The sequence below is a fragment of the Micromys minutus genome, assembly GCF_963924665.1.
Source record: "Micromys minutus genome assembly, chromosome: 16".
Classification (NCBI taxonomy): Eukaryota; Metazoa; Chordata; class Mammalia; order Rodentia; family Muridae; genus Micromys; species Micromys minutus.
In genome coordinates this window covers 32,591,812-32,717,705 of record NC_137985.1, presented here as the reverse complement: position 1 = coordinate 32,717,705, position 125,894 = coordinate 32,591,812, and the positions used below count along the sequence as shown (strand labels likewise).

The 125,894-nt window shown below is 35.2% G+C and overlaps 4 protein-coding genes and 2 pseudogenes across 6 annotated transcripts; all 6 read right to left on the bottom strand.

Annotated features, from left to right (window-relative positions):
- Positions 1-11,768: 11,768 nt before the first annotated feature.
- LOC308431134 (olfactory receptor 8B8-like) lies at positions 11,769-12,698 on the bottom strand (the record flags this gene model as incomplete). The annotated part of the gene is made up of 1 exon (XM_080930495.1): positions 11,769-12,698. The coding sequence occupies one exon, from the start codon at positions 12,696-12,698 to the stop codon at positions 11,769-11,771; it is 930 nt and encodes a 309-aa protein (XP_080786621.1).
- An 8,028-nt stretch (positions 12,699-20,726) lies between these two features.
- LOC308431189 (uncharacterized protein) lies at positions 20,727-61,626 on the bottom strand (the record flags this gene model as incomplete). The annotated part of the gene is given in 7 exon segments (XM_080930555.1): positions 20,727-21,338; positions 35,490-35,826; positions 40,512-40,642; positions 50,259-50,729; positions 50,919-51,061; positions 60,712-61,257; positions 61,260-61,626. Coding segments are annotated over 7 exon segments (2,607 nt in total).
- A 12,244-nt stretch (positions 61,627-73,870) lies between these two features.
- Positions 73,871-74,831, bottom strand: LOC308431088 (olfactory receptor 8B3-like; annotated as a pseudogene). The gene has a single exon. The product of its transcript is annotated as an olfactory receptor 8B3-like (transcript).
- A 9,575-nt stretch (positions 74,832-84,406) lies between these two features.
- Positions 84,407-85,336, bottom strand: LOC308431135 (olfactory receptor 8B8-like; the record flags this gene model as incomplete). Its single annotated transcript, XM_080930496.1, has 1 exon — positions 84,407-85,336. One exon carries the CDS (start codon positions 85,334-85,336, stop codon positions 84,407-84,409), a length of 930 nt encoding a protein of 309 aa, XP_080786622.1.
- A 14,074-nt stretch (positions 85,337-99,410) lies between these two features.
- LOC308431118 (olfactory receptor 8B8-like) lies at positions 99,411-100,343 on the bottom strand (the record flags this gene model as incomplete). The annotated part of the gene is made up of 1 exon (XM_080930482.1): positions 99,411-100,343. One exon carries the CDS (start codon positions 100,341-100,343, stop codon positions 99,411-99,413), a length of 933 nt encoding a protein of 310 aa, XP_080786608.1.
- Positions 100,344-123,219: 22,876 nt separating this feature from the next.
- On the bottom strand, positions 123,220-124,153 carry LOC308431121 (olfactory receptor 8B8-like; annotated as a pseudogene). Its single transcript has one exon. The product of its transcript is annotated as an olfactory receptor 8B8-like (transcript).
- Positions 124,154-125,894: the final 1,741 nt, after the last annotated feature.

Here is a 125,894-nt window from a genome sequence, read left to right as displayed (position 1 = left end):
AATAGGTCCACCATGGATGTAAAGAAGTCCATAGGGCTCAGATCTGGGCACAAGATGCACAGGACTAGAGTTACTGAAGGTTATGAGCTTCATGTGAGTTCAGTACAATGGTATCAGATCTTCTGCAAGAGCAGTAAGTGCTTTCAACAACTGAGCCATACCTCTTGAGCCAATAAAATTATTTTCTTTGTTGAATGAAAGTGTATTCAGTAAGTAATATTTCTGCTATCTTGTAACTCTTAGCATTTTGAAACCCTTGATCCACATATTTCCTTCTTTCTAACTACATTGCATCATCCTTCTCTATTCTTTTACCTATGAGTCATAAGTGGCTGGAAGCTCCTTTGAGTTGCCTAATACTTAGAGAAAATTTTCTCTATGCGTTTTAATTGCATTGATTAATTTTTCCTGCTGTAACATGTGTACAGTTCACAATGAATTGTGTTTATATACATGTGTCAATCTTAATGAAGTGCAACTAAAAGCTAATTCTATTTTTAAGTGAATTTCTTTTGATATTTATAAAGAGAACTCTTGTGAATATGAATTAAAGAAAATTAGTTGGAGAAAAAGAATTGTCCATTACCATTCCCATCCTACCCCCACATATAAGAGAACAGGTTTTTTAAAAATGGAGTAACAAGTTTTAAAATCCAATGAACTGAGGAAAAACAAATACTGATAATAAAAAGTTGTTCTTATTTCTTTTTGCATAATGTAGTTGCAATCCCAAAAGTACCAGGTATGCATATTGAAAAACTTGTCTTGGTATTTGTGAGAAAACAATAGATATTGACTTTGAAAGTGTATTGTTAGAGTTTCCATGTCATTCGATACTGACATGTTTATTTGTAACATTATCTATCATCTTTCCATATGTGCATCATCATCTTCCTTCAAAATCTTTCTTTGATTTTATAAAAACTAGATTTGTGATAAAATATGGAAAAAAAACAAACATAGAGAAAAATCAAATAATACACTGAAATTAACCAGACCCAAACTCTACATATTGCAATGAACTTCCTATAGTTTCAATAGGCAATTTGCAGCTGGGGATCTTCTCATTAAATCCCTTTTACTTTTGAATAAACATATATTTTGATGAATGTATCCACCAACCAAAATTAAATATTTGTAACAGAACTAGTACCACAGAAACAATTGGCTTTATATTTGTCTTCTTTTTTCCTTTTTATTTAATCTTCTTTCATACAATGCATCTCAATAGTACCTTCCTAACCCTCCACTCTTTTCAGACAACACCCTACCTCCCATTACCTAGACCCACAACACCTCTGTTTCGTTACAGAGAAGAGTCAGCAACACAATAGGATGGAAAGGGTTCCATGAGCCAGAAAGAGAACCAGAGATACTCACTCTCCTGTAAGGTATTCCCCAGTTGCTCAAGCTAAGGAACCATAGAATATTTGCAGAGGGCCCATCACAGACCCATGTAGGCTGTACTATTGCTGATTCATCTCTGTGAGCCTCTATGAACCCTGATTGGTTAATTATGTGGATCCTATTCTCGTTGTGTTCTCGGCCCTTCTGGCTTCTACAATCCTTCTCCTTCCTCTTTCCCTCTATGTAATGTTCGGGTGTGGGTCTCTGAATCTGGTCCCAAAAGCTACCTGAGAAACCTTCTCTGATGAGAGTTGGGCTAGGCACCAATCTATTATAATGGTGGAATATCTTTAGGAATTATTTCATTGACTTTTATATTTTTATTTTATTACTTTATTATTTTATTACCTAATAAAATAATAGTGGCTAACTTCCATACTGTTAGAATCCACTTTCTCACCTATAACTCTGAGTTACTACCTACTAATTTCTGTGTTCAATATTGCCTGCTCTTTACCCCATTAAGCAGCCTTCCTGCATAATGTTATTCTCTCCTTTCCTGAACACAGGCCTCAGGCATGGCCACTTCCTTCTCTCCTCTCCTCATGGTCCCAAACCTGGCCAAACTAAATCACACCTCTTTCTCTTCATCCCAGCTGGTGGTTGCTGGCATCTTTATTTCCCAATGAGAATTAATTGCAGGCAGGTTTCCAGAAGCTATCTATTTCAATCCGTTTTCTGAGGGCCCAAATTAGCATTAGAACACAACTAGATAGTATATATTTGTTTGTATGTTTGTTTATTAGCAGTTGTGTTTGGTTCTACTATAGGTCTCTGTGTCCTTCAGCTTCTGATTCTTCCCAGTCTATGCAGTGTGGAGCATGGGATCCCTTTTGTAGCTTTGGCCACATTAGAGCAGTCATTGACGACTCTCATAAGCAGGACAGGTTGTTGATTGAAATGATTGTGATTGGTTTCCTGTCACACTGGAAGACTTGCCTAGTTACAGAATATTTTTTGGTTCAGCCTCCAGATTCTCCAACTCTAGGAGTCCTTGCTAAGCTCACACTCATAAGTTTCAAGAAGTTTCCACTTTACTAAGTTTTCCCTCTACATTCCCCATATTTCAGTAGTCTTTCCCTATACTCTCTCCCCCCTCCATCAATTTCCACCAGTTTTAATGCCCACCCACCCGAGTCTACCCACAAAATCTATTTAATTTCCCTTCCCAGGGAGATCCATGCATCCCTCACCAGAGCCCTACTTGTTGCATGTCTGGGTCTGTGGGTTGTGGCATGATTATCCTTTACTTAAATGCTGATATCAACTTAAAAGTCAGTACATATTATATTTGCCTTTCTTGCTTTCTTGTTGCCTCACTCAGGATGATTTTCTTCTAGTTCCATCCATTTGACTGAAGAATCCATGCCCTTATTTTTATTGTTGTTCTAACACTGAGTAATATTCGCTTGCATAAATGTACCACATTCTCTTTATCCATTCTTTAGTTGATAACATCTAGGTTGTTTTCAGCTTCTGGCTTTTACGAATAAATTACTATGAAAATAACTGAACAAGTGTATTTTGATAAGATGAAGTATATGCCCAAGACTGATATTCCTGGATCTTGAGGTATATCTATTTTCAATTTTCTGAGGAACCACTATATTGATTCTTATAGTGGCTATGGGCATTCCCACTCCCACCGGCAATGGAAGGATATTCTACATTCTTCTGAGCACAAGCTGTCATTTGTGTTATTCATCTTATGAACTCCAACTGTTATAAAACAGAATCTCGAAGTAGTTTATACTTTCATTTCCTTGATCTATTATCTTTTAATCTATTTACATTGAACTAAAAACTTGAGCAACATTTTTTTATTTTTAGAGGGTATTTACTCATGCATACTTTGAAACAAAATGCATTATACTTAAGCACCTGAGGGTCTAAATGACTCCAGGTGACTGGCAGGCAAATTATTAAGGAATCTTGGAGGACTTCATCCCACATTTATAAAATGAAATCAAGATTGGAGGAGACTGTAGAAGTTTGCTTAATCTTGCTTCAGTTTTTTAGACAAACATCTAGATGGCAACTCCTAAATTCTTTGATATTTATAATGGTTATATCTTGATTTGAGCAACTTAAATTTCCTTAACATAAAAATTAACACAGAATACTAAGTACCTTCTAAGAGTCACTAGGGTTTAAAAATGAAGTTCTAAACGGACCCTTCAGTGTTCCCAAGGAGTATATATGGGTGGGTCAAAGGCTTCCAGGACATATGTAGCAGAAGAATCCCTTATCTAACATCACTGGGAGGAGATGCACTTGGTCATGTGGAGGCATGTTGTCCCAGCACAGGGGGATGCCACTTGGGTGAGGCAGGAGTGAATGGGTACCCACTTATAGGCAAAATGGGAGAGGGGGTAGGATGGGGTATTTACAGGGGGGGAGACCAGTAAGGAGACAACATTTGAAATGTAAATCAATAGAATAATCAACTAATAAAAAAACCTGAAGCTCTGATATGAAACTTGGAACAAACTATAAAAAAAATATTTTTTTCAGATTTTCACCAGGTGTAATCATTATATATGAGAATGTGTGGTCTTATAACATTTACAATAAAAGCAAGTTAGTATGTATGCAGTACATTCCTCAATGTTTTTTTTTTTTTATTTTACCTAATCCAACATTTCTTCTCTTGTTAGTGCCTTGCATTTCCTTGAATAGTTTCAGTTCTAGTTTCAAAAAATATGCAGACTTAGTTTGATAAGCCTATATAAAATACAGGACTCATAAATGGGAGAAAACATAATAAATGAACATTTATATAAACATATGTAGTTAATTAATACAGTGGATGTTATTTTCTTTATCCTAGATAATTCTTCAATAATTACACAAAGATATCAATATTTATTTAAGGTTTTACTGCAATATGTGGGTAGGCACTTTGATCTATTTTAATCCCTTTAACTAATTTGGCTACCTTCAGCTCATATCCCCATAATACTTGCAATTGAATTTACTTTGCTTCAACTGAACTCTCATCAACATCACCTTACTTCCTTCTTGTGGCTGATTCTATCTTCTCACCTGGCCTGCAGGTCAGTCAGTAGTAGACCCTTGAGAGGGGGTGACGAGAACAGAACAAAAGACTCAAAGGAATGGGACAAGACAGAATATTATGATCAAGTCCTATTTTTATTGCAAGAGTTACAGGTATATACTGGAGAAAAAAGGGGCAACAGAAAGTCTGACATAGATATTGCCATAGTAACTGGACACAGGTGGAAAGTACCTAACAGAAACAGTTATAGATACAGTAAGTGTAAACATATGCTAAAAGAGAAACTAACACAGGCTTTGTTAGTAGCTTCGGAAATGGCAGATGAAGTTAAAATGGCAATGGTGATGTCAGAGCAATAGTCCAGTGGTAAGAGCTTCCCACAATCTTTCTCTCTCTCTCACCTTGCCTTGTCTGGTGGAAGTCCCACCCTATTATTTTGTCTGCTCATTCACTTGGTAAACAGCTTTTATTGACAAGACAGAGAATAAATAGCATTGTTTACACAAACTTGAGACAGGAGATTCTTAACAAAATCATAACAATGCTATGTCCTTACTGAAACAAGTTATGATGGCAGAGAAATTAACATTTAAATAACACAAAAATAATTATCTACCACTGGATATATTTTCCTGCAAATGACCTTTTTTCTCTTTGGGGGCTGAAAATAATTCTATATATAAATGTACATTCTCTTCAGCTATTTTTCTGTTATTGGGTATGTTAATTGGTCAATACCATATCGATTATGTTATGACTAGCTTTACAATAAACACAGCTATATATATATATATATATATATATATATATATATATATATATAGAGAGAGAGAGAGAGAGAGACTTGGAGTTATTCAGGTAAATGCCAGGACACAGTGGTTCTTATAGAAGATCTAGTTTTAATTTTGGGGGGGAAACTTCAATATTCAATATAAACTGGGATATCTTACATTCACATAAGCAGTATATACAGCCTCCCTTTTGTCCATAAACTTACCAATAATGGAGTCTTAATTCTTCATCTTTGTAAATTAAAAAAATACAGGTTTCACATTAAGTAACACTACCAGAAAATTTACATAAAGTTTCCAAAAAGAAAGGAAACAGTTTTTTTTCAAGTTACCAAACTCCATTCTTCCCCCAATTTTAATTTGTTTTACAATGATTGCCATTCTGAGGTGATACTGGTTTCAGTGTAGATTTCATTTGTATTTTTCTGGTGGTTCATGAAGCTGAATGTTTTTTATGTTTATTGAACACTTGTATTTTTGATAAATACTCATTTTTCTTTGTCATCAACATCATTATCTTATTTTTCTTTCTATCTTTTTTTAATACTCTAGATTTTATTCCCCTCCTGGTTCACCCTCTGACTGTTCCACATTCCACAGCATCTTCCTGCTCTTCCAAGAGGATATCCCCACCATACCACCCAATCAGGCCTCTAAACTCCCTGGAGCCTCAAGTCTCTTGATGGTTAAGTGCATCTTCTCTAATTGAACCCACACCTGGCAGTCACCTGCTGTATATGTGCAGGTTAAGGTCAAGGTGATACATGATTAGACAATGGAAAGTGGTGCAGGGAAAGAGTATAGAGGGGCAGAAGGGGGTTGGGTGGAGTTGAAGGAAGAAGATGGAGACAGATTTCGATGCTGCTTTCAGCAAATCTCTATGTGAATAAAGTTGTTATGAATGTTTTGTAAGGGATAGAATTGTGCAAGATCATTTGACTTATCTAGTTGGGCAACTTATGTTATACCAATTGGATCAGAGTATTTTGGTGTGTTCTTTGACATGATGTACTAATTGAGTTCAAAAGGTGTAATAGACAATCTCACAAAGACCACCATGAATGGGATGTGTGTGTACAAGGCTTGACAAAAACAAGCCAAGAGGAAGTGAGTGAAAACAACAAGCCTGGGCGGTTTTATACACCCAGAACAGAGGCAGCAAGGACGGGTAGAGAGGACTGCATCCTGGTCTAAAGAAGCAAGAGTCTGTGAGTACTTAGGGGCAGCTTGGCGCCCCTAAGTTAGAGATACCATGCAATGACATGTGGCCCCATGGGTAGCCGCCATTGCACAGGATAAAAGTTTTTTACTTTTTAATATTTACCACAACAAGGGCCTCATAAAGCTTGTGTAGGCTGCCTTGATGTCTGAGAAATCTCAGGGGTCCAGCCCTCCTCCTCAGCTTCCTCCAGCTTTTTCCTAATTCAGCCACAGGGGTCAGCAGTCACTGTTCATTGGGTGAATGAAAATATCTGCATGTGACTCTTCCAGTGCTTGTTGCATGTTTCAGAGGCAACCATGATGGGTCTCTTTTTGTGAGTGCTTAGTAACAGTGTAGAGACTTGGGGCCTCCACTTGAGCTGGCTCCCACCTTGAACCTGTCCCTCAGACTTTTCTCCATTTCCATCCCTGCAGTTCTTTCAGACATACACAATTATGGGTCAGAGTTTTGACTGTGGGATAGCAACCCAACCCCTTACTTGATTGGTGACTTTTTGTTGGAGGTGAACTCTGCAAGTTCTCTTTCCCTACTGTAGGGCATTTCATCTAAGGTCCCTCCCTCTGAGTCATGAGACTCTCTCACCTCCTGGGCTATTTTTCTTATCTCATTTATTGATTGGTTGATTGATTTAATGTTTTTAAGCCCTCTTTTTAGATTTTCATATGCTAACATTCCATCCTCTGTAAGATGATTAGTTACTAAAATCTATAAACAATCTTCTTACTTGTTTAATTACATTGCAATGTAAAACTTTTTAATTTTACAAGTTTTTATTTTTAAATTATTGGCATTATTCGAAGTGATCACAGTCCTATTCCAACAATCTCTGAATCTATATCACTACTTTTTTCTAAGGCAGATTTAGGGTTTCAGGCCTTACCATAAGGTCTTTGATCAATTTATAAATAACTTTTGTGATAAATGAGCATCATTTCATTATTATAATAGTGTCTACCTGGATTTAACAGCAGCATTTTTGAACAGGCTACCTTTTCTACAATGTATTTTTGGCATGTTTGCCAAAAATTAGGTATGTATACCTTTATGGGTTTATAGCCATGTCTTATAATTAGTCCCATTGTTTTTGCCCAAGTATTGTACTACATTTTTCTACTGTGGTATTTTCCTGCATGGTAGAACCAGAAATGGTGACATCACTAAAATGATCCTTTGTTGTTGTTGTTTTTAAGGATTATTTTGTGTCTCCAAGACATTCTGTGCTCCCACACGAATTTAAACTGTACCTATATTTCATTGAAAATGGCATTGAAAGATGATGACTACTATATGTAATTTGTAGACAATCTTTTTAGTAAGGTCATTTTTTAACAATTTTAATTTTCCCAAAATGGGTATAGGAAGTCTTTCCATCTTCTGGAGTCATCTTCAATTTTTTGAGTGTTATACAGTTTTGAATAGTAAAGTCTTAACATCCTTTTCACACTTTGTCCAGGATTTTGATTTTCTTTATTATTCATAACTGTCAATGCTTCTTGATTTATGAATAATGTTAGCATTAGGAAACCTACTAAATTGTGATAATTTAGTATACTGTCTACTTATCATACCTAAGCATTTATTTTTTCATTCAAATCAAAGAATTATAGGATGATTTTTCACAATCTATTTTATTTAGTATTATAAAAACTTCAAATAGCAAGGGCACTGAATTTTTCCCAATTTTATCCTATTTATTTATTTATTTATTTATTTATTTATTTATTTATTTATTTATGACCCATCTGAATGCCTTAAATAAGACTTCAAGCACCACATAGATTAAGTATGGGTAAGGTGTTAACTCTATTCACCAACTTACTCTGGCCTAGTTCTGAATTTGCATCCCTCACAGTTCAAAGCCAGCAGCTTATAGTCTCATATATTATACAAGGGACAAAAAGAAGTCACATGCCCAATTCATGATGCAAAACCACAAACGATATGAAAGTCCACAACACTTTTCATCCACAAAACCATTAGAACTACAGAAATTATCTCAACTGAGAATTTCATACAGAAAATCCAGGACAGAGATTTGAAAAAGAACAACCATTTATTTACTTAATCAAATAATTCAAACACATTGAAGATGAACTAAAGAGGATAAGAATAAATAACTGAGTGATGGCCAAGAAAACACATATATATTCCAGACATTTGTAAGAACCGTAGGTGATAAATGACACAACAAAAGCAGTGCCCTCTAAGTCACCATTATAAAAGCTCACATATACTCACAGATTGTCTGAGGACAAGCTCTATGGTTGTCAATTGCTAAACAAAATGAGGTCAAAGTCCTGAGAGCAAGGAAAGAAAGCAAGGTATTCCCAGGAAGGAACACACTGTGAACAAATATCACACATATAAGTAACATTATAGAGAAAGGTCAGGTTGTATTATATATATATTTATATATATATATATATATATATATATATATAATATATATATATAATATATATATATTATATCAAAGATTCCAAAGTAATAAGTTGAAATCAGAAAGAACAAGAGGGAATATATTAGAGGAGTTTGGAAGGAGAAAATGAAGAGGAAAATGATAAAATTAAGCCTTTAAAATGTATTTCAATTCATGTTGCCTGTCTCCTCCAACACCTAATCACCCTTTCTCTTTTTTTTTCTTTCCCTCCCCTCTCCAGAAACCAAACAGAAGTATGTGGCAATGGGGATTGAGAACTGGGGCTCACCACCAGAAACTCCCTGAAAATAAGAAGCTCTTGGGACACAACTTAGATGACATTGGCTGAAATTACCAGCCATGTGTAGAGAGAGCCTGTAGGGACCATACACAGAGGTTAGGCATACCCCCTCATTTATGGATGGGGCTACCCACCCTTCATAAAATTTAATCCAAAATTACTCTTGTCTAAAAGCAATAAAAGGACAAGAAGTGGAGCAGAGACTACTCACAGAGAGACCTTCCAGGGACTGCCCCACCTAGGGGTTCATCCCATGTGCAGCCACCAAACCCAGATATTTGCTGATGCTATGTAGTACTTATTGACAGGAACCTGATGTAGATGTCTCCTGAGAGGCTCTGCCATCGCCTTACCAATGTAGATTTAAATGCTTACAGGCAAACATCGGACTGAGCACAGGAACCACAAGGGAAGAATTGGGTGAATGACCGAAGGGGCAGAAGGGATTTGCAAGTCCATGGGAGAAACAACATCAACTAACCAGAAGCCCCAGAGCTCCCAGGGACTAAACCACAATCCAAAGAATACAAATGGAGGGCCCCATGGCTCCAGCTGTATATGTGGCTAAAGATGAATTTGTGTGACATCAATGGGAAGAGAAGCCCTGGATCCTGTGAAGGCTTGATCCTCCAGCATAAAGGAACCATAGGGAGTTGTGCAGGAGTGAATAGACGGACAGGGAGCACCTTTGTTGAGACAAGAGAGGGTATATAGTGGGGTGTTATCAGAGAAAAACCAGGTAGTGGGATATCATTTGAAATCTAAATAAGCAAAATAACCAAAAATATAAATAAATAATTTAGTCAGGAAAGGTTATTTTTTTTTAATCTTATACTTCCAGATAACAATACATTACTGAAAGGAAGGGAAGAAATCTGGAGGAAGAAGCTGAAGCAGAGATCATAGAATATCACTACTTACTGACTTGCTCCTCATGGCCTAATTTCTTATACCACCAAGAACCACTTTCCAATAGACAAAAGGATGGCACTGCCCATGGTAAACTATACCTTTCCACATTAATCATCAGTCCATAAGAAAATAAGTTTCCAACAGGTTTGTCAACCAGCCAGTCTATTGAAGGCAATTTTTTAGTTGAGGTTTCTTCATTCGAAATGACTCTAGCTTGTTTCAAGTTGACACAAAAATGTACTGACATTACAAATGGAATAAAGACTTTCATTTACTCAAAGACTCCACATTTGGTTTAGAAATTCTTATTTGCTAGCTAAAATATTTCATACCCTGGTCCAACCTAGTAGGCTAGTGTGTTTCATCAGTGCATCATTACCAAGACATTTATACTTGGAAAACAATCCAAAATATTAAAAGAAATAGAAATGAGAAAAGCTGCTACCTGTACCTTAATGGTCTTATCCTATTGCTATATAAAATATCAGTGGTGTGGGATTAAACCAGAAACTGTGCTCAACCAGAGACTGTTTGGGTGTCAAAATTAAGAGGCATGACATAGGTCACTCTAAGCTGTTCCCATTTGTTACTTAGACCAGATGAAGTTATCAGTACATTCAAATTCTTTCAGTTAAATAATGAAGCTGTAAAATATAAAATTTAGAAGATATTTCAACTTTTTATCTTCAAGAATTTGCACTTACAGGTTGCTTTCCATACTTTGGTTCCCACAAACCACTCTTTATCTTGTAATTGTGTTTTCTTTCATAGAAAGTAAATTTTGTGCAATCTACTCTCTATCAAAACCCTGCTGACTAAACCCAAAGTCCCCCAAAGTATTTCAGAACCATTTTGTATGAGACCACAGATTCTTATTTAAGCTAAACACCTACTGCCACACAGATGTCTTCTTTTCCCAAAAAATACATTATTAAATTTTTATAAGAAGGAAATGATGATGGAACAAAAGCCCAATGAATCTAGAGAGCATGCAGCACACAACACATGAATCTCAAGGCTGACATGTTGCCTCATATTCTAATTCAGTAATATCATTAGAAATTTGGGTGTTGAGAAAGAATGGTAGTGATGAAATCAAATGCCTGAGGATTTATCCTCTGATTAGGGTCCTTGCATCATTTTCTAAACTGTTAATAACTTACCTTAGCCTAGTTAAACTATCCATATAATGGAAATATGTAAATATATTGACTTATATTTATAAATATCATACACCTGCCTAATGCATGTTTAATACAGAGTATTTATACATGTGATGTAGGTGTTTTAAAAGTCATTATAGAACAGCATGTGTCTATTCAATATAGATATCTAAAAGAGATATTTTTTCACCCATTGAAGAAAGACTGAAGAACAGAATGAATATGATATTAAGCAACTATTTCAAGTAACAAATAAAATTGGTCTTCTACAAGTTGCAATGAAGTATAAATACCAGAATCATTGTTTGTTGATAATCTGTAAGTATAATTACCAAAAGTAACTACATGTAATTTGGTTTTTAGAGAAAGTAATGATGATAAAATGTAATTATCTTTTAAAGGTAGCCTACTATAAAATTGCAAATAATTCAATATCCAACTTTTATCTTTATATTATGCAATTACAATGAAATAAAGCTAACACTAGAGATGCACAAAATAGACTGTTGTATCTATAATAAAATTAGCTTCTGATTAAAACATTCTTCTCAGCGTTTTCTTCAAACCAACTTTGACATATTTGTTTCTCAAGCTGTATATTAGAGGGTTCAACATAGGACCCACAATGCTGTAAAATATGGAAGAGAACTTTGACTCATTCATAGAATCAGCTGAAGAAGGTTTGAGGTACATAAATGCACTTGCATCAAAGAACATAGAAACAGCAATTATGTGGGAACTGCAAGTGCTAAAGGCTTTAGACCTGCGTGAAGTAGACCTTATTTTGAGGATGTTGGAGACAATAAAGCCATAAGAGGCAAAGATCATCACAGTGGGAATGATGATGTCTTTTCCTGTTACAACAAAAACCACTACCTTATTGACATAGGTGCTGGTGCAGGAGAGCTGGAGCAAAGGGAGGAGGTCACAGAAATAATGATTTATGGTGTTTCCATCACAGAAGGTCAATCTCAGGACACACACTGTGTGGATCATGCCATCAGAAAACCCCATCAAATATGAACCAAGAATAAGATGGAAACATATCTTTGGAGACATGGCAACAGTATACATGAGTGGATTGCAAATGGCCACATATCGATCATAGGCCATTGCTGTCAGCACATAACATTCAGATACTGCAAAAAAGCCAAAGAAGTAGAACTGGGTAATGCACCCCATGTAAGAGATAATGTTCTTCTCTAGTATAAAGTTCAACAGCATTTTGGGTATGATCAAAGAAGAATAGCCAAGGTCTATGATGGACAAGTTAAAGAGGAAAAAGTACATGGGCGTGTGAAGGTAAGTATTCAGCATAATTAAAATTATCAAAGTCAAATTTCCAAATGCAGTTATCAAACACATTACCAGAAAAATTATAAACAGTGGTATTTGGAGGTCAGGCTCGTCTGTTAAGCCAAAGAGAATAAATTCAGTTACAAAAGAGCCATTTTCCAGAGACATTGTTTTTTCAAGTATTTGTAGAGACCTTGGAGAACCTCACTGGCCTTCTAATAATATCTTCTCCCACAAAGTTGAGGTATAAAGAGGAGATGTCTGCAAAGAACAACCTGGTATAAATGAAACCATTTTTTACATTATCATAAAGTGAAATAACAATTATTTCCCCCTGTTAGAATCGGATTGGTAGATATAGTTCAAAAATATATTCAGAACTGTTCCTTTTGCTGAGAATGAAGATCTTTTGTGCTAAAATAATCAATCAATGAGAAAAATTGATGAAATGAGGGGAGAAGGCTAAAATATTTTTATTCCCATTTTTCTATATTCCTGCAGCTTCCTTTGAATATGGAGAGAAGTTATAAAACTTGGTGCTGATCTAAGTTTGTAGTCTCTAAAGTTAATACTAAGAACTCTGTTGTAATTAAAATATATAAGAAATAGAAATGCTTAGGTTACTGTTAGTCTCTGAAAAAAATTTCATAAATATAAAGAAATATGAGATCTGTTTATGGAGAATCAATTTGCTAAATAGGACATGTCAAATGAAGTGGAATGTCTAATGACTCTCTGAGCATTCTACTTTCCAAAAATTGTACCTGTGTTCTTCTGATTGAATGAATATTTGAGAAATGGATACATCAAATATCATTATATTCTTCTTTTTTTTTACAGTCAATAACTTTATTAGTTTATCAAAAGCATAACTTTCAACAGCATATTAAAAATATAGACAGCTTATAAAACCCATAAAATATAAACAGCATTGCACTACAATGGATACTTATTATATTATCAACCAAATAATCATCACCCAGTGTGTTACTACTGGAGTGTATTTTGAAATGATTCTCTGTAGATACTGATACTAAGTAGAGTAACATTGGGAACATATATATCATTAGTAGTATATAGCTACACAAGAACAAAAAATTCCAGTTAGAGAAAGCTCAAGAAGGACATAATTATTTCCATAAAGATGTATAAACCTGGGGAAATGATGAGAAATTTAGACCAATAACCATAGATACTGTTCATGCTATTATCAAATATTAAATGTGAACAGTTTGAAGAATGAAAACATTACTTTGCATGGTATTTATCGACAGAATGTTATGTAAACACCTTTCTTTTGGATTCTTCTTAACATGAAGCCATATGTAAAGATAAAATATACCACATGTAATGGAAAAATCTGCATAATCTTATGTACAATCTACAAGAATAGTATAGACAGAAACAGAACAGAACTATGGCTCTTGGAGCCTATGAAGTGAAAGTTAAATACAATGGCTAAATGGGAAGGACATTATAAAGAGGTCTGGGTCTCTAAATTTTTCATTATTAACCAATTAAGAATCATATATTAAATACGTGAGTTTTTAAGGATACCTCTTAAATGTGACATAATAAGTACTAACTCATCATGTAAGCCATTTTTACACACTAATGATAAATGTCTTAAAAGGCACTAGCACAAATCTATTTTGAAACTTACCAAGTGTTTAAGAGAAAAAACCTGTTGGTACATAAACATTATCATTATCAGGTATCCTACAAAGGTAATATTGAGCTCTGAAGGAATTATTTTCTTTGATTTTTAAAAGGACAGTGTAAAAATAATTCTAGAATGACTTCTGACTCATAACTCTTAATTTATAATACTATTATATTAACCACTGTTGTCAGAAGGAAAATAAACAGTATTTTTTAAATATATGAGCCACTGGATAAGACTCCATAAAAGTCAGACAGATGTTATTTCATTTTTTTTCCTGTGAGAGGTAAAAATAAAAATATTCTCAGACTCTTTCTAAAAGCACATCACATCTATATAAGCAGGGAATATAGTGAGTGCATTTACATGCTCAACCATGATACATCTTTGTAACCTTCGGGATTAAAAATTAAATCATACCTGAATTTCTCTTTCGGGATTTTTACATTTTTCATACTTGAGCCAGTATTAAACTCCCATCTTCCAGAACTTTCTTCTCATAAAGAAATGTATTACTTGTTTCTTTGTTTCTGTTTTAAGAATAATGTTCAAAAAGTTTACCCAATGCCTTATTACTTTCCAAGTAAAAGTTACAAAAGTGAAGCCACAATGCAGGTGTACATTGTCTCCCTTAATCATTTTTTGTTAGTTACGTGATTACTTTTGTTTGTTACTCTGTGGATGGATCTCAGGGCCTTGACAATGTTACACAAATACATTATCCATTACATTCCAGCCTGTAAAAATCACCATTGATCTGTTTGTTATGTATTTTCACATTTTTGACGAGTGTTAATTACTGCTTGATTATTGATTTAGTTATTATAAATAATAGTCTACTAGTGTTACAGGTACTCTACTTGAGTCCTCTGCTTTTATATCCTCACAAATATAAATTTGGGAAAAAATATTTGATATCTTTTTGCCTATGTTTCTTCGGGTTAGCCTAGGGAGGGCAAATGCATCATGAACTTTCTGGATTGCTGTGTTAAATTATGAATGAAATGTTGCTCCACGTAAGAGAAATAAAGGAATTTCATATATAAGTAATTACTTGAGTTTAAGAAAAGCTACAGACCTATTACTTCATCATGGATTTAAAATATCCTAAATTATAAGCATATTTGAATCCTGTGCATAAACTATAATGGTGGTGCTACAACGAATACTGGCCGTGAAAATTCTGCAAATGTGAGAACTGCAACTACTCATATCTGTCATCTGCCAGTCATGATACCTGTGCTAGTAATAGACTAAAAATGAGATTTTTGTGAGCATAAAAAGTACAGGTCGTCTCACCTTGGTATCTTAATTTAGTTTTGTTCATATTATATGAATCAGATGGGACATATTTATTGGTCTTTAGGACACCTTTGTGTGCTCCAATATTGGACTTTTACATCATCTAAAAATTGTCCATGGGTTACATATAGCAATTAATATTCTTTCTACATATGAGTATATTTGATAGATAAGATTAAGAATTATTTAAATTCTAGTGAAGAAAAATGGTCTTAAAAACCAGATATTATGACATGCAGTCCAGTCAATTGTGAATTTCATGCCAGCTTGGAATGCCTAGTTAGGTTCTAAGTAAGCTGAGCAACCCAGTGATACCAAGTATCAAAAAATCCAGTACTCCCTGAAAAGTAAAAAGATAAAATAAATTAAAAATTTAAGAAAAATATAGTTCCAACCCTATATTAATACTCCCAACTTTTTTGTACGCTAGATAGTACATGTTTATATATGTCGGCCTCTACCACATGCAAAGTCTGTTATTCCAAAGTAGTAAATGAATGTGGTCAAATGTCTATCAAATTTTACTTGTAGATATTGAGGACAGTCCTCAGTTGTGTAGGTACTTTGTATCACAGACACAGTTGGGGTATAGTCCTGTTTGAGAGCATGTAGACCATAGGAAGTCCTCGCAGGTCCTGCTATATCATTAGCCATTTTATTCTATGAAAAATGGTCTTTAATTGATCAGAAGTCTGGCTGACATCTAACCTTCTTAGTTGTGAGTGATATAATACACCTATGACCTCATCTGGTTTCTCATGTGAATGATGGGTACTTGAATTCATGTCTCATACTTTCGCAAGAACTACTTTTACCTGATTATTGATCAAATCATCAACTCTTGTAATAAAAAGTATGTATTGAATATATTAAAAACAAGATGTGAATATTTAGAAATATATTAAGTGTTTGGATCACAAGGTCATTCACCTTCTGAGGAATGTGCTGACATCTAAGAACCCTCCTTATGTTGCCTTCTTAGGAAAAAACAAAGAGTGAAAACTTTCCTACTCTTAATGATTCTCTGAGGTCGGGAAGCATGCAAAGACTTCAGCTGCAGCCCCAAATAATTATTAGAAACCTAATATATCCTGAGACTTTGGAACCCACCTTATGTTTTACTTTAGGGATGTAACATGTGGCAAACCTTTAGAATCTATTACAAGTTGGATTGTCTGGCCCTGTTTTATTTTACACAATAGGCAGTGATATAATGTAGGAGGGAGGGAACCAGATAAAGAACAGTACTGTTATAAAAGAAAGTTGATTGTCAGCAAGGGGACATGCAGAAGGGGGTAAAGGCAGAGAAAGGAGGGAGACAAAGAAGGTCAGAAAAAGAATAGAGAGGGAAGAAGAGGAGAGACAGGGGAAAACAAACTTTTTATTTTGTTTTCTTTTTCTTTTTCATTTTACAATTCCCTTACTGTCTCCAACAGGTCAAACCCTCCCACCTTCCTTATTCCCAACCTCCCTCCTCTTCTCTTCTGAGTGAATAGCCATGCCTTAGTTGTCCCTCTGCCATAGAATAACAGTCTCCAGGAGGCTGGCCTTATCCTCTCCCACTGAGGCCAGACAAGGCAGCCCAACTAGAAGAACATTTTGGATAACAGATGTTCCAGTTCAGGACTCACATGAAAATGAAGCTGTACATCTGCTAAATATAAGTGGGAAAGCCTAGGTCCAGCCTGTATATGGTATTGTTTGGTGGGTCAGTTTCAGAGAGAACTAAAGGTCTAGTTTAATTTATTCTGTTGGTCTTCTACTGAAGTTCCTACCCCCTTCAGAGCCACAATTCGACTGCCTATTCTTTCATAAGAGTCAGGGTATGACAGAGACCTGGGATAAAGCAGGTACACAAGAATCAGTGGAGGTGATCTTAGCTGTGACTACATCATTACGGATATGGAGCCTGAAGAGGCCTCTTTCTGTAGCAATGCAGAAACCCCAGTGGAATAATATGAAAACCAACCTACCCATAAAACTTTCAACCCAAATTTTATCTTATCTGTAAGAAATACAGGGATGGAGGGGTAAGGCAGAGCCTGAGGCAATGGCTAAGTAATAGTGGGCCCAACATGAGGCTCAGACCGTGTGAAAGCACTAATCCCTGACACTTTTAATAATATGCTGTCATACTTACAGAGAGGAGTCTAGCATGGCTGTCCCAGAGAGCCTGCAACCAGCAGCTGATTCAGACAAATGCAGACTCAGACAGACAAATCATGTGTGAAGCTTAGAGCAGTATTCTTATATTCCTGGCTTCTGGATCTTACCTGTCAGGTAGCTTTTTTATGTAACTGTTAGGTAGAGGTTAGAGGAATTTCACACAGTCCCAAAGCATGATATTTCTTTATTCCTCAATTCCAGTGGCTCTCTAAATTCGAGGGAATTTCCCAAGACACTAGTTCCAATGTCAGTTGCAATGTACTTTTGATTTTATACTCTAGCTATGCCTTATACAATAACTATAAGTGGTCTGTCATATTCCCCTTGTTTCTTTTCTGGTTTTGTGATAATATATACTGACAAAAGCAACATTAAGGTATAAAGGGTTAGTACTGTGAGTGAAGAATATGGAATGGCTGAGAAACATCTGAGGAAGTGCTCTACATCCTTAGCCATCAGGGAAATGCTAATCAAAACAACCCTGAGATTCCACCTCACACCAGTCAGATTGGCCAAGGTCCAAAACTCAGATAACAGCAGATGCTGGCGAGGTTACTGAGAAAGAGGAACACTTCTCAACTGTTGGAGGGGTTGTAAACTGATACACCCATTCTAAAATTTGTCTGGCGATTCCTCAGAAAAATAGACATAGTAGTACCTTAAGATCCAGCTATTCCACTTCTGGGCATATACCCCAGAGACACTCCAATATACAACAAAGATACTTGCACCACAATGATTATAGCAGCTCTATTTATAATAGCCAAAATCTGGAAAGAACCCAGATGTCCTTCAGAAGATGAATGGATCCATAAATCGTGGTACATTTACACAACGGAGTACTACTCGGCCATCAGAAACAATAACTTAACCACATTCTTAAGAAAATGGTTGCATATAGAGAATATCATCTGAGTGAGATAACCCAGTCACAAAAGAACCAACATAATATGCAGTCACAGATAGTGGAATGCTAACTCCAGAGGCTTGGATTGCCCCAGAAAGAACTCACAGACTGTGTGAAGTTCAAAAAAAAAAAAAAAAAAAAAAAAAAAAGAAAGAAAACAAAACAAAACAAATAAAAAAAATAATAATTCTCAATCCTTCCACACCAAGAAAACGTTGACTAATTCCAGGTTACACCCTGTTTTACATGTACTTTTTGCTCATTGTAACTAGTAAGACCTTAATGCAGAGTAGCAAACCTTAAAAAAAAAAAAAAAAAAAAAAAAAAAAAAAAAAGACAAGCACTGACACAATTGTATTTGTATACATTTATACAATATGTTTAAAAATTTTTCCTTTATCTTTGTTTTTTAAAATAATGTTTAAAAAACAGCAAAAAATAATAAAAAAATAAATTAAACTTTGTTTATTACTGAAGAACATAAGTCAAATCAAGGTTACCCGCACAGAACATGTTTCTCTTTTATTTCTAAATATTTTCCAAGAAGAGAGTAAGATTTTGTTCTTCTTTATATTCCTTAAGTTAAATTTCCCTAAAGCAAGTTTTAATTGCAAATTATTTTGTCTGTTAATGTGATTCTCTACTAACTTTGCCACAACTAAATCCCCACATTTCAATAATTCTCTAAAATTCTATTGTTCTACTATCCAATTTTGCTTACTGTTGCTATGATAAATGACCATGAACAAAATAATCTTGGACTAGAAAACCATATTTTTTTACAAGTTCTTGGGCCCTGATGTATCACTGAAGGAATTCAGACCAGGAACTCATTGCAGTAGCCTTGTAGCAGAGAATATGGAGCAATGTTATTTACTGCTCTCATATTTACTAGGTTCATATTTACCCACTTCCTTACACGTCCTAATGCCTGCCTAGGAGTGGAATCACCCACAGTGGACTTGGCTCTCCCATTTCAATGTACAATCAAGAACATACAACCAAAAAATATGTCCATAGATCAATTTGATAAAAGCAGTTTTTCAGTGGAGATTCCTTCTTCCCAAATGTGTCGAGTTGACTACCATAATTAGTCATCATACATCTATTCATCATAGATAATATTTTTATTTTTTGACTAGTTGAGATATAAGATAATCAGACATATACATCTTGGTCTAAAAATTAACACAAAATCAGATACAATTTCAGTATAATTTTTATTTCTAATTTTATATGGAAAGATTTTTTATTTTTGTATGTTTATTTTTGACTTGATACATGTAACTTTTATTCTTTCCAAAGACATAATCAAAATGCCTCTTAAAACATTTCTGAGGTTTTCTGTCCAAAGAATTTAAATTCCATACTGAATCAGTCATTTTTAAATTTACCAGTGAAACATGCATCTGCTGTTTAAAAATGAAAAGACAGGAAATAGTTTTACTGAATAAATATGGTTCACACACACACACACTCACACACACACACACACACACACACACACACTCACACACACAGTGCTGAAGAAATTTATAGATCATCATTAAAGAAACACATTAGAAATAAATCCTCATATTTCCTTCACTCTGAGAGAGAGAGGGAGAGAGAGAGAGAGAGAGAGAGAGAGAGAGAGAGAGAGAGAGAGAGAGAGAGAGAGAGAGAGAATACTGAATTTAGAGATCTATATATTGTTGTTCATTTAAGGATACAAAGCGATATTGCAGACACACAAAGACACAAAGAGTATTTGAGATTTAAAATGAAATGACAAATGTGGCTAGTTTTCTGCATCATCATACAGACAATTTCATATTACTTGAATCAAATCAATGAACAAAACAGTTAAATATATCCTCTGCTAACGTTTATAGTAAGAAACAACAAAAGAGAAGAGCTACTTAGTGTTGTTCTAAAAGAGGTAAAATGATAAAAGAATCAATTGTACAAAGTGAGAAGACATATTTTTTAAAAAATGATAAAAAGCAGTTATCTCATTTCAATTGAGATGAAAGAAAGATCATATGAAAACATTTTAAGTAGAACATACTCAATAAAATATATCACAACAGAATTATTAAATGTAGAAATAGTCATAATATAGTAAACACAGACAAAGTATTGTTTAAGTACAGGCTGAGAGAGATCCAGTTTCTGATCAAAATGTTCTCCTGCTCAAAGTTTTTCTCAGGGCAACTTTAACATCTTTGTTTCTCAAGCTGTAAATTAAAGGGTTCATCATGGGAACCACAGTGGTATAAAAAAGAGAAGAGAATTTCCCCTCATTGATGGATAGAGCTGAGGTAGGTTTGAGATACATGAAAGCACCTGATCCAAAGAACAGAGAAACAGCAAGCATATGGGAACTGCAGGTGCTGAAAGCTTTAGACCTGCTTTCAGTGGATTTTATTTTAAGGATGCTGGATAGGATGAAACCGTACGATATAAAGATGATGATTGTGGGAACAATTATGTCTTTACCTCCTACAATGAACATCTCTATTTCATTGACATAGGTGCTGGTGCAGGAGAGCTGCAGCAAAGGGAGGAGATCACAGAAATAGTGGTTGATGGTGTTCCTACCACAAAATGTCAGTCTCAGGACAGATCCAGTGTGTATCATGGCACCAGAAAATCCCATGAAATATGAACCAAGCATCAGATAACAACATACCTTAGAAGACAAGGTAACATTGTACAACAGTGGATTGCAGATGGCCACATAGCGATCATAGGCCATTGAAGTCAGCACATAACACTCAGAAATAACAAAAGCACAAAAGAAGTAGAACTGGGTCATACATCCCATGTAAGAGATAACATTTTTTCTTTGTATAAAGTTCATCAGCATTTTGGGTGTAATCACAGAGGAATAACAGAGATCAATTAAAGACAAGTTAAATAAGAAAAAATACATGGGTATGTAGAGGTGAGAATTTAGCACAATTAAAATAATCAAGGTCAAGTTCCCCAACACAGTTATCAGGTATACTACAAAAAAGAGTAGGAACAGAGGTATATTGAGGTCAGGTTGGTCTGTTATTCCCAAGAGAATGAACTCAGTTACCATAGAGCCATTTTCAAAAGCCATTCTTCTCTCAGACAATCTGTAGAGACATAAAAATAAGTGAAATTTGAGTTAAAGAAAAATTTACAAACACACTTTCTCTTTCAAATGGTCAGTTTCTTGTTTTAAAGTCATTAAACAAATGACTTTAAAATCCTTGAACCTGCCTTTCATGCTTCCATGATACAGAACATTTTCTCCCTCAAACATCATCTTAGAGGTTAATTACAGTACAAAGCATCACTAATATACCACAGCTTTGACCAGTGACCTAATTTTGATAATCTGACTAACTGAAAAGCTCAAATTGGATGCACAGGAAATCACTGCCCTTCTTTCTTCTCATCCTTTCTTTATTACTTCTGTCTACTCTTCAATCAAGGAAAAAATTTTAGTAATCTGTGGTTCTCTATCTCCAGACTGCTCTTCAGCGTACTGAAAGTAATGAGCATTATTTCATATATATATATATATATATATATATATATATATATATATATATATATATATATATATATATATATATATATATATGAAAAGAGAGAGAGAGAGAGAGAGAAAGAGAGAGAGAGAGAGAGAGAGAGAGAGAGAAAGAGAGAGAGAGAGAGAGAGAGAGAGAGAGAGAGAGAGAGAGAGAGAGAGAGAAATTGGCCTCGTTTATGGAAATGCAGCTTACTGAATAAGACACTGCAGTTTATATTAATGTAACTCTAGCATTTCTCTGATTCTACATCTAGGATCTTTTTTCTGTGTATGTCTGTTGAACTTTTAGACTTGCTCATGAGGCTATAAATATTTTGGACTCCATCTGACAACACAGCCACTATGAAAACTAAAGCAAACAAAGAAAACTTTAGAAGAAATACTGCATCATCTCAGTGAAGTCAAAAAAACAATTCTACACACCCAAACAGACAAAATAGTGTTTGTTGCTGGAGCTAGTGGGAGAGTAATTGGCCCAAGGGGAAGAAAGTTTCATCTTTCAAAGTAAAAAGAGCTTAGAAAAATACTGTGTAACATATTCACTTGAATGGTGAATTTGTAATAGAATCCACCTCAAAGTAACTTATTATAGGTATATTTACACAAGTAAGTGTGACTTAACATAGAGAAGAAGCACATGGAAGTGAGCTTCAATGTTGGGTCATTACACAAAGCTTATGTAGTCATAACAAGTACTCCACATCACAAATCCTTCTACACAGTATGTATTTCAGGATTCTTACACAGTAAATTTGTACAAGAAAATTTAAGACTTTAGTATGATATATTTTAGAACTTACCCTATTGAAGTGAGAGATCTTGTTGTCCTTTCATTGGTATTTGTCCTTCTTACTCTGCAAAGACATTAGGCTCCAAAACTCTGTGTCCTTACATTCTAAAATGATCCTAAATAGAATTCATAAATTGTGTGGGCTGAACACCTTTTGATTATGTGTTTATGTGTCATAATTGTAGTCATAATTCTTTAAAGAAAAAATAAAACGGCCTTTATTTTGATCATATTTGCCTCCTAAAATAAGACACTAGACATTTTATATGGGTTTAATTGCATATTAACCATCATAAGCAAGACAGAATCTTTTTTAGCTTCTTCCCAGGAAACATAGCAGATAGAAAAAAGAAGAAGTGGCAATGCCATTCAGATGCCTACACATCTATATTTTCTTGGCAACTCGATATTTTATTCAACAATACCCATCTCTTTGGGGATTAACCATGCTCCCTGCTGAAGCTAATGATCAACTCCCAGATTCTAACTATCTCTTGTCTTCAGGGAAATCTGTTGCTGTGATTATTTCTCAGTTTGTCACCATGTTTTTAATGTTTGTATCCACAGAGTCTTCCCAGAGGCTTTCTTAAAACTAGATGTAAAGATTCTTACAGAATGTTATAACACACACATTTACATGTGTTTCTCAAAATTAGGTTTAATTTTTTTTGATTCTTTTCTATTTGTTAATGCTCTGTGGATGTATGCATTTAGGTTAGACAAGTTCTGAATGGCATTCTCTAGCCCTCTAACATAATTAATATTCGGATGGGATAGGTTAGAACACATTCTTATAATATATCCTGGAATTCAGAGGAAAAAAAAAAAAAACTAGAATATTGTTATTCTGGTGGGCTGGGAGAGTTGACTTCACTGGAGACACCCATGGACCTTTCAGATGCAGGAAGCTTCTATTCCTTTATACCTGTCATGTTGACACTAATGGGCAACTTTGTTCCATCACCTATGGCATGAAATTCTCAGCCCTCTATCACAAATGACACTATCTCTTCTCTCACACAGAGTCCAGCCATGAAAATGTATCAGTGAAACTGAACGTCCTTCTTCCAGATATATTTATTTCTTTGATTTTCAAAATACCCCATTAATCCTGATCTAACACCCGTACTTCCTCTGTACTTTTACACTTCTGTGCTCTGTGCCTTTGTGCTCAGATACTATACCCTCAGGTTGTCTCAGTATATTTTAGAAGTTGCACATGCCCACTCTGTCCTCCCAGCATTTGAGGTTATTGGATAAAATAAATTAAAATTCCGCCAAGTGACCCACTCTTGTAATGCACTCAAGAGGTAACAGCCAGAAGATGTGTCAAGTAAGCATCACCAACCTAGTCAGTCACTTGATAGCATAGGCTGTAAAGATAGTAAAAAAGAAAATAAATACATTGAAAATTGAGTCAAAGAATATGAAACATACAAAATTAAAATTTGTCAATTTTTGGCAAAGAAACCAGTTAATATATATTTTGTGTTTTCTGACTCATATAGGATGTGGTTGTTTTTGGGAAGTATGCATGCGTTGAGGGAATAAGTGTTAATTTTTTTCTAGATCAAGGGTGAGTGATCACAACCTGTAAACAAAGACTTGGGTCTCAGTAAATATTACTCTGTAATGGGGAAGATTCATAGAGGTTTTCAGGGAACAGAACAAAGTTAGAAATCAAGGCATTAAAAAAAAAAAAACAGTGGTAGAAACATTACAAAAGGCAGGCAGAGAAATCTGACCTAAGGTCTCACAAATTGGGGGCTTTTGTGTTTGCCCCTCTATTGGTAGAAAGTAGAGCTTTGTTATGTTAATACATTCCAGGAGTTTTCTGTATTTGATACAAAGTTGGGAAAGTGAAAGTGAGGGCTCTTTGGGTAGCTAGAGGTACCCCCAAAAGATATTGTAATTAGGCTGTCATATCCAAAACCATTTCTTCCAGGCTCTTCCCAACACTTACCTACCAACTGAATTTCTATAAAAAGACTGGCTTCTCTAATACTCTCTCTCTCTCTCTCTCTCTCTCTCTCTCTCTCTCTCTCTCTCTCTCTCTCTCTCTCTCTCTCTGTCTCTGTCTCTGTCTCTCTCCTTTTCTGTCTCTTTTCTTTCTCTGCCTCTACTCCTTTCTCAACACCTCTTTCCATGCCTCCAAATAAGCTCCAAATCAATCTAGATCCTTCATATGACTGGTATCCTAAAGCAGACCCTTAAGGGGGACCACACTTTGCTTTACAAAACACATCAGTTTTTACAGAGCAGTCCTTTACAGCTTGAAGCTCTTTATGCCTGTCTACAATCTCAAGATCATGTTTGGAGTTCACACATCTATAGCTTGACTAACCAGAGAAATCAAGGTATTTGTGAATTTTGTACATTTTCTAACTTGAGTGAGGGTGAGGTTGAAACATACAGAATATGAATGATAATCAGAAATGCAGGTGAGAGTAATGTTGGCATTCCTTTAAAGCACCTCCAAACAGTTACCTAGCAACAGCCTGGCAGGCCTGGCTTGCTAAAATGGAGACTGTTTAGCATCTCTCTTTGACTCTCTGCCACTATTTACTCTCTCTGATCTATTTCTCCTTCTGTTTCTCCTTGTGTTCCTGGCTGGCCTCTTCTCTTTTTCAGTCTCTCTCTCTCTGTTCTTCTCTGTCTTAACTTCTTTGCCCCTACTTCCTTCTCAACTCCCCTTCCCATGTTTCCAAATAAACTATATTCTATCCTAGACCAGTCCTATGTCCAGTGCCTGATATGGGATGAGCTTGCTGAGGTATCCCCTTCCACTGCACCATACCAAACTCAACAGAACACATTAGAACAAATTGTGTTTTTCTCAATAAGTGATGTAGATTTATTTGTATTGAATCAGAATCTCTGGTTCACAGGCATTCATGTGATAGTTCTTGTATAAATACTAAGGGTTAATTACTGCAGTAATTATTTTTAAACATACATCATTGTGAAAAATAATATAAATTCTGGAAGAAAAGTTTTCTCAAAGTTCGATTTTCTGATTAAATTGCAATGACAGGAAAGGTTTGAAATTTGCGAATCCAGATGGTAAGTAATTTATTTTTGGATAGCTTCTTTGACTTTATCCTCAAAAAGACATGCCTTTGACCAGCTCTTGGTCAGATCTAACATCACATGGTTGATTAATAGATAAAAACTTTGAAATCTATTGAATGCCCAACCACTAGCTGTAACCACACTAAAAGCAAAGAATGTCATCAAATACCATAATCTTACGTCCTTTGCTCCCAAAATCTAGAAATTCTCATATGTAATTTGAAAGATTTCAACTTCTTATAAAATTAAGTGATTTTACTATCTCAGCATGTTTTTACCTATTATCTAACAGTTGGATATCATAAGACTAATATAGTTGTAAGAACAAAGTTTAGTCATTTTCTTATTAAGACATTTTTGGTATATTTTTTTTTACAAATCATAAAATGAAAAAGAAACTGCCCAGACAAAAAAATAAAAAATATTCAAATAGAATAATCCATGAACACTAAAATATTAGCATAACATATCAATCCAAGAAAAGATAGCAAGCAGGGAAAGTAAGAGTCACAAAACACAAAATAAAGTAGCAAAGTAGTATTAATAAATCCTCAACTATCAGTGACCACATAGGAATAGAATCAATTAGTCCTTATACAAGAGACTTAGGATGACTCAGTGAAGCAAAACAAAATACATGTATATTCTGTCTACATGAGACTTACTTTAATCTTAACAATACATATAGAAAGAAAGGGAAGAGAAAAGACATTCTGTGTAAACCTAAAGAGCATGAGAGTATCAGTAAGAAGAGTCATATCTGTTAAAATATATGTTAGGTCAAAAGATGTGAGTTGGAACAAGGATAACAATATATTCTGAAAACCTGTCAATTCATCAAGATTTTATATTAGAAAAAATAAATGAGTTTGCGAAAGAGACGAGGGGAGGTGTCCAATGACAACTACAGAAACATGTTGGTACACATATAACCAAACATATTGTATACATATATAAATGTTTCAAAAGCATTTATTTTAATGTTTACTTGAAATTATATACATTAGTATCTATTTATCTTTCTACATTATTTCCACCCTACCCTATCCCTTCCTAAATCCCTCAAGTTCAGGGCTCTATTATTACATACACACAGACACATGCACACACATACACACAGGCACACAGACACACACACACACACACACACACACACACACACACACACACATATGCACAAAAATATACAAACACTTAATGGCTTCATTCTCTTACCTCCTTTATTATCTGTAAGAATATTTATTTAAAATTTGCTTTATATGTTTAAATTCTATAACAATAGTTTTTATTAAGAAAACAAATAACAAATGCAAGAGAGAATTCTTCTATCTGTGTAGCCTCTATGATAATTACTATGAAATTTTCTCCCACATATGATCTACAACACCACTCTATAACAGGATTTTCGACTAGACACTTCTACTCAGTTTCTGGTATCTCCATTAAAATAATTAAGATAAAATACTCAGATTATAATAGAGATTTTGTTGCATTGAACAATGGTATAACTGTAAATCAATGTGTGAAAATGTAGATCAAAGTGTAAAAATGTACTATTTTCTTAATATATTTCATGGAGGTTTTACACACACACACACAAACACATACAAACGCACACACATAGTGAAATTTTACTCAAGTAGAAACAAAGAATTGTGTTCTTTGAAGAATAATGTCAAAAACAGATTTTTAGGTAAGTAAACGTAAACCAGACTTAAAAATAAACATCACAGTTTTACTGTTCTGTATGATCCAAAACTACAAAAGAATGATGTTAAGTGTGACCAAGAAGGAAGAAGAAAATGTAATGGAGATAAGTATGAACAAATTACAATTATATCTATATATAAAATGAAAAACTCATTATGTATATGCTAAATTTAAGTAATAAAATAATATAAAAACTTATGAATAATGTGCATTGATGTAACTTAAAAATCTTTGATGCAAATACATTTTCATTAAAATTTATAAAAGGTATTTATAAATATATTTATAAAATAAAGTAATTCACTAAGTACATTTTGTGTTGATGTTATATTCAGGTACTTGGGAATAAACACTAGGATAGACAATTAGTTGCCATTTTTCTATAATATATTATGTGTATGAATATTTTGAAAATAAGTAATTTAAACTGAATTATATGACAAGAATAAGATATTTATTAAATATTTAATATTTAAATGTTAGTACTATAATATTACTTTTTTATGCTCTGCTTACTAAAACATAGAACGCTTATCATTGTCTATAATAATTTACAAAACAACTCCTTCTCTAGCAGGTAATAACTGCCAATAATTCTTCAGGAAAGTGGTGGACTTTGATGATGTCCCCAACATCATGGTTGAGTCATCATTCAATAGGCCAATCTTGTTCAAGCATGTGTAAGTTCCCACAGTTAAAGTAAATTCTTGAATGCAATGATATATTCTTTCTTAAACAAAAGACTTCACATCATTCCTCCCCTCCCCCCATTTTTTGGCTTTTACATGTCTTTTTTCACTCTCTTCCATGATGCTTTCTTAGACTTGGATCTGATATAGATGTTGCATTTAGAGATGAACTTTCAACCCATACTGATTCTCAGTACTTTGAACAATTATATGGGTCCCTGCATTAACTCTGCTATTCACTACTAAATAAAACTTTCTGTCTATGTCTATGAGAATCTAATTTGGATACATAAATATCTATTTGAAAAATGCAGTTTAACATTGTGTTCCTAAGGAAAACAAAATTAATAAATCTCCTGCCAAGGCTTATGGGCTAGAGCTGCCATAGGCTACTGATCAGGGTTACATATTTAGTAGCATGTAGAGTTCCCTCTTGTTGACTGAACCTCAAAAAATATAGTAAATAGTTGTTCCTACAGCAGTCATATTACTATAGGGATAATGAGCACACTCTGCCTGGCAGGAAGATATTCGATCTTCCAGGGTTTACAGATAAATAAGACTCTAAAAACTGTTTCTCTATGAGAGAATTCTGCATGCTATATTCTAGCATCACATGTGCTAGACAGAATAATAAAAGCATGTAGCTCAGATCCAGCTTGATTTCTCAGTGTCCTGTGATGAAAGGCTTGATGCCTTCAGTGATAGGATATTACAATCTAACTTTAGTTGTCAATTAAGATCAATAGTAATGACTTTTATTATGAATATCTAACAAGTCATATGGTATCTCACAATTTCTAGTCATATGTAATTTTCTTGGAGCAGTGCTGTTCACTTCTGCAGGGTGTTTTATGTAAGGGTTCTATTGGTATAGAAGAAATCATAACCAAAGGCCTCTTGAGAAGGAAAGGGTTCCTTCAGCTTGTATCTTTACAGTAGATCATCAAAAGGAGTCAGGACAGGAACTTCAGTATTAAGCTGGCAGAGGCCAAGAAGGGACATTGCTAAATGGCTTGCTTTCATAACTTGCTCACCATATTTGTTATAGTACTCAAGATCACCTGTCCATGGGTGGCATTGCCTCTTAGTGGCAATCATTAATCACAAAAAATGTGCCACAATACAGTTTTATAGAGGCATTTTCTCAACTGAGGTTTCCTGTTCTTAGATGTCTCTAGCCTATGACAAAGTTATATTAAAAAAAGAAAAGTAGCCAACATAAAAGTTGTCTTCATTAACTGCATTTAAATTACAATTTTTAACATGTCACACTGTTCAGTATACAATGTTACAGTGAAATTGTAAGTTATAGTGAAATTGTCAGTATTTAAAAGGAATAATTAAAATGTAGCCTTTTCAGTACCTTCAGCTGTATTAATGCTTATCTTTATTAGTTTTTGAGAAAGGTATAGATTCATTCTCTTAACGGCAAATATTGGTTCATGAAAAAATCAGAATTATAAATTCTTCAGTCAGCTGCACTGCAAACAGGGGTCAAATATAATAATAATTCATCCAGTCCATGCATTTCATGGGAAATGAGGTGGAACAGCAAAATGGGGGTATTTGTAAAACTAAAACTATGTCTACCAAGGGATTCAGCTATCTCATTTGGGCAAACAGCCAAAGAAGAGATGATTTTTCAATTGTGAAATATAAAAAGAGAACTATTGTTCCATAAAAACAAAATTATTTTATAATAATTTAAAATGATATTGCACATACATCAGGGCTATGGTCTGATGAAAATGGCTCCATGATGTCATCTTCATACTTAAATGACTAATTTGTGAGTCTCATGATTTCCATTTTACCACTAACTAAAAAATGATTAATGATATACTCTAAAAATTTTCTAAACAAAACAGACAAGCAACTACACATAAAAGTACAACAAAACCTCAGATTATTTTACAGTTCTTATTACCTCCTAGCCAGTTTTATCTATCCATAATTAATTGTTAATAATTTATATGAAAAATGCATGTCTCACTATTAAAAGCTGCCGATCCCTCTCAATCCATTAAAATTACTTTCAAAAACTGTCTTCCTGTTTTCTCATCATCCTCTTTGGGGGATGATGAAGACTTTTTTATTAATTGAACAACTTTATTTAAAAAACAAAGATAAATGCACATATTTAAGCATTTTAGCATAAAAATAGATGAATACATTTTTGACAGTACTTGATTTTTTTAAAGGTTGGATAGTATACATTAATACCTTACTAGTTACAATGAGCATAAAGTACACATAAAGCAAGGTGTAAAGTGGAAATATTCAACCTTTTCTTAGTGTTTAAGATTAAGCATAATGATTTTTCCGTTTTATTTGGACTTTGCTTTTCTTGAACTTCATATAGTCTTTGAGTTATTTTTGGGGTGTTGAGAGCTTTCTGGGGTTAGGATCCAATTATCAGTGACAGCATATTATATTTGTTCTTTTGTGACTGGGTTACCTAACTCAGGAAGATATTCTCTAGATGCATCCATTTTCTTAAGAATTTCATAAAGTCATTGTTTCAGATAGCTGAGTAGTACTCCACTGTGTAAATATACAACATTGCATGTATCCATTCACCTACTGAATGACATCTGGGATCTTTCTAGCTTCTGGCTATTATAAATACAGCTGCTATAAACATTGTGGTGCATGTGTCTTTGTTGTATGTTGGAGCTTCTCTGGGGTATATGCCCAGAAGTGAATAACTGGGTTTCAGGTATTATCATGTCCAATTTTCTGAGGAATCTCCAGACTGAATTTAAGAGTGGTTATACAACATTACAACTCCACCCAAAGTGGAGAAGTGTTCCTCTTTCTTTGCATCCTTGCCAGCATCTGGGGTCATCAGAATTTTTGATCTTAGCTATTCTGATTGGTGTCAGGTATAATCTCAGGGCTGTTTTGATTTACATTTGCCTGATGGCTAATGATCTCGAGCATGTCCTTATATGCCATTCGATATTCCTCAATTGAGAACTTTTTGTCTAGCTCTATTAACCCATTTTTAATAGAGTTGTTTGATTCTCTGGTGTCTAACTTCTTGAGTTCTTTGTATATCTTGAATATTAGGCCTCTATCAGATGTGGGGTTGGTAAATATCTTTTCCCAATTTGTTGGTTGCTGTTTTGTTTTTTGACAGTGTCTTTAGCCTTACAGAAACTTTGCAATCTCATTGAGTCCCACTTGTCAAAATTTAACCTTAGAGCATGAGCAATTGGTATTCTGTTCAGGAAGTTTTCACCTGTGCCTATGTGTTCTAAGGTTTTCCCTACTTTCTCTTCTAATAATTTCAGTGTACCTGGTTTAATGTGGAGATCTTTGATCCACTTGCATTTGAGCTTTGTACAAGGAGATGAGAAAGGGCCTATTTTCATTCTTATGCATGCTGAGTGCCAGTTGGACCAACACCATCGTTGAAGTAGCTGTCCTTTTTTTTATTGAATGTTTACAGCTCCTTTGTCAAAATTCAGGTGACCATATATGTGAGTGTTCATTTCTGGATCTTCTATTTTATTCCATTGATCCACGTGCCCATCTCTGTACCAGTTCCATCCAGTTTTTAGCACAATTTCCTTGTCATATAGCTTGAGGTCAGGGATGGTGATTTCTGCAGGTCTTTTTTTTTTCCAGATGAAAGTGCACATTGCTCTTTCCAACTCTATGAAGAATTGGGTTGGAATTTTGATGGGGATCTCACTGAATCTATAGATTGCTTTTGGTAAGATGGCCATTTTTACTATGTTGATCCTTCCAGTCCATGAGCATGGGAGATCTTTCCATTTTCTGAGATCTTCCTCGATTTCCTCCTTTAGAGGTTTGACTTTCTTGTCATACAGGTCCTTCAGTTGCTTAGTTAGACTCACACCAAGGTATTTCATAGTTTTTGTGACTATTGTGAAGGGTATCTTATCCCTAATTTCTTTCTCCACAAGTTTGTCCTTTGAATATAGGAAGGCTACTGATTTATTTAAGTTAATTTTATATCCAGCCTCTTTGCTGAACTTGTTTATCAGCTGTAGAAGTTCTCTGGTGGAATTTTTGGCGTCACTTAAGTACACCATCATGTCATATGCAAACAGTGATGTTTTTACTTCTTCCTTTCCAATTTGTATCCCTTTGATTTCCTTTTGATATCTAATTGCTCCAGCTAAGACGTCCAGTACTATGTTGAATAGGTAGGGGGAGACTGGGCAGCCTTGTTTAGTCCCTGTTTTTAGTGTGATTGCTTCAATTTTCTCACAGTTAAGTCTGATGTTGGCTACTGGTTGGCTGTATATTGCATTTATTAGGTTTAGGTATGGGCCTTGGGTTTCTGTTCTTTCCTAGACTTTTAACATGAAGTGGTGTCGAAGATTGTCAATTGAATCACACCTACACACACACACACACACACACACACACTCACACACATTATCACAACTACATATTTATATTGAGCAAAAGACAGTACACCAGTGCAGAAAGAACTCACTCATTCTGGATTAAAAAGGAGCTCTAATCTTTATTGCATAGAGAAAGAAAAAACTCCTACCTTTTAATACTAAATGAATTAAACCAAAGTTTGTAAGAAAAAAGAAACTAAGTTTTTTTTTTATAAGACTAAACCTGCCTTATTACTAAGAAAGGACCTGCTGTTTCTCATGGTACAGAGAAGCCTGCCTGCTCCTTCTGCTTTCTGCAGCTTCTATTTTCATTTTCCTCTGCATTCTGCACATTACTCTCAGTTTTTTATGTTACCTATAGTCTATAATTTATTTCACTCACCACTCTCCTAGTCTTGCTCTCTCCTCCTTCTCTGATGTCACAATAATGATCTTATTCTCAATGCCTTTTCTTCTAAAGCTATGTCCACACTTCTAAGTTCTTCTTTAGTTCAGTTCTGTCTAAAAACTGTTCTGTCTAAAAACTTCTCAGCTCAGTTACTCTTCAGCTTGGTTCTTCTCAACTCAGCCCTGACTCATCTCTTCTCCTCAGCACTTAAACATCTTTCAGAATACATGTTCACAAGTACAATGTTCATCACAAGTTCCCTCAAAACATAAATTATAAATTGAAATAGAAGTTTACAACAGAGAATATTTGCATGCATATCTATTAGGTATAATTATCTGGCTAAACATCTATCACCTGTCTGAGCTCCACAGGTTCACCGAAGTATTAAAGCCATAACTAGGTTATTAGTTATGTTTTCGATATATAAACCCACTCAATATTTTATTCTTTGTCATAGAATCTATAAAAATGTGAGTTTCCTTTTTATGACCTTTGATTGTTTTACAATCTTTTGAAATTTGCTCTGATTAGAGGAAAGTCTAGTTACTACCTGAGAGTAATTTACTGGTGACAATTGGGAGACTAGTAGAATTCTCATTGCAGTTTTGAATATCAGATAAGTACCTAAAGCAGACTTACTATAAAAAGAAGCTTAATAATTGCCGATATAATTTTAGGAATTCAAATAGGATAATCATTAAGACTTAAGAACTTATCTACTAGTCTATATAGCATCATTACCAGAAAGTACATCTTCATAGATCTTCAGAGAGCTACTCCAAAGTGGTGTTCTATCAATTTGTGAATGTTATATGCATTTGATAATAATAGGAACAGCATATTAATAGAAAAAACCTTTCGTAAAATTAATTCCCTTACAGCCTTGCTTAATAAGGGCAAATCTGTAGCATATTATATAATGATCTGAAGCAGGCCATCTTGGGACGATCACTAGCTAGTTATTAGTTTCTCCTGACAAGTGCCAAATTTCAGCCAGTCTTTTTCAAGCGGCACTAGCAAAATAAATATCCTTCTACTCAAAAAGAGTGATACCAACTTGTTTTCTATCCAAAAAGGAGAACAATTAAGAGAGAAATGCTTTTGAATTTGCATTATATTCAGGAAGAATCCACCGCCAAATTCTAAAAGGGGCTTGTTATCCCAATATTGTCTTAGTAACTTGTTATTTTTAGATGCAGGATATTGATTCCATATTAAAAATGCTAGATTTTAAATCAAGACCAATTTATAACTATTTTATTTAATAAGCATGTTTACACTAAGGGCCTCTCTAATTTCATTAAACTCTATAGTTTTGTACATATATGTTTTGATCTATTCTTACAATATTATTATAACTAACATGAGAAAATGTTTTGGAGTTGTATTTTAATCAGTAAAGAAACAAGTGAATCAAAACAAAATAATTTCAAGGAGACATAATTAAACATTATTGTCGCATATGAAACTGAATAAATATTTTTATTTTATACTCTAGAATAAAAATCTTACAAAGCATTTAATTGATAATGAAGAGTTTTAAAATGTAAAAATACTGAAACTACACATGACAACAGTATGGAAATAAAGAAAACTTATGCCAAAAATATGCGGAAAAAACTTGTTTCACTGAAATGAAAAACTAAGTTATTGAAGCAGATACTACCCAGAGAAAATCTTGGATTTGTGACAATTCTCACAAAGATAATAAATGACTAACTAAACCTTTATCCTGCTCAAAGTTTTTCTCAGGGCAAGTTTAACATCTTTGTTTCTCAAGCTATAGATTAAAGGGTTCATCATGGGAACCACTATTGTATAGAAGACAGAAGACACTTTCTCCTCATTCAAAGATCTAACTGAGGAAGGTTTCAGGTACATAAAAGCACATGAACCAAAAAACAGGGAAACAGCAATTATATGAGAACTGCAGGTGTTGAAGGCTTTAGATCTGCCCGCAGTGGATTTTATTTGGAGGATATTAAAAAGAATGAAGCCATAAGAAATAAAGATGACAATACTAGGCACTGTGATATCTTTCCCGCCTACAATGAAAATCTCTACCTCGTTTACATAGGTGCTCGTGCAGGAGAGCTGCATCAATGGCAGAAGATCACAGAAGTAGTGGTTGATGGTGTTCTTATCAAAGAAGGTCAGTCTCAGGATGCATCCAGTATGGATAATGGCATCAAAAAATCCCATCAAATATGAACCAAGCATAAGGTAGGAACAGACTTTAGAGGACATAGCAACATTATACATGAGTGGATTGCAGATAGCAACATAGCGATCATAGGCCATTGCTGTCAGGACATAACATTCAGAGATGACAAAAAAATAGAAGAAGTAGAGTTGAGTCATACATCCTGCAAAACCAATAATGTTCTTCTTTAGTACAAAGTTCAGTAACATTTTGGGTACAACAACAGAAGAATAGCAGAGGTCAATGCAAGACAAGTTAAAAAGGAAAAAGTACATAGGGGTGTGAAGGTGAGTGTTCAGCACAGTTAGAAGGATCAAGGTCAAATTCCCAAAGGCAGTTATCATATACATTACTAGAAAAACAAAGAACAGGGGTATTTGGAGGTCAGGGTTATCTGTTAAACCCAAGAGAATGAATTCTGTTACCAAAGAGCCATTTGTCAGAACCATTCTTCCCCAATATAATCTGTAGAGATAAAAAGGAAACAGTGAAAGTGTCACAGAGGATTTACAACTGTGTGTTTTCCCATACATGTGACACATATGCTTGGACTGCTTAAAAATCACTCACCAGCTTGCTGGAGTCTATTGGAAACTATGTCAAGAAATGTTAATCAAGAGTAAAATGATTCAATTATAAAATATGACTCAGTTTTGGAGACACGGTGTTTAGCATGTTAATAATACTTAACAAAGTTCTGCTATATATATTTGAATCTGAACATATTAAATTTTATAATTTTCTGCTCACATTATATAAGTTACATTTAACCCCAAAACATAGAAACAACTCTCTATTGGGGGAAAGCTTATGTGTAATAGCTTCACTTTCAGCATCTCACAATGAATGAATTGTTCAAAACAAGTTGTAAATCTTACATAATTTATTTTAGAGTGCACAGATGTCTCAAGAAAGGCCTAACACAAATGTTGTACATTAAAATAGATTTCAAACATAAACATAATATATAGATGGAGCAGGTTGGCATATTTATCAGTCTTTGTATGTATGTGTTGTATGCATGTTAGCGGAAAGGAAGCCATAAACATGAAGGAAATTATATATAAGAGAGTTTATAAGTAGGTAGAGGGAGGAGAAAAGTAATGTAATTATGTCATTCTCAAAAATTGGTAGAAATCTTTTTTAAAAAACTTATCAAAGGAGAGAAAACATTGATTGGTTTAGTTGCCCTTGCTATTCCAAAGGATGGTATCAATCTACAAGACTATGTTTTTTGAATTTTAAGAACCTGAAGCACAAAACTAATTTCTCATATATCTTGAAAATGTTTTTGAAATGCTGATTGTAAAGTATAATGTGATTCCTTCGTCCTCTGAAGAACTAGATAAGAAATAACCAGATTTTTTTCATGTTCATTCTTATACTGGAAGAGACTCAACAAATATTTATGTAGTTAATTCTATACTGCACTTACCTGTAAATCCACAGTAAAATCTTCCTCACTGTCCTTCTATAGCACAGATTCCAGTTAAAAAAGAAAATGAGGTGCTTTCTTTTACATACTGGACTATAATATATCTTTATGAACTTAGGGACCAAGTATGATCTTCTCCTTAGGGATTGGTACGTCATTTGTCCTTATGCCAATATTGAACTCCCATCTTCCACTGACCTCATTTCTCATGGGAAATCTTTTCTGGTGGTTTCTTTTGATTTTGTTTGTGAATTTTTAACAGTAATATTCACAGATTTCCATTCAAAATTTCTTTATGCATTATTCCAAGTTTAAATTTAATATATAATATCTCATGAGATATCCACAAATATCTTTTTAAAAGTTGTGTCTCTTACTACATTAATTTAAAATGAACTGGATCAAACCCAAGAAGGCACACTTGATCTTGAATAAGTACTCTGTTAACATTCCAGTTTTATAAAATCACTTTGCACTGTATTTTCCATCTTAGTTTTATTTGAAAAAAACATGATGGAAACAATGTATAAGAGAAGTAAGTATATTAGGAGTTTTATAGAGTTTCAGAATATTAGTTGATCCATAAATAACATGACAAGGAACACTCCACAGGCAGACATGGCGGTAGAATAATAGTTAAGAGATCCATCTGATCATCTGCTGTATACAAAGCTGGGACTGGTTTGGTTTTGAAAAATGCAAAACCTACCTTAATAACTCACTTTTTCCATTAAGAGCAAACAGTTTGTCCATCAAGACCACACTCCCTAATCCTTCTCAAACCATTCCACCAAATGGGGACCAAGAATTCAAGCATATGAACCTATGGGGAACATTTTCATTCAAAGCAGCATACACCCTAATTAAATATTGGAAGTTTCTTAGCAAGCACACATCTCATACATTAAGTGTAACAATATATTAATGGAAATAATGATTTTACACTCATAAGAATCAAGGCTATATACTTAGGTAAGTTACTAAATATTTATGCATCCCAGGTTCATTTGTATAGCATAAGATTTGTTAAAATATTATACATTTCATTCAAGCATGTTTTAAAATTTGGAGTAATTTATTCACTATTCTGATGTAGTCACTAAATTGGGCAGGACACAGGATGAAATAACCATCTGGCTCAGAAAACTAAATATGCATTTAAAATAATACAAAATCAAAAAAAAAAAAAAAAAAAAACCAGAGCAATGATTATTCTAACCCCCAATCCCACAGAAGTATAACTTAAACAAATATCAAAACTTTATTAATTGAAAAACACATTCAAACGGAGAACCTTCAAAAGTTAAGACCCTCTTTATACCCTCTGGAAAAAATTACAGAAACAAGATTAGGTGATTGTTTTCTAAGATGTCAAAATCAGCCTTTATAACATCACTGTCAGGCAAGTACAGATTGACAGTTTACACAAAAAAAGGAAAACAACAACAACAAAAAAAAAAACTTAGCAGTCTTTCTTAAATCTTTGGACATTAGAATTCAAAGGCAATGTTGTCAGTTTTCTTATCAGTCACCACCTCAGATCTGAGGACATGTTTAAATTGATGCTATGAAGATACTGAAATACTTATTAACTATCTTTAAATGCAGCGAGAAAGACCAACTTATGCTAAAACATTTGTATTGGAAATAAAATAAAAGCCACCTGAAATCTATCTCCATGCTTAAAACCCTGCCTAGTTTTACTGTGCACACAACTCACATACAGTGTGGATGTCATAAGCCAAAATGTCTTTACCATCCCCTTCCATGTCTTTGGCCTTCCCAAATTGTTAATTATGAATTTTTTTAAAAAAAAAAAACCTTTTACAATGATATTGTGCTTTATTGTTTTAGAATAATTATACCAGTTATAATATATAATAAACTGATAATCTTAGTCTGTTATATTGTTCTAGAATTTCCAAATTATAAAAAAGATAAGAGTAACCACAATGACTACAGCTGTGTTTTGTGTGTGTGTGTGTGTATTAGTTTCCCTCTACAAGGGACCAAATCCAGGCTGCCTTCCTCCCATCTTCAGAACCACCGAGGCAAGAGGCCAAGACTGAAAGACATATGACCCTGTCACCTTAGAAACAACACATTTTAGGAAAGCTCGTCTTAGTGTTCTGAACTAAGAGCCTTCTAAACAGTACTCTGTGACATCCTTCTGAGGAGCAAGGACACAAAACTGCTTGTCATATTATTAACTGATGGGCCTTATAGTACCGTAGATCCATGCTTCATGGACGGGCTGGGGAAACATTTTATGAACATGTTAAGCAAACCCATTTTCTGCATTTAATACCTCATCCAAGCTCCACCCTTCCACCTGTGCTCACAAGGACCACGTCTACCAGAGATAGTCAGAATGCTGTGAGGATGAATGCAGCTATTTTGCCCGGCACAACAGCCCACTCGCAAACAGTCACAGAGTCTGTCACTGGCTAAAATAAGCAGTTCACTTTCCAGCCTTTTACTCTTACCGCATGGATTGATTTTCTTTTTTATTAAATGATTTCTTAGTAGTAACCATTAACTGAGCCATGTGTCAGGTAACTAACAGTCCTCCCTGTCTAAAAAATACTCATGGGTAAGGATCTATGTGTAAACTTAAACTTGAAACACGCTAATAGATGTGCTTTGTCCTGTGGAGGCTTGATATCCCAAAGAAGGAAGATACTAGAGGGGTGAGGCAGTTTGGAAGCACTCTCTTTGAGGCACAAGGAAGGTGCAGGGGTGGGAAGTTCATGGAAGGGAGACTGGGAAGGGGAGCATTTGAAATGTAAACAAATAAAACAATTACTCTTTAAAAAGAAATAAAAATAGAATTTTAGCCAGGTGGTGGTAGTGCATGCCTTTGATGCCAACAATCTGAAGGCTAAAGTAGACAGATGCCTGTGAGTTCGAGGTCAACCTAATTTACAGAGTGAGTTCCAGAACAGCCAGGACTGCACAGAGAAATCCTCTCTTGAAAAACTAAAGGAGGTTGGCAGGAAAAATTTTAATAGAAAGCATCTAATTTATGGGGTAGTTTTGTTCTGAAAAATTAGATTTCTAAGTCCTGTATTATACCAAATTAGCAGAACTTACTCACCCAATGCCTTACCTCACTAAAAACATATGGATTTTAATACTTAACTTAATCAAAGAATTTAGGCAGAAAGCAAAATGGGATATGGAAAAGAATAATATTTTTTAGACAATACTACTCTGGTCTTCATTTGAGCTTCTAAGTGTTTGGTTTAGTATTTATTCTATCATGGGAGGGAAACTGGTGAATGGTTTAAAGTCATAGACAGAAGAAAAAAAACTGTGATGTTCTGCTGCACAGAGGGTAGTTAGGAAGACTGAACTGTATAATTCAACAGCTCCAACACGACTCTCAGCAATTAACTAAACTGATGGCCTCTCAATTTTATAGTGTCTCAAATTACCAACATTACCCTGTGCGCCAGAGCAACACAGGCAAGACCAAAACCCAAACCAAACAAAAGTCACACCCACCCACCCACCCACCCACACTTGAGCAGTTGTGTTACTACATCAGAAGTAAGAAATGACATTACACACATGCTATACTAACATGGAATCTTAGAGATAAATACAACCGAGAAACATAACCAACGTAGTTACATGGAGTAAGACCTGTGGCCCTGACTTATGTGTTTAAAACTCAGATTTCTAGTCTCTGTCAGTGTGAGTGAAGCCTCACAAAATGCCTAAAATGACATCAGTTCTTTTTTCAGCCCCCTGCATAAGAATCAAACCACCGATGACCATCAGGTTCAAAATCAAAGTGTGAGCTGACAACTCCACTAAGTAAGCCCGTTCACAGTGCACTGCCTGTTGACAGTATACAGGAGAAAGATTTTGAAAGAGTTCTGAAAACTCACAGATTGTGTAAAGTTCAAGAAAAAAAAAAGGAAGAAGAAAGAAAGAAAGAGAAAAAGAAACAAACCATTATGCTCAATCTTTACACACAAAGAAAACTTTGACTAATTACTGGTTACATCCTGTTTTACATGTACTTTATGTTCATTGTAACAGGTAAGACCTTAATGCACACTATCAAACCTTTGGGGTAAAAAAAAAAAAAAAAAAAAGGATTTTAGATGTGGTCAATTCCAGGCCTTTTTTAACTATCTTGGAAAAATAGATTTCATTTCTAGACTGATAATAATTATGAAAAAATAAATAAATGGCAAGAACACATTTGAGTTTAACCACCTATTAGTAATAATAGTCATTATTTTCTTATATTAGAATATTTCACATATTTTTTCACTGATAAAAATAGAACTAAATATCTTTTAACATGCTCCCACATCTGCAAATGCTTTCTAAGCATGTTTTGCATTGCTATCACAATTAGTAGTTCTTCTTGACTAATTTTTTCCATTATCTCTGGTATCTTCAAAACTGTTTTATGTCATAAGTCACTTTATCTAATTTTAAAGTTCAAAATTCAACTCCACCTACAAAAGCTTCTCTTTTCTGATTTGTTCTACAAAGTAAAACATATAGGAAACAAAATTCTCTTCTGAGAGTGCAATTTACCCTGGCTGACACTTCTTCAAATCCAAATCTGTGGATTTTTATATATTGTCTATTCTAAATATAAATATAAAATGTGATCAAAACAAATAAATACAATATCTTGAGCAAAAAAAGAAAGAAAGAACCCGACCTAGACTCTGTGAAGGAATTACTCTGCACACTTTTGGGGTGTCAAACTAATATTCTATTTTAAATATTTTGTCCAAATTGCTGAGTTGCATTTCTGATACTATCAGCTGAAGGCATGACAGTACCCCTTATTTCTACTGAATTTATTCCTGAACAGGAGTCAAGCAGTCCAAAAAAAAAAAAAAAAACAAATAGCAAACCTGAAACTGACATCATTGCACAGTGCCAAGTATGTGGGATTCTAAGACTAGCTTATCAAATACACTGAGGGTCAAATGCAAAGCAAAATGCAAATCTCCCAAGAATTTAAAAAGAAATTCCATGGCACCAAGGATGCTATTCACAACAAAGCAGAAAAGAAATGATTCAAGAAAACATGAATCTAAATGAGCATCAAGTCAGTGAGTGGGCAGGTTTACCTTTAGTTACAAGCAGTAAGAAAGCAAATAATTAACATTTTTGGAAATGTGAAGACTCTGTAGTTACACTCTAAAATACTTAGGTAATAGGAAAATGACTATGGATATTTTCCTATAAATTTGACTGTTTATTCTCATGGACTAATGATATAGCTCCTTGGCAAAATTCTTAATTATCTCGTATGATGCTTTGGATATACTGGGTATCACTGAGTAAAACAGTTTTAATGGTCCGTGTAAGTCTGCAAGCAGTAATTACTCCTGTTGAACTGAAAGTAAGATAAAGATAACAGTTTCCTTCTCTCTCTCTCTCTCTCTCTCTCTCTCTCTCTCTCTCTCTCTCTCTCTCTCTCTCTCTCCCCACTTTCCTTTTCTTTCCTTTCCCTTCCATTATTAAATACATAGGACATTCATTCTTTAACACCAGTATTAGCCTAATAGCAAAGTCACACAAAGACTTGGCAATAAAAACAAACAAATAAACAAACAAACAAACAAACAAACAAAAAAACAGTGCCAGTGTCTCTCATGAAAAAAGAGGGGAAAGCTAAAAGATCATTGGCAAGCCAAACCCAGAAATACAAAGAAATAATTAGGCTTTACCAGTAGGAGTTGTCCCAGCAGTGTGGGATTAAGTTTATTATCTATGAATTTAAGCAGCTCACTATACTGTAATAATTGAACAATGGTGTAGTAGTAAATAATAATAAATGTATAAACAGACAATCTCATGCTATCATTGGCACCAGCAACCCACATGGTGCCAGTGGGGTGGTCTCATATCTGTAAACTCTCTGACCCTTTGCACTAAAATCTTGCCACTGACTTGCTAACTTCCCATGGAGGGTCACTGCTTCGCCTGCCCCACTCATCCCAATTCCGTTGCAGGCTTGGTGTCTCCCTCCACTGTAACTTTCCGTTGGACTCAGCTGAGTCTCTTGTGAAAGAAAACACCTTGCACTCTTAGTTTAGAATCAACAGGTAGCTGCAATTGCTTCCAGCAACTAGTATTTTAATTTGTAAGCCAGTCTAAGTTATAATTCCTCAGATAGCGGATTCCAATGGATCCGGCACCGGAATCAGAGACCCTTCTCTATCACATTTTATCTCCATCATCCTTTTTTTTCAAACTCTTTTATATTATTATTATTATTATTATTATTATTATTATTATTATTATTATTATTATTATTGTTGTTGTTGTTGTTGTTGTTGTTGTTGTTCTTGTTGTTGCTGTTGTTTTTGTTATTATTATTATTTATTAAGTATTCATTAGTTTACATCTCAAATGATTTCCCACTTCCCAGTTACCACCCTCCACCAACTGTCACCTTAGTCCCATGATATCCCACTTTCCAGTTACCTCACCATCAACCCCCATTCCAATTCTGCCCCCCCTCCCCTTTGCATGTATGAGAGTACTCACCCCACCCCCACTCTGCTGCCTCTCCACTCAAGCATCCCCCTGTGCTAGAGCATGAAACTTCCCTGTGACCAAGAGTCTCCCCTCCCATTGCTGTCAGGCAAGGCCATCCTTCCTTACATGTATATCTGGAGCCATGGATCCCTCCAGGCACACTCTTGGTTGATGGTCTAGACTCTGGGAGAACTGGGTCTGCCTATGTCGTTCTTCCAAAGGGTTGCAAACTATTTCTGTGTATTATACTTCTTAAAACCACAGTCATTGCACATAAAAAATTAAAATTTTTATTTGTAGAATAAGTTTATTTTTTAATTTTCTTTAATATTTCATGCTATACATTACAAAGCTTTAATGACTAATTGTTTTACATATTTAAATAATACACAGGATCATAGCAGTAAATATTTCTTTTAAGCAATGCATTGCCTGCCTCGAAACCTTTAGCTTTTCTGTCCTCTTCATGATTTTGGCCAATATGTTTATCTAATGATAAGTTACATGTAAGAATATAGCAGACAATCTATAAATTCAAATTATTAAGAAGTTGTTTCTTTCCAGTTTTCAGAGAATCTGCGAGATGGACTTCGAGAACAATTGTACAAGTTTGCACTCCCAGCAGCAGTTCCTCCATACAATTCATACCACCAAGCAAACAATCGATGCTCTCAGAATACCAAGTGAACCAAAAATAAACCCAACTTAACAGAATTTGGAGTTAAAAATGACATATTACCTTAGCTATCAGTGGAAATGAGAGAATCAATAAGGAGCAATATAAAAGAAATTATACTACACAATATAAACTTTTAAATATCTAATAGAATATGATGACATTGAAGAAAAGCATATAAACAAATCTCTGAAGCAGTTAATGACAAATCATATGCAAGGCTGCTGCAGTAATAAATGTCTCCCATCAGAGAAGAATATAGGCAGTGTGACCTCATGGATAAATTTTACCAGACCTTTAAAGAACAACTGATACCAACACTTCTAAAAATGACTTAATAAATAGACTCAAGACCATCCAATTTAATCCCATTAATATAGCTACAACCTACATCAAAATCAAATAAAACAAAACCCAAAATGAAGGAGCCTAAGGGGTTTGCAACCGCATAGGAAGAACAACAATATCAACCAACCAGACACCCTAGAGCTTTTAAGGACTAAACCATCAACTACAGAGTACACATGGAGTGACAAATGGCTCCAGCTGCATGTGTAGAAGAGGATGGCCTTGTTGGGCATCAATGGAAAGTGAAATACTTGGTCCTGTGAAGGGTCAATGCCCAGTTTAGGAGAATGCCAGGGTGGGCAGGGAGAGAGGAGTGGGTGGGATGGTGGTAGAGTACCCTCATAGCAGCAGGGTAAGGGGATGGGATAGGGAGTTTCTGGAGGGGAAACCAGAAAAGGTGATAACATTTGAAATGTAAGGAGATAAAATATCCAATAAAAAATATAAAATAAAAATGTAGACAAATTAATGGATGAGCCTTTTAAAGCCAGTTTTCAACAGCATATTAAAATATTATATGTCACAATCAAGTTAATTCACATAAGGCTGGTTCTATATACACAGTCAAAATTAGAATATAGCACATAAAATTGATGCCAATCTCATATAATGATTTCAGCATGTACAGAAATATTTTAAGTCTCCCAAATACACATATAACAAAATTTATAAATGACAGAAAAAAAGGTAGTGGGTAATGTCACATATCAAAATAATAGAGTCTGTGCATGACATCAGCAATATGAGGTATCACACTAAATACAATAAAAGTTGGAAGTGTTCCCTCTGGAAAAAAAAGGACACTGGATACCCACTCCCAACATTCATTTAATATAGTAATTAGATTCTGTCCTGACAATTACAGCAAGAGAAAGAATTGAGTGAAACAAACAGTAGATGAACAACTTAAAGTATTTTTTGTAACAGATGGAATAATCCCATATCTGCAATACCAGAAAAGCTCTCCTAGCTTTAATGAACATTTTCCTTAAAGTAGCTGTATGACTCAATCATGAAGCACCTGTGAAGGAGCACAGGAAAATTTAAAAAGAGCAGTGTTATTGGTATTGAGATACCTGATGTCATCCTATGCTACAGAAGCATAGTTTCTGAGACAACACAGTGCTAGCACAGAGACAAACAAGTGGGTCAGTGGGACGGATATAAGATATACAAATAGGGTCTCAGAGCAACAAACATCTAACACAAGACACAATCCTATAAAACTATATAGAGTAAATCAAAGTCTTTAAGCTATTGATGGAGTTAAGTAAAATGTCATATATTTGCAACACCCTCAGTTGGAGGTGGAGATAAAAGGTTCGCTAGTTCAAGTTACTCTAGGTTACCTAGGATGAGACAACCTAGGGTACAATATATCTTGTTGCCACATTTAGCAGACATAAAAACACAATAGTAATATCAAAAGACACACTGAGGTGGAAATCTACTTGAAGGGAAGTGCATATGTCTTATTCTGTACAAAAAGTAACATAAAATTTAGGAAAGATCTTTATGAAACACCTGAAAGTTTGAAGATAATGTACAAGCATAAAGGGAAATGTTCAAGACAGATCTAAACTAATTGAATTTATGAGCATGTATTTAAAAGTATTTTTTTTAATTTTTTAAGATTAAAAATATATACTAACTGTGTTATACATAATATATTTTACATATGTTTAAATACATTAAAAGGTTTAAGCATGCATCATGAAACAGCTGATATGAGGCCCTCAATACATACACAGCAGAGAACACTTCAGTTTGGGTTAAGTCAGAGAAGATATGCTTAACTCCCAAGAGACTAGAGGGCCCATGGAGTATAGAGATTAGGTCTGACCGGGAGGATAGGGAGGGCACATTCTTGTGGAGTAAGGGGGTGGTAACAGGGAGGAGGTAAGGGAGGTAGAATAGAAGGAGAGTGGACCAGGAGGGGAATACAATCTTGAGTGTAAAAATAAAATAAAAATATATTTTTAACACTTAAAAAGTTTACCCATATTATATAAGCACATGCATATATATAATCAGTGTTTTTTCATTGTAGTTGTCTTCTGTTTTCTGCTTACTGTTGTTTATCTAATCCAAGCTAACACCTTTCTTGAGATTATAATATAATAAGATTAGTTAAATTTAACTTCTTTCTAATCTTTCAAAAGGACTGCTTCTTGCTATCTTTAAAATTCATGGGCTCCCTTAAATCTACATCTTTAATGACTAGGTAATGACTGCAGAAATGATAAATAAGATTCCATTGAAACTTTTTTACCACAATAAGAGCAACATTAAAAAAATAATTAGAGATGTGTTTGCCAACTCATCCTTCAATCATCCCTCATCAGTAACTGTAGAGGAGAACAAACTCAAACATATTAATTTGACAAATTAATTAACAAGACAAATTTTGATCATTAAATGTGCATAAGAACTGAATATTTTTAAAAATAAATGCAAGAAGCTAACACACACACACACACACACACACACACACACACACGTACACACACACAGAGACAGAATTCACCAACTATAACCATCAAAATAGAAATCCAAATTACATTGATATACTATCTCATCTAATTCACAATGGGAATAATCAATAAAAAATTAGTAACAAACAATACCAATGCTCAGATAAATTAACACATCATCACTGCAGCAAAAAATGTGGATATGGAATTTGTTAGGAATATAGATATACAATACATATAAACAGTAGAGTACTACCACATTTAGATACCTAGGGAATCAGATTTAGCTAAGAATATAGTTAAAGACATATAGTTAACTATAATTATTACATTACAATACACAGAATCATATTCTGTAATTGGCCTAGAAAGACATCAGTTCAGTTCTCAACTACAACTCAATATTTAAACTCTTCTAATCCTTCTCATTGCACAATAAAAATGCACCCAAATTTCAATCATTCTTAAAATGTTTGTTGAACTATACTATTCAAGGATGAACATTTCTACCAATGTTTTATGAAAAGTGGCAAGAAGGCATAATCCATATAGCTTCATAATATATATTCCCATAATATAATATATTTTATATTTCTATAACATGATATATACTTTATATTCACATAATATATTTATATATCCATTCAATATAATATATATATATATATTAACAATTTATTTTAAGAAACAAAAATATATGTACAGATTTTAAGCATTTTTGCATAAAAGTATACAATACATTTTTGTCAGTACTTTTTATTTTTTTTTAAAGGTTTGATAGTGTGATCAAGATCCCACTAGTTACAATGAGCATAAAGTACATGTAAAACAAGATGCAACCTGTAAATAGTAAAAGTTTTCTTGGTGTGTAAAGATTTTTCTTTTTTTTACAATGAGCAAACAATACATGTAATACAGGGTGCAACCCGGAATTTGTCAATGTGTTCTTGGTGGGTAAGGATTGAGCATGACTTTTTTTTTGTTTTGTTTTCTTTTTCTCTTGGACTTCATACAGTCTGTGAGTTGTTTCTGGGGCAGTGCGAGCCTCTGGCACCTTCTCGAAAATTGGCCAGATAATCGGACACAGATCGAGCCTCAATCGATATAAGAAGATTGAAATACTCCCATGCATGCTCTCAGATCACCTTGGTCTATGGCTGGTCTTTAACAACAACAAAGACAACAAAAAGCCCACATACACATGGAAACTAAACAACGCTCTGTTAAATGATAGCAGGGTCAGAGAAGAAATAAAGAAAGAAATTAAGGATTTTCTAGAATTCAACGAAAACGAAAACACAACATACCCAAACCTATGGGATGCAATGAGAGCAGAACTGAGAGGAAAACTCATACCCATAAGTGCTTCCAAAAAGAAACTGGAGAGAGCATACATCAGCAACTTGACAGTACAGCTAAAAGCCTTAGAACAAAAGGAACCAGATATACCCAAGAAGAGTAGAAAACAAGAAAAAATCAAAATTAGGGCAGAAATATAGCAAATATAAACAAAAAGAACCATTGAAAGAATCAACAAAACCAAGAGCTGGTTCGTTGAGGAAATCAACCAGATTCATAAATCCCTAGCCAGACTAACTAGAGGGCAGAGAGAGAGTATCCAAATTAACAAAATCAGAAAGGAAAGTGAAGACATAACAACTGAAACTGAGGAATTCAAGAAATAATCAGATCCTACTACAAAAACTTAAACTCAACAAAATTGGAAAATCTGGAGGAAATGGACGAATTCCTATACAGATACAAAATCCTAAAGTTAAACCAGGACCAAGTAAACCATCTAAATAATCCTCAACACCTAAGGAAATAGAAGAAGTCATCAAAAGCCTCCCAACCAAAAAAAAAAGCCCAGGTCCAGACGGGTTCAGTGCAGAATTTTATCAGACATTTATTGCGGATATAACACCAATACTCTCCAAACTATTCCACAAGATAAAATCAGATGGAATACTACCTAACTCATTGTTTGAGGCTACAATAATGCTCTTACCTAAACCATACAAAGACCCTACAAGGAAAGAGAACTTCAGACCAATTTTACTTATGAACATTGATGCAAAAGTACTAAACAAAATCCTTGCAAACCGAATCCAAGAATACATCAAAACGATCATTCATCATGACCAAGTAGGCTTCATCCCTGGGATGCAGGGATGGTATAATATAAGGATATCCGTCAATGTAATCTGCCATAGAAACAAACTCAAAGAAAAAAAATCACATGATCATCTCACTAGATGCTCAGAAAGCATTTGAAAAAATTTAACAACCCTTCATGTTAAAAGTCCTGGAAAGAACAGGAATCCAAGGTCCATACCTAAACATAATAAAAGCAATATACAGCAAACCAACAGCCAACATCAAACTTAACAGTGGGAAACTTGATGCAATCCCACTAAAATCAGGGACTCGACAAGGCTGCCCACTCTCCCCCTACCTATTCAACATAGTACTGGAAGTCTTGGCTGGAGAAATTAGACAGCAAAAGGAGATCAAGGGGATACAAATCGGAAAGGAAGAGATAAACACATCACACTTTGCAGATGACATGATAGTATACTTAAGTGACCCCAAAAATTTTAACAGAGAACTCCTACAGCTGATAAACAAGTTCAGCAAAGTGGCTGGATACAAAATTAACTCAAACAAATCAGTAGCCTTCCTATACTCAAAGGACAAACATGTGGAGAAAGAAATTAGGGAAAAGGTACCCTTCACAATCGTCACAAAAAACTATGAAATATCTTGGTGTGACTCTCACTAAGCAAGTGAAGGACCTGTATGACAAGAACTTCAAATCTCTAAAGAAGGAAATTGAGGATGATCTCAGGCAGTATAATATATATTAATACCGGTAATATATATTATATTCATATAATATATTCTCTATAGAATCTTCTGGTTAAAATAAAAATAACACAAGTAACTGATATAAGGAAGTCAAATGCATAGTTAAATGTTGTGTTTACTAGCTAGTTAATAAAATATCTAAATCATGAAAACTGGCATTTCTACTCTGATTCACACTTTACTACATAAACTAACCTTAGCCAGCCATCTAGCCACAAGATACATGGGCAATGCATCATTACCTTGTATAAACATTGGCAGATCATTGGATACCTTTAGGATTTATCCAAGAATAATATAAAAATAAGTTTAATGACTTACAGTTATGCAAAGTTAAATAATAAAAATAGATTTTCCAATATTATGAAATTAAAGGAAATTGATACCAAAAACATCTAGAGGAACAGAAAAATCATAACATCCTACCAGTGATCAGATGTGTTAAAAAATAGATGGAAAGTTAGTTTTGTTTAAATCCACAAAATTTCTCATTAGCATTATTATAGTGATAATCATTAATTTCTTATCAAAACCTCCTCTTGCAAAACATTTTTCTCAGGGCAAATTTAACATCTTTATTTCTAAAGCTATAGATTAAAGGGTTCATAATAGGAACCACAATGGTATAAAAAACAGAAGAGATTTTTCCCGGATCCATAGACACAGGGGAGGAGGGCTGAAGATACATAAATGCACATGATCCAAAAATTAAAGAAACAGCAAGAATATGGGAGCTGCAGGTACGAAAGGCTTTAGACATTCCTGCACTGGATCTCATTTGAAGGATATTAGAGAGAATGAAACCATAAAACGTGAACATGATGATGCTGGGAACAATGATATCATTACCACCTATGATTAAAATCTCTATTTCATTGGCATAAGTGCTGCAGCAGGAAAGGCGCAACAAAGGAAAAAGATCACAAAAATAATGATTGATATTATTACAGTCACAGAAGTTCAGTCTCAGAATGCATCCAGTGTGGATCATGTCACTAGAAAATCCCATCAAATATGAACCAAGCATAAGACAGGAGCACACCTTGGGAGACATAGCAATGTTATACAAGAATGGGTTGCATATGGCAACATCGCGATCATAGGTCATTGATGTTAGAATACAACATTCACAAATGGCAAAAAAAAAAAAAAAAAAAAAAAAAAAAAAAGAAAAGAAAAAGAAATAGAGCTGAGTCATACATCCCATATAGGAGATAAAATTCTTCCTTACTAAGAAGTTCATCAGCATTTTAGGTGTAATCACAGAGGAATAGCAGAGGTCAACAAAAGACAGGTTTATAAGGAAAAAGTACATGGGGGTGTGAAGGTGAGAATTCAGTGCAATTAAAGTGATCAAAGCCAAATTTCCCAGCACTGTTGTTGTGTATATTAGCAGAAATATTAGGAACAAGGGTATCTGGAGATCAGGGTCATTTGTTAATCCCGGAAGAATAAATTCAGTCACCAAAGAACCATTTTCTGGACCTATTCTTCTTTAAAATGATCTGGGAATATAGACAATAATTGTGACATCATAAGACCACACAAAATTGCTCTCATAGCTTCCCTCACACTTATGAGGTAGTGCTGTGTGTGCCTATGAGAATAACTGAATTCACAGAAATTGGCATTTATGCTATCACAATGTAGAGAGATATTTCCACTAAGTAGTGAATATAAGGCTACATAGACTGATGCTATTCAGCAAAATTCTATAAAACTACCAACATTGCAGTCACTTACAAACATGATCACTGAGGTATCAAATGGTAGGAAGCAGGACAAGCATATAGTTCCATCCCTCATCTCAGCATTTTGTTATTGTTTCAGCTGTGGTTGGACACATGAAGAATGTGTGACAACTTGGAGCTAACCTTATCCAGATACTCTTTTGATGGCATCAGGAGCAACAACATTGCTTCAAATATAAATAAAGTTTATATTTATCTAGATTTTATGAATGACTAGCAACATGTGCTTGCTCTATAAAAATCCATTGATATCTAAAGGTTTGAGAGAGGCCCTGAAAATTGAACTTACTGTGACATTGTACCACTTGTGTTTCCTAGAACTCTCAATACCCCATGCTGTCTTTCTCTGGATACTCTTCTGTGAATTTCATTTTTCTTCTTAGAATTGCATAACGTGAAAAGAAAAAGACACTTGTGAGATCCCTGAAGTTCAGTGCTAAGGCACTTCACAAGCATAATACCCAAAACAGTAAATGGAAACACTGTATTATGTTTCTAATATGTACAATATGAACAATTAAATTTTTGAAAAGCAAGTAACATATTAATGGCTTAGGTTAATGTTGTTGGAAATGAAGGAATGAATTCTAAATTACAAAATAGGTTAAATAAGAAAAGCAGTTGAGTCTGGAGACTAATGTTTAGCATGTTAAAATAATTAAACATGGTACATGCTTCAATTTTTAACTAAAAGAACACCAGATTTTAGTTTCCATACCACTACCTGAATGTATATTTAAGACCAGAAAAGCAAGCCTATATAGAGAAAAAACATATGTTAATAACTTCATTTCTGTATAATTCCAAAAGTAAGATATGGTTGAAAACAAGCTCTATAATATCTATTAATTGAAGGTATTAAAAGAGGCAGTGAATCTGAAAGAGTTGAAAATGAAAACTAAATTCATATTTACTTTATCAACTTCAATCAAACTTGGGGTGTCTGAGACAAAAGCAGCTTATTGTCAGCATATTTAATCCATAATACAAGTTGGGTGAAAATTCAAGGCAACAATCATCACATTACAGATTTAGAGCCAACAACCACGTACAATAAAGTTTAAGAAATAACTAATTAGAAACTACTTAAACAGAACATCTAAATGTGAGGGAGAGTTCTAGTTTTAAGATCCTAGAATTAATTGGGGTCTCTAAGAGAGATGGGACAGAGGTCAGAAGGCTATAAAATATATGCCCCATGCAAGAATGCATGATCCATAAGAATTGGTTCTCTTAACTGCAAGACATGGATAGAAGTTTGGAATAAACATTCTGGCAGATTTTGGTGAGGTCTGCCTCTCCAACGAAAGGTATGTGGTATCAGCCTTCACAGATATCAAAACAGTTCACTATAGCATTAATAATATCCAAAAAGAAAAAGGGTGTTATATCTCCTCTGTTGTATAGATGACCCTCTGTGTTAACATAGTACTGTGGGCAAAAAAAAAATTATACCTTTAACAAATTAAACTTCATAGATATTGGAGCTATGTCAATTTAATAATGTTAAAAAATAGCAGTATAAAGGTTCAACCTACCTCACCATGAAAAAAAGTTTTTCATGCATTCCTTTCCTCCTGCTATGTTTTAGGGTACATTGGTCTCTGATGGTTTTGAACCTTTGATTGTAAGAAGACACAACACAATATTAATTTTTCATATACCCTGGAAACTTGCTTAATATGTCACAATCTATCAAAATACCCTTTAATCCTTTGAAGTATTGTCTTCTCTTCATCTTGTTTCCATCAGATAAGACACAGTTTATATACCTCACTCGCAGGATATACTAGGCTATGTCAAGGTACACACTTTCTCAATCACATCTCTGAGAACAAGATATAAAAAAGAAATGAGGTGATGGTGTTTATATGCTAGACCATGAGGTGTCTTTTGTTCCTTAGAGACTTGGCATTTTAGGGAGGCATGCTGTTCTCTTTAAAAACTGTTTGAGCCAATATTGAGCTTCATATTCTAATATTCTTTATATCTTAAGGGAAATCTATTATGTTGCCTTTTTTCTTTGTTTCTCCATACTTAATGTAAGCTTTCTATAAATACAATTTCCAGAATTACTTATTATCTTATCATTCCTTTAGGATGGAATGCAGCAAAATATTTAAGCTATTATCTGTCCTTAGAGTTCCCAAAATTACTCTGCAAAACTAGTTTATGGTTGTTTTTTGTCTTCAGTGCTTAAGATAATTTTCCAGAAGTCATGGATGCCAAGCAGAATCTTTCCCATTTAGCAACATCCCTAGAACTCCAAAGCCACATTGCATCATCGCTGCATCATTTCAATACCTATCTGAAATTTCTGTTTTTGTTTCTTGTTAGGTTCTTACATATAACACTTCAGTAATGAGTTCCACAATATCTAATAAGATTGTAGAAAAAGTATGTAGCCCAGAGAGTTACTGAAACAAACTATTTAATTTGTGAAATTTCTGTTAAATGGGTGTTAGAATAAGTCATGTCTTCAATTGCAGTATTATGGTGGTAAACTAAAAAATGGGTATAAAACCAGCTATGATAACTCTCTACTTAATGGAAAATGGTGAAATATAATCTATTATTATGACTTCAATTGGCTTTATGAAGGAGTGATTTCTTGAGTCCCATTAGTTTAATATAGCTTGTGCCAAATGTATTTGTAATCTCAAGATAAAATTTAATTTATTTATCTTCCATAGTATACTAAACAGGAGGTATCATTGAAATGAGGTATACTACAACCAGATATTAGAATATGTATGCATGTCTGTCAGTAGATAGAGAAATAAGACAGAAGTGACATTTATTAACATATATGACCTTATTAACCTTCAATGAAAAACACTGTGTAATCAATATATGTCACAGAAGAGAAAATGTAGTTGAGCTGTTGCTGGAGTAAGGAATGGTGGTATGTTTGAGAACATGACACCAATATTCCCAACAACTGGGAAAAAAACCTGACAACTATAACAAGTGACAAACTGATAAAAAAAATAACAGCATGTTAATGAAAGGAATTATATCCTTACTTTTTATACTGTCCAAAAATAAAGATGAATCAAATACCTTAATGAGACACATGAAAACTTGAACATAAATAGAAAATAGGAAGGAAACACTCCAATAGACAGAGAATTAAAGAACTTCTGAATAAACATTTTATTCCCCTCCAGGTTCACCCTCTGACTGTTCCACATTCCATAACACCTTCCTGCTCTTCCTGTCTCCAAGAGGATATCCCAACCATACCACCCAACCAGGCCTCTAAACTCCCTGGAGCCTCAAGTCTCTTGATGGTTAAGTGCATCTTCTCTAATTGAATCCACACCTTGCAGTCACCTGCAGTATATGTGCAGGTTGAGGTCAAGGTGATACATGATTAGACAATGGACAGTGGTGCAGGGAAAGAGTCTAGAGGACCAGAAGGGGAATGGGTGGAGTTGAAGGAAGAAGATGGAGACAGATTTCGATGCTTCTTTCAGCAAATCTCTATGTGAATAAAGTTGTTATGAATGTTTTGTAAGGTATAGCATTGTGCAAGATCATTTGACTTATCTAGTTGGGCAAATTATGTTATGCCAATTGGATCACAGTATTTTCGTGTGTTCTTTTACATGATGTCCTAATTGAGTTCAAAAGGTGTAATCGAGGATCTCACAAAGACCACTATGATTTGGGATGTGTGTGTATAAGGCTTGACAACAACATGCCAAGAGGAAGTGCGTGAAAACAACAAACCTGGGCGGTTTTATCCACCCAGAACAGAGGCAGCAAGGACGGGTATAGTGGACTGCACCCTGGTCTAAAGAAGCAAGAGTCTGTGAGTACTTAAAGGCAACTTGGTGCCCCTAAGTTAGAGATACCATGCAGTGGCATGTGGCCCCATGGGTGGCCGACATAGCACAGGATAAAAGTTTTTCACTTTTTAATATATACCACAACAAGGACCTCATAACATCTTGTGTATGCTGCCTGGTTGATGATCCAAACTCTGAGAGATCTCAGAGGTCCAGGTTTACTGAGATCGCTGGTCCTCTTACAGGGTCGCCCTCCTCCTCAGCTTCCTCCAGGTTTTTCTAATTCAGCCACAGGGGTCAGCAGTCACTGTTCATTGGGTGAATGAAAATATCTGCATGTGACTCTTCCAGTGCTTGTTGCATCTTTCAGAGTCAGCCATGATGGGTCTCTTTTTGTGAGTGCTCAGTAACAGTGTAGAGACTTGGGGCCTCCACCTGAGCTGGCTCCCACCTTGAACCTGTCCCTCAGACTTTTCTCCATTTCCATCCCTGCAGTTCTTTCAGACATACACAATTATGGGTCATAGTTTTGACTGTGGGATAGCAACCTAACCCCTTACTTGATTGGTGACTTTTTGTTGGAGGTGGACTCTGCAAGTTCTCTTTCCCCACTGTAGGGCATTTCATCTTAGGTCCCTCCCTCTGAGTCATGAGACTCTCTCACCTCCTGGGCTATTTTGCTTATCTCATTTATTGATTGGTTGATTGATTTAATGTTTTTCATCCCTCTTTTAAGATTTTCATATGCTAACTTTCCATCCTCTGTAAGATGATTAGTTACTAAAATCTATAAACAATCTTCTTACTTAACTACTTTGCTATGTAAAACTTTTTAATTTTACAAGTTATTATTTTTCAATTATTGGCATTATTCCAAGTGATCAGAGTCCTATTTCAACAATCTCTAAATCTATATCACTACTTTTTCCTAAGGCTGATTTAGGGTTTCAGGCCTTATCATAAGGTCATTGATCAATTTAACAATAACTTTTGTGATAAATGAGCATCATTTCATTATTATAATAGTGTCTACCTGGATTTACCAGCAGCATTTTTGAACAGGCTACTTTTTATACAATGTATTTTTGGCATGTTTGCCAAAAATTAGGTATGTATACCTTTATGGGTTTATAACAATGTCTTCTATTATTCCCATTGCTTTTGCCCAAGTATTGTACTACATTTTTCTACTGTAGTATTTTCCTGCATGGTAGAACCAGAAATGGTGACATCACTAAAATGATCCTTTGTTGTTGTTGTTGTTAAGGATTATTTTGTGTCTCCAAGATATTCTGTGCTCCCACAGGAATTTAAACTGTACTTAATTTCATTGAAAATGGCATTGAAAGATGATGACTACTGTATGTAATTTGTAGGCAATCTTTATACTAAAGTCATTTTTTAACAATATTTATTTTACCAATAATGGGTATAGGAAGTCTTTCCATCTTCCCTTAGTCATCTTCAATTTTTTGAGTGTTTTACAATTTTGAATGGTAAAGTTTTCACATCCTTTTCATATATTGTCCAGGATTTTGTGTTTTCTTTTCTTTTTATTATTCATAAATTGCAATGTCCTCTTGATTTATGAATAATGTTAGCATTAGGAAAACTATTAATTTTTGGTAATTTAATATTCTGTCTACTTATCATACCTAAGCATTTATTTTTTCATTCAAACAAAGAATTTTTGGCGCATTTTTCACAATCTATTCTATTTAGTATTATAACAACTTCAAATAGCAAGGGCACTGAATTTTTCCCAATTTTATTCTATTCATTCATTCATTTATTTATTCATTTATTTATTTATTTATTTATTTATTTATTTATTTATTTATTTTTGACCCATCTTGATGCTTTAAATATGACTTCAAGCACCACATAGATTAAGAATGGGTAAGTTGTTAACTCCATTCACCAACTATGTCTGGCCTAATTCTGAGTTTGCATCCCTCACAGTTCAAAGCCAGCAGCTTATAGTCTCATATATTATACAAAGAATGAAAAGGAGTCACATGTCCAATTCACGATGCAAAACCACAAATGATATGAAAGTCCAGGACATTTTTCATCCACAAAACCATTAGAACTATGGAAATTATCTCAACTGAGAATTTCATACAGGAACTCGAGGACAGAGACTTGAAAAAGAACAACCATTTATTTACTTCATCAAATAACTCAGATACATTGAAGATGAACTGAAGATGATAAGAATAAATAACTGAGTGATGGCCAAGAAAACACATATATATTCCAGACATTTGTAAGAACCATAGGTGATAAAGGACAGAACAAAAGCAGTGCCCTATAAATCACCATTATAAAAGCTCATGTGTACTCACAGATTGTCTGAGGACAGGCTATATTGTTGTCGATTGCTAGACAAAATAAGGTCAAAGTCCAGAGAGCAAGGAGATATAGCAAGGTATTCCCAGGAAGGGACACACTGTGAACTGATATCACACATATAAGTAACATTATAGAGAAAGGGCAGGTTGTATTATATATATATATATATATATATATATATATATATATATATATATATATATATATATATATACATAACAAAGATTCCAAAGTAATGAGTTGAAAGCAAAAAGAGAAAGAGAGAATATATTAGAGAAGGTTTTAGAAGGAGTAAATGAAGAGGAAAATGATAAAATTAAACCTTTAAAATGTATTTCTATTCATGTTGCCTGTCTCCTCCGACACCTAATCCTCCTTCCTCTTATTTTTTTTTCTTTCCCTCCCCTCTCCTGAAACCAAACAAAAGTATGTGGCAATGGGGATTGAAAACTGGGGCTCAGAACCAGAAACTAGCCGAACATAAGAAGCTCTTGGGACACAACTTGGATGACATTGGCTGAAATTCCCAGCCAATTGTAGAGAGAACCTGTAGGGACCATACGCAGAGGTTAGGCATACCCCCTCATTGAAGGATAGGGCTACCCACCCTTCATAAAATGTTAATCCAGAATTACTCTTTTCTGAAAGCAATAAAGGGACAAGAAGTCGAGCAGAGACTACTCACAGAGAGACCTTCCAGTGACTGCCCCACCTAGGGGTTCATCCCATGTGCAGCCACCAAACCCAGATACTTGCTGATGCTATGTAGAGCTTATTGACAGAAACCTGATGTAGATGTCTCCTGAGAGCCTCTGCCAGAGCCTTAGCAATGTAGATTTGAATACTTACAGGCAAACATCGGACTGAGCACAGGAAACCCAAGGGAAGAATTGGGTGAATGACCAAAGGGGCAGAAGGGGTTTGCAACTCCATGGGAGAAACAACATCAACTAACCAGAAGCCCCAGAGCTCCCAGGGACTAAACCACAAACCAAAAAGCACACATGGAGTGCCCCATGGCTCCAGCTGTATATGTGGCTAAAGATGGAATTGTTGGACCTCAATGGGAAGAGAAGACCTGGATCATGTGAAGGCTTGATCCTCCAGCATAAAGGAACCATAGGGAGTTGTGCAGGAGTGGGTAGATGGACAGGGAGCACCTTTGTTGAGACAAGAGAGGGGTATATAGTGGGGTCTTATCAGAGAAAAACCAGGTAGTGGGATACCATTTGAAATCTAAATAAACAAAATAACCAAAATAAATAAAAAAATAATTTAGTCAGGAAAGTTTTGTTTTTTAATATTATACTTCCAGATAATACATTACTGAAAGGAAGGGAAGAAATCTGGAGGAAGAAGCTGAAGCAGAGATCATAGAGGATCACTATTTACTGACTTGCTCCTCAGGGCCTAATTTCTTATACCACCAAGAACCACTTTCCAATAGACAAAAGGATGGCACTGCCCATGGTAAACTATACCTTTCCACATTAATCATCAGTCCATAAGAAAAAAAGTTTTCAACAGGTTTGTCAACCAGCCAGTCTTTTGAAGGCACTTTTTTTAGTTGAGGTTTCTTCATTCCAAATGACTCTAGCTTGTTTCAAATTGACTCAAAAATCTACTGACATTACAAATGGAATAAACACTTTCATTTACTGGAAGACTCCACATTTGGTGTAGAACTTCTTATTTGCTAACTAAAATATTTTATACCCTGGTCCAACCTAGTAGGCTAGTGTGTTTCATCAGTGCATCATTACCGAGACATTTATACTTGGAAAACAATCCAAAATATTAAAAGAAATTGAAAAGAGAAGAGCTGCTACCTGTACCTTAATGGTCTTATCCTATTGCTATATAAAATGCCAGTGGTGTGGGATTAAACCAGAAACTGTGCTCAACCAGAGACTGTTTGTGTGTCAAAATTAAGAGGCATGACATAGGTCACTCTAAGCTGTTCCCATTTGTTACCTAGACCGGATGAAGTTATGTGTACATTCAAATTCTTTCAGTTAAATAATGAAGCTGTAAAATATAAAATTTAGAAGATATTTCAACTTTTTATCTTCAGAAATTTGCACTTACAGTTTGCTTTCCATACTTTGGTTCCCACAAACCACTCTTTATCTTGTAATTGTGTTTTCTTACATAGAAAGTAAATTTTGTACAATCAACTCTCTATCAAGACCCTGCTGACTAAGCCCAAAGTCCCCCAAAGTATTTCAGAACCATTTTGTATGAGACCACAGATTCATATTTAAGCCAAACACCTGCTGCCACACAGATGCCTTCTTTTTCCATAAAAAAAAAAAATTGTTAAATTCTTGTCAAAGAAAATGATGATGGAACGAAAACCCAATGAATCTAGAGAGCCTAAAGCAGCAAATAACACATAAATTTCAAGGCTAACATGTTGCCTCATATTCCACTTCAGTAATATAATTAGAAATTTGGGTGTTGAGAAAGAATGGTAGTGATGAAATCAAATGCCTGAGGATTTATCCTCTGATTAGTGGTCCTTGCATCTTTTTTAGGCTGTTAATAACTTACCTGAGCCTAGGTATACTATCCATATAATGATAATATGTAAAAGTATTGACTTATATTTATAAATGTCATACAGCTGCCTAATGACTGTTTAATACATAGTATTTGCACATGTAATGCAGGTGTTTTAAAAGTCATTATAGAACAGTGTGTGTCTATTCAATATAGATATCTAAAAGAGATATTTTTTCACCCATTGGAGAAAGACTGAAGAAGAGAAAGAATATGACATTAAGCAACTGTTTCAAGTAAAAAATAAAATTGGTCTTCTACAAGTATAGTTTCAATGGAGTATATATATATACACGCATACATATATATATATATATATGAATCATTGTATGTTGATAATCTATAAGTATAATTACCAAAAGTAATTTGTTTCTTAGAGAAAGTAATGATGAGAAATTGTAACTATCTTTGAACTGTTGCCTACTATAAAATGGCAAATAATTCAAAATCCAACTTTTATCTTTCTATTATGCAATCACAATGAAACAAAGCTAACACCAGAGATGCACAAAACAGACTGTTGTATCTATAATGAGATTAGTTTGTGATTAAAACATTCTACTCAGTGTTTTCTTCAAACCAACTTTGACATCTTTGTTTCTCAAACTGTAGATTAGAGGGTTCAACATAGGACCCACAATGCTGTAAAATAAGGAAGAGAACTTTGACTCATTCATAGAATCAGCTGAAGAAGATTTGAGGTACATAAACGCACTTGCACCAAAGAACATAGAAACTGCAATTATGTGGGAACTGCAAGTGCTGAAGGCTTTAGACCTGCCTGCTGTGGACCTTATTTTGAGGATGTTGGAGAGGATAAAGCCATAAGAGGCAAAGATTATCACAGTGGGAATGATGATGTCTTTTCCTGTTACAACAAAAAGCACTACCTTATTGACATAGGTGCTGGTGCAGGAGAGCTGCAGCAAAGGGAGGAGGTCACAGAAATAATGATTTATAATCTTTCCATCACAGAAGGTCAGTCTCAGGACACAGCCTGTGTGGATCATGGCACCTGAAAATCCCATCAAATATGAACCAATAATAAGATAGAAACATATCTTTGGAGACATGACAACGTTATACATGAGTGGATTGCAAATGGCACATATCGATCATAGGACATTGCTGTCAGCACATAACATTCAGATATTACAAAAAAGCCAAAGAAATAAAACTGGGTCATACACCCCATGTAAGAGATAATGTTCTTCTCTAGCATAAAGTTCAACAGCATTTTTGGTGTTATCAAAGAAGAATAGCAAAGGTCTATTATGGATAAGTTAAAGAGGAAAAAGTACATGGGTGTGTGAAGGTAAGTATTCAGTATAATTAAAATTATCAAAGTCAAATTTCCAAATGCAGTTATCAAATACATTACCAGAAAAATTATAAACAGTGGTATTTGGAGGTCAGGCTGGTCTGTTAAGCCCAAGAGAATAAATTCAGTTACAAAAGAGCCATTTTCCAGAGACATTCTTCTTTCAAGTATTTGTAGAGGCCTTGGAGAACCTTCCAGACCTTCTAATAATATATTCTCCCACAAAGTTGAGGTATAAAGAGGAGATGTCTGCAAAAAACAATCTGGTATCAATGAAACAATTTTTCACATTATCATAAAGTGAAATAACAAGCATCTCCCCCTGTTAGAATCATAATGGGAAATATAGTTCAAAAATATATTCAGAACTGACCCCTTTGTTGAGACTGACGATCTTTTGTGCTAAAATTATCAATCAATAAGACAAATGGATGAAATTGAGGGGAGAAGGATAGAATATTTTTATTCCCAATTCTCTGTATTCCTGCAGCTTCCTTTTAATATTGAAAGAAGTTATAAAATTTGGTGCTGACCTAAGTTTTTAGTCTCTAAAGTTATCACTAAGAACTCTGTTGTAATTTAAATATACAAGAAATAGAAATCTTTATGTTACTGTTAGTCTCTGAAGAAATTTCATAAATATAAAGAAATATGAGATCTGTTCATAGAGAATCAATTTGCTTAATAGGACATGTCAAATGAAGTAGAGTGTCTACTGACTCTCTGAGCATTCAACTTTCCAAAAATTATACCTGTGTTTTTCAGATTGAATGAAAGGTTGAGAAATGGGTACACCAACTATCATTGGATTCTTTTTAACATGAAGACATATGTAAAGATAAAATATACCACATTAAATGGAAAAGTCTGCATAATCTTATGTACAATCTACAAGAATGGTGTAGACAGAAACAGAACTATGGTTTCTGGAGCCTATGAAGTGAGAGTTAAATACAAAGGCTAAATGGGAAGGACATTATAAAAAGGTTCTGGGTCTCTAAATTTTTAATTATTAACTAATAAGGAATGTTGTATTACATTCGTGAGTTTTTAAGGACACATCCTAAATGTGAAATAATAAGTACTCACTCATCATGTAAGCCATTTTTACACACTAATGATAATCAATGTCTTAAAAAGAAAGGCACTAGCACAAATCAATTTTGAAACTTACCTAAGTGTTTAAGAGAAAAAACCTGTTGGTACATAAACATCATCATTATCAGGTACCCTACAAAGGTAATATTGAGCTCTGAAGCAATTAGTTTCTTTGATTTTTAAAAGGACAGTGCAAAAATAATTCTAGAATGACTTCTGACTCATAACTCATAATTTATAATACTATTATATTAACCATTGTTGTCAGAAGAAAAATAAACAGTATTTTTTAAATATATGAGCCACTGCATAAGACTCCATAAAAGTCAGACAGATGTTATTTCATTTTTTTCCTGTGAGAGGTAAAAATAAAAATATTCTCAGACTCTTTCTAAAAGCACATCAAATCTATACAAGCAGGTAATATAGTGAGTGCAATTATGTGCTCAACCATGATACATCTTTATATCCTTCGGGATTAAAAATTAAATCTTACCTGAATTTCTCTTTTGGGATTTTTACATTTTTCATACTTGAGCCATTGTTAAACTCCCATCTTCTAGAACTTAATTCTCATAAAGAAATGTATTACTTGTTTCTTTGTTTCTGTTTTAAGAATAAAGTTCAAAAAGTTTACCCAATGCCTTATTACTTTCCAAATAAAAGTTACAAAAGTGCAGCCATAATGCAAGTGTACATTGTCTCCCTCAATAATTTTTTGTTAGTTACGTGATTACGATTGTTTGTTACTCTGTGGATGGATTGCAGGGCCTTGATGATGTTACACAAATACATTATCCATTACATTCCAGCCTGTAAAAATCACCATTGATCTGTTTGTTATGTATTTTCACATTTTTGACGAGTGTTAATTACTGCTTGATTATTGATTTAGTTATTATAAATAATAGTCTACTCATGTTACAGGTACTCTATTTGAGTCCTCTGCTTTTATATCCTCACTAATATAATATTTCGGGAAAAATATTTGATATCTTTTTGCCTATGTTGCTTCGGGTTAGCCTAGGAAGGGCAAATGCATCATGAACTTTCTGGATTGCTGTGCTAAATTATGAATGAAATGTTGCTCCATGTAAGAGAAATAAATGAATTTCATATATAAGTAATTACTTGAGTTTATGAAAGGCTACAGACCTATTACTTTATCGTGGATTTAAAATATCCTAAATTATAAGCATATTTGAATCCTGTGCATAAACTATAATGGTGGTGCTACAACGAATACTGGCCGTGAAAATTCTGCAAAAGTGAGAACTGCAACTACTCATATCTGTCATCTGCCAGTCATGATACCTGTGCTAGTAATAGACTAAAATGAGATTTCTGTGAGCATAAAAAGTACAGGTCGTCTCACCTTGGTATCTTAATTTAGTTTTGTTCATATTATATGAATCAGATGGGACATATTTATTGGTCTTTAGGACACCTTTGTGTGCTCCAATATTGGACTTTTACATCATCTAAATATTGTCCATGGGTTACATATAGCAATTAATATTCTTTCTACATATGAGTATATTTGATAGATAAGATTAAGAATTATTTAAATTCTAGTGAAGAGAAATGGTCTTAAAAACCAGATATTATGACATGCAGTCCAGTCAATTGTGAATTTCATGCCAGCTTGGAATGCCTAGTTATGTTGTGAGCAAACTGAGCAACCCAGTGATACCAAGTATCAAAAAATCCAGTACTCCACGAAAAGAAAAATGATAAATTAAAAATTTAAGAAAAATATAAATCCAACCCTACATTAAGTACTCCCAACTTTTTTGTAAGCTAGATAGTACATGTTTATATATGCCGGACTCTATCACATGCAAAGTCTGTTATTCCTATGTAGTAAATGAATGTGGTCAAATGTCTATCAAATTTTTCTTGTAGATATTGAGGGCAGTCCTCAATTGTGTAGGTACTTTGTATCACAGACACAGTTGGGGTATAGTCCTGTTTGAGAGCATGTAGATCATAGGAAGTCCTCGCAGGTCCTGCTATATCATTATCCATTTCATTCTTTGAAAAATGGTCTCTAATTGATCAGAAGTCTGGCTGACATCTAACCTTCTTAGTTGTGAGGGATATAATACACCTATGACCTCATCTGGTTTCTCATGTGAATGATGGGTACTTGAATTCATGTCTCATACTTTCGCAAGAACTACTTTTACCTGATTATTGATCAAATCATCAACTCTTGTAATAAAAAGTATGTATTGAATATATTAAAAACAAGATGTGAATATTTAGAAATATATCAAGTGTTTGGATCACAAGGTCAGTCAACATCTGAGGAATGTACTGACATCTAAGAACCTTCCTTGTGTTGCCTTCTTAGGAAAAGATAAAGACTGAAAGCTTTCCTACTCACTCTTAGTGATTCACTGAGGTCGGGGAGCATGCAAAGACTTCATCTGCAGCCCCAAATAATTATTTGAAACCTAAGATATCCTGAGACTATAGACCCAACCTTATGTTTTACTTTAAGGATGTAACATGTGGCAAACCTTTTGAATCTATTACAAGTTGGATTGTCTGGCCATGTTTTATTTTACACAATAGGCAGTGACATAATATAGGAGGGAGGGAACCAGCCCATACTGAAGTGTTCCTTCTGAGGAATCAGATAAACAACAGGATTGTTATAAAAGAAAATGGATTTTCAGTAAGGAGACATTCAGAAGGGGTAAAGGCAGAGAAAGAAGGGAGACAAAGAAGGTCAGAAAAAGAATAGAGAGGGAAAAAGAGGAGAGACGGGGGAAAACAAACTTTTTATTTTGTTTTATTTCTATTTTTCATTTTACATTTCCCTTACTGTCTACAACAGGTCAAACCCTCCAACGTTCCTTATTCCAAACCTCCCTCCTCTTCTCTTCTGAGTGAATAGTCATGCCTTAGTTGTCCCTCTGCCATAAAATAACAGTCTCTGGGAGGCTGGCCTTATCCTCTTCCTCTGAGGCCAGACAAGGCAGCCCAACCAGAAGAACATTGTGGATAACAGATGCTCCAGTTCAGGACTCACATGAAAATGAAGCTGTACATCTGCTACATATATGTGGGACAGCCTAGGTCCAGCCAGTATATGGTTTTTGTTTGGTGGGTCAGTCTCAGAGAGAACTAAAGGTCTAGTTTAATTTATTCTGTTGGTCTTCTACTGAAGTTCCAACCCCTTCAGAGCCACAATTCGACTGCCTATTCTTTCATAAGAGTCAGGGTATGACAGAGACCTGGGATAAAGCAGGTACACAAGAATCAGTGGAGGTGATCTTAGCTGTGACTACATCATTACGGATATGGAGCCTGAAGAGGCCTCTTTCTGTAGCAAAGCAAGAACCCCAGTGGAATAATATGAAAAATAACCTACCCATAAAACTTTCAATCCAAATTTTATCTTCTCTGTTAGAAATAAAGGGATGGGGGGTAGGGCAGAGACTGAGGAAATGGCCAAGTAATAATGGGCCCAACACGAGGCTCAGACCATGTGAAAGCACTAATCCCTGACACTTTTAATAATATGCTGTCATACTTACAGAAAGGAGTCTACCATGGCTGTCCTCTGAGAGCCTGCAAACAGCAGCTGACTCAGACAAATGCAGACACAGACAGACAAATTATGTGTGAAGCTTAGGGCAGTATTCTTATATTCCTGGCTTCTGGATCTTACCTGTCAGGTAGCTTTTTTTTTTTATGTAACTGTTGGTTAGAGGTTAGAGGAATTTCACACAGTCCCAAAGCATGATATTTCTTTATTCCTCAATTCCAGTCAAGGGAATTTCTCAAGACACTAGTTCCAATGTCAGTTGCAATGTACTTTTGAATTTATACTCTAGCAATGCCTTATCCAATAACTATGGGTGGTCTGTCATATTCCCCTTGTTTCTTTTCTGGTTCTGTGATAATATATACTGACAAAAGCAACATTAAGGTATAAATGGTTAGTACTGTGAGTGAGGAATATAAAATGGCTGAGAAACATCTGAGGAAGTGCTCTACATCCTTAGCCATCAGGGAAATGCAAATCGAAACAACCCTGAGATTCTACCTCATACCAGTCAGATTAGCCAAGGTCCAAAACTCAGATAACAGAAGATGCTGGCAAGGATGCGGAGAAAGGGGAACACTTCTCCACTGTTGGTGGGGTTGAAAACTGATACAAACACTCTAAATATCTGTCTGGCGATACCTCAGAAGATTGGATATAATACTACCTGAAGACCCTTCTATTCCACTTCTGGGGATATACCCCAGAGACACTTTAATACACAACAAAGATATATGCACCACAATGTTCATAGCAGCTCTATTTATAATAGCCAAAAGCTGGAAAGAACCCAGATGTCCTTCATCAGATGAATGGATTCATAAATTGTGGTACATTTACACAATGGAATACTACTCGGCCCTCAAAAACAGTGACTTAACCAAATTCTTAAGAAAATGGCTGCATCTAGAGAATATCATCCTGAGTGAGATAACCCAGTCACAAAAGAACAGACATAATATGCAGTCACTGATAGTGGGATGCTAACCCCAGGGGCTTGCACTCCCCCAGAAAGTACTCACATACTGTATGAAGTCCAAGAAATAAAGAAAACAAAACAAAACAAAAAAAAATTTACAAAACAAGAAAACTTTAACTATTTCCATATTACATTTTGTTTTACAAGTACTTTAGCTCTTGTAACTATTAAGTTTTCAAGGCATACTATCAAACCCTGAAAAAAATCAAGTACTGACTAAAAATATATTCATATAGTTTTATGTAAAAATTATATTAAAATCTGAAAAAAGTACTGACAAAAAATGTATAATTTTAAGCAAAAAATGTTTAAAATCTGTACATTTATCTTTGTTTTGTAAAATAAAGTTGTTTATAAAAAATAGATATAAACTTTGAAATATATTAAATGCCAAACCACTAGCTGTAACCACACTAAAAGCAAAGAATGTCATCAAATACCATAATCTTATGTCCTTAGCTCCCAACATCTTGAAAATTCCCATATATAATTTGAGAGAGTTCAACTTTTGTAAAATTAAGTGATTTTACTATCTCAACATGTTTTTACCTATTATCTAACACTTCGATATCATAAGAATAATATAGTTGTAAGACCAAAGTTTAGTCATTTTCTTATTAAGACCTTTTTGGTATATTTTTATACAAATCATAAAATGAAAAAGGAACTACCCAGACAAAAAATGAAAAATATTCAAATAGAGTAATCCCTGAACACTAAAATATTAGCATAAAATATCAATCCAAGAAAAGATAGCAAGTAGGGAAAGTAAGAGTCACAAAACACAAAATAAAGTAGCAAAGTAGTATTAATAAATCCTCAACTATCAGTAACCATATAGGAATAGAATCAATTAGTCCTTATACAAGAGACAGGATGACTCAGTGAAGCAAAACAAAATACATGTATATTCTGTCTACATGAGACTTATTTTAATCTTAACAATACATATGGAAGAGAGGGAAGAGAAAAGACATTCTTTGTAAACCTAAAGAGCATGAGAGTAGCAGTAAGAAGAGTCATGTCTGTAAAAATATATGTTAGGTTAAAAGATGTGAGTTGGAACAAGGATAACTATATATTCTGAAAACCTGTCAATTCATCAAGATTTTATATTAGAAAAAATAAATGAGTTTGATAGAGAGATGAGGGGAGGTATCCAATAACAATTACAGTAACATGCTTGTACACACATATAACCAAGAAATATTGTATACATATATAAATGTTTCAAAAGAATTTATTTTAATGTTTAATTGAAATTTTATACATTAGTATCTATTTATCTTCCTACATTATTTCCACCCTACCCTATCCCTTCCTAAATCACTCAGTTCACAACACTATTATTACATATACAAAGACTCATGCGCACACATACTCACAGGCACACAGAAACTCACATACACACACACAGATGCACATGCACAGATACACACACACACACACACACACACATACACACATACATGCACAAACATATACAAACAATTAATGGTTTCATTCTCCTTTATCATCTGTAAGAATATTTATTTAAATTTTGCCTTATATGTTAAAATTCAATAAAAATAGTTTTCATTAAGAAAACAAATAAAAAGCAAGAAAGAATACTTCTATCTGTGTAGCCTCTATGAAAATTACTATGGAATTTTCTCCCACATATGATCTACAACACCACTCTATCACACGGTTTTCGACTAGACACTTCTACTCAGTTTTTGGGATCTCCATTAAAATAATTAAGATAAAGTACTCAGAGCTTATAATAGAGATTTTGTTGCATTGAACAATGGTGTAACTGTAAATCAATGTGTGAAAATGTACTATTTTCTTAATATATTCCATGGAGGTTTTACACACACACACACACACACGCACGCACGCACAAACACACACACAGTGAAATTTTACTCAAGCAGAAACAAACAAAATTGTGTTCTTTGATGAATAATGTCAAAAACTTATTTTTAGGTAAATAAACGTAAACAAGACTTAAAAATAAACATCACAGTTTTACTGTTCTGTATGATCCAAAACTACAAGAGAATAATGTTCAGTGTGACCAAGAAGAAAGAAGAAATTGTAATGGAAATAAGTATGAACAAATCACAAATATATCTATATATAAAATGAAAAACGCATTATGAGAACAGAACAGAGCCCGGACCATCTGCCACCCAGACTGGCAGCTCTTAAAGGTTGAAAAACTGGTGAGTAGGAGATCTAGGCAGCCAGGGAGCAGAGAGATCTCTGAGGAGTTTGCACAGAAAGCACACCCCCATGCTGCCCTGCCTGATCCAGGAACCAGGAACAGAACTTTGGAACTTCTGTTTCAACCCGGCCGCGACTTCAGGGTGAAGAACAGTACAGAGCCCAGCCTATCTACCACCCGGACCAGCAGCTCTTAAAGGTTGAAAAACTGGTGATTAGGAGATCTAGGCAGCCAGGGAGCAGAGAGATTTCTGCGGAGTGTGCACAGAAAGTGCACCCCCTGCCCTTCCCTGCCTGATCCAGGGACCAGGAACAGAACTTTGGAACTTCTGTTCCCACCCGGCAACACTGAGGCATAGAACAGGGCTCGGCCCATCTGCCACCTGGACCAGTGGAGATCCAGGGACACAGAATAGATACAAGGGAAAGGTAAGAACATATCACTGACAACAAAATGGAAAGAGGAAAGTGAAAGAGTATATCCCAAAAAAACCGAGACAACCTGGCAACACCAGAACCCAGCTCTCCAATAACTGCAAATATTAGAATGCCAAACACTCCAGAAAAAGAAGATGCAGATCTGAAATCATACCTCAAGATGCTGATAAAGATACTTAAACAAGAACGGGAAGAAAAGCAAAAAGATTCAGAAGCTTTTAAAGAGGAAACAAGGAAAACACTCAAAGAACTAGAGGAAAACAGAACCAAAGAGATGAAGGAATGGAAGAGGGAATTTAAAACGGAAATTGACACAATAAAAAAAAACACTAAAAGAGATAACCCTAGAGGTAGAACACCTAAAAAATAAATCAGGAGTCACATAAGCAAGCATTTCCAATAGATTACAAGAGATGAAAGAAGGAATCTCGGGGGGTAAGACAACATTGTAAACATAGAAAAAACAGCCAGAGAAGATGCAAAAAACAAAAAGCTCCTAACCCAAAATGTCCAGGAAATCCAGGACACAATGAAAAGACTGAACCTAAGGATAATAGGAATAGAAGAGGGAGAAGAGTATCAACTAAGAGGTACAATAAATATCTTCAACAAAATTGTAGAAGAAAACTTCCCTACCCTCAAGAATGAGATGACCACGAGCATAAAAGAAGCCTTCAGAACTCCAAATAGGTTGGACCAGAAAAGAAATACCTCCCGACACATAATAGTCAAAACACCAAGTGCCCAAAGGAAAGAAAGAATACTAAAAGCAGTAAGGGAAAAAAGTCAGATAAAATATAAAGGCAGGACAATCAAATCACACTCGATTTCTCAACAGAGACTATGAAAGCTAGAAGAGCCTGGACAGACATAATGTACGCACTAAGAGAGCACAAGTGCCAGCCCAAGCTGCTATACCCAGCAAAAGTATCAATCACCATAGATGGAGAGATGAAGATATTTCAAGAAAAATCAAAATTTACACAATATCAGACCACAAACCCAGCACTACAACGAATTATAGGTGGAAAACCCAATACAATGAGGGAAAATACAGCCTAGTAAAAACAAGAAAACTCCTAAACAAGAAAACCAATGAAGAAAAAGACACAGACACAACTCAACCCACAAAAGCAATAATATCAGGAAACAGATACAATTATTCCCAGATATCGTTTTACACAAATGGACTCAACTCCCCAATAAAGAGACATAGGCTATCAGACTGGATACATAAACAAAATCCAGCCTTTTGCTGCATACAGGAAACTCATCTCAGAGACAAAAACAGACACTATCTCAGAGTAAAAGGGTGGGAAAAAAGCTTCTAAGAAATAACAGCCCCAAGAAGCAAGCTGGAGTGGCTATTCTAATATCGAATAAAGTAAATTTCCAACCAAAAGTTATCAAAAAAGATAAGGAAGGACACTTTTTACTCATTATAGAGGAAATTTGTCAGGAGGAACTCTCAATCCTTAAAATATATGCTCCAAATAAAAAAGCACCCATATTCATAAAATAAACCCTACTAAAGCTCAAAAAAACACATTTCACCCCACAAAATAATAGTGGGAGACTTTAATACACCACTCTCACCAATGTACAGATCATGGAAAAAGAAACTGAACAAGGGCACTGCAAAACTAGCAGGGACTTTGAACCAACTAGAATTAATAGATATCTACAGAACATATCATCTTAAGCAAAAGAATACACCTTCTTCTCATCACCCTATGGCACCTTCTTAAAAATTGACCACATATTTGGACACAGAACGAGCCTCAATCGATATAAGAAGATTGAAATACTCCCATGCATCCTCTCAGATCACCATGGTCTACGGCTTGTCTTTAACAACAACAAAGACAACAAAAAGCCCACATACACATTGAAACTAAACACCGCTCTGTTAAAGGATAGCAGGGTCAAAGAAGAAATAAAGAAACAAATTAAGGATTTTTTAGAATTCAATGAAAACGAAAAGACAACACACCCAAAATTATGGGATGCAATGAAAGCAGTACTGAGAGGAAACCTCACACCCCTAAGTGCTTCCAAAAAGAAACTGGAGAGAGCTTACATCAGCAACCTGACAGCACAGCTAAAAGCCCTAGAACAAAAAGAAGCAGATATACCCAAGAAGAGTAGACAGCAAGAAATAATCAAAATTGGGGCAGAAATAGACCAAATAGAAATAAAAAAAAAAAAAAAAAAAAAAAAAAAAAAAAAAAAAAAAAAAAAACATTGAAAGAAATCAACAAAACAAAGAGTTGGTTCTTTGAGAAAATCAACAAGATTGATAAACCCCTATCCAGACTAACTAGAGGGCAGAGAGAGAGTATACAAATTAACAAAATCAGAAAGGAAAGTGGCAAAATAACAACTGAAACTCAGGAAATTCAAGAAATCATCAGATCCTACTACAAAAACATATACTCAAAAAAATTGGAAAAATCTGATGGAACGGGACAAATTCCTAGACAGATACAAGATCCTAAATTTAAACCAGGACCAAGTAAACCATCTAAATAATCCTATAACACCTAACGAAATAGAAGAAGTCATCAAAAGCCTCCCAACCAAAAAAAGCCCAGGTCCAGACGGGTTCAGTGTAGAATTTTATCAGACATTTATTGCGGATATAACACCAATACTCTCCAAACTATTCCAAAAGATAGAATCAGATGGAATACTACCTTACACATTTTTTGAGGCTACAATAACCCTCATACCTAAACAACACAAAGACCCTACAAGGAAAGAGAACTTCAGACCAATCTCACTTATGAACATTGATGCAAAAATACTCAACAAAATCCTTGCAAACCGATCAAAGAACACATCAAACGATCATTCACATTGACCAAGTAGGCTTCATCCCTGGGATGCAGGGATGGTTTAATATGAGGAAATTCATCAACGTAATCGACCATATAAACAAACTCAAAGAACAAAATCACATGGTCATCTCACTAGATGCTGAGAAAGCATTTGACAAAATTCAACACCCCTTCGTGTTAAAAGCCCTGGAAAGAACAGGAATCCAAGGTTCATACTTAAACATAATAAAAGCACTATACAGCAAACCAACAGCCAACATCAAATTTAACAGTGGGAAATTTGAAGCAATCCCACTAAAATCAGAACCTTGACAAGGCTGCCCACTCTCCCCCTACCTATTCAACAGAGTACTGAAAGTCCTAGCTGGAACATTTAGACAGCAAAAGAAGATCAAAGGGATACAAATCAGAAAGGAAGAGATAAAAACATCACTCTTTGCTGATGACATGATAGTGTACTTGAGTGACCCCAAAAATTTTAACAGAGAACTCCTACAGCTGATAAACAAGTTCAGCAAAGTGGCTGGATACAAAATTAACTCAAACAAATCAGTAGCCTTCCTATACTCAAAGGACAAACATGGGGAGAATGAAATTAGAGAAAAGGTACCCTTCACAATCATCACAAAAAACTATGAAATACCTTGGTGCGACTCGCACTAAGCAAGTGAAGGACCTGTATGAAAGAACTTCAAATCTCTAAAGAAGGAAATTGAGGATGATCTCAGGCAATATAATATTTATTAATACCTATAATATATATTATATTCATATAATATATTCTCCATAGAATCTTCTGGTTAAAATAAAAATAACACAAGTAACTGATATAAGGAAGTCAAATGCATAGTTAAATGTTGTGTTTACTAGCTAGTTAATAAAATATCTAAATCATTAAAACTGGCATTTCTACTCTGACTCACACTTTACTACATAAACTAACCTTAGCCAGCCATCTAGCCACAAGATATGTGGACAATGCATCATTACTTTCTATAAACATTGGCAGATCAGTGGATACACTGAGGATATATCCTTGAATAATATAAAAATAAGTTTAATGACTTACAGTTATGCATAGTTAAAATAATAAAAATAGATTTTCCAATATTATGAAATTAAAGGAAATTGATACCAAAAACATCTAGAGGAACAGAAAAATCATAACATCCTTCCAGTGATCAGATGTGTTAAATAATAGATGGAAAGTTAGTTTTGTTTAAATCCACAAAATTTCTCATTAGCATTATTATAGTGATAATCATTAATTTCTTATCAAAACCTCCTCTTGCAAAACATTTTTCTCAGGGCAAATTTAGCATCTTTATTTCTAAAGCTCTAGATTAAAGGGTTCATCATAGGAACCACAATGATATAAAAAACAGAAGAGATTTTTTCCTGATCCATAGACCCAGGGGAGGAGGGCTGAAGATACATAAATGCACATGATCCAAAAAAAAAAGAAAAAAGAAAAGAAAGAAACAGCAAGAATACGGGAGCAGCAGGTACTAAAGGCTTTAGAAATTCCAGCACTGGATCTCATTTGAAGGATATTAGAGAGAATGAAACCAAAAGAGGTGAAGATGATGATGCTGGGCACAATGATAACTTTACCACCTATGATTAAAATCTCTATTTCTTTGGCATAAGTGCTGGAGCAGGAAAGGTGCAACAAAGGAAAAAGATCACAAATATAATGATTGATAATATTACAGTCACAGAAGGTCAGTCTCAGAATGCTTCCAGTGTGGATCATGGCACCAGAAAGTCCCATCAAATAAGAACCAAGCATAAGACAGGAGTACATCTTGGAGACATAGCAATGTTATACAAAGTGGGTTGCATATGGACACATAACGATCATAGACCGTTGATGTTAGAATACAACATACACAAATGGCAAAAAAAAAAAAAAAGGAAGAAAAAAGAAATAGAGCTGAGTCATACATCCTATATAGGAGATAAAATTCTTCCTTACTAAGAAGTTCATCAGCATTTTAGGTGTAAGCACACAGGAATAGCAAAGGTCAACGAAGGACAGGTTTATAAGGAAAAAGTACATGGGGATGGGAAGGTGAGAATTCAGTGCAATTAAAGTGATCAAAGCCAAATTTCCCAGCACTGTTGTTGTGTATATTAGCAGAAAGATTAGGAACAAGGGTATCTGGAGATCAGGGTCATTTGTTAATCCCAGTAGAATAAATTCAGTCACCAAAGAACCATTTTCTGGACCCATTCTTCTTTAAAATGATCTGGAAATATAGAAAATAATTGTGACATCATAAGACCACACGAAATTGCTTTCATAACTTCCCTCACACCCATGAGGTAGTGCTGTGTGTGTCTTTGAGAATAACTGAAATCACAGAAATTGGCATTTATGCTATCACAATGTAGAGAGATATTTCCACAAAGTAGTGAATATAAGGCTACATAGAGTGATGCTATTCACCAAAATTCTATAAAACTACCAACATTGCAGTCACTTACAAACATGATCACTGAGGTATCAAATGGTAGGAAGCAGGACACACATATAGCTCCATCCCTCATCTCAGCATTTTGTTATTGTTTCAGCTGTGGTTAAACATATGAAGAATGTGTGACCACTTGGAGCTAACCTCATAAGATACTCCTTGATGGCATCAGGAGCAACAACATTGCTTCAAATATAAATAAAATTTATATTTATCTAGATTTTTTGAATGACTAGCAACATGTGCTTGCTCTATAAAAATCCATTGATATCTAAAGTTTTGAGAGAGGGCCCTGAAAATTGAACTTACTGTGACATTGTACCACTTGTGTTTCCTAGAACTCTCAATACCCCCATGCTGTCTTCCTCTGGATACTCTTCTGTGAATTTCATTGTTCTTCTTAGAATTACATTACCTGAAAACAAAAAGACACTTGTGAGATCCCTGAAGTTCAGTGCTAAGGCACTTCACAAGCATAATACCCAAAACAGTAAATGGAAACACTGTATTATGTTTCTAATATGTACAATATGAACAGTTAAATTTATGAAAAGCAAGTAACATATTAATGGCTTAGGTTAATGGTGTTGGAAATGAAGAAATGAATTCTAAATTACAAAATGAGTTAAATGAGAAAAACAGTTGAGTCTGGAGACTAATGTTCAGCATGTTAAAATAATTAAACATGGTACATGCTTCAATTTTCAACTAAAAGAACACCAGATTTTAGTTTTCATACCACTACTTGTATGTATATTTAAGACCAGAAAAGCAAGCCTATATAGATAAAAGACATATGTTAATAACTTCATTTCTATATAATTCCAAAAGTAAGATATGGTTGAAAACAAGCTCTATAATATCTATTAATTGAAGGTGATATTGTAGGTGTTAAAAGAGGCAGTAAATCTGAAAGAGTTGAAAATGAAAACTCAATTCATATTTACTTTATCAACTTCAATCAAACTTGGGAAGTCTGAGACAAAAGCAGCTTATTGTCAGCATATTTAATCCATAATACAAGTTGGGTGAAAATTCAAGGCAACAATCATCACATTACAGATTTAGCCAACAACCATGTACAATAAAGTTTAAGAAATAACTAATTACAAACTACTTAAACAGAACATCTAAATGTGAGGGAGGTTTCTAATTTTAAGATCCTAGAATTAATTGGGGTCTCTGAGAGAGATGGGACAGAGGTCAGAAGGCTATAAAATATATGCCCCATGCAAGAATGCATGATCCATAAGAATTGGTTCTCTTAACTGCAAGACATGGATAGAAGTTTGGAATAAACATTCTGGCAGATTTTGGTGAGGTCTGCCTCTCCAACGAAAGGTATGTGGTATCAGCCTTCACAGATATCAAAACAGTTCACTATAGCATTAATAATATCCAAAAAGAAAAAGGGTGTTATATCTCCTCTGTTGTATAGATGACCCTCTGTGTTAACATAGTACTGTGGGCAAAAAAAAAAAAAAAAATTATACCTTTAACAAATTAAACTTCATAGATATTGGAGCTATGTCAATTTAATAATGTTAAAAAATAACAGCAGTATAAAGGTTCAACCTACCTCACCATGAAAAAAAGTTTTTCATGCATTCCTTTCCTCCTGCTATGTTTTAGGGTACATTGGTCTCTGATGGTTTTGAACCTTTGATTGTAAGAAGACACAACACAATATTAATTTTTCATATACCCTGGAAACTTGCTTAATATGTCACAATCTATCAAAATACCCTTTAATCCTTTGAAGTATTGTCTTCTCTTCATCTTGTTTCCATCAGATAAGACACAGTTCATATACCTCACTCGCAGGATATACTAGGCTATGTCAAGGTACACACTTTCTCAATCTCATCTCTGAGAACAAGATATAAAAAAGAAATTAGGTGATGGTGTTTGTATGCTAGACCATGATGTGTCTTTTGTTCCTTAGAGACTTGGCATTTTAGGGGGGCATCCTGTTCTCTTTAGAAACTATTTGAGCCAATATTGAGCTTCATATTCTAATATTCTTTATATCTTAAGGAAAATCTATTATGTTGCTTTTTTTTTGTTTCTCCATACTTAATGTAAGCTTTCTATAAATACAATTTCCAGAATTACTTATTATCTTATCATTCCTTTAGGATGGAATGCAGCAAAATATCTAACCTATTATCTGTACTTAAAGTTCCCAAAATTACTTTGCAAAACTAGTTTATGGTTTTTTGTTAGACTTCAGTGCTTAAGATAATTTTTCAGAAGTCATTGATGCCAAGCAGAATCTTTCCCATTGAGCAACATCCCTAGACCTCCAAAGCCACATTGCATCATCACTGCATCATTTCAATACCTATCTGAAATTTCTGTTTTTGTTTCTTGTTAGGTTTCTTTCATATAACACTTCAGTAATAAGTTCCACAGTATCTACTGGATTGTAGAAAAAGTATGTAGCCCAGAGAGTTACTGAAACAAACTATTTAATTTGTGAAATTTCTGTAAAATGGGTGATAGAATAAGTCATGTCTTCAATTGCAGTATTATGGTGGTAAACTAAAAAATGGGCATAAAACTAGCTGTGATAACTCTGTACCAAATGGAAAATGGTGAAATGTAATCTATTATTATGAATTCAATTGGTTTTATGAAAGAGTGATTTCTTGAGTCCCATTAGTTTAAAATAGCTTGTGCCAAATGTATTTGTAATCTCAAGATAAAATTTAATTTATTTCTCTTCCACAGTATACTAAATATGAGGTATCATTGAAATGAGGTATACTACAACCAGATATTAGAATATGTATGCATGTCAGTCAGTAGATAATGAAATAAGACAGTAGTGACATTTATTAACACATATGACCTTATTAACCTTCACTGAAAAACACTGTGTAATCAATATATGTCACAGAAGAGAAAATGTAGTTGAGCTGTTGCTGGAGTAAGGAATGGTGGCATGTTTGAGAACATGACACCAATATTCCCAACAACTGGGAAAAAAACTGACAACTATAACAAGTGACAAACTGATAAAAAAAATAACAGCATGTTAATGAAAGGAATTATATCCTTACTTTTTATATTGTGCAAAAATAAAGATGAATCAAATACCTTAATGAGACACTTGAAAACTTGAACATAAAGAGAAAATAGGAAGGAAACACTCCAAGAGACAGAGAATTAAAGAACTTCTAAATAAATATTTTATTCCCCTCCTGGTTCACCCTCTGACTGTTCCATATTCCATAGCACCTTCCTGCTCTTCCTGTCTCCAAGAGGATATCCCCAGCCCACCCTCCCAACAAGGCCTCAAAACTCCCTGGAGCCTCAAGTCTCTTGATGGTTAAGTGCATCTTCTCTGATTGATAACACACCTTGCAGTCACATGCTGTATATGTGCAGGTGGAGGTTAAGGTGATACATGATTAGGCAATGGAGAGTAATGCAGAGAAAGAGTCTAGAGGAGCAGAAGGGGGATGGGTGGAATTGAAGGAAGAAGATGGAGACAGATTTTGATGCTTCTTTCAGCAAATCTCTATGTAAATAAAGTTGTTAAGAATGTTTTGTAAGGGATAGCATTCTGCAAGATCATTTGACTTATCTAGTTGGGCAAATTATGTTATACCAATTGTATACGAATATTTTGGTGTGTTCTTTGACATGATGTCCTAATTGAGTTCAAAAGCTTTAATCGAGGATCTCACAAAGATCACTATGAGTTGGGATGTGTGTGTATAAGGCTTAACAACAACATGCCAAGAGGAAGTGAGTGAAAACAAGAAGCCTGTGCGGTTTTATCCACCCAGAACAGAGGCAGCAAGGACAGGTAGAGAGGACTGCATCCTGGTCTAAAGTAGCAAGAGTCTGTGAGTACTTAGAGGCAGCTTGGTGCCCATAAGTTAGAGATACCATGCAGTGGCATGTGGCCCCATGGGTGGCTGCCATAGTACAGGATATAAGTTTTTCACTTTTTAATATATACCACAACAAGGGCCTCATTATGCCTTGTTTATGCTGCCTGGTTGATGATCCAAACTCTGAGAGATCTCAGAGGTCCAGGTTTACTGAGACCGCTGGTCCTCTTACAGGGTCACCCTCCTCCTCAGCTTCCTCCAGCTTTTTCCTAATTCAGCCACAGGAGACAGTAGTCACTGTTCATTGGGTGAATGAAAATATCTGCATGTGACTTTTCCAGTGCTTGTTGCATCTTTCAGAGTCAGCCATGATTGGTCTCTTTTTGTGAGTGCTCAGTAACACTGTAGAGACTTGGGGCCTTCACTTGAGCTGGCTCCCACCTTGAACCTGTCCCTCAGACTTTTCTCCATTTCCATCTCTGCAGTTCTTTCAGACATACACAATTATGGGTCATAGTTTTGACTGTGGGATAGCAACCCAACCCCTTACTTGATTGGTGACTCTTTGTTGGAGGTGGACTCTGCAAGTTCTCTTTCCCCACTGTAGGGCATTTCATCTAAGGTCCCTCTCTCTGAGTCATGAGACTCTCTCACCTCCTGTGCTATTTTGCTTATCTCATTTATTGATTGGTTGATTGATTTAATGTTTTTAAGCCTATTTTTTAGATTTTCATATACTAGCTTTCCATCCTACGTAAGATTACCAAAATCTATAAACAATCTTCTTACTTGTTTAACTACTTTGCTATGTAAAACATTTTAAGTTTACAAGTTTTTATTTTTCAATAATTGGCATTATTCTAAGTGATCAGAGTCCTATTCCAACAATCTCTGAATCTATATCACTACTTTTTCCTAAGGCAGATTTAGGGTTTCAGGCCTTACCATAAGGTCTTTGATCAATTTAACAATAACTTTTGTGATAAATGAGCATCATTTCATTATTATAATAGTGTCTACCTGGATTTAACGGCAGCATTTTTGAACAGGCTAATTTTCTACAATGTAATTTTGGCATGTTTGCCAAAAATTAGGTAGGTATACCTTTATGGGTTTATAGCCATGTCCTCTACTTAGTCCCATTGCTTTTGCCCAAGTATTGTACTACATTTTTCTACTGTGGTATTTTCCTGCATGGTAGAACCAGAAATGGTGACATCACTAAAATGATCCTTTGTTGTTGTTGTTGTTGTTGTTGTTAAGGATTATTTTGTGTCTCCAAGATATTCTGTGCTCCCACAGGAATTTAAACTGTACTTATATTTCATTTAAAATGGCATTGATAGATAATGACTACTGTATGTAATTTGTACAAATCTTTTTAGTAAGGTCATTTTTTAACAATATTAATTTTCCCAATAACGGGTATAGGAAGTCTTTCCATCTTCTAGAGTCATCTTCAATTTTTTGAGTGTTTTACAGTAATGAATGGTAATGTTTCACAACCTTTTCACATTTTGTCCGTTTTTTTGGGTTTACTTTTCTTTTTATTATTCATAAATGTCAATGCTTTTTGATTTATGAATAATGTTAGCATTAGGAAAACTACTAATTTGTGATAATTTATTATACTGTCTACTTTTCATACCTAAGCATTTATTTTTTCTTTCAAATTAAAGAATTTTTGGAGGATTTTACACAATCTATTTTATTTAGTATTATAACAATGTCAAATAGCAAGGGCACTTAATTTTTCCCAATTTTATCCTAATTAATTAATTAATTAATTAATTAATTATTTTTGACCCATCTTGATGCTTTAAATAAGACTTCATGCACCACATAGATTAAGAATGCGTAAGTTGTTAACTCTATTCACCAAATATCTTGGCCTATTTCTGAGTTTGCATCCCTCACAGTTCAAAGCCAGCAGGTTATAGTCTCATATATTATGCAAATAACAAAAAGAAGTCACATGGCCAATTCATGATGCAAAAACACAAATGATATGAAAGTCCACAACACTTTTCATCCACAAAACCATTAGAACTACAGAAATTATCTCAATTGAGAATTTCATACAAGAACTCCAGGACAGAGATTTGAAAAAGAACACCAATTATTTACTTCATCAAATAACTCAAATACATTGAAGATGAACTAAAGAGGATAAGAATAAATAACTAAGTGATAGCCAAGAAAACATAAATATGTCCCAGAAATTTGTAAGAACCATAGGTGATAAAAGACACAACAAAAGCAGTGCCTTCTAAATCAGCATTATAAATGCTCATATTTACTCACTGATTGTCTGAGGACAAGCTCTATGGCTATAAATTGCTAGACAAAATAAAGTCAAAGTCCTGAGAGCAAGGAAACAGAGCAAGGAATTCCGAGGAAGGAACACACTGTGAACAGATATCACACATATAAGTAACATTATAGAGAAAGTGCATGTTGTATTATATATATATATGTCATATATATATATATATATATACATAACAAAGATTCCAAAGTAATGAGTTGAAATCAAAAAGAGCAAGAGGGAATATATTAGAGGAGGTTTTGGAAGGAGTAAATTAAGACAAAAATGATAAAATTAAACCTTTAAAATGTATTTCTATTAATGTTGCCTGTCTCCTCCGACACCTAATCCTCTTTCCTCTTTTTTATTTTTCTTTCCCTCCCCTCTCCTGAAACCAAACAGAAGTATGTGGCAATGGGGATTGAGAACTGGGGCTCACCACCAGAAACTCCCTGAAAATAAGAAGCTCTTGGGACACAACTTAGATGACATTGGCTGAAATTCCCAGCCAAGTGTTGAGAGAGCCTGTAGGGAAGATACCCAGAGGTTAGGCATACCCCCTCATTTATGGATGGTGCTACCCACCCTTCATAAAATTTTAATCCAGAATCACTCTTGTCTAAAAGCAATAAAAGGACAAGAAGTCGAGCAGAAACTCCTAAGAGAGAAAGAGAGAGACCTTCCAGGGACTGCCCCACCTAGGGGTTCATCCCATGTGCAGCCACCAAACCCAGATACTTGCTGATGCTATGTAGTACTTATTGACAGGAACCTGATGTAGATGTCTTCTGAGAGGCTCTGCCAGAGCCTTACCAATGCAGATTTGAATGCTTACAGGCAAACATCAGACTGAGCACAGGAAACCCAAGGGAAGAATTGGGTGAATCACCGAAGGGGCAGAAGGAGTTTGCAACTCCATGGGAGAAACAACATCAACTAACCAGAAGCACCAGAGCTCCCAGGGACTAAACCACAAATCAATGAGCACACAAATCAAAGAGTACACATGGAGTGCCCCATGGCTCCAGCTGTATATGTGGCTAAAGATGGATTTGTGTGACATCAATGGGAACAGAAGCCCTGGATCCTGTGAAGACTTGATCCTCCAGCATAAAGGAACCATAGGGAGTTGTGCAGGAGTGGGTAGATGGACAGGGAGCACCTTTGTTGAGACAAGAGAGGGGTATATAGTGGGGTGTTATCAGAGAAAAACCAGGTAGTGGGATATCATTTGAAATCTAAATAAGCAAAATAACCAAAAATATAAATAAATAATTTAGTCAGGAAAGGTTTTTTTTTTTTTTTTTAATCTTATACTTCCAGATAAAAATACATTAGTTAAAGGAAGGAAGAAATCTGGAGGAAGAAGCTGAAGCAGAGATCATAGAATATCACTACTTACTGACTTGCTCCTCAGGGCCTAATTTCTTATACCACCAAAAACCACTTTCTAATAGACAAAAGGATGGCACTGCCCATGGTAAACTACACCATTCCACATTAATCATCAGTCCATAAGAAAAAAAGTTTCCAACAGGTTTGTCCACCAACCAGTCTATTGAAGGTAATTTTTTAGTTGAAGTTTCTTCATTCCAAATGATTCTAGCTTGTTTCAAATTGACTCAAAAATCTACTGACATTACAAATGGAATAAACACTTTCATTTACTGGAAGACTCCACATTTGGTGTAGAACTTCTTATTTGCTAACTAAAATATTTCATACCCTGATCCAACCTAGTAGGCTGGTGAGTTTCATCAGTGCATCATTACTGAGACATTTATACTTGGAAAACAATCCAAAATATTAACCGAAATAGAAAGGATAAAAGCTGCAACCTGTACCTTAATGGTCTTATCCTATTGCTATATAAAATACTAGTGGTGTGGGATTAAACCAGAAACTGGGCTCAACCAGAGACTGTTTGGGTGTCAAAATTAAGAGGCATGACATAGGTCACTCTAAGCTGTTCCCATTTGTTACTTAGACCAGATGAAGTTATGAGTACGTTCAAATTCTTTCAGTTAAATAATGAAGCTGTAAAATATAAAATTTCGAAGATATTTCAACTTTTTATCTTCAGGAATTTGCACTTACAGGTTGCTTTCCATACTTTGGTTTCCACAAACCATTCTTTATTTTGTAATAGTGTTTTCTTTTGTAGAAAGTAAATTTTGTACAATCAACTCTCTGACTAAGCCCAAAGTCCCCCATAGTATTTCAGAACCATTTTGTATGATGCCGTAGATTCTTATTTACACCAAACACTTACTGCCACGCAAATGTCTTCTTTTCCCAAAAAATAAATTATTAAATTGTTATCAGAAGGAAATGATGATGGAACAAAAGCCCAATGAATCTAGAGAGCATAAAGCAGCACACAACACATGAATCTCAACGCTGACATGTTGCCTCATATTCCAATTCAGTAATATCATTAGAAATTGGGTTTTGAGAAAGAATGGTAGTGATGAAATCAAATGCCTGAGGATTTATCCTCTGAATAGGGGTCCTTGCATCATTTTCTAAGCTGTTAATAACTTACCTGAGCCTGGGCATCTTATCCATATAAAGGAAATATGAAAATGTATTGACTTATATTTATAAATGTCATACAGCTGCCTAATGAGTGTTTAATAAATAGTATTTACACATAAAATACCCGTGTTTTTTAAAGTCCTTATAGATTAGCATGTGTCTATTCAATATAGATATCTTTTTTTATGAATGTGTTTATATGCTCTGACTCATTCAAAGCAATGTGACATGGTTATTTAAGTATATTACACATATTCAGATGATAGATATCTTAAAGAGATATTTTTTTCACCCAGTAGAGAAAGACTGAAGAAGACAAAGAATATGATATTAAGCAACTGTTTCAAGTAACGAATGAAATTGGTTTTCTACAAGTATACAGTTGCAATGAAGTATAAATATCAGAATCATTGTTTCTTGATAATCTGTAAGTATAATTACCAAAAGTAACCACTTGTAATTTGTTTCTTAGAGAAAGTAATGATGAGAGATTTTAATTTTCTTTAAACTGTTTCCTACTATAAAATTTCCAATAATTCAATATACAAATTTTATCTTTATATTATGCAATCACAATGAAATAAAGCTAACACTAGAGATGCACCAAATAGACTGTTTTATCTATAATGAAACTAGTTTGTGATTAAAACATTCTATTCAGTGTTTTCTTCAAACCAACTTTGACATCTTTGTTTCTCAAACTGTAGATTAGAGGGTTCAACATAGGACTCACAATGCTGTAAAATATGGAAGAGAACTTTGACTCATTCATAGAATCAGCTGAAGAAGGTTTGAGGTACATAAACGCACTTGCACCAAAGAACATCGAAACTGCAATTTTGTGGGAACTACAAGTGCTAAAGGTTTTAGACCTGCCTGAAGTAGACCTTATTTTGAGGATATTGGAGAGGATAAAGCCATAAGAGGCAAAGATCATCACAGTGGGAATGATGATGTCTTTTCTTGTTACAACGAAAAGCACTACCTTATTGACAGAGGTGCTGGTGCAGAAGAGCTGCAGCAAAGGAAGTAGGTCACAGAAATAATGATTTATTTTGTTTCCATCACAGAAGGTCAGTCTCAGGACACACCCTGTGTGGATCATGGCATCTGAAAATCCCATGAAATATGAACCAATAATAAGATAGAAACATATACTTGGAGACATGGCAACATTATACATGAGTGGATTGCAAATGGCCACATATCGATCATAGGCCATTGCTGTCAGCACATAACATTCAGATATTGCAAAAAAGCCAAAGAAGTAGAACTGGGTCATGCACCCCATGTACGAGATAATGTTCTTCTCTAGTATTAAGTTCAACAGCATTTTGGGTGTGATCAAAGAAGAATAGCAAAGGTCTATTATGGATAAGTTAAAGAGGAAAAAGTACATGGGTGTGTGAAGGTAAGTATTCAGCATAATTAAAATTATCAAAGTCAAATTTCCAAATGCAGTTATGAAATACATTACCAGAAAAATTATAAACAGTGGTATTTGGAGGTCAGGCTGGTCTGTTAAGCCCAAGAGAATAAATTCAGTTACAAAAGAGCCATTTTCCAGAACCATTCTACTTTCAAGTATTTGTAGAAACCTCAGAACGTTACAGAACTTTTAATAATATCTTCTCCCACAAAGTTGAGGTATAAAGAGGCGATATCTGCAAAGAACAACCTGGTATCAGTGAAAGGATTTCTCATACTATCATAAAGTAAAGTAACAATCATTTCTCCCTGTTAGAAGAGTAATGGTAAATATAGTTCAAAAATCTATTTAGAACCATATTTCTTGCTGAGACTGAAAATCTTTTGTGCTAAAATAATCAATAATCAGACAACTGGATAAAATTAAGTGGACCAGGATAGAATTTTTTTATTCCCATATTTCTATACACCTGCAGCTTTGTTTTAATATTGAAAGAAGTTATAAAACTTGGTGCTGATCTATGTTTGTAGTCTCTAAAGTTAATATTAAGAACTCTGTTGTTAATTAAAATATACAAGGAATAGAAATGCTTAAGTTAATCTTAGTCTCTGAACTAATTTCATAAATATAATGAAATATGAGATCTGTCCACAGAGAATCAATTTACTTAATAGGACATGTCAATTGAAGTGGAGTGTCTACTGATTCTCTGAGCATTCATCTTTCCAGAAATTATACCTGCATTCTTCTGATTGAATGAATGGTTGGGAAAGGGGTACATCAAAGATAATTAGATTCTTCTTAATATAAAGCCATATGTCAATATAAAATATACCACACTTAATGGAAAAGTATGCACAATCTTCTTATGTACAATCTACAAGAATGGTATAGACAGAAACAGACCAGAACTATGGCATCTGGAGCCTATGGAGTAAGAGTTAAATACAAAGGCTAAATGGGAAGGACATTATAAAGAGTTTCTGGGTGTCTAAATTTATTATTATTAACCAATTAAGAATGTTATATTACATATGAGAGTTTTTTAACAATGCATCTTAAATGTAAAATAATAAGTACTTATGCATCATGTAAGCCATTTTTACACACTAATTATAATCAATGTGTTATAAAAAAAGGCACTAGCATGAATCTATTTTAAAACTTACGGATGTATTTAAGAGAAAAGACCTGTTGGTACGTAAACATCATCATTAGCATGTATCCTACGAAGGTAATATTGAGCTCTGAAGCAATTAGTTCCTATGATTTTTAAAAAGACATGGTAACAATAATTCTAAAATGACTTCAGATTCATAACTCATAATTTATAATCCTGTTATACTAACCACTGTTTTCAGACAGAAAATAAACAATACTTTTTAATATATGAGCCACTGGATGAGACTTCATAAAAGTCAGACAGCTGTTATTTCATTTTTTTTCTAATGAGAGGTAAAATAAAAATATTCTCAATCACTTCCTAAAAGCACATCACATCTACATAAGCAGGGAATATAGTGAGTGCATTTATGTGCTCAACCATGATACATCTTTATATCCTTTGGGATTAAAAATCTTAATCATACCTCCATTTCTCTTTTGGGATTTTACATCCTTCATACTTGAGCCAGTATTAAACTCCCATCTTCCAGAACTTCTCATAAAGAAATGTATTACTTGTTTCTTTGTTTTTGTTTTAAGAGTAATGTTCCAAAAGTTTACCCAAGGACTAATTACTTTTCAAGAAAATTACAAAAGTGCAGCCACAATGCAGGCGTATATTGTCTCCCTTAATAATTTTTTGGTAGTTACGTGATTACATTTGTTTGTTACTCTGTGGATGGAAAAAAAGACCTTGAAGATGTAACACAAATACTTTATCCATTACTTTCTGGCCTATAAAAATTACCATTGATCTGTTTGTTATGTATTTCCAAATTTTTTGACATGAGTGTTAATCACTGCTTGATTACATATTTATTTATTATAAATAATAGCTTACACATGTTTGAGGTACTCTATTTGAGTCCTCTGCTTTTATATTTTCACTAATATAATATTTCGGGAAAAATATTTGATATCTTTTTGCCTATGATGTTTCTGCTTAGCCTAGGGAGGGCAAACGCATCATGAACTTTCTGGATTTCTGTGTTAAATTATGAATGAAATGCTGCCTCACATAAGAGAAATAAAGGAATTTCATATATAAGCAATTACTTGAGTTTATGAAAGGCTACAAACCTATTACTTCATCATGGGTTTAAAATATTCTCAATTATAAGTATATTTTAATCCTGTGCATAAACTATAATGATGGTGCTACAACGAATACTGGCTGTGAAAATTCTACAACTACTTTTATCTGTAAGCTGACAGTCATGATACCTGTGCTAGTAATAGACTAAAGATGAGATTTCTGTGAGCATAAAAGGTACCGGTCATCTCACCTTGGTATCTTAATATAGTTTTGTTCATATTCTATGTGTCAGCACATATTTTTTGTTCTTTAGGACACCATTGTATGATCCAATATTGGACTTTTACATCGTCTAAATATTGTCCATGGGTTACATATAGCAATTAATATTCTTTCTACATATGAGTATATTTGATAGATAAGATTAAGAATTATTTAATTCCTAGTGAAGAGAAATGGTCTTAAAAACCAGATATTATGAGATTCAGTCCAGTCAATTGTGAATTTCATGCCAGCTTGGAAGGTCTAGTTAGGTTCTGAATAAACTGAGCAACTCAGTGATACCAAGTATCAAAAAATTCAGTACTTCCCGAAAAGTAAAGAGATAAAATAAATTAAAAATTTCAGAAAAAGATACTTCCAACCCTATATTAAGAACTCCCAATGTTTTTGGAAGCTAGAAAGGACATGTTTATATATGTCAGACTCTATCATATGCAAAGTCTGTTATTCCTAAGTAGTAAATGAATGTGGTCAAATGTCTATCAAATTTTACTTGTACATATTGAAAGCAGTCCTTAGTTATGTAGGTACTTTGTATCACAGACACAGTCTGGGATTTGATTAATAACACCAAGTTCAAGGGAAGGGTAAAGAAAGAAAAAATGGAATCAGCAAGTGATGTAATTGCACTTATGTTAATTATTTTACTTCTTTTTAAATTTTGTATGGGTGTGAATGGGTATATAGTGCATACATGTTGGGATATAGGCCTATTTGATAGCATGTAGACCACAGGAAGACCTCCCAGGTCCTGCTCTATTATTATCCATTTCATTCTTTGAGTAATGGTCTATAATTGATTAGAAGTCTGACTGACATCTAGCCTTATTAGTTTTGAGGGATATAATATACCTATGACCACATCTGGTTTCCAATGTGAATGATAGGTACTTGAATTCATGTCTCATACTTCCTCAAGAACAAATTTTACCTGATTATTGATCAAATCATCAACTCTTCTAATAAAAAGTATGTATTAAATATATTAAAAACAAGATGTGAATATATAGAAATATATCAAATGTTTGGCCCACAAGGTCATTCATCTTCTGAGGAATGTGCTGAAATCTAAGATCCCTCCTTTGGTTGCCTTCTTAGGTCAAGATAAAGACTGAAAGCTTTCCTACTCACTCTTAGTGATTCTCTGAGGTCAGGGAGCATGCAAAGACTTCAGCTCCAGTCTGAAATAATTCTTTGAGACCGAATATATCCTGAGACTTTGGATATCACCTTATGTTTCACTTTAAGGTTGTGACATGTGGCAAACCGTTAGAATCTATCACAAGTTGGCTTCTCTGGCCCTGTTTTATTTTACACAATAGGCAGTGATATAATGCAGGAGGGAGGGAACCAGCCCATGCCAAAGTGTTCCTTCTGAGGAATCAGATGTAGAACAGGATTGTTATAAAAGAAAGTTGATTGTCAGCAAGGGGGCATGCAGAAGGGGGTAAAGGCAGAGAAAGAGGGAGACAAAGAAGGTCAGAAAGAGAATAGAGAGGGAAAAAGTGGAGAGACAGGGGAAAACAATCTTCTTTTTGTTTTGTTTTGTTTTATTTTTGTTATTCATTTTACATTTCCCTTACTGTCTCCAACAGGTCAAACCCTTTCATCTTCCTTATTCCCAACCTCCCTCTTCTTCTCTTCTGAGTGAATAGCCAGACCCTAGCTGTCCCTCTGCCATAGAATTTCAAATCTCTGGGAGGCTGGCTTTATCCTCTCCCACTGAGGCCAGACAAGGCAGCCCAACTAGAAGAACATTTTGGATATCAGATGTTTCAGTTCAGGACTCACATGAAAAAGAAGCTGTACATCTGCTACATATATGTGGGACAGCCTAGGTCCAGCCTGTATATGGTTTTGTTTGGTGGGTAAGTCTCAGAGAGAACTAAAGGTCTAGTTTAATTTATTCTGTTGGTCTTCTTCTGAAGTTCCTACCCCCTTCAGAGCCACAATTCTACCACCCATTCTTTCATAAGAGTCAGGATATGACAGAGACCTGGGATAAAGCAGGTACACAAGAATCAGTGGAGGTGATCTTAGCTGTGACTACATCATTACGGATATGGAGCCTGAAGATACCTCTTTCTGTAGCAAAGCAGGATCCCCAGTGGAATAATATGAAAACCAACCCACCCATAAAACTTTCAAACCAAATTTTATCTTATTTGTAAGAAATACAGAGATGGGGGTAGGGCAGAGCCTGAGGCAATGGCCAAGTAATAATGGGCCCAACATGAGGCTCAGACCATGTGAAAGCAATAATCCCTGACACTTTTAATAATATGCTGTCATACTTACAGAAAGGAGTCTAGCATGGCTGTCCTCTGAGAGCCTGCAACCAGCAGCTGATTCAGACAAATGCAGACACAGACAGACAAATTATGTGTGAAGCTTAGAGCAGTATTCTTATATTCCTAGCTTCTGGATCTTACCTGTCAGGTAGTGGTTTCTATGTAACTGTTAGGTAGAGGTTAGAGGAATTTCACACAGTCCCAAAGAATGATATTTCTTTATGCCTGAATTCCAGTGGCTCTCTGAAGTCAAGGGAATTTCCCAAGACACTAGTTCCAATGTCAGTTGCAATGTACTTTTGATTTTGTACTCTAGCTATGCCTTATCCAATAACTATAGGTGGTCTGTCATATTCCTCTTGTTTCTTTTCAGGTTCTGTGATAATACATACTGACAAAAGCAACATTAATGTATAAAGGGGTAGTACTGTGAGTGGGCCAAACACAGAAATAGAGGCAAGTCATTTACACATAATCAGTTGCCGCGCCTGCAGCAGAACTGATTGAGCTCCTGAAGAGTGCATAGTAACTGAGGGGAAGCCGGTCTTTGAGTCCCAGCCGAAAAAGGGCAGGACCCTATGTAGGCATAAGGATGAACCCAGGAAAAAGGGATTACGTTCTGAGACTCTGCTGCAAACTTGGCATACTTTTGCTTTGCTTAGGAGCTGTGGGAAAGATCATGCTGTGCACTTCCTTTTTTAAGGTTATTGCTTTTGAGGCACAAAATAGTTTTTCTCAGCAAGATATAAATCAAAGTCATTCTGAGAATTCAACCTTCCTCCTTGCCAGTGCACCGCAACCTGGTTATTTTTATAAACAGTTAGAACAGGAAATAAGAAGACTGGCTTTGAATGCTACCTTTGAGGTCAAAAGTGCCATAGGCAATGCTTTAATCACTATGCTTAAAAATGAATCTTTGGGTTTTGGTACAATTATGAATTCAATACAGGTGTTAGAACTGGGAATTGAGAATAGGGTAAAAAGAGCAACTCCCATTGAGCAACAGGTGCAAGAACTGATTACCGCAGGGTTTGAGGTTAGGGCAGGAAAACGAACTGCTTTCATAAAAATAGGAAATAGATGGTGGCAGCCTGGTACTTACAAAGGACCTTATGTTTACACTCCCACTGACGCCCCTTTACCTTATACGGGCACCTATGACTTGGAGTTTAGACGCTGGGTCACTATAAATGGTAGGAGAAAAGACTACTCCTCGCTTCCTTTTGCTGAGAAGGTGGCACGAGCTCGACCTCCGTGGTGTGTAATTTCAGAGACAGAGCAAGTAGAAATGACTAAACAGGTATATAATTTTGTTTATTATGGGAGTGGCGGCAAAAATTATGCAGAGGTGTTTAATCCAGATCAGACTTTTGACTACTACATGGTTCGGGTTAAGACCCATGGGTCCCAATTTTAAATTATAATCTTTAATGTTAACCAACCATGGGGAACAAGTGGTCACCTAGTTCCGCTTCGATAAGGAAAGAATCGAGACAGCGGGTTGTGGTTGAGCCAGGGTGCAGACTGTTTTGACATCCTGTTTTCGGAGCTAATTCTGACCTTGGATCTGTTTCAAAATCTTATGTAAACCCCTGTATAAAAGTCTGATGTCTTCTTAGTAAATTCGCAGCAGTAACAGCACTCTCTTTGTGTCTGTGTCTCTGTTTGCCACTTCGTCTCCGCTCCCACACGTCCATTCAGGGGGTCCACCCGCGGTCCCCTGGTCTACCCAGGCGTGCCGTCCGCGGCAATCAGTATTACAGATACTATGTAAAATAAGAAGGAATAAGCAGAGAATGAATGAGTGCTTGTATCTCTAATCTTATTTTCTCTACTTCTTCACAGCCCAGGTCCAAAATCTAAGAAATAATGCCACCCATAGTATAATACACATCAATTATTGTAATCATCATGAACCCCCGTGTCCACTTTATCTAAGCAATCTTATTTTGAAACTCTCTTCTCAGTTGATTCTACCACTTGTAAATTGTGAGTTCAAAATAGTTATAAACAATTCTAAGCATAATGAGAAGTAAATATAAAGAAGTGACTTCTTCTTAAGTTGCTGGTTTTCTTTTGAGGAGCAGAGAGACCAAGAAGTAAGACACCAAAAGAAAAAAAAATGTACTTCTTCTGTGGTCTATTGTGATATTAGAATTTATTTCCACACTGATCTTCTATAATAGTGACTTTACTTAGACTGAGAAAGATGTAAGTCTCCAATTCACTTGGGGAGATGTAGGCTCAGCTTCTTATACTTACTGTGATTTCAATGTTCAGAGCTTCATATTTAAAAAAAAATGCACAACATATAAGTTTCTTCCCTCATCAATAGGTCACCTTTGTTAGCAGTAAAACCTCCCAATGACAATGACAGAGAAAACAATGAAGATATTGTTTGGTATATATTGCATATTGGCAGAGTCTCATCGTGATTTATTTCTACAAATTTATTTTTACTTGTGGCTTTGATAGATATAAATATCTGACCAAATGTGTATGCAAAGACAATGAGTAATTTAGTCAAAATGAATTTACTCTTGTTGTAATGATCATTTAATTTTTATAGAACCTAAGACTTAAAGGGTCTTTACCTCAATGTGCAGAGCTAGAGAATAGGTAGATTTTTTATGATACAGAGTTGAAGTCATTTAAATAGTATTTTTATTTTTGAAATTATAATATAATTATGTTATTTCCACATTTCCTTTCTTTTCTCCAAATCTTCCATGTGCACATTTTACTATCTTTCATATTCATGGCTTCTTTTTTCTTTAATTGTGATTTCTAAATCAGGAATATTCTTAATATACAAAGTGAAATATGACATTTTATATTTTTATTAAGGTTGTCTCATATATAATAACAGTGCTATATGTCTGTTAAATAACTATTAAATGGCTTTTTCAAGATGGGGACTGTAAGAGATACTATAGAAACAACAGAATCATACAAAATTTAGGTAAGCTTTCTCTACAAATGATACAATGATGCTATTAAAGGTTTATAAGCAGAATTCACAGTCCCTTTGCATCTTACCAGTTTTTCAGCATAGTGTTCCTGGTCATAGCTCTTACAATACCAATCTCGAGAGCAGCAGAGGCTTGCCCAGAGTAATATTTAGTTAACTAAATTTAAAGTTTTGTTATGAAAACTTTATCTTACTCTTATGTAAGAAGAACATTTTTGCTGTTGCTGTTTTTTATACTGGCGGTCTTCATGTAGAAAAACAGAAATTGATCTATTTTTTTATTTCCCTGTGAAAAGCTCAACTGGATCTTGGGCCTCATGTAACAAGAGATATGTTTAAATAATAGAATAGAAAGTGAAAAAAGAGACTTAAACACATTGGCACGGGGAAATTTTTTTCTGAACAGAACACCAATGACTCCAGCTTTAAGATCAACAATTGACAAATGGGAACTCATTGCTTCTGTAAGGCAAAAGATACTTTAACTAGGGAAAAATGATACCCTACAGAGTGAGAAAATATCTTTACTAACCCTATATCCAATAGAGGACTAATATCCAAAACATACAAAGAACTCAAGAAGTAAGACTGCAGAAAACCAAATAACCCAATTAAAAATACAGGGTGCAGAGCTAAACAAGGAATTCTCATTTGAGTGATCTCAAATAGCCAAGAAACACCTAAAGAAAATGTTCATCAAATCAAAACAACTCTGAGATTCCACCTTGTACCAATTAGAGTGGCTAAGGTAAAAAACTCAAGTGACAGCAAAAGCTAACAAGGATGTGGAGAAAGTGGAACTCTTTACCATGAAGACTCGACTATAATACTCTTGGGCATATTCCCCCTAAAATGCTCCAACACATAGCACAGAGACATGCTCCAATATGTTCATAGCAGGCTTATTGATAATAACCAGAAGCTGGAAGAAACCCAAATGTCCCTTAGTGAAAGAATAGATATAGAAAAGAAAATTATATTTGCACAATGGAATTCTACACAGCTATTAAAAACGAAGACCTCACAAACTTTGTAGACAAATGAATGGAACTAGAAAATATCATCCTTAATGAGGTAATCCAGATCCCAAAAGACATACAGGATATGCACACACTTGCACACATTGAAAAGTGGATATTAGCTCAGAATACCCACAGTATACCTCAAAGACCATATGAAGCTTACCACAAAGAAGGCCAAAGTGTGAATGCTTCAAACTAACTTAGATAATAGAACAAAATAATCACAGGAGTCAGGGGGAAGAAGAGCATTTTTATTACAGATGAAATTTATAAATTTGCCTGTAAGTTGCCCTGAAGCTGTTAGTATTTTAATGTTAATTTTACTTCTCAAGGAAGGCCTGGCTAGTCCAGTGAGTCCAACTGAACCTTTCTATTTTCATTAGTAAAATAAAGGAAAGCCAGTGACTGGGTGGGGCTAGGGAAGTAGGAGGCCAGAGGAGGTCAGATGAAAGAAGGAGAAAATATTGGCAACATGGAGCTTCTCAAGGACCAGCTAGACCCAGGTGATATTTATTGGTGTTAAAAGTTATAAACATTAAGGATTTTATAGGTCTGGCATCTTATATGAAGGGCAGTTTGTATCTCTGTCTATTTGATGCAGTCTTGTTGTGTAGAGGGTTTGTGGATTGACAGTTGAACATATAAACCTGTATGAAAAAAATCGGGCTTTAGAGTTGTTTGTGTGGGATTTGAGGGTACAGAAATACCCCGGGACAGAGGCAGAAAACAGGGGGTAAAAAATCACCAAGGGAAGGGAGTTACTGGGACAAGTTGGACCATGTTGACAGCTAGGACTGGGTGCCAGAGGAGCACATGACTCCGAACTAAAACCAGGCCTGAGTGAGACCTCAGGGCCATCAAAGAGTTAAACCTGACCTATTTTTTAATATTTACTGCAACATGTGTCCATCAAAGTATAAGTATCTTTTCATAATAGAGATACACAAGAATATTCCAGTACCAGTGTAGCTCTCAGCTGTAACAACCTCAGTAAAATTATACTTTCTCTCACATTACCTATAAAACCTTTGAAACAACAAACAGTAAAGTAAATCTCACTTGCTTGTTAAAGCATGTATTAAAATATCCAGCAGGACTATTTGCATTTTGGAAAAAATCCAAATATATAAAAAAGATCAAGATACTAAATAAATACATTTATTCAAATCTTTCAAACTTTGCTCCTCTTAAATTTTACAAAGTACACTTTCACTATAAAAAACACATTACTTAGGAAATTGATCTTTTGTACAGATGAATTAGACTTAATTATGGCTTGAAAGTCTTCAAATGAATAATTAGTGATATAATTTACCCCTTTTTTTTTAGTTCTGAGTTGTCATGAAAAGGCTAGGAAAGGACACAGTCCTGATATGTGTGCAGAGTTCCATACATTACAGATTTTTAAAATTCAGTGCATCTTTATTCAAATAAACATTTTTTAAAGTCTATTGTATCCAAAAGGGAAAAAAAGAAAAGACCTTTCTCCCATTTTAAACTCATCTACAGATGTTAACTTCATTAAATACAAATCAAAATTATTGATAATATAGTCCAGAAGAGAAAATCAAGTCCTCTCAGACCAAAACTCATGAGTTTAACTATGATGTGCATACTCATTCAGCAATTGATACAGCATATCATTCATGTATGTTTTGGTCTGTGATATTTCTAAATGGAAAATAAACACCACTACAAAAATAATGAATACTATTATAATTACCCAAAAAATATTTAACTGGGGACATGGTGATAAAGAGATAAAAGATGAATCTAAGTTCAGTCATTTACTATTACATCTCATGAAAAATAAATAAAAAGAATTGTAGCATGGGTGTGGGTGAAAGTCTAATAAATGCCTTAACTCATTTCTGACAAGAACTGAAACCTAGGAAAGACAGACAGGCCCTAGAGAAAGAAAGAGTAAAAGCAGTCTTGTGCCTTTAGAATAGAAGGACACTTGGCTTAAGTGCTCACTGGCCTAGTGAGATTGCTGAGTGCTTGCTTCCTTTATGAGCTCTCCTAACCTTCTTGTCATTTCTCCTTGCAATGTCTCCTAAGAATCATAAGACACCAGACCTCCTCTTCTCCATTTATGTCCCTTTAGATATTTTAAACCAAATCAATTCTAGGTCGGAATTTTTGGCTACGGGATAGCAACCCCATTCCTTTAATTGATGTTCTGTCTTTACTCAAGGTGGACTCTATAAGTTCCCTCACTTAACTGTTGGGAATTTTACCTAAAGTCCCTCCCTTTGAGTCCTAAGGACTCCCAGGTCTATGGTACTTTCTAAAGCATCCTCCTACTTCGCATCCTCTGAGGTTGCCTGTTTATATTCATTCTGTTGGCCCTCAGTGCTTCTCTCGTAGGCTTCTCTACCCCATACCTGATTGTGTTTCTCTTTTCCTTTTTCTCTCCCTCTCCTCTCTCCCACCACTGTCTCTCCCTCTCATGATTATTTTTTTCTCCCTTCCAAGTGGGATTGAAGCATCCTCACTTTGACCTTTCTGCTTGTTATCCTGCTTGAGTTCTGTAGGGAATGCTGAAAGGCCTGTAACTATTACTGATGCTATGGTGTGCTTATAGAGAGGAGTGTAGGATGGCTGTCCTCTTAGAGGCCCAACAAGCATCTGACTGAAACAGAAGCAGATACTTATACCCAACCATTCCACTGGAGTCAGGGACCTTTGAGATTTAATTAAAGAAATACTGCAAGAAGCCTAGAAGTAGAGCAACCCCACAGGAAAAACTGCAGTCTCAAGTATTCTGGACACCTGAGATCTCTCAGACCCTGAATCACCAACCCCAAAGTATACACAAACTGGCACAAGGCCCCTGACACATATAAAGCAGAGGAATTTCTGGTCTGGCCTCGGTTGGAGAAGACAGGCATAACCCTGAAGAGGTTTGAGTGACACCCCATGGGGGCAGGCCTTTCATAGTAGGGGCATTCTCTTGGATACAGGGGAACAAGTAATGGGATAGGTAACTGTGGGAGGAGGATGGAGGAGAAAATGGTTGGGTTTAATTTTGGATTTTATTACAAAATAAATAAAATTTGAAAAAGTCAGCATATTTTTTAAAAAGAATCAGGAGATATTATGTCAGGAACCTGCTTTCAAATTCTTGGTCTTATTATGTCCTTTTCTGTCCTTCATAATCCTCATCATCCTCTCAGAAGTGCTCTTTCATAGTAGGAACTATTCACAAAATACATTTTTTTTAAATTTGCTTTACTTTCTCAGCTCAAGTAAGTCATTCTATCCTATATGTGAGTGAGGAAAAAATTCAAAAAACACAGAGGAGATTTAGTTTAATATTGTTCCTCCTACACTTTGAAATTAAACTTTGTTTCTACTATAGAACATAAGTCAAATCAAGGTTACCCGCAGATAACCTGTTTCTCTTTTATTTCTAAATATATTCCAAGAAGAAAGTAAGATATTATTCTTTTTATTCCTTAAGTTCAATTTCCCTAAAGCAAGTTTTTTTTTAAGATTTATTTATTTTATTTGTATGAGTACACTGGAGCTGTTTTTCAGACACACCAGAAGAGCAAATCGGACCCTATTACAGATGGTTGTGAGCCACCATGTGGTTGCTGGGAATTGAACTCAGTACCTCTCAAAGACCAGTCAGTGCTCTTAGCCACTGAGCCATCTCTCCAGCCCTAAAGCAAGTTTTAATTGCAATTTATTTTGTCTATTAACGTGATTCTCTACTAACTTTGCCACAACTAAATCCTCACATTTCAATAATTCTCTAAAATTCTCTTGCTCTACTATTCTATTATGCTTACTGTTGCTATAATAAATGACCATGAACAAAATCATCTTGGAGTAGAAAACCATATTTTTTTACAAGTCCTTGAGCCCTGATGTATCACTGAAGGAAGTCAGACCAAGAACTCAAGGCACTATCCTTGTAACAGAGAATATAGAGCAATGTTATTTACTGGCCTCTAGGCTCATATTTACCCACTTTCTTATACGTCCTAATGCCTGCCTAGGGGTGGAATTGCCCACAGTGGACTTGGCCCTCCCATTTTAATGTACAATCAAGAACATACCACCAAAAAATGTACTCACAGATCAATTTGATAAAAACAGTTTTTCAGTGGAGATTCCTTCTTCCCAAATGTGTCAAGTTGACTACCATAATTAGTCATCATACATCTATTCATCATGGATAATATTTTTGTTTTTTGACTAGTTGAGATATAATATAATCAGAGATATAAATCTTGGTCTAAGAATTCACACAAAATAAGATACAATTTCAGTATAATTTTTATTTCTAATTTTACATGGAAAGATTTTGTATTTTTTGCATGTTTACTTTTGACTTGATACATGTAACTTTTATTCTTTCCAAAGACCTAATGAAAATGCCTCTTAACACATTTCTGAGGTTTTCTGTCCAAAGAATTTAAATTCCATACTTAATCAGTCATTTTCAACTTCACCAGTGAAACATGCATCTGCTGTTTAAAAATGAAAAGACAGAAAAGAGTTTTACTGAATAAATATGGTACACACACACACACACACACACACACACATACACACACATACAGTGCTGAATGAATTTATAGATCATCATCAAAGAAACACATTAGAAATAAATCCTCATATTTCCTTCATATTGGAAAGCATATTTAATTTGTTATGCTGGAGAACAAGAGTCTAAAGGTTCATGACTTTCATAAAGAAACCTGTATTATTATCTAAACTATCAGTCTCACAAGCTCTAATATTATATGTTTGTCATAGTGTATTTTAGCAATAAAATGCATTTTTTGTATTTACAAGTCAAATATTAGACATCTAGCAAAACAATGTCCTATGCTCCCTACATATACCTGTAATATGTCAAAGACCATGGTCTCTCTTTCTCTCTCTCCCTCTCTCTGAGAGAGAGAGAGAGAGAGAGAGAGAGAGAGAGAGAGAGAGAGAGAGAGAATACTGAATTTAGAGATCTATATATTGTTGTTCATTTAAGGATACAAAGCGATATTGCAGACACACAAAGACACAAAGAGTATTTGAGATTTAAAATCAAATGACAAATGTGGCTAGTTGTCTGCATCATCATACAGACAATTTAACATTACTTGAATCAAATCAATGGACAAAACAGTTAAATATATCCTCTACTAATGTTTATAGTAAGAAACAACAAAAGAGAAGAGCTACTTTGTGTTGTTCTAAAAGAGGTAAAATGATAAAAGCATCAATTGTACACAGTGAGAAGAAATTCTTTTTTAGAAATGATAAAAAGCAGTTATCTCATTTCAATTGGGATGAAAGAAAGCTAATATGAAAACATTTTAAGTAGAACATACTTAATAAAATATATCACAACAAAATAATAAAATGTAGAAATAGTCATAATATAGTAAACACCGACAAAGTATTTTTAAGTACAGGCTCATAGAGATCCAGTTTCTGATCAAAATGTTCTCCTGCTCAAAGTTTTCCTCAGGGCAACTTTAACATCTTTGTTTCTCAAGCTGTAAATTAAAGGGTTCATCATGGGAACCACAGTGGTATAAAAAAGAGAAGAGAACTTCCCCTCATTGATGGATAGAGCTGAGGTAGGTTTGAGATACATGAATGCACCTGATCCAAAGAACAGAGAAACAGCAAGCATATGGGAACTGCAGGTGCTGAAGGCTTTAGACCTGCTTTCAGTGGATTTTATTTTAAGGATGCTGGATAGGATGAAACCATATGATATAAAGATGATGATTGTGGGAACAATTATGTCTTTACCTGCTACAATGAACAGCTCTATTTCATTGACATAGGTGCTGGTACAGGAGAGCTGCAGCAAAGGGAGGAGATCACAGAAATAGTGGTTGATGGTGTTCCTATCACAAAATGTCAGTCTCAAGACACATCCAGTGTGTATCATGGCACCAGAAAATCCCATGAAATATGAACCAAGCATCAGATAACAACATACCTTAGAAGACAAGGTAACATTGTACAACAGTGGGTTACAGATGGCCACATAGCGATCATAGGCCATTGAAGTCAGCACATAACACTCAGAAATGACAAAAAAACAAAAGAAGTAGAACTGGGTTATACATCCCATGTAAGAAATAACATTTTTTCTTTGTATAAAGTTCATCAGCATTTTGGGTGTAATCACAGAGGAATAACAGAGATCTATGAAAGACAAGTTAAATAAGAGAAAATACATGGGTATGTGGAGGTGAGAATTTAGCACAATTAGAATGATCAAGGTCAAGTTCCCCAACACAGTTATCAGGTATACTACAAAAAAGAGTAGGAAAAGAGGTATATTGAGGTCAGGTTGGTCTGTTATTCCCAAGAGAATGAACTCAGTTACCATAGATCCATTTTCAAAGGACATTCTTCTCATAGACAATCTGTAGAGACATAAAAATAAGTGAAATTTGAGGAAAATAAAAATTTACACACACACATTCTCTTTCAAATAGTCAGTTTCTTTTAAGAAAGTCAATAAACAAATGACTTTAAAATCCTTGAACCTGCCTTTCATGCTCCCATGATACAGAACATTATCTCCCCCAAATAGCATCTTAGAGGTTAATTACAGTACAAAGCATCACTAATATACCACAGCTTTGACCAGTGAACTAATTTTGATAATCTGACTAAGTGAAAAGCTCAAATTGGATGTACAGGAAATCACTGCCCTTCTTATTTCTCATACTTTATTTATTACTTCTGTCTATTCTGCAATCAAGAAAAAAATTTTAGTAATATGTGGTGCTCTTTCTCGAGATTGGTCTTCAGCATACTGAAAGTAATTAGCATTGTTTCATATATATATATATATATATATATATATATATATATATATATATATATATATATATAGAGAGAGAGAGAGAGAGAGAGAGAGAGAGAGAGAGAAATTGGCCACTTTTATGGAAATGCAGCTTACTGAATAAGACACTATAGTTTATATTTGTGTAACTCTAGCATTTCTCTGATTCTACATCTAGGAACTTTATTCTGAGTATTTCTGTTGAACTTTAGACTTGCTCATAAGGCTATAAATATTTTGGACTCCATTTGACAACAAAGCCACTATGAAAACTAAAGCAAACAAAGAAAAGGTTAGAAGAAATACTGCATCATCTAAGTGAAGTCAAAAAACAATTCTACACACCCAAAAAGAAAAAATAATGTTGGTTGCTGGAGCTAGTGGGAGAGTAATTGGCCCAAGGAGAAGAAAGTTTCATCTTCAAAGTAAAAAGAGCTTAGAAATATACTGTGTAACATATTCACTGTAATGGTGAATTGGTAATAGAATGCACATCAAAGTAACTTATTATAGTTATATTTACACAAGTAAGTGTGTCTTAACATAGAGAAGAAGCATAAGTAAATGAGCTTCAGTGTTGGGTCATTACACAAAGCTTATGTAGACAAAACAAGTACTACACATCACAAATCCTTCAACACAGTATGTATATCAGGATTTTTACACAGTAAATGTGTACAAGAAAATTTAAAACTTTAGTATGATATATTTTAGAACTTACCCTATTGAAGAGAGAGAACTTGTTCCTTTCATTGGTATTTTTCCTTCTTACTCAGATAAGACATTAGGCTCCAAAACACTGGGTCTAAAAGGATCCTGCATAGAATTCATAATTTGTGTGCTCTGAACACCTTTTGATTATGTGTTTATGTGTCATAATTGTCGTCAAAATTCTTTAAAGAAAAAAAGAGAAAACAGCTTGTATTTTGATCATATTTGCCTCCTAAAATAAGACACTAGACATTTTATATGAGTTTAATTGCGTATTAGCCATCATAAGCAAGACAGAATCTTTTTTAGCTTCTTCCCAGGAAACATAGCAGATAGAAAAAAGGAGAAGCGGCAATGCCATTCAGATGCCTACACATCTATATTTTCTTGGCAACTCAATATTTTATTCAACAATACCCATCTCTTTGGGGATTAACCATGTTCCATGCTGAAGATAATGCTCAACTCCCAGATTCTAACTATCTCTTGTCTTCAGGGAAATCTGTGGTTGTGGTTTTTTTCTTAGTTTGTCACCATGTTTTTAATGTTTGTATCCACAGAGTCTTCCCAGAGGCTTTCTTAACACTAGATGTAAACATTCTTACAGAATGTTAAAACACACATTTACATGTGTTTCTCAAAATTAGGTTTAATTTTTTTTGTTCCTTTTTAGTTTGTTAATGCTCTGTGGATGTATGCATGTAGGTTAGACCAGTTCTGAATGGCCTTCTCTAGCCCTCTAACATAATTAATATACAGATGGCATAGGTTAGAACACATTCTTATAACATATCCTGGAATTCAGAGGGAAAAAAATCCTAGAATATTGTTACTCTGGTGGGCTGGGAGAGTTGACTTCACTGGAGACACCCATGGACCTTTCAAATGCAGGAAGCTTTTATTGCTTTATACCTGTCATGTTGACACTAATGGGCAACTTTGTTCCATCATATAGGGCATGAAATTCTCAGCCCTCTATTACAAAGGACACTATCTCTTCTCTCACACAGAGTCCAGCCATGAAAATGTATCAGTGAAAGGGAACCTTCTGATTTCAGATATATTTGTTTTATTGATTTTCAAAATACTCCATTAATCCTGATCTAACACCCATGCTACCTCTATACTTTAACACTTCAGTGCTCTGTGCCTGTGTGCTCAGATACTATACCCTCAGGTTCTCTGAGTATATTTTAGGGGTTGTCCATGCCCACCCTGTCCTCCCAACATTTGAGCTTATTGGATAAAATAAATTAAAATTCTGCCAAGTGGCCCACTAAGGTAATGCACTCAAGAGGTAACAGCCAGAAGATGTGTTAAGTAAGCATCACCAACCTAGTCAGTCACTTGATAGCATAGACTGTAAAGACAGTAAAAAAGAAAATAAATACATTAAAAATTGAGTCAAGGAATATGAAACATACAAAACAAAATTTGTCATTTTTGCCAAAGAATCCAGTTAAAAATTATTTTGTGTTTTGTGACTCTTATAGGATGTTGTTGTTTTGAGAAGTATGTATGTGTTAACAGAATAAGTGTTAATTTTATTCTAGATCAAGGGTGAGTGATCACAACCTGGAAACAAAGACTTGGGTCTCAGTAAATACTACTCTGTAATGGGGAAGATTCATAAAGGATTTCAGGGAACAGAACAAAGTTAGAAATTAAGGCATTTAAGAAAAACAGTGGTAGAAACATTATAAAAGGCAGGCAGAGGAATCTGACCTAAGGTCTCACAAATTGGTTGCTTTTTTTGCCCCTCTATTGGTAGAGAGTTGAATTTTGTTATGTTAATATATTCCAGGAGTTTTCTGTGCTGAATACAAAGTTGGGAAAGTGAAAGTGAGGGCTCTTTTGGTAGTTAGAGGTACCCCCCCAAAGATATTGTAATTAGGCAGTGATATTGGAAACTATTTCTTCTAGGCTCCATCCAACACTTACCTAAAAATTGGCTTTCTATAAAAAGACTAGCTTCTCTAATGCTCCCTCTCTCTCTCTCTCTCTCTCTCTCTCTCTCTCTCTCTCTCTCTCTCTCTCTCTATCTCTATCTCTCTCTCTCCCCCTCCCTTCCTCCATCCCTCCCTCCCTCCCTCCCCCTCTCTCTCTCCCTCTCTGTCTTTCTCCTTTTCTGTCTCTTTTCTTTCTCTACCTCTACACCCATCTCAACACCTCTATCCATGCCTGCAAATAAGCTCCAAATTAATCTAGATCCTTCCTATGACTGGTATCCTAAGGCATACCCTCAAGCAGCACCACACTGAGCTTTACAAAACACATCAGTTATTGTAGAGCAGTCCTTTACAGCTTGAAGCTCCTTATGACTGTCTACAATCTCCAGATCATGTTTGGAGTTTACACATCCATAGCTTGACTAACCAAAGAAATCAAGGTATGTGTGAATTCTGTACATTTTCTAACTTGAGTGAGTGTGAGGGAGTAACATACAGAATATGAATGATAATCAGAAATGCAGGTGAGACTATACAGTCCAAAATAGAGTAATGTTGGCATTCCTTTAAAGCACCTCCAAACAGTTACCTAGCAACAGCCTGGCAGGCCTGGCTTGCTAAAATGGAGACTGTTTAGCATCTCTCTTTGACTCTCTGCCACTATTTACTCTCTCTGATCTATTTCTCCTTCTCTTTCTCCATGTGTTCCTGGCTGGCCTCTTCTCTTTTTCAGTCTCTCTCTCTCTCTGTTCTTCTCTGTCTTAACTTCTTTGCCCCTACTTCCTTCTCAACTCCCCTTCCCATGTTTCCAAATAAACTATATTCTATCCTAGACCAGTCCTATGTCCAGTGCCTGATATGGGATGAGCTTGCTGAGGTACTTCCTTCCACTGCACCATACCAAACTCAACAGAACACATTAGAACAAAGTGTGTTTTTATCAATAAGTGATGCATATTTACTCTTCGTGGCTCAGAATCTCTGGTTCACAGGCATTCATGTGATAATTCTTGTATAAATACTAAGGGCTAATGACAGCAGTAATTCTTTTAAAACATACATCATTGTGAAAAATAATATAAATTCTGGAAGAAAAGTTTTCTCAAAGTTTGATTTTCTAATTAAATTGCAATGACAGGCAAGGTTTGAAATTTGCAAATCCAGATGTTAATTACATTATTTTGGGATAGCTTCTTTGGCTTTATTCTTGAACAGATGTGCCTTTAACCAACTCTGGGTCAGAACTAACATCATATGGTTGATTAATAGATAAAAACTTTTAAATCTATTGAATGCCAAACCACTAGCTGCAACCACACTAAAAGCAAAGAATGTCATCAGATACCACAATCTTATGTCCTTAGCTCCCAACATCTTGAAAATTCCCATATATAATTTGAGAGAGTTCAACTTCTTATAAAATTAAGTGATTTTAGTATCTCAGCATTTTTTACCTATTATCTAACAGTTGGATATCATAAGAATAATATACTTGTAATGCCAAAGTTTAGTCATTTTCTTTTTTTTTTTTTATATATTTCCTTTTTTTAAACAACCTTATTTTACAAAACAAAGATAAATGTATAGATTTTAAACATTTTTTGCTTAAAATTAAAGATTTTTTGTCAGTACTTTTTTTCAGATTTTAACATAATTTTTATATAAAACTATATGAATATATTTTTTAGTCAGTACTTGATTTTTTTCAAGGTTTGGTTGTATGCCTTGAAAACTTAATAGTTACAATGAGCTAGAGTACATGTAAAACAAAATGTAACATGGAAATAGTTTTCTTGTTTTGTAAATTTTTTTTGTTTTGTTTTGTTTTCTTTATTTCTTGGACTTCATACAGTCTGTGAGTTGTATCTGGGGGAGTGCAAGCCTCTAGTGTTAGCATCCCACTATCAGTGACTGCATATTATGTCTGTTCTTTTGTGACTGGATTATCTTACTCAGGATGATATTCTCTAGATGCAGCCATTTTCTTAAGAATTTGGTTAAGTCATTGTTTCTGGTGGCTGAGTAGTATTCCGTTGTGTAAATGTACCACAATTTTTGTATCCATTCATCTTCTGAAGGACATATGGGTTCCTTCCAGCTTCTGGCTATTATAAAAAGAGCCGCTATAAACATTGTGGTGCAAATATCTTTGTTGTGTATTAAAGTGTCTCTGGAGTATATGCCCAGAAGTGGAATAGCTGGGTCTTCAGGTAGTACTATATCCAATTTTCTGAGGTATCGCCTTCTTCTTTATAGTAAGCACATTGACCTTTGTCAAGAGGCTCCCTCCTAGTGCCAGACTTGATTCCTAACTCCCTGACCCTTCACTATTGTGGCCAAAATCCTACAAATTCCTTTTTTTGTCTACTACCCTCCGGTCCTCTCTTTCCTCTGCCTTCTGCTTCTCTCTTTCTCGCTTCTCTTCCTCAGTCTCCTCCTTATGAAACACTTTCTCTGATTCCTTCACCAAATCCTGCAAGGTATAGTTTTGGAACCCTTCTAGCCATTGTAACTTTCTCTTAATATCTGATGCTGACTGCTGTATAAAGGCCATAGCCACCTCTGCCTGCTGACCCTCAGAGGTTGGGTCAAGGTATAACCCCTGTCAAGAAACACAGACGGCGGTTCAACAGGTCCCTGAAGAACCTCTCTTACCTTAGCCAAATTCATGGGTTGCCTTGTCAGGTCCCTGAAGAACCTCTCTTACCTTAGCCAAATTCGTGGGTCGCCTTGCGGCTCCCTTGAGACCTGCCACTAGAGCCCGGCGGTAGACCTTGAGACGCTCCTTACCTTCTGCAGAGTTGTAATCCTAGTCAGGGCGGATCAAGGGAAAAGCTGCATCTATAAGATTAGGGAGATTAGTGGGGGTCCCATCTGGTCCTGGAACATTTTTTCTAGCTTCCAGGAGGATCCTCTCCCTCTCTTCTGTAGTAAAGAGGACCTGCAAAAGCTGCTGGCAGTTGTCCCAAGTGGGCTGATGAGAAAACATCAGGGACTCAAGGAGTCCCGTCAGGCCTGAGGGGTCCTCTGAAAAAGAGGGGTGGTTAGTTTTCCAGTTATACATATCGGCTGATGAAAACGGCCAATACTGTAGCGGGACTAGTTCTCCCGGAGCTGGGGCGGGTCCATAAGCCCGTAATGGTAGGGCAATAGCAGAGCCAAGCCCCGCGCCATTTCCCCCTGGGCTTCGAACCCGGGGGCTTCGGGTCCCGGCCGCTGGTCCTGTTTCAGAGGCCGTCTGGGAGTCAGTGGGAGTCGGCGCCTGTGGGGGACTTGCATGAGAAGCCAGTTGAGGGTATGGGGGTGGAGGGTTGTCGAGGAGAAGAAAACCATCATCAATTTCAGGATAGATCTGCATGGGGGCCGATGGAGCAGGTACCAGCTTGTTCGAGGCCACGGCCACCATTGCCGTTTCTGCCCCCGCTGTCCAGGGTCTCACCCAGGATGTCGGGTTTTGGACCAGGTCCTCCCACACGATGATGTATGGAACCTGATCGGGGTATCCCCCTGAAGCCTGAAAAACAATTCGCTTAACAGCAGAGATAAGAGATGGATTAAAAGTTCCCTCCGAAGGCCATCCTACGCCAAAACTTGGCCATTAGGAGGAGCAGAAAGTTTGCCACAGTCCTTTCCTGACTTCAATAGAAAGATTATGGGCCCTTGTCTTAACGTCCGTCCAATGGTTCAAAGTCAGTGTTAGTGGGCTTGTCACAGTCTGGCCCATTTCAAGTTCTGACACACACACACAAAACACTCACAGATACTACAAAACAGAGAGACAAAGTCAGTCGCCGACCTCGAGTCAACCCGAAATCCCGAAAAGAGCCAGATGGCCCAGAATTGGCCCTCTGACACAGATCGTCAAGGAGAAAAACTGATCTCCTGACTTTTCCCGTGGGGGTCCACCAGGCGTCCCTGGTCCTCCCCCTGTCCTCCTGGGACGTCTCCCAGGGCTGGCAAACGGTGGACCCTGGACACGTCTATCCCCGTCCACTCCGCTCCTCCCTTGGAAGAGCAGACTCGGTTAGAGCGTTTGCAAATAGCGAACTGCGATCGCACCAGACCTCTGAACAAATCACAAACACAGAATCACAATCTGGACAATCCACAAATACAGAATCACAATCTGGACAATCCACAAACACAGAGTCACAACAGGACAACAAGGAAAGAAAGGAAAGAAAATCCTTACCTCCAAGTAGGTCTAGGGCCCCTGGGTCGTCGCGCAAATCCAGGACGAGCCCCCAAATGAAAGACCTCCGAAGGGAGACCCTCACTCAAATCTCAGGAGAGGCGTGCACCCAGCGAGGCACCGAGACCAGACTTGCTGCAATCGCATGAGGAAGTTTATTGAAAGTGAAAGAGTGAGATCTCAGGCCAGCATGCTGGGGTCGAGACTCATACACCACGCAGGGGTAGAGGAGTTCCACCCCGGCCTGAACTTGTAACAGGCTTATAAAGGCAAAAATCACAAAGGAGGGGGAGGACAGGGGGAATGAGGAAATTCATAAGGGGAAGAATCATACATTTTTTATCAGTACACCCCCAGGCACACCTAGGGCGTTGGAACATTCCACAGAGGTCATCCAGACCTTCTGTGGTATTTTGGGAACTCAAATCTCAAGAAAGTGGGATTTCCTGGGTGGGATTTCCTGGGAGCGGCAGAGGAAATCCCTAGGGCAAGGAATCAGTGTCCTTTGACAACCTTTTACTCTTCACTTGTTATACAGGTCCTTCACTTGCTTAGTTAGAGTCAAACCAAGGTATTTCATAGTTTTTGTAACGATTGTGAAGGGTACGTTTTCCCTAATTTCTTTCTCCACATGTTTTTCCTTTGAGTACAGGAAGGCTACTGATTTGTTTGAGTTAATTTTGTATCCAGCTACTTTGCTGAACTTGTTTATCAGCTGTAGGAGTTCTCTGGTGGAATTTTTGGGGTCACTCAAGTACACTATCATGTAATCGGCAAAGAGTGATGTTTTTATCTCTTCTTTTCTGATTTGAATCCCCTTGATCTCCTTTTCATGTCTAGTTGCTCCAGCCAGGACTTCAAGTACTATGTTGAATAGGTATGGGGAGAGTGGGCAGCCTTGTCGAGTCCCTGATTTTAGTGGGATTGCTTCAAGTTTCTGGCCATTAAGTTTGATGTTGGCTGTTGGTTTGCTGTATATTGCTTTTATTATGTTTAAGTATGGCCCTTGGATTCCTGTTCTTTCCAGGACTTTTAACATGAAAGGGTGTTGGATTTTGTCAAATGCTTTCTCAGCGTCTAGTGAGATGACCATGTGATTTTGATCTTTGAGTTTGTTTATATGGTAGATTACGTTGATGGATTTCCTTACTTTAAACCATCCCTGAATCCCAGGGATGAAGCCTACTTGGTCATGATGAATGATCATTTTGATGTGTTCTTGGATTCGGTTTGCAAGGATTTTGTTGAGTATATTTGCATCAATGTTCATAAGTGAGATTGGTCTGAAGTTCTCTTTCCTTGTAGGGTCTTTGTGTGGTTTAGGTACGAGGGTTATTTTAGCCTCAAAAAATGAGTTGGGTACTATTCCATCTGATTCTATGTTTTGGAATAGTTTGGAGAGTATTGGTGTTATATGCCCAATAAATGTCTGATAAAATTCTGCACTGAACCTGTCTGGACCTGGGCTTTTCTTGGATGGGAGGCTTTTGATGACTTCGTCTATTTCTTTATGGGTTATAGGGTTATTTAGATGGTTTACTTGGTCCTGGTTTAACTTTGGGACCTTGTATCTGTCTAGGAAAATGTCCATTTCCTCCAGATTTTGCAATTTTGTGGAATATAAGTTTATGTAGTAGGATCTGATTATTTCTTGAATTTCCTCAGTTTCAGTTGTTATGTCACCACTTTCCTTTCTGATTTTGTTAATTTAGATACTCTCTCTTTGCCCTCTAGTTAGTCTGGCTAGGGGTTTATCAATCTTGTTGATTTTCTCAAAGTACCAACTCTTTGTTTTGGTGATTTTTTCAATGGTTCTTTTTGTTTCTATTTGGTCTATTTCTGCCCTAATTTTGATTATTTCTTCCCATCTACTCTTTTTGGGTATATCTGCTTCCTTTTGTTCTAGGGCTTTTAGGTGTGCTGTCAGGTTTCTGATGTGAGCTCTCTCCAGCTTCTTTTTGGAAGAACTAAGGCTATGAGTTTTCCTCTCAATACTGCTTTCATTGCATCCCATAGGTTTGGGTATGTTGTGTTTTCGTTTTCGTTGAATTCTAGAAAATCCTTAATTTCTTTCTTTCTTTCTTCTTTGACTCTGCTATCCTTTAACAGAGCGTTGTTTAGTTTCCATGTGTATGAGGGCTTTTTGTTGTCTTTGTTGTTGTTAAAGACCAGACTTAGACCATGGTGATCTGAGAGGATGCATGGGAGTATTTCAATCTTCTTATATCGATGGAGGCTCATTCTGTGTCCAATTAAGTGGTCAATTTTCGAGAAGGTGCCATGGGGTGCTGAGAAGAAGGTGAATTCTTTTACTTTAGGATAATATGTTCTGTATATATTTATTAATTCTAGTTGGTTCAAAGTCTCTGCTAGTTTTGCATTGTCTTTGTTCAGTTTCTGTTTCCCGGATCTGTCCATTGGTGAGAGTGGGGTATTAAAGTCTCCCAGTATTATTGTGTGGGGTGAAATGTATTTTTTGAGCTTTAGTAGGGTTTCTTTTATGAATGTGGGTGATTTTTTATTTGGAGCATATATGTTAAGGATTGAGAGTTTCTCCTGACAGATTTCCCCGGTAATGATTAAATAGTGTCCTTCCTTATTTTTTTGATAACTTTTGGTTGGAAATTTACTTTATTCGATATTAGAATAGCCACTCCATCTTGCTTCTTGGCACTGTTTGTTCGGAAGTTTTTTTCCCACCCTTTTACTCTGAGATAGTGTATGTCTCTTTCTCTGAGATGAGTTTCCTGTATGCAGCAAAAGGCTGGATTTTGTTTATGTATCCAGTCTGATAGTCTATGTCTCTTTATTGGGGAGTTGAGACCATTTATGTTAATAGATATCAAGGAATAGTTGTTTCTGTTTCCTGCCATTATTGCTTTTTTGGGTTGAGTTGTGTCTGTGTTTTTTTCTTCTTTTAGTTTTCTTGTTTAGGAGTTTTCTTGTTTTTACTAGGCTGTATTTTCCCTCATTGTATTGGGTTTTCCACCTATAATTCGTTGTAGTGCTGGGTTTGTGGTCAGATATTGTGTGAATTTTGATTTGTCTTGAAATATCTTCATCGCTCCATCGATGGTGATTGATAGTTTTGCTGGGTATAGCAGCTTGGGCTGGCATTTGTGCTCCCTTAAGGAGTGCATGATGTCTGTCCAGGCTCTTTTAGCTTTCATAGTCTCTGTTGAGAAATCAGGTGTGAGTCTGATTGGTCTGCCTTTATATGTTACCTGACCTTTTTCCCTTACCGCTTTTAGTATTCTTTCTTTACTTTGGGCAATTGATGTTTTTACTATTATGTGTCGAAGGTATTTCTTTTCTGGTCCACCCTATTTGGAGTTCTGAAGGCTTCTTTTATGCTCGAGGTCATCTCATTCTTGAGGGTAGGGAAGTTTTCTTTTATGATTTTGTTGAAGATATTTACTGTGCCTCTTAGTTGATACTCTTCTCCCTCTTCTATTCCTATTATCCTTAGGTTCAGTCTTCTCATTGTGTCTTGGATTTCCTGGACATTTTGTGTTATAAGCTTTTTGTTTTTTGCATCTTCTCTGGCTGTTTTGTCTATGTTTGAAATGTTGTCTTTTGCCCCTGAGATTCTCTCTTCCATCTTTTGTAATCTATTGGAAATGCTTGCTTCTGTGACTCCTGATTTCTTTTTTTGGTGTTCTGACTCTAGGGTTATCTCTTTTAGCGTTTTCTTTATTCTGCCAATTTCTGTTTTAATTTCCCTCTTCCATTCCTTTATTTCTTTGATTCTGTTTTCCTCTAGTTCTTTCAGTTCTTTGAGTGTTTTTCTTGTTTCTTCTTTAAAAGCTTCTGAATCTTTTTGCTTTTCCTCCCTTTCTTGTTTAAGTAACTCTATCAGCGTCTTGAGGTATGATTTCAGGTCTGTGTCTTCTTTTTCTGGAGTGTTTGGAATTCTGATGTTTGCTGTTATGGGAGAGCTGGGTTCTGGTGTTGCTAGATTGTCTTGGTTTCCTTGGGATATACTCTTTCTCTTTCCTCTTGCCATTTTGTTGTCAGTGATATGTTCTCATCTTTCCCTTTTCTCTGGTCTGTGTCCCTGGTTCTCCACTGGTCCAGGTGTCAGATGGGTCGAGCCCTGTTCTATGCCTCAGAGTCGTCGGGTGTGAGCAGAAGTTCCAACGTTCTGTTTTTGGTTGCTGGATCAAGGCACGGCAGGACAGGGCAAGGCAGAGGGTGCACTTTCCGTGTGTACTCCGCAGAGATCTTTCTGCTCCCGGCAGCCCAGGTCTCCCACCCACCAGTTGCTCAGCCTCTACGAGCCTCTGTTCCGGGTGGCAGATGGGCCAGGCTCTGCTCTGCATCCTGAGGTCGCCTCTGGGTGGAAACAGAGGTTCTAATTTTCTGTTACCAATTGCAGTTTCTCAGCCTCTATGAGCTGCCGTTCCAGGTGGCAGATGGGCCCGGCTCCGGTCTGCATCCGGAAGTCGCCTCCGGGTGGAAACAGAAGTTCTAATTTTCTATTCCCAATCGCTGGATTGGGCAAGGCAGGGCAGGGAAAAGTTAGGGTGTGCACTTTCCCTGGGCACTCCGCAGAGATCTCTCTGCTCCCCTACTGTCTAGGTCTCCCACTCACCAGTTGCTCAGCCTCTATGAGCCACCGTTCCGGGTGGCAGGTGGGCCAGGCTCCGCTCTGCATCCGGAAGTCGCCTCCGGGTGGAAACAGAAGTTCTAATTTTCTGTTCCCAATCGCAGTTGCTCAGCCTCTATGAGCCGCAGTTCCGGGTGGCAGATTGGCCAGGCTCTGCTCTGCGTCCTGAGGTCACCTCCGGGTGGAAACAGAGGTTCTAATTTTCTGTTACCAATCGCAGTTTCTCAGCCTCTATGAGCCGCCATTCCGGGTGGCAGATGGGCCCGGCTCCTAGTCATTTTCTTATTAAGACATTTTTGGTATATTTTTATACAAGTCATAAAATGAAAAAGGAACTTTCCAGACAAAAAATGAAAAATATTTAAATAGTATAATCCCTGAACACTAAAATATTAGCATAACATTTCATCCAGAAAAAGATAGAAAGTAGGGAAAGTAAGAGTCACAAAACACAAAATAAAGCAGCAAAATAGTATTAATAAATTCTCAACTATCAGTGACCACGTAAGAATAGAATCAATTAGTCCTTATACAAGGAACTTAGGATGACTCAGTGAAGCAAAACAAAATACATGTTTTTTCTGTCTACATGAGACTTACTTTAATCTTAACAATACATATAGAAAGAAAGGGAAGAGAAAAAAACATTCTGTATAAACCTAAAAAGCATGAGAGTAACAGTAAGAAGAGTCATATCTGTTAAAATACATATTAGGTCAAAAGATGTGAGTTGGACAAAGGATGACAATATTCTGAAAACCTGTCAATTCATCAAGATTTTATATTAGAAAAAATAAATGACTTTGAGAGAGAGAGATGAGGGGAGGTGTCCAATGACAATTACACCAACAGGTTAACCAAGAAATATTGTATACATATATAAATATTCCAAAAGCATTTATTTTAATGTTTACTTGAAATTTTATACATTGGTATCTATTTATCTTTCTACATTATTTCCACCCTACCCTAACCCTTCCTAAATCCCTCAAATTCAGGTCCCTATTATTACATACTCACGGACACATGTACACACATACACACATGCACACTCACAGACACACGCGAACACACACACACACATATGCACAAACATATACAAACACTTAATGGCTTCATTCTCCTACCTTCTTTATCATCTGTAAGAATATTTATTTAAATTTTGCCTTATATGTTTAAATTCTATAACAATAGTTTTCATTAAGAAAACAAATAACAAATGCAAGAGAGAACACTTCTATCTGTGTAGCCTCTATGAAAATTACTATGGAATTTTCTCCCACATATGATCTACAAAACCACTCTATCACAGGGTTTTCGAAGAGACACTTCCACTCAGTTTTTTGGATCTCCATTAAAATAAGATAAAGTACTCAGAGCTTATAATAGAGATTTTGTTGCATTGAACAATGGTGTAACTGTAAATCAATGTGTGAAAATGGAGATCAAAGTGTAAAAATGTACTATTTTCTTAATATATGCCATGGAGGTTTTACACAAACACACACACACATACACACACACACACACACACAAACAAACACACAGTGAAATTTTACACAAGCAGAAACAAAAAATTGTGTTCTTTGAAGAATAATGTCAAAAACAGATTTTTAGGTAAATAAACATATGCCAGACTTAAAAATAAACATCACAGTTTTACTGTTCTGTATGATCCAAAACTACAAGAGAATGATGTTTAGTGTGACAAAGAAGGAAGAAGAAAATGTAATGGAGATAAGTATGAACAAATTACAATTATATCTATATATAAAATGAAAAACTCATTATTTATATGGTAAATTTAAGTAATAAAATAATATAAAACTTATGAATAATGTGTATTGATTTAATTTAAAAATCTTTGATGCAAATACATTTCACTATTATTTATAAAAAGTATTTATAAACATATTTATAAAATAAAGTAATTCACTAAGTACATTTTGTGTTGATGTTATATTCATGTATTTGGGAATAAACACTAAGATATACAATTAGTTGCAATTTTTCTGTAATATATTATGTGTATTAATATTTTGAAAATATGTAACTTAAACTGAATTATATGCCAGGAATGAGATATTTATTAAATATTTAATATTTAAATGTTAGTACTATAATATTACTCTTTTATGCTCTGCTTACTAAAACATGGAATGCTTATCATTGTCTATAATAATGTAAGAAACAACTCCTTCTCTAGCAGGTAATAACTGCCAATAATTCTTCAGGAAAGGGGTGGACTTTGATGATGGCCCCACCATCATGTTTGAGTCATCATTCAATAGGCCAATCTTGTTCAAGCATGTGTATGTTCCCACAGTTACTGTAAGTTCGTGAATGCAATGATATATTCTTTCTCAAACAAAAGATTTCACATCACTCCTCCCCTCCCCCAAACTTTTGGCTTTTACATGTCTTTTTTCACTCTCTTCCATGATGCTTTCTTAGACTTGGATCTCATATAGATGTTGCATTTAGAGATGAACTTTCAACCCTTACTGATTCTCAGTACTTTGAACAAATATATGGGTCCCTGCATTAACTCTGCTATTCAGTACTAAATAAAACATTCTGTCTATGTCTATGAGAATCTAATTTGGAGATATAAACATCTATTTGAAAAATGCAGTTTAACATTGTGTTCCTAAGGAAAACAAAATTAATAAATATCCTGCCAAGGCTTATGGGCTAGAGCTGCCATAGGCTACTGATCAGGGTTACATATTTAGTAGCATGTAGAGTTCCCTTTTGTTGACTGAACCTCAAAAATTATAGTAAATAGTTGTTCCTACAACAGTCATGCTACTATCGGGATAATGAGCACACTCTGCCTGGCAGGAAGATATTCCATTTTCCAGAGTTCACAGATAAATAAGACTCTTGAAAAATGTTTCTCTATGAGAGAATTCTGCATGGTATATTCTAGCGTCACATGGGCTAGACAGAAGAATAAAAGCATGTAGCTCAGATCCAGCTTGATTTCTCAGTGTCCTGTGATGAAAGGCTTGATGCCTTCAGCCATAGGATATTACTATCTAACTTTAGTTGTCAATTAAGATCAATAGTAATGACTTTTATTATGAATATCTAACAAGTCATAAGGTATCTCACAATTTCTAGTCATATGTAATTTTCTTGGAGCAGTGCTGTTTCCTTTCTGCAGGGTGTTTATGTAAGGGTCCAATTGGTATAGAAGAAATCATAACCAAAGGCCTCTTGAGAAGGAAAGCGTTCCTTAAGCTTGTACCTTTACAGTAGATCATCAAAAGGAGTCAGGACAGGAACTTCAGTATTAAGCTGGCAAAGGCCAAGAAGGGACATTGCTTAATGGCTTTCTTTCATGACTTGCTCACCATATTTGTTATAGTACTCAAGATTACCTGTCCATGGGTGGCATTGCCTCTTAGTGGCAATCATTAATCACAAAAAAATGTGCCACAATACAGTTTTATAGAGACATTTTCTCAACTGAGGTTTCCTTTTCTTAGATGTCTCTAGCCTATGCCAAAGTTATATTAAAAAAAAAAAGTAGCCAAAATAAAAGTTGTCTCCATTAACTGCATTTAAATTACATTTTTTAACATGTCATACTGTTCAGTATACAATGTTACAGTGAAATTGTAAGTTATAGTGAAATTGTTGGTATTTAAAAGAAATAATTAAAATGTAACCTTTTCAGTACCTTCAGCTGTATTAATGCTTATCTTTATTAGTTTTTGAGAAAGGTATAGATTCATTCTCTTAACGGCAAATATTGGTTCATGAAAAAATCAGAATTATAAATTCTTCATTCAGCTGCACTGCAAACAGGGGTCAAATATAATAATAATTCATCCAGTCCATGCATTTCATGGGAAATGAGGTGGAACAGCAAAATGGGGGTATTTGTAAAACTAAAACTATGTCTACCAAGAGATTCAGCTATCTCATCAGGGCAAACAGCCAAAGAAGAGATGATTTACCAATTGTGAAATATAAAAAGAGAACTATTGTTCCATAAAAACAAAATTATTTTATACTAATTTAAAATGATATTGCACATACATCAGGGATATGGTCTGATGAAAATGGCTCCATGATGTCATCTTCACACTTAAATGAGTAATTTGTGAGTCTCATGATTTCTGTTTTACCACTAACTAAAAAAATGAATAAAGTTATACTCTAAAAATTTCCTAAACAAAACAGACAAGCAAATATACATAAAAGTACAACAAAACCTCAGATTATTTTACAGTTCTTATTACCTCCTAGCCAGTTTTCTCTATCCATAATTAATTGTTAATAATTTATATGAAAAATGCATGTCTCACTATTAAAAGTTGCCGATCCCTCTCAATCCATTAAGATTACTTTCAAAAACTGTTTTCCTGTTTTCTCATCATCCTCTTTGGGGGATGAGGAAGAATTTTTTATTAATTAAACAACTTTATTTAAAAAACAAAGATAAATGTACATATTTTAAGCATTTTAGCACAAAAATATAGGAATACATTTTTGACAGTAATTGATTTTTTAAAGGTTGGATAGTATGCATTAATATCTTACTAGTTACAATGAGCATAAAGTACACGTAAAGCAATGTGTAACCTGGAAATAGTACACGTAAAGCAAGGTGTAACCTGGAAATTTCAACCTTTTCTTGATGTGTAAACATTAAGCATAATGATTTTTCCTTTTTATTTGGCCTTTGCTTTTCTTGAACTTCATATAGTCTTTGAGTTATTTTTGGGGTGTTGAGAGCTTTCTGGGGTTAGGATCCAATTATCAGTGACTGCATGTTATATTTGTTCTTTTGTGACTGGGTTACCTAACTCAGGAAGATATTCTCTAGATGCATCCAATTTCTTAAGAATTTCATAAAGTCATTGTTTCAGATAGCTGAGTAGTACACCACTGTGTAAATATACAACAATTCATGTATCCATTAATCTACTGAAGGACATCTGGGATCTTTCCAGCTTCTGGCTATTATAAATAGAGCTGCTATAAACATTGTGGTGCATGTGTCTTTGTTGTATGTTGGAGCTTTCCTGGGGTATATGCCCAGAAGTGGAATAACTGGGTCTTCAGGTATTACCATGTCCAATTTTCTGACGAATCTCCAGACTGAATTTAAGAGTTGTTGTACGACATTACAACTCCACCCAAAGTGGAGAAGTGTTCCTCTTTCTTTGCATCCTTGCCAGCATCTGGGGTCATCGGAATTTTTGATCTTAGCCATTCTGATTGGTGTGAGGTATAATCTCATGTCTGCTTTGATTTACATTTCCCTGATGGCTATTGATCTCAAGCATGTCCTTATATGTCATTCGATATTCCTCAATTGAGAACTTTTTGTTTAGCTCTATTAACCCATTTTTAATAGAGTTGCTTGATTCTCTGGTGTGTAACTTCTTGAGTTTTTTGTATACCTTGAATATTAGGCCTCTATCAGATGTGGGGTTGGTAAATATCTTTTCCCAATCTGTTGGCTGCTGTTTTGTTTTCTTGACAGTGTCCTTAGCCTTACAGAAACTTTGCAATCTCATTAAGTCCCACTTGTCAAAATTTGACCTTAGAGCATGAGCAATTGGTATTCTGTTAAGGAAGTTTTCTCTTGTGCCTATGTGTTCTAAGGTTTTCCCCATTTTTTCTTCTAATAATTTCAGTGTACCTGGTTTAATGTGGAGATCTTTGATCCACTTGTATTTGAGCTTTGTGCAAGGAGATGAGAAAGGGTCTATTTTCATTCTTATGCATGCTGAGTGCCAGTTGGACCAACACCATTGTTGAAGTAGCTGTCCTTTTTCCATTGAATGTTTACAGCTCCTTTGTCAAAATTCAGGTGACCATATATGTGAGTGTTCATTTCTGGTTCTTCTATTTTATTTCATTGATCCACGTGTCCATCTCTGTACCAGTACCATCCAGTTTTTCCCACAATTTCCTTGTGTTATAACTTGAGCTCAGGGATGGTGATTTCTGCAGGTCTTTTTTTATTCAAGATGAATGTGCACATTGCTCTTTCCAACTCTGTGAAGAATTGGGTTGAAGTTTTGATGGGGATCTCACTGAATCAATTGATTGCTTTTGGTAAGATGGCCATTTTTACTATGTTGACCCTTCCAATCCATGAGCATGGGAGATCTTTCCATTTTCTGAGATCTTCCTCGAATTCCTCCTTTAGAGGTTTGATGTTCTTCTCATACAGGTCCTTCAGTTGCTTAGTTAGACTCACACCAAGGTATTTCATAGTTTTTGTGACGATTGTGAAGGGTACCTTTTCCCTAATTTCTTTCTCCACATGTTTGTCCTTTGAGTATAGGAAGGCTACTAATTTGTTTGAGTTAATTTTATATCCAGCGACTTTGCTGAACTTATTAATAAGCTGTAGAAGTTCTCTGGTGGAATTTTTGGCGTCACTTAAGTACACTATAATGTCATAAACAAACAGTGATGTTTTTACTTCTTCCTTTCCAATTTGTATCCTTTTGATTTTTTTTTTATTTTAAACAACTTTATTTTACAAAACAAAGATAAACGTAGAGATTTTAAACATTTTTTGCTTATAATTATACATTTTTGTAAGTACTTTTTTCAGATTTTAACATATTTTTTACATAAAACTATAGGAATATATTTTTTAGTCAGTACTTGATTTTTTTGAAGTTTTGATAGTATGCCGTAGAAACATAATAGTTACAATGAGCTAAAGTACATGTAAAACAAAATGTAACATGAAAATAGTTAAAGTTTTCTTGTTTTGTAAATATTTTTTGGTTTTGTTTTCTTTATTTCTTGGTCTTCATACAGTCTGTGAGTTGTTTCTGGGGGAGTGCAAGCCTCTGGGGTTAGCATCCCACTATCAGTGGCTGCATATTATGTCTGTTCTTTTGTGACTGGGTTATCTCACTCAGGATGATATTCTCTAGATGCAGCATTTTCTTAAGAATTTGGTAAAGTCATTGTTTCTGGTGGCTGAGTAGTATTCCTTTGTGTATATGTACCACAATTTTTGTATCCATTCATCTTCTGAAGGACATCTGGGTTCCTTCCAGCTTCTGGCTATTATAAATAGAGCCACTATGAACATTGTGGTGCATATATCTTTGTTGTGTATTAAAGTGTCTCTGGGGTATATGCCAGGAAGTGGAATAGCTGGGTCTTCAGGTAGTACTATATCCAATTTTCTGAGGTATCGCCAGACAAATTTTCCAGAGTGGTTGTATTAGCTTGCAACCCCACCAACAGTGGAGAAGTGTTCCTCTTTCTCTGCAGCCTCGCCACCATCTGCTGTCATCTGAGTTTTAGATCTTGGCCAATCTGCCTCATGTGAGGTGGAATCTCAGAGTTGTTTTGATTTGCATTTCCCTGATGGCTAAGGATGTGGAGCACTTCCTCAGATGTTTCTCGGCCATTCAGTGTTCCTCAACTGAAAATGTTTTGTTTAGCTCTGTACCCCATTTTTTAATAGGGTTATTTGATTCTCTGGTGTCTAGCTTTTTGAGTTCCTTGTACACCTTGGATATTAGGCCTCTATCTGATGTGGTGTTGGTAATGATCTTGTCCCATTCTTTTCGTTGCCGTTTTGTTTTCTTGACGATGTCCTTAGCCTCTCAGTAACTTTGCATTCTCATTAAGTCCCATTTGTTAGTCTTTGACTTTAGAGCTTGAGTCATTGGTGTTTTGTTCAGGAAATTTTCTCCTGTGCCTATGTGTTCTAAGGTTTTCCCTACTTTCTCATCTAATACTTTCAGTGTATCTGGTTTAATGTGGAGATCTTTGATCCACTTACACTTGAGCTTTGTACAAGGAGATGGGAAAGGGTCTATTTTCATTCTTTTGCATGCTGAGTGACAGTTGGACCAGCACCATTTGTTGAATAGGCTGTCCTTTTTCCATTGAATGTTTACTGCTCCTTTGTCAAAAATCAGGTGACCATATACATGAGGGCTCATTTCTGGATGTTCTATTCTATTCCATTGATCCACATGCCTATTTCTGTACCAGTACCATGCAGTTTTCAGCACAATTGCCTGGTAATATAGCTTGAAGTCAGGGATAATAATTCCTGCACATTTTTTTTGTTGTTGTTGAGGATGGATTTCGCTATTCTAGGTCTTTTGTTATTCTATATGAAATTGCACATTGATCTATTCAATTCCATGAAGAACTGGGTTGGAATTTTGATGGGGATTGCATTGAATCTGTAGATTGCTTTTGGTAGGATGGCCATTTTTAAGATGTTGATTTTTCCAATCCATGAGCATGGGAGATCTTTCCAATTTCTGAGATCCTCTTCAATTTCTTTCTTTAGAGGTTTGAAGTTCTTGTCATACAGGCCCTTCACTTGCTTAGTTAGAGTCACACCAAGGTATTTCATAGTTTTTGTGACGATTGTGAAGGGTACCTTTTCCCTAATTTCTTTCTCCACATGTTTGTCCTTTGAGTATAGGAAGGCTACTGATTAATTTGAGTTAATTTTGTATCCAGCCACTTTGCTGAACTTGTTTATCAGCTGTAGGAGCTCTCTGGTGGAATTTTTGGGGTCACTCAAGTACACTATCATGTCATCGGCAAAGAGTGATGTTTTTATCTCTTCCTTTCTGATTTGTATCCCCTTGATCTCCTTTTGCTGTCTAATTGCTCCAGCCAGGACTTTCAGTACTATGTTGAATATGTAGGGGGAGAATGGGCAGCCTTGTCTAGTCCCTGTTTTTAGTTTGATTGCTTCAAATTTCTCACAGTTAAGTCTGATGTTGGCTCCTGGTTTGCTGTATATTGCATTTATTATGTTTAGGTATGGGCCTTGGGTTTCTGTTCTTTCCTAGACTTTTTACATGAAGTGGTGTTGACGATTGTCAATTGAGTCACACACACACACACACACACACACACACACACACACACACACACACATTATCACAATTACATATATATATTGAGGAAAAGACCTTACACCAGTGTAGAAAGAACTCACTCATTCTGGATTAAAAAGGAGCTCTAATCTTTATTGCATAGAGAAAGAAAAAACTCCTACCTTTTAATACTAAATGAATTAAACCAAAGTTTGTAAGAAAAAAGAAAGCTTTTTTTTTTTTTTTTTTTTTATAAGACTAAACCTGCCTTAGTACTAAGAAAGTACCTGTTGTTTCTCATGGTACTGCCTGCTCCTTCTGCTTTCTGAATCTTCTATTTTCATTTTCTTCTGCATTCTGCACATTGCTCTTAGTTTTTTATGTTAACTATAGTCTATAATTTATTTCACTCACCACTCTCCTCGTCTTGCTCTCTCCTCCTTCGCTGATATCACAATAATGATCTTACTTTCAATACCTTTTCTTCTAAAGCTATGTCCACACTTCTAAGTTCTTCTTTAGTTCAGTTCTGTCTAAAAACTGTTCTGTCTAAAAACTTCTCAGCTCAGTTGCTCTTCAGCTTGGTTATTCTCAACGCAGCCCTGAAATTTCTCTTCTCCTCCACACTTAAACATCTTTCAGAATACATGCTCACATGTACAATGTTCATCACAAGTTCACTCAAATCATAAATTATAAATTGAAATAGAAGTTTAGAACAGAGAATATTTGCATGCATATCAATTAGGTATAATTATCTGGCTAAACATCTATCACCTGTCTGAGATCCACAGGTTCACTGAAGTGTTAAAGCCATAACTAAGTTATTAGTTATGTTTTCGATACATAAACCCACTCAATATTTTATTCTTTGTCATAGAACCTATAAAAATATGAATTTCCTTTTTATGACCTTTGATTGTTTTACAATCTTTTGAAATGTGCTCTGATTAGAGGAAACTCTGGTTACTACCTGAGAGTAATTAACTGGTGAAAATTGGGAGACTAGTAGAATTCTCATTGCAGTTTTGAATATCAGATAAGTACCTAAAGCAGACTCACTATAAAAAAGCTTAATAATTATTGATATAATTTTAGGAATTCTTATAGGATAATCATTAAGACTTAAGAACTTATCTATTTGTCTATATAGCATCATTACCAGAAAGTACATCTTCACAGATCTTCAGAGAGCTACTCCAAAGTGGTATTCTATCACTTAGTGAATGTTATATGCGTTTAATAAAAATAGAAAAAGCATATTAATAGAAGAAATCTTTCCTAAAATTAATTCTTTTACAAGGGCAAATCTGTAGCATATTATATAATGATCTGAAGCAGGTCATCTTGGGACGATCACTTGCTAGTTATTAGTTTCTCCTGACAAGGGCCAAATTTCAGCCAGTCTTTTTCAAGCGGCACTAGCAAAATAAATATCCTTCTACTCAAAAAGAGTGATATCAACTTGTTTTCTATCCAAAAAGGAGAACAATTAAGAGAGAAATGCTTTTGAATTTGCATTATATTCAGGAAGAATCCACCGCCAAATTCTAAAAGGGGCTTGTTATCCCAATATTGTCTTAGTAATTTGTTATTTTTATATGCAGGGTATTGATTCCATATTAAAAATGCTATATTTTAAATCAAGACCAATTGATAACTATTTTATTTAATAAGCATGTTTACACTAAGGGCCTCTCTAATTTCATTAAATTCTATAGTTTTGTACATATATATTATGATCTATTCTTACAATATTATTATGGCTAACATGAGAAAAAAGTTTTGGAATTGTATTTTTAATCAGTAAAGAAACAAGTGAATCAAAACAAAATAATTTCAAGGAGACATAATTAAACAGTATTATCGCATATGAAACTGACTAAATATTTTTATTTTATGCTCTAGAATAACAATCTTACAAAACATTTCATTGATAATAAAGAGTTTTAAAATGTTTAAATACTGAAACTACACATGACAACAGTATGGAAATAAAGACAACTTATGCCAAAAATATGGGGAAATAACATATTTCACTGAAATGAAAAACTAAGTTATTGAAGCAGATACTACCAAGAGAAATCTTGGATTTGTGACAATTCTCACAAAGATAATAAACGTCTCACTAAACCTTTATCCTGCTCAAAGTTTTTCTCAGGGCAAGTTTAACATCTTTGTTTCTCAAGCTATAGATTAAAGGGTTCATCATGGGAACCACTATTGTATAGAAGACAGAAGACACTTTCTCCTCATTCAAAGATCTAACTGAGGAAGGTTTCAGGTACATAAATGCACATGAACCATAAAACAGGGAAACAGCAATTATATGAGAACTGCAGGTGTTGAAGGCTTTAGATCTGCCCGCAGTGGATTTTATTTGGAGGATATTAAAAAGAATGAAGCCATAAGAAATAAAGATGACAATACTAGGCACTGTGATATCTTTCCTGCCTACAATGAAAATCTCTACCTCATTTACATAGGTGCTCGTGCAGGAGAGCTGCATCAATGGCAGAAGATCACAGAAGTAGTGGTTGATGGTGTTCTCATCACAGAAGGTCAGTCTCAGGATGCATCCAGTATGGATAATGGCATCAAAAAATCCCATCAAATATGAACCAAGCATAAGGTAGGAACAGACTTTAGAGGACATAGCAACATTATACATGAGTGGATTGCAGATAGCAACATAGTGATCATAGGCCATTGCCATCAGGACATAACATTCAGAGATGACAAAAAAAACAGAAGAAGTAGAGTTGAGTCATACATCCTGCAAAACCAATAATGTTCTTCTTAGGTACAAAGTTCAGTAACATTTTGGGTACAACAACAGAAGAATAGCAGAGGTCAATGCAAGACAAGTTAAAGAGGAAAAAGTACATAGGGGTGTGAAGGTGAGTGTTCAGCATAGTTAGAAGGATCAAGGTCAAATTGCCAAAGGCAGTTATCATATACATTACCAGGAAAACAAAGAACAGGGGAATTTGGAGGTCAGGGTTATCTGTTAAACCCAAGAGAATGAATTCTGTTACCAAAGAGCCATTTGTCAGGACCATTCTTCCCCAATATAATCTGTAGAGATAAAAAGGAAACAGTGAAAGTGTCACAGAGAATTTACAACTGTGTGTTTTCCCATACATGTGACACATATGCTTGGACTGCTTAAAAATCTCTCAGCAGCTTGCTGGAGTCTGTTGGAAACTATGTCAAAAAAATGTTAATCAAGAGTAAAATGATTCAATTATAAACCATGACTAAGTTTTGGAGACCCGGTGTTTAACATGTTAATAATACTTAACAATGTTCTACTATATATATTTGAATCTGAACATATTAAATTTTATAATTTTCTACCCACATTATATAAGTTACATATAACCCCAAAATATAGAAACAACTCTATATTGGGGGGAAGCTTATGTGTATTAGCTACACTTTGGGCATCTCACAATGAATGAATTGTTCAAAACAAGTTGTAAATCTTACATAATTTATTTAGATTTCACAGATGTCTCAAGAAAGGTCTAACACAAATGTTGTACATTAAAATAGATTTCAAACATAAACATAATATATAGATGGAGCAGGTTGGCATATTTATCGGTCTTTGTATGTATGCGTTGTATGCATGTTAGCGGAAAGGAAGCCATCAACATGAAGGAAATTATATATAAGAGAGTTTATAAGTAGGGAGAGGGAGGAGAAAAGTAATATAATTATGTCATTCTCAAAAATTGGTAGAAATCTTTTTTTAAAAACTTATCAAAGGAGAGAAAACATTGATTGGTTTAGTTGCCCTTGCTATCTAAAGGATGGTGTCAATCTACAAGACTATGTTTTTTGCATTTTAAGAATCTGAAGCACAAAACTAATTTCTCATATATTTTGAAAATGTTTTTGAAGTGCTGATTATAATGTATAATGTGATTCCTTAGTCCTCTGAAGAGCTAGATAAGAAATAACCAGATTTTTTCATGTTCATTCTTAGACTGGAAGAGACTCCACAAATATTTATGTAGTTATTTCTTTACTGCACTTACCTGTAAATCCACAGTAAAATATTTCTCACTGTCCTTCGTTTGCACAGATTCCAGTTAAAAAAGAAAATGAGGTGCTTTCTTTTACATACCGGACTGTAATATATCTTTATGAACTTAGGGACCAAGTATGATCTTCTCCTTAGGGATTGGTATGTCATTTGTCCTTATGCCAATATTGAACTCCAATCTTCCACTGAACTCATTTCTTATGGGAAATCTTTTGTGGTGGTTCATTTTGATTTTGTTTGTGAATTTTTAATAGTAATATTCACAGATTTCCATTCAAACTTTCTTTGTGCTTTATTCCAAGTTTAAATTTAATATATCATATCTCATGAGATATCCACAAATATATTTTAAAAGTTGTGTTTCTTACTACATTAATTTACAATGAACTGGATTAAACCCAAGAAAGCACACTTGATCTTGAAGAGGTTCTGTCAACATTCCAGTCCTACAAAATCACTTTGCACTGCTTTATACATCTTAGTTTTATGTGAAAAAAAAAAACATGATGAAAGCAATGTATAAGGAAAGGAAGTATATTAGGGGTTTTATAGGGTTTCACAACATTAGTTGATCCATAAATAACATGACAAGGAACACTCCAAAGGCAGACATGGGGGTGGAATAATACTTAAGAGATCCATCTAATCATCTGCTTGTATACAAAGCTGGGACTGGGTTGGTTTTGAAAAATGAAAAACCTACCTTAGTAACACACTATTTCCAATAAGAGCAAACACTTTGTCCATCA